Consider the following 144,179-nt stretch of genomic DNA (forward strand, 5'->3'; position numbering starts at 1 on the left):
ACAAGTGGACATGTATTTTCATTTTATCTTGGGTAAATAACTAGGAATGGAATGGCTGGGTTGTATGGGAAGTGGAGTTGCCAGATTTAGTAAACAAAAATACACAACACCCAAATAAAATTGAATTTTAGATAAACAACAAGTGGGCTTCCCTGGTGATGCAGTGATTAAGAATCCACCTGCCAGTTCAGGGGACATGGGTTTGAGCCCTGCTCCAGGAAGATCCCACAAGCCGTGGAGCAACTAAGCCCATGTGTCACAACTACTGAGCTTGCGCACCACAACTACTGGAGCCCAAGTGCGTAGAGCCCATGCTCTGCAACAAGAGAAGCCACTGCAATGAGAAGCCCACACACTGCAAAGAAGAGTAGCCCCCACTCGCCTCAACTAGAGAAAGCCTGTGTGCAGCAATAAAGACCTAATACTGTCAAAAATAAAATAAATAAGTAAAAAAAAATTTTAAAGCCATATAAGTATATACTTAAAAAAAGATGAACAACAAGTAATTTTTTTAGTATACATATGTCCCATGTGATATTTAGGACATACCTATATTAAAATTTTTTCACCGTTTACGTGAAATTCAAATTTAACTTGGTGTCTTTTATTTTATCTGGCAACACTAAATTAGGAAATGTACTACTACTTTTTAAGGAACTCCCAAACTTTGTTTCTGAAGTGATTGTATCATTTTACATTCCCATGAGCAGTAAATGAGAGTTTCATTTGCTTCATGTCCTTGACAACACTTAGGATAATCAGTCTTTTGAATTTTAGCCATTCTAGTGAATATGCAGTCATATTACAATGTGGTTTTAATTTGCCTTTCTATAATGACTAATGATGTTGAGTATATTTTCAGTGTGCTTATTTACCATCCCTATAGCCAGCTTGATGAGGAGGTTATTTTGTTCAGTTTGTTTCCCCTTTTTTTGTATTGCGTTTCTGGTCTTCTCTTATTGAGTTACAAGAGTTCATTACATATGCTATATTCAAGTCCTCTGTCATTACATTTTTTGCAGATATAGTCTCCCAGTTTGTGGCTTGCCTTTTCATTTTTGTAACAGTGTCTTTTGAAGAGCAAGAGTTTCTCATTTTGATCAAGTCCAATTTACTGATATTTTTATTTATAATTCATGTTTTTTGTGTCCTACATAAAAAAATCTTTGCCAAATTCAAGGATATTGGTATTTTCTTCTACAAGTCTTATAATTTTAGTCTGTACATTTGGATCTAGGACCCATTTTGAGCTAATTTTTATATATGGTGTGAGGGAAGGATTAGGTTAATTTTTTATTTTTTTGCTTTTGGCTATCAAGTTGTTTTATGAAAAGATCTTTTTTTCTGTAAGGCAGATACATTTTTTGGCAAATTTGTTGAAAATCAATTGACCGTATATATGTGGGAATTTCTGGAATCTCTATTCTTTCCCATTTATTTGTCTATTTTTATGGCAATACCACACTCACTGTCTTAATAACTGTAGCTTTATAATAAGCCTAAAATCAAGTAGTGTAATTCCTCCAGTTTTGTTCCTTTTTTTAAAACACTGCTTTAGCTATTCTAGGTCCTTTGCATTTCCATATAAATTTTAGAATCAGCTTGACAATTTCTACCAAAACATCCTGCTGAGATTTTGATTGTTATTGCATTAAATCTGTAAGTCAATTTGAAGAGGATCAACATTTTGAAAATATTGTCTTTTGATCCATGAACATAGTATATATCTCCATTTTATTTAGGCTTTGCTTAATTTTTCTCAGTAATGCTCTTAGTTTTCAGAATACAGATCTCATAAATTTTTTGTTAAATTCACCCCTGGGTATTTTATATTATCTGAGACTGTGTGTTGTTTTTCACTCCATCCATCCACCATATCCATTCTCCAACTGATGGACATTCAGGCTGCTCCATCTCCTTGCTCTCTCAAATAATGCTGTGAGAAATATCCTCCCTCATATTGGACCTGTGCAGTTTGTGGAGCCCATACTCAGGAGGGCTTGCTGAGTCATAGATACTTAATTTCACCATTACTGCCATATTACTCACCAGTTCGCCCTGCCAGTGGCTAGTCATGGGAGTAACTATTTCCCCATATCCTCAGGGTATTACGTGTCTTTCTCATTTTTGCAAAAATGATGGATATGAAGTTATAACTTTTGATTTTAATTCATATTTCTTTGACTTCAAGCCAGGTTGAGCAGCTCTTTATCTATTTGTAAGTCATTAAATTTTCTCCATTCATGAATTACCTGATCACAGGTTTCGAATATTTTTACTACTGGGTTTTCTGTTTGTTGTCATGGTTGATTAGCATGCATTCCTAGTACATTTTGGATATTGATCCTTTGTGGTGTTGGATGTTGCAAATGCCTTCTTCCAGTCTGTCACCAATCCACCAACTTTGACTGTGGTAGATTTTTTTGAATAAAAATCCTTCATTTTTGAAGAGGGGAAATCTATATATTGTTTTAAAAAACCTTTTCTCATTCAAAATGTGTAAAATATTCTCCTACTATTTCCCCTACCAGCCTTGCAGTTCTACTTTTCACAGTTAAATCTTTAATTTCTTTGGGATTTTAAAAATAAAGGACATGAGGTGCAGTTTCAGTCTTATTTTTCTGCATATGATTGGCCAATTTCCTAATTCTACTTATTTTTTTTTAATTTACTTATTTATTTTTGGCTGCATTGGGTCTTTGTTGCTGCACACGGGCTTTCTCTAGTTGAGGAGAATGGGGGCTAGTCCCCGTTGCAGTGCATGGGCTTCTCATTGTGGTGGCTTCTCTGGTTGTGGAGCGTGGGCTCTAAGTGCACGGGCTTCAGTAGTTGTGGCACGCAGGCTCAGTAGTTGTGGCTCACGGGCTCTAAAGTGCAGGCTCAGTAGTTGTGGCACATGGGCTTAGTTGCTCCGTGACATGTGGAATCTGCCAAGACCAGGGTTCGAACCCGTGTCCCCTGCATTGGCAGGCGGATTTTTAACCATTGCGCCACCAGGGAAGTCCTCTACATACTTCAAATTAAAAAATTTTCTTGGTAAAATCAAGTGAATTCATTGTTAGGTTAATTACTAGACTTTTTATAACTGTATTACTATTGTAAATGAAATAATTTAATTTACAAGATTTACTATTTTATTAAATATTTGTTTTTAACAAATATACTTCTTTAATATTTTATCTTTTAGTTACTTGTTGGTGTAGGAAAATACTATTTTTTTCCCTTTTTTTTTTGGCTGTGCCACGTGGCTTGCAGGATCCTAGTTCCCTGAACAGGGATCAATCCCGCGCCCTTGGCAGTGAAAGCACAGAGTCCTAACCGCTAAACCACCAGGGAATTCCTGAAAATACTATTTTTTAATTGACATTTTATCCTGCAACATTTTTGGGCACTTTATTGGGACTTCAAATGACTCACAACTTGGCATTTTCCTCTATCAGAGAGTGGAAAGAAAGACTACCATTTCCCCAGTTCCCGGGGGCTTTGCAGTGACTAAGCAGTAGATGAATTTGGGGGTCTCTCTCAAGCTTGCCAAAATAAAGTCATTGTGAATGAAGAGAAGCAAGTCCAAAGCATGGATACTAAATTCAAATACCTACGTGGGCTAAGTTTAAACAGCAGGGAATAGTGGAGACTGGGGCAAAGCAGAAAGCACAAGTTCCGTCTAAAAGGAGCCGACCTACTCAGCTTCAGCTAATTCTTACCATGCAGCAATGAAAGCCCAGTTTTTTCACATCTGTAGATTTTTCTAGGAAAAGCCGCAAATCATTGATTTTAAGATAACAACTTAATCAAATTTTTAAAAATCTTGGCTGGACCAAAGAGATCACATCTGTGTGCTAGCTCGTTTCACATCTACAGGGCTGCACCCTCTGGTCTAAGAATGTCCCAAGGGGAGGGGACAATAGGGAAGTAACTGAATATCATCTCTGGACCCCATCCTCCCATTACTTTTTCCCTCCCCCACCCCTACCCCATTGTCTTCACTGTGCAGGGTTCTATTCCAGCTAGCTTGGACATCAGCCTTGTGGGAACTGAGTTTAGAACTTGAGGAGAGAAGATGGAGGTTGAGGCTGGGCCCACATCATACTGCCTGAGAACTCCCAAGAGAACGGGAGCCTAAGCTGGGACAGGACTCGATAGGTGACCTACCGGCTTCACCTGAAGTGGTTTGGCACTGGAACCACACAGCTCTTTCCAGCATCAGCTGGGGTGAGCTTGTTTAGGCAATTGTCTCAGATCAAAATGGCTCCCACAAGTCCACATTCTGGACATGAACCAACCTTCCCTGGTGTTTTAGGTTGGTATTATGGGCTGAATTGTGTCCTCCCAAAATGCATATACTTAAGTCCTAACCCCCAGTACCACAGAAGGCAGAATGTGACTGTATTTGGAGGCAGGGCCTTTAAAGAGATCATTAAGGTAAAATGAGGTCACTAGGATGGGCCCTGATCCAACAGGACTGGTGTCATAAGAGGAGGAGATTAGGACCCAGACACACACACAAGGAAAGACTGTATAAAGATACTGGAAGAAGACAGCCATCTACAAGCCAAGGGAGAGGCCTCAGAAGAAACCAGCCTGCTGACACCTTGATCTTGGACTTCCATTCTCCATACTGCAGGAAATGAATTCTGTTGTTTAAGCCACCCGGTCTGTGCTATTTTGATATGGCAGCTCTAGGAGACTAATATAGTTGTGTTCTTGTAGACAGATTCTGAGGGCAGGGCTGTGTGTGAAGGTTTACAGGAGCAATGTCAGGAAATCCCGTGTGAGAACAAGGAAGGCGGAACTGGGCAGAGGGAGAAATTGAGCTATAATGAATGTGCCACCAAGGTGGTGCTCTGGAGCTGGGATGGCCCTTCAAGGACGGTTCCAAATCGAGGAAAGGGGCCTTTGTTCTCCTACATCAGTCATTGTCAAGGTGAAGGAGGGGTGGGTATTTTGCCCCCCAAAGAACATTGGGTAATGTCTGGAGACAGTTTTGGCTATCACACCAGGGGACTGGGTGTGTGCATGGACACTGGGGGAGCGGGTGCATGCACTACTGGCATCTAGTGGGTAGAGACCAGTGATGTTGCTGCCATACAGCCTAATGCCCAAGACAGCGCCCACCCCCCACCCCCGTCACCCCGCAACAAAGAGCCACCTGGCCCTAAATGTCAATAGTGCTGAGATTGAAAAAGCCTCCTGACGTCAGCAAGTGCTGAGCTGCTCTGGCCAGGAGTTAACCTTGGGCAGACCCCTGCTGCTGACGGCAGTTCCCAGTGAGGGGTGCAGCTGTGAACTTTCAGCAGCCTCTGCTCCCAGCAGCTGGGGAATGGGTGTGTTTGCCATGAAGAGGATCTAGGCAGACCAAAGGGCACTTGATCTGGCCCCTCAGACTTCTCTCTCTAATAACGGTAACACCCAACCACGTTCAGGGCACTGTCCTGTGAGTTTTACCTATGTTATCCTTTTAAGCCTCACGAAAAGCCCAAGAGGTGGATCTTATGGCCCCTGTTTTGTAAAACAGTAATCCAAGACTCAGAGAGGTTAATCACTCACCCAAGATTAATGAGCTGGTAAGCTACCGAACCAGAATTTGAATCCAGGGCTGTCCGACTCCAAAGTCTGGCTCTTTCGCAAACAGGAAGGACAACCTTTCCTAAAACAAGAGCAGTACACATAGCATACAGAGGAGAGAGAGGATGGAGAGAAAGAGACTTAACCCAGAACTGATAGAAATCCAGCCTCACAACAGCCAGAACCCTGAAACAATGGCTGATACTGTGCAAACATTTCAGGGGCCAGACCCTGAGCTCGGGCTTCTGGGAGAGAGGCCTCCTGCCACCTCTCTATCCGGAAACGTTAATGGTTACCAGAATTAATCCCTCTGATGAGGGGACATTTTTTGCCTCCTTGAAGAAAATGCATGGACCTTAGGACTTTGTGTGATGACAACAGTAACGATGAAAAAGGAAACAGTAATTATGAAAAAGGAAATAAAGACACTTCCCAGGAGACAATGGTATAAAAATAATTTTTATTTGCTACTGTAACTAAAGTAGTGCAAAGAGTAGTTTGGACCCACAGTATTGCAATTTATTTACTACCTTAGCAGCATACAGCGTAGACAGTCTGCTCTTCCCCTTCCTCCCTCTCTATCCGTCCCCCCCAACCCACCCACCCACCCACCCACCCACACACACACACACACACACACACACACATACACACACACGCCCCTATGCAGACGCAGGCAGGCATAAAGGGCAGGGAATGAGACTATGAGCTAAAGGCTTGTTTCCTGCGTATTCCACTGCTGCCAGTCTATTCTAATGGGCAATTCATGGAAAAGACTAGACCTAAATACTAAGAATTTTCTAAATGTTATTTCATGGATTGCAATTGAAAGGTAAACGATATCCAACAGTGTCATTAAATGATTCGGAAGCACTACAGCCCTAGAAAAATTCAAGAAGAAAAATGTAAACCCAATTTACAAAGCCATCGCCTTCCCTGTATTTCCAGCCTTAACCCATTATTTCAAGGTGCCTTAGAATTGCTGGGTCTTGGATGTCACATGGAAATCTGTCCATGGGACTGCGAGGGGTAGGGCAGTGGCAAACACACACACCAAATATTATCTAACTGGTAGAGAAGTCACAATCTTCTGTTTTTTAATAATAGGGAATGAACAAGGGGCTAAGATTCTTAAAATCCATCTCAGTGTATAAGGATTCGGATATGCCACAAGGCACACTCTGACTCCCCCATACACACAGTCATTAGAAATGGACATCCGCAGTGACCCGCTTAACCTCCCCGACATGTCCCTGTGATCAGGATGCTCCTTGTATTTGTTTGATAACCTTTGGTATAACCACTGTCTGCTCTGGGTATTTCTTTGATTTAAAAAAAAAAAGACACCAAGTGCAAAATTCACATCCAGTTGACAAGACATTTAAGGTGTATAATGCCCCAGCCCCAGCTATCCAATACCAGCTGTTGAAAGGATTCTCTCTCATCTGGAGAGACATGGAGTGCACAGTTCACCCACGTGGCTCCGGGTTGCTGGTGACAGTGGGCTGGTCCTGAGCAGAGGCGCCTGCAGCTGGAGTCACAGCTGGACTTGCAGCAGGGGCAGTAGGGTCTCGGGGAGCCCGGGCTGGTGTCGGATGGGAACCACTGGCTGCAGAGACACATGCACAAGTGCTGAATATTCAAAACAGTACGTGCAGGACACACAGCCACACCTAGACCCTTGCAAGCCAGGAGAGACGCTTCTAGACTAGTGGTCCTGGCACTAACTGGATGAGCAACTTTGGACCCATTATCTAGGTTCTTTGGACTTTGGTGTCCCCTCCTATAAAATGGTAGGTTGAAACAGATGTGCAAAGATTTCTGGGATTCTAAGTCCTGAATTTATTCTGTGACTTTACAGGGGTGTGTAAATATTAAGAAAGAGAGAGAGAAAAAGAAAGAAAGAAAGAAAGAAAGAAAGAAAGGAAGGAAGGAAGGAAGGAAGAAAGAAAAGAAAGGCGGGGAGAGGAAGGGAGGGAGGGAGGGAGGGAGGGAGGAAGGAAGGAAAGAAGGAACTCCTTGGTCTATGTTTCCTATGGTCATATCTCTTTTTTTCACTTAGTATTGATGCAATGCAAGCTCTGGATTACACCAATCAATCAGAAAGAGTGTTGGTTTTATTCACATTCTGATTCCATTTGGATGATATGCCAAATTTGATTTAAATTGAATTCTTTAAGTAAATGTGTATACATTTTAGAAAACATAATTACTAGGTTTAATTGTTTTTCAACCTAAATTCAGTAAGGAGGCTGAACCACAATAAAGGTTAGGGAAGCTTACAAAGTTTTATACTTTATGGCAATAGCTTTCAAGTGGGGGTAATTTCGACTCCCGGGGACAGTTGGCAATGTCGGTGGACATTTTTGTTGTCACAGCTGGAGGATGGGGTGCTGCTGGCATTTAGTGGGTAGAAGCCAGGGGTGTTGCTAAGCGTCCTAAAATGCCTGGGCCAGCCCCCCTCCTGAACGAAGAATGACCCAGCTCCAAATATCACTAGTGCTGAGGCCCACACACCTGCTTTATGTACTAAGGCTGTGAAGTATCCTGTCCATAAGACTGTGGGCTCTGGGACCCGGCTGCTCTGCCCTTTATCAGTTATGTGACCTTGGACAAGTTACCTACTCTCCTTCTGCCTCTAACGAATGGAGAAAATAAGAATATCTGTACCTTATTTTGCTCTTATAAGGATTAGATTAGTTAACGTATATAGGGTTTTTAGAACAGTGTCTGGCTTGCCTAGGTACTCAACAGATGTTAGCTCTTACTACTAGTGACCTGGTTTACCATGGAAATGTGCTGATTTATCAATTTCTGGGGCCTCGCTTGCAGGACTGATGAAAAAGTTGGGGTGTTTGTTTCTGGGATGCTTTATAGTCCAGTTTTAGACCCCAGTAGCCTATGAAAATAGCCAAAACTTTGAAGCCAGAAAGCCCAGAGTCACATGGTCCTTACAGTTACCAGCTGAGTGATATTGAGCAAGTTACTTAACCTCTCTGAGCTTCAGTTTCTCTATCTGCAAAGCGGCGGTACCAGCCTGCAGGGGTGTGTGACATACAGCTAGCACAGTGGCCATGGTTTGTGCGAACAATTGCCTTTAAGCAGTGCTCTTAAGCTCAGCAGTCCTTGAGTCTCATACCATTTTCAGTAGGTGGGACTATTCTTAAAGGTTCCCAAATGTCCATCCTGAAATGTATCGACCTATAGAAGATGCCATCACTTGTTGACCATCTGACTTCTAGATAAGCTCTTCAAGATTTCCACCTGCAAGAGGCTATACTAGGAAATTCCGGAACGGGCTCCAAAGCCTCTGACCTTTTTGAATATGTAAAGGAATTCTCCAAGGAACCCCTTCCAATAGCTACAGAAAACCTCGTGAATCCAGAGACTGTTCTGAAAGAACAGGATAGTGGTGGCGGTGCGGAGGGGGCCCAGGTGTTGCATAATGGTGTGACGCTTCTAGGTCAAAGCCATCACTCTGGCAGGTGATCTAACCGCGGCAGGGACCATGAGACCCAGTGATGCGGCACAAAGACCATTTGCTGGAGTCAGGAGACCCGTTCTGGGCAAGTCTCATTTATCTATCACTAACAGGTGACTTAGGGGTAGATACAGAATGGCAGACATTTCAGTCCTAAAATGCTTGAATCTCACAGGCTTTGGTTTCCTCATCTGTGAATTGAGGGGCTTGGATTAAACGGTGTCCAAGACTTCTTGGGTCCTAACAGTTATCTTTCTGATGATTCTCTGAGGAAGTTAATGAAGTACTAAGGCACGTATTTTTCCTTTTCAAGCTCAGGGAAATGTTTAAATCACCATGGTAACAAGATAAATCAGCAATCAGTTTTCTGATTAAAACCAAAAAAGTGCCACTGTGTAAATGTAGAAGGAATGCATAATTAGCATCTCCACCACTGAAATCTTCTTGTCAGAGCATAACAAAAATGCTCGATGTTTCGGCAGTAAGTTTGTTATTATCCACGTGAGAACTCTCCCATTTCCAGCAGCAGTTTGCAATCACTGGACAAACCCCCCAACAGCCCGTCATAATTTTAAAGTGGCCTCTTTGTCTCTGATCACCTGGAATCTGTCCTAATGTGATTACCGGATTAGAATCAAGGTAATGAGGAAAATCTGTGTGCTGCTTCAAAAATTACAGTCTATTCCTGAGTCAAAAGCGATTTTTGGATTATTTGCTGCTTGAGGGACCATTTTCTGTACATTAGTGAGAATGATAAAGAGCCGGCCCTGAGCTGGCAGACTGCAGCCCATGGGCCTCAGGTGGCTCGCTGCCTGTTTCTGTATGGCTTGCAATCTAAGCATGGTTTTTGCATTTTGAAATGGTTGAATAAAAATCAAGAGAAGAGTACTATTTTGTGACATGTGAGAAACATGTGAGATTCAAATCTTCATGTCCACGATAACGTTTTATTGGAGACCAGCCATATCATTTGTTTTCCTGTATTGTCAATGGCTGCTTTTGCACTCTAATGAAAGTTGAGTAGTTGTGACAGAGATGGCCCTCAAAGCCCCAAATGTCTATTATCTGGCCCTTTACAGAAAAAAATTGGCCAACCTCTGTTGTGGACCACTGCAGGGGAAATATCTGCTTGCCAGTTGACCAGATGGGAGCATAAAAGAAAGACGAATAGGAGAGAATATATTGGGTGAATCCAGAGATAATAGACTATTTACAAAGATGAAGCGGTGGTGGGGGGGTAAGGAGGTGAGGGAGGGAAGCTCTGGAAATCATATACTATGAATAAGATCTAATCTACTTCATTTGGGCCTCTGGATCCAGCAGGGACCAGTCCACGTATAAGATCCATGTCATTTAAACATTTCTTGTGAGTAAAGATACTGGGAGGGCAGCAAGGGTAATGAGATAGGAGAAAAGAAACATCTCACCATTAAATCACTCTGACTTTAAGGCTGCTGCTTTTTGCATGAGTATCACTTTGTGACATTTTACTGTAATTTTAGTACCTCATTAACTGGAAATGTAGAGGACAGGAAAAGAGTAGGAAAAGGTTTAATTGATCTTGTTCATATCATCTTACTCTTTTTAAAAGACCACTTGGCTAACCACTTAGGCAAAAAGGATGAGTTGGCTTAAATTATGAATGTTTTGAATAGGCTGACATTGGTTTAAAAGGTGAGCACGTCATGCCCAGAGCTGGTAGTTCTGCAGATCTTGCTCTATACTGTGTATTCTATTTAGACACAAAGTTTACAATAACACGAGGAAGGCAGGACTCTCTCTGAAGCGGTCTTTTACATTTTCTCCCTCTATTCTTCCTTTTACCTTCCGCCAGGCAGCCAGCCACGCTCCATGTCTTTTCAGTCTCAGGGGAGATATGGTTCTAGACGTACTTTACTTTGGGATTTTTTGTTTTTCCCAAAGCCTGGGTCAATTAAAGCAATTATGCTTGGCATCCTTGACAGGGAGGGGGAGAGGGAAAGTGCTTAAGAGATGAAATGAGGCAGGGAAAGGAGGTTTCTGGAGTGTGGGAAAGTGGCTAAGTCTGGCTGTGGGTGTACCCCAGCAGAGCCCTCACCTTGCCCTTCAGCGACCTGAGAAAGGAAGACCTGGCAGAAAAAAAAAGGCTAAGGTGCTCAGCTTTGGCAAAGACAATGGGACTTGTAGGTGACCCAGAAGCTGCGAAGCCGACGGACCTGGAAGGATGGCGTAGGCCCAGGGCAATGTGTATTCTGCTATCAGACTGGTGACCATCTGAGTAGTTAGTGCTACCAAAAACCCAGGGACCTTTGCACGTCCCTGGGAGGCATCAGCTTCAAGAAAGACTGAGCTGCCTGGTAGTATGCAAGCTAGGAATCAAAATCAAGTTCCCTCAAAGGAAATAAAAGAGATTTTTTTGCATACGTAATACTTTTTGTGGACTTGTTTTGGTACGCTAGCTAGACTAGTCAGTATTTTTGTTTAGCTGTTTTTTAAAAAAGAGCTTTATGTTTTAGAAAGAGTCTAATAGCATAGAAAAGCATGCTAGTCTCTGGTAGCGGTGTCTGCTACTTACTGAGGTAAACCAAGCTCTTTAAGTGTAGGCGCTACCTGGTGTCAGCGTACTTTAATTGCAAGTAAAATGCCCTAGAGGGCATTACTCCTTAGGAGCTACTGGGCTAACATTTCTTGAGTTTTAAATACTTTACTCAGTGTTCCCTCATTGGGTTCTCTCAACTACAATACGACACAGGTGTACTACTAATTCTGCTGTTTTAGAGAACAGGAAACTAAGGCACAGAGAAGGTCCCTCCCTTGCCCAAGGTCACACAGCTAGTGACAGGCCAGCATCTTAGCGCTCTGTGCTGTTAGCTACTGTCCCACACCGCTAGCCTTCTGAACACAGGACAGTTTACTGTGGCAAGTGTGGTGACGTGTTGATTATATATCACAAAGCGTATAAACTCAGGAGGAAAATGAAGGTAGTTGGAGCTGAACGCAAAATGGATGGACAGCTCAATTTAAAGGTTTGGCCATAAATCATTAGTTTTTAGAAACAACTGACTGGAAAAAGTGCAAATCACAAAATGACAGAGATCCCTAACTTAGAGCCCACTCCTCCTACCCAGCACCTTAAGGGAGGCTCTTAACTCTCAAATCCTGTCCCTCTCCGCTCTGGCAGTCTCCGCTCTAGGCTGCATTCCTGTGCCGGCTTAACCACGGCCAGGGTTACCACCAACATCTACTACATCCGTCACCTTCCCACGGGGTGGCTCATGGACCTCGGGCACCAGCTCCTCGGAGAGACGCCCGCGATAGAAATTCTGCCTGCTGAGAGACCCCTGCAGTGCTTCTCTGCTGCTTTTCTATGCTTCCATCCCCCTTGCCCCATTGTCCAGTCACTGATGGAGTACCCTCTTACTTCAAAGTCATTGACAAATTTGCACTTATATGGAGGACTTTAAAAATAGGAAAATAATTTACTACATATTTTAATTCAACACTAGTCCTAACAGGGCTGGTATGTACCACTGTAGGGGCACATTTTGGAAATATGTGGAGACTCCTTTTTTTTTTTTAACTTCTATGCCCTTATGACTCTAAGTGTGTGGAACAGCATCGTGAATGTAACCTGAAACCTTGTGAGAAATGCAGGATCTCAGAGGCCACCCACAGACCGACTGACTTAGAATCTGCATTTAACCAGATCCCTGTGTGATTCCTGTGCACACTGAAATTAAGAAGTGCGGGGCTAGAATTTACATATTGAAATACATATTATTTTATTATAATTACTTTCTTTTTATTTCTCCTTTATATTGCTGTTTAGGGCATTATTTTTAAAACTAAGTGTGTAGGCAGATTACTTGTCATTCATTTCAAGGTACCAAAAAATGTGTTAAAAAATACATCTTATGTAAGGGGACAGTGGGTCAGAGGCAGATGGTAGCCACTGTTTTAGAGTATTATAAGTGTGAAAAAGTTCAGAAGTCTGCTGCCCTACATCCTTTCATGGACTCTATTTTGTGATTTTGGGCAGACCACGGCATTCCTTTAGCCCCATTTCTTCATCTGTAAGATGAAGGGCATAGAATTAAATTATTTTTAAGATCCTATCCAGACTTCTCCAATGCTCACCGAAGGGAAGAGGTATGTACAGGAAGAAGCAAGTGAAAGAGTTTGAAAAAAATGAAAAACAAATGAGTGAAAGAGCAAAGGATACACAGGAAGGGGAAAGTATATCAAAAGGCAGGAGGGACAGGGAGATGGGAATGTGGAAGGACTGATAAGCTATGGAAAAAGGAAAAAACGACGACTTCTGATAAAAGCCATTCCACCAGCCCATGAATTTTCATGGCTACCAGCTGGCATAAAATGAGAAAGACAATTTTCAGCTCCTCTAACGGAATTGCATTTGTAATAATCATAACAATATTTCTACAGAGTAAAAAAGACAAAGATAATTTGAAATGGAAAACACTGACAAGATGCAAAATAAATGCGCTATACCTGGGAACAAATTTAGGGATGGGACAGAATTTGCATCAGGAAAACTTACCAGCTGGCGTGCTACAGGGCATCAAACCTGGAAGGGCTTTTTAAATATTATTTATTTATTTTGCAGTACGCGGGCCTCTCACTGTTGTGGCCTCTCCCGTTGCGGAGCACAGGCTCCGGATGCGCAGGCTCAGTGGCCATGGCTTACGGGCCCAGCCGCTCCGCGGCATGTAGGATCTTCCCGGACCGGGGCACGAACCCGTGTCCCCTGCATCGGCAGGTGGACTCTCAACCACTGCGCCACCAGGGAAGCCCTGGAAGGGCTTTTGGTGGTTCCTTGTTAACCTCCTCAGATAAATGGGGGAAAATGACTCCGTATTAGCCTCTCCGAACAGTGGCTTCTGTCTCACCATCAAATCTGTGCTGAAATGCACTTCTTTTGCTTTTCATTATCTGCTACACAAATAATGGCTGTGACGATGCTCAAATGCCATGTCCAGCCCTAATGTATCCATTTGTAAATGTCCCTGTTGGTCTTTGTGAGTGATTCTGTCCTTCTGTAGCTTCCAAGATGGTTGGGAATTGGATTCTCCCCTGAGAGATGTTTGCAAATTTCAGTACCTACTAAGTGTGAGATCATAAATGATGGGACCAAGGCCTTCCTCTGACTCAGCTTATGATCTCATAGGGAAGATAAACATGACAGTTAACATTATTGAGAGGGTTTTATATGCCAAATAAATACAACCGCTAACATTTTGGTGTCATGTGTATTTTTTTCACTGAACTCTCCTAACAACCCTGAGAAGTAGCTACTATTATAACTTCATTTTATTGATGAGAAATTGGGGGATCAGGAAAGTGAAATAACTGGCCATAAGTCACACAGCTAATGAAGAGCTAAGCCTGGACTCTAAACCTAGCTAGAAAGGACTGGGGTGCCTATCTCCTTAACTACTGCCCTACACTAGCTCAGAAAAGAAATAGTGACTAGTAGAATCCACACTAGACTAACTGCTGGCTCTACTGTCCCCCTCGGCCCCTCCCTCTGAATCTCAGTGGCTGGGTATTTTTACTCATCACAAGTGCTTGTTTATTATCTTACACATTTGATTCCTCGACTGGGATAAACAGGAAGACTTCGTGCTAGAGGGGGCCTCAGAACTGGGTTTTAAGACACACAAGGTATCGTTTTGATAGCAGGTGTACTTTGAATTGGAGAAGACATTTTTGTTCAATTTCTTAAGCACCTTATTTTAAAAAATCCTTGCTTACTTTGAAAAATGTAACAATAATTGGAGCCTTCCATCAGCCAGAGATTACGAGACAGCCCTAGGGGTAACCACATGTGAACGATCCTCCTAACGAAAGGAAGCAGAATGGCTAAGGAGGGAGAGTGTCATTTTTCTAGTAAGGAAAAAGAATTCCTATATATTTTTTTTTAAGATTTTTTAGATTTAGTTAATTAATTTATTTAGTTTTGGCTGCATTGGGTGTTCGTTGCTGCGTGCGGGCTTTCTGTAGTTATGAAGAGCAGGGGCTACTCTTTTTTGCGGTGTGTGGGCTTCTCATTGTGGTGGCTTCTCTTGCTACAGAGCACGGGCTCTAGGCGCATGGGCTTCAGCAGTTGCAGCATGCGGGCTCAGTAGTTGTGGTGCACAGGCTTAGTTGCTCCGCAGCACGTAGGATCTTCCCGGACCAGGGCTCGAACCCGTATCCCCTGCATTGGCAGGAGGATTCTTAACCACTACGTCACCAGGGAAGTCCCTCCTACATTTTTTATATTGCCCTGGCTTTTTATAAATCTTTACCTGAGACAGACTGGCAATACTGCACGGTCCAGGCGATCAATGCAGACAGCAGGAAGGTTCCCAGAAAGTAGATCTGCAAACATCCAAAGCACATATCAGATGACTGACCAAGGGTGGGGACCATGAGGACAGGGCTGAGGGGAGACAGTTCCTACCAGGGCAGAGTGCAGGGTGGCACCCCAGATAAGCCGGAGGTTAAGGTAAAGCCAGGCCAGGGAGCAGGGGCTGAAGGACTCCTCGCTGCTGTGGCTCCAGCACCTGCAGACAAAAAGCACAGTGTTGCCAAACGTTGGTAGCGTTACTTACGACCGATATTTGCAGATCCTCAAACCCACATCCTTCTGCTTTGGGTCAAATGAGCACATGTAAAATGAGAGAAAAAAGAAATAAAACCAGTTCTGAGGGGTGTGAGCCTGTGCTGAAATTCTAGGATCCTGGCAAACATCTCAGAAAAAGGCCAGTCTTGTCCTTCATAAAAAGACAGGTCCAGGAGGCCCTTGTAGCACAGGAGCTGCCAAGGAACACTTTTATGTGAGTGTCTGTGTCCAAAGTCCAGACACTGGGATGCCTCCCTATCTTGCAGAAAAGCATCATCTTATTGGACACTTTATTTTTTCCACTCTCGTGGAAAAACTTAGTCAGCATTTTAACTTCAAATCAAGCACATTCTATATCTTAATCCTCAGATACTAGAAAAGGGAATTAAGTTTGGGTCCAGCTGAGTGTTCTCTAATCAGAACAAATCCTGAGCCCTTTATAACCACTGACATTAGAAAATAAGACCAAGGAGCTTCCCTGGTGGCGCAGTGATTGAGAGTCCGCCTGCCGATGCAGGGGACACGGGCTCGTGCCCCGGTCCGGGAGGATCCCACGTGCCGCGGAGCGGCTGGGCCTGTGAGCCATGGCCGCTGAGCCTGCGCGTCCGGAGCCTGTGCTCCGCAACGGGAGAGGCCACAACAGTGAGAGGCCCGCGTATCGGGGAAAAAGAAGAAGAAGAAGAAGAAAATAAGACCAAGGCTAACTTTAACCAAGAAGCAAACACCACCCACTTGTGTTCCTCCAGCTGCTACAGTATTAAAGAGGCTCTGAACTCACCTTTCGTACAGTTCTTGGAGGATGGAGATGTTATTAGAATGGATAGTCGGGTCAATTTCCAAGAAATCCAAAATATGATGTGGGATTATAGCACCTTCCTCAATTAGCAGGGCCAGGTTAAAAAATCCCTGAAAAGAAGCCACAAACCAAACTCATTCACTCCTTATAATAAAGCCTAGACGGACACTTCATCAGAATGTAAACTTTTACAACCTCTAGATTTTTTTTTTTCAGTCCCTAGAGCCAGATGGTTTTGTCATCTTCACTGATGAATTGTTTCCATAAATATATGCATCTGAGGAACTTATTTGCAGAAGAACCAGGAGGCTTTCAGAGGACGCTGTGTCCCATCTGCTCAGAAGCCAGCCACCGGGGGAATCTGTCCTTTCCTGTTCATTCTCTCGAAACAGAACTCGCTGGAAAACGTGCCCTTGTATCATCAACAAACCCAGAATATCGACTCAAAGGCAGTGTCCGTCACTCACAGACTATACCCTGGGTCACCATCGGTATGTCAGAATTCTAACAAATGTGGCTGTGTGTGTCCTCGGGGCTGACATTCTAAGAGGAGAGGACCTCTGATGCGCACAGTAACGTGCAAGTGTTTGTCCGATCTTTCCTAGGGCAGCGAGGAAAACCCCCTCACCTGATTCCTCTTGGTACAGACCCTCCACTCTGGTACGCTTCCCCACCTCCCTCTCATTATATATCTTGTTCTTGACCCACAGAGGTAGGACCTGCCTTACGGGGCTGTGCAGGTCCAGTAAAATAACACAGTTAAGAGCCTGATGGTTGAAGTGCTTCATAGAGGATGGACACTATTATAGGACCTGGAGGAGATGCACTGTCCATCATGAGCTGAGCACGTGGCCAGACCAAGAAATAAACAAAACATGATGTGTCACTTATTATTACGGCTTTACAAATTCCACTGAATTGTTGCCCTTCAAAGAATGCATAGTCACGCTTTAATGACTTATATCCTCCCCTTCCTTTCATTTAGTTGATTCTAAATAAAAATCACCATCCCCCAGGTTGTAAAACTGCAGGAGTCTCACAAGCAGGCTATGTGATGATCATGATAAAAATAACAGCAGCTGGCATTTTCTGAGTGATGCTATATATGAGGGTTTGTTCTGTTTTATATATATATTCACTTAATCCTCACAACAACGAATTGAGATAGATTCTGTTATCCTCTATACTATTATTACTAGGAAGCTGAGGCACAGAGAAGTTAAGGAATTTGCCCTAGGTCATACAGATGGAAAGGGGATTCAAATGTAAGCAGACGGGATTCAGAGCCTCAAATCTTAAGTTCCACCTTGCTGCTAAATAACCTCTAAATAGATACAAGTATTAGGTGTCTTAAAATTTCACACACACACAAGCAGAAAACAGACTGTTTCTCCACTTTTTGAAAGAAAGGCTCTCTTAAAACTCGAGGTATTAGAAGAAAAGAAGAAAATGACTTTATAAAATTTTAAAGTCTCTGAACAATGGAAAAATAACAAGATTAAAATAAATTGGAAAATGGACTAGGGGGATATTTGTATGCATTGTAATAGCTTAAGGTTCATTATCTACTGGGCAAATGTATAAAGAACTAATTATAATTTAAATTAAAAATATCAAAACTCCAATAGATAAGCAGACAAAGAGTAAGAATAGAGAATTCACGTAAGAAAATATAAAGGGTAAATTATCATAGATGAGTATATGTAAAAGTGTCCATCCCCAGTAGTAGTCAAATACATACAATTTGAAACAATAAGCAAGGAGCAACTTATAATCATTCAATTACCAAATTAAGTCACGAAAACATCCAGTGCTGACAAGATTTCAGTGATCCTTTTATACTAAGCACTGCTTGGTGATACATTAACTGGGAAACAGTTTCAGAAAGTAAATCGGCAATATACTATTATTATGTAACCATGAAACCATTTAGACTGTTTGACTTAGCAACGCCATCCCTCAGATTATAAAGAGATTATTCAAACGGAGGTAAAAGATGGAAACATGAGAATGTTCATGGTAGCACTTGCTATAATTGCAACACAATAGGAAATGACCTTCACGTCTTCCTTAACGGACTATAAATCCCATGAAGGCAAAAATATTGTCTATCTTTTAATCTTGCGTCCCCACCACTAAGCGGTGTCTAAGACAGGGCAGGACTACACAAACATGTGTCAAATCCATCAATAAATTAGCAAACAAGACAATAAATGTCCATTAAAAGATAAAACAATAAATGACAGTCTATCCGCTCAGCAGGATATGGGGCAGCAGTTAAGAGTAATAATTACAGAGACCATGCAATAGAATGCACCCATTCCTACAATACGTGAGAAGAAGCAGATTTTTCAAGTGGCCCGTGTGCTCTAGTTACCATTAAAGAGACCCACTAGCCTGTGGCTGGGACTAGAAAGGGACATGAAGACTGAAGGAATTAAAAAAAAAGAAAGAAAATCCAAAGGAAGAAAGCCCCTGACATGGAACTGTGGGTGCATTCTTTGATTTGTTTTCTCTTTAAAAATTATTCTTGGGCTTCCCTGGTGGCGCAGTGGTTAAGAATCCGCCTGCCAATGCAGGGGACATGGGTTCGAGCCCTGGTCCGGGAGGATCCCACATGCTGCAGAGCAACTAAGCCTGTGCGTCACAACTACTGAGCCTGTGCTCTAGAGCCCGCGAGCCACAGCTACTGAGCCCGCGTGCTGCAACTATTGAAGCCTGCGTGCCTAGAGCCCGTGCTCCGCAACAAGAGAAGCCACCACAATGAGAAGCCCACACACCACAACGAAGAGTAGCCCCCGCTCGCCTCAGTTAGAGAAAGCTCGTGCACAGCAACAAAGACCCAACACAGTCAAAAATAAATAAATAAAATAAATAAGTTTATTTAAAAAAAACTATTCTTTAACGTTTTTAAAACATCATCTTGTGAAAAAATTAAAAATCAGAACTGAAAAAAAAAAATTAGGTCCAGGCCTAATTTTGAGTAACAACATAAATCATCTAGCGGAGTTTGGCTCACCAGCAAATCCTTTTAGTACCAACTCCTATTTCATTCCAGAAGAAATAATAAAAGGATAGATCATATCCACTAAGCATACTCAGTGCTGGGCTTGGTGCTTTACGTCCAACATCTCATTTAATCCTTGTAACCTATGAGGTGGATGTTATTATTATCCCCAGTTCACACATGAGAAAACAAAGAGTCAGTGATTGAGTGGCTTGCCATATACAAATAGCTGTGAAGGCACAAAGATGTGGGGTAAAAGCAAAAGTAGTACCTCCTTTAAAAAAAAAGACTAAGATAGGGATGAGTTTCCAACTTTTGCTTTGTGATCAGATCACAAATCACACAGGAGATCTGTGGCATAAGAGGGTAACAGCTATTCCAGCTTCCATCACGAAACAGCCCTGAGATCCTCACAAGAGAAGTCCAATTAGCAAATGTAGAAGGAAGGAGAGAAACAGAAAACCATCATTGGCACACTACAGTTAGTTGTTGCAGGCAAGATTTACTGAAGGATACTGAAATCAGTGGGCAGAAGTTGGAGGAGAAATCAAATATTTGCATCATTGCAAATTATCTCCCCAAGATATCTACAAATTAGAAAGAGAAAAATATTAACTTTACATGGGAGAAACCTAGTAGAAACCACCTTCACCAAGTGATTGAGATCAGCCTCACCAATAAAAAGACATAGTGACACTATGTACACCACATATGATACGCTGAGAAGGACATATAACATCTGGGCTATCCTTGCCCCAAATGCATAATCTCAGTCTATTCACGAGAAAACAGAAGACAGGGCCAAACCGAGGGCCATTCTACAAAATATCTGACCAGTATTCTTCAAAGGTATCAACGTCATGAAAGACAAGCAAAGACAGAAACCGTCCCAGATTGAAGAGGACTCAAGAAATATGACAACTAAATGCAATGTGGGATCCTGGAACAGAAAAATAATGTTAGTGGAAAAACTAGTGAAATACAAATAAAGTCTGAAATGTAGTTGATGGTACTGAACCAACACTGATTTCTCAGTTTGATAATGATACTGTGGCTATGCAACTTTTCTATAACTCTACAAATATTCCAAAATAAGAAGTCTCCCCCACCCAAAAAAAAAAGGTCACTGAGAGCAAAGTCCTATCACTAAACTATTGGCTCAGCTATGCAAGCAAACTACTTCCCATTTTGACCACTTCCAATTGCTTGAGTTCCTTCCTACCTGGTGAGCTAGTTTGATGGAATCTGGTAGAAAGACTCCTGGGTTTGGAGCCAGGAGACCTGGGTTTAGGCTCTGACTGCTTCACCTACTACCTGCTTGTCTGGCCTTGAGCAACTTATCACCTTGTCACAATCTTGATGTTCTTTACTATAAAATAGGTCTAATTATCCCCACTCCCACGAGGTTGCTGTGAGAATGGCAGGGGAAACATAGTAAGTGCTCAATAAAGGTTCGCCATTCTGGCTAGTGTTCTCAGAGAGGTTTTGTGAGGGGCTCGTGAACACGGATGAGAAGTGACTTTGCAACCTCACAAAGAAGCATCACCAGGGGCTCATTTCTGTCGCCGTTTACCTGTGAGTCTCCATCCAGCGCTGCTTGGGCATACATCTGCACAGACAACTCAAGGTCTTGTGATTGGTTTTGGTGACCATAGTAGTAAAGGTCTCCCATTTTCAAATACGCTGCAGGACAAAAAGGACAAGTGGTTTTATTTCAGACCGACCTTTTAAATGATTGGTCCATTTGCATGACTGCGAGTTTTTCCCACCCGAATCTGGATACAGGTACATCTTTAGGCTTCCTTGACGTGGGGAGGGAAAAAAAGATTATTGCACTGAGCACTCCCATTTCTAGACACATTTTCTTGCTTCGCTGGGTAGCTCTCCTAAATGGGTCTGTTTGTGAGAATCATAGTCTGCAACATCACAGCCCCAACAGCCAAGGTTGTTTGGGGCACCGAGATTTTGCTGCCTGGGTTTGATGACTGATGTGTATTTCTTTACTCTGTTTAAGCCATATATGTTATCTTTCCTCTGAGGAAAAAGTTTTGTTTGAGTGTATGTATCACTCAACGTCCAATCAGAATAGAATCTTCTTCAGGTAGTTCAAAAAAGGGATTTTAACACTGGGAACTGGTTACCAGGGTGTTGGAAGAGTTGAAAGGGCAAATGCGGAACAGTAGGCAACCCAGAGATTAGCAATGCAGGAAGCCACTACCTTCCTAGGCCTGGGGGCCAGCTGAGACCACAGAGGATGGACGGCCAGGCAGGAGTTGGAACCATGGAAATGCAGCCATTGCCAGAGACACAGCCCAAAGCAGAGAGAAGGGGAGAAATACTTGGGCTTCTCACCTCCTCCTACCCTGCAATCTCCTGCCAGCGCCTCCCATTGGCTGAAAATAATCAGATGTCACTGGGCAAAGGAGTCTGGGAACTGTAGTTACTGAAGGTCAGCCCTCTATCACACAGGGCAGAGCCAGGAAGACAGGGAATCCATCTGAGGGCAAAAAGGCAAAAGGCTGGCGCAGAGAATCTCTCCCGAATAGCTTTTTCTTTTGAATTCTCGCTGATTCCTTAGAAATGATGGGTCCAAGCATTCGATAGACAATGGATGAAGAGAAATGTATTGCTTGAGATTGAGAGCAGAGTTTAGGGAAGATCTTAATAGCCGAGATTTTTCACTCTGTTTCTTAATTGTTTAGAAATATTACACCACACAAAGCTGTTAGATGTTCCCTGTTACTAAAGATTAAAAGCCTCCAATTCTTCAAGTTAGCACCCATTTCTCTATACATACCAAATGAAGGAGCATCGATTTGAAAAACAGAGAAATTATAGTATCTCCAAACACAATTAACATCCAAGTACCTCTTGGCCAGGTCCTAAGGGGATGAAGGGGGAGAAAAAGTTAACTCATTAATATTTCTGCCAAGTGATTAGTTTTGCCTCCATAAAACCCAATTCATTATCCTTAACCTTAGAGCTTCTAGTCTGAGGAGAATACATTTACTTACTGGCCTCTCCTCACAGATGTGAGCTAAATTTGTCTGTGACACTTCAATTCCAGTTTCTGCTGCTAAAACATAATACAGCAAAGCTTCGTGCCTAAAAATAGATGATTAATAATAAATTTCATAGAGTGGCTCTTACTAATACTCACAGAGAGCTTTATATTCACACGTAAGAGGGCACAAAATAAGCAGTTTTTTTAAAACCACAAAATCATGAGGTTTTTTTTTTTTTTTTAAATAAATACTGTTGTTAAAAATACTGCATGCACTGATTTATTTTCTCTCTTAAAAGGCTGAACTCACAGATAAGGTTGGGGAGCTAGTTGATACAACAGCTACCTCTACTGGCCGAATGGTACGTCGCGTGCTGGCTGGGGAGCTGTCTATTAGCTTTGGGTCCTTGAAATCCTTCCATCTTCCATCCTCGCTTAGAGGAGATAAGTGGTATTAAGAAATAGCTCTGCACTTTTGGGTCCTGTTTTGCGAAGGGCTTTATGGGGCTTACGACTCTGAACAAGCTTAATTAAAGTTGAGCTTCTGTGGTACATCAGAAGTTTGGCAAAGGAGAGGCAGTTTGCAAGGGGCTTGATACCAATGGCCAAAAACACATCTGAAAAAAGTAAATATTCGACACCACTGGTAATTGAATAATTGCGAGACAATGAGACCACTTTTCATTTGTTGAGACTGGCACCTGATTCATAATACAGATGACGGCAAGAGCTTGGGGGAAAATGGACCTATTCCTACAACCACTGTTAGTGGGAAGCCAATTAATGGGATAGTTAGAGGTGAGGACTCTTACGAATGTACATACCACCTGGCCCAACAGTTCTGCCTCATGAGGGTTTATTCTAAGAAAGAATCAGAAACATGTGCAAAGATTCTGGGGCAACAGAGGTCATGGCAGAGCTGTTTCTATGAATTGGGGGAAAAAAAGAAACAAATATCTGAAAATCAGTGACTAGTTCAATTAACCCATGGCTCAGCCACTTTCAGACGAGGCCCTTAAAAATGATGTTGAAGAAGAGTATTCAAAGATGTAGAAAAATGTCTATGCCAAAGTTTCCGCTGTGTAAAAAAAAACAAAAAAACAAAAAAACAGGATAAAACACAGTGCAATTTCATTTTTGTAAAACAAAAATAAAACTGAATCCACACATGTACACACACACGCGAATACATATATGCAGGAAAAAAAAATCTACCAAAATGCTAACGGTACTTATCTCTAGGTGGTGAGAAGGCAAGTGGTTTTTATTTTCTTTTTAATTCTCTGATTTCCTCCATTTTAACCATAAATTGTTGTTTCTAAAGCTTATTTTCATTTTCCGTAGCTAATATTAAGCGCTATTTCTTAATTTTAGCTCCATCTAGGAGACGGTTTAAGAAAGGGTGGGGGGAGGTTGGGTTGGGGGAATAAGTAAGCAGATCCAAACGTCATCTTTTCTACAAGGCTAAAGCATCTCCTGGCAGGCCATCCCGTGGGGACAGAGGGAGGTGACTGGGGGGTCAAATCAGGACAGGCAGACCTTCAATCAGACATACTGCAGGTCACGGCCATGTGGCTGCTGAGTGCGCTGTTTGCTGGCCTCCGAGATACCCAAGGCAGCCGACCAATTAGGCATGACTCATGCTAAAGAGACAAGGCTGGCTAAGCAGCTTCCCCTGCGAGGACAAGTCACATCAGAGAACCACAACTGCAAAGGCAACAACACAAAAGACCCCCAGACATTTTCTTACATAGCTTGCAAGTATCGTGTTTGGTGACAAGAAACCTCGGAGCAGACCCCAAATGGGGGAACTAAATTTGAGGGAAGTTCGGCAGAAAGACTCCATCCTTCTACAATTAGGTCCCGTTCCAAAGGTCTTATAATCTCAAACACTCAGGTTTGCCCCAGTGCCTCAGTTTCCCCCACTGGATGGATGAGGGAAGGAGATGGTGTAGACTTGCCGGCCCAAGGTCAGATATCAGGTCGGCTCTCTCTGCTGCCATAACTGGATGAAATGGGGTTCCTATAACTGCAATGTAATAAAATGAGGTTTTCTTAGATAGCAGTTGGGCAGACTGTTAGAATTTTGGAGTGGAGGACACAAGGTTGACACTTCCTGTAAGAACAGTCACTAGGATAAATTTTATAAAGACAATACCTTGCCTCTAAAGTTACTTGGAAGATGGGGGAGAGAAGGGAGGAACACATTTTATAGGAAGACTTCAATTGACCAATTATTGTATAAGCCGGGAGGAAATCTCACAGAATTCTCAAGTATTTCCTTTGAGGAAGCACTGAAATCACCAAAGAGATGTCTAAAAATATTGATGTCAATAGAAACACTGAACAGAAATCCACCTCTGCCTTCCGTCTTGGAGAAGCCGTCAGCAGAGGCCGTAGACTCCAAAACCACCACCATCTGTTTTCATATATTGAAGTGTGAACTCTAGGCAAGGGTCAGAACACTGAAGAACAGACTTTCTCACCTTAAGACTTCGGAGACATGACACTTCTGCAGAAACCCTATCTGCACTTAGCCTCCTAGCACTTTGCTCTTACTTGTGTCTCAACTGAGTCTGCCTGAAAATATTAATTACAGATATTTCTATCCTTATATTCATGGAATAAACATTTGCTCAGTATGGGCTCTGTGCAGGAGGACCAAAGCCACAAAACTGTACTGTTCTTCTGAGAATTTCCTCAAGGTTTAGGAAGCTACCAGAGGTCAGCTTTATTTCCGATGCACTGAAGTGAAATAGTCCCCAGTCAGTCATTCTGATGGGGGGTGGGGGGCTGGGCAGGGATGCAGAGAGGAGGGGATTTAGAGTAAAGGATGTGTGTAGGGGCACACTTGCTACCCTCCCACTTCAGACTCGGCACATCCATTTATAGAACTTTTATAACGATACTTCTTAATAATCAATCCTTTGGCTGCTTTCTGTGAATTGTGAATTTGAGTAACTCTGAGCAGTTTCTCAAACAATTCTATTGTTTTCTCTGGGTTCTTTTCTGCCAATGTCTAAAGCAGCCCAAACTGGAAGGATAAAAAAAGAATCCTGGGGTCTCAGTGGAATTTAGGACCCTGCTCTAAGGCAAAAAGATGAATCTCTTTCAAGTGGAATCTTGCATGCCTGCTTGTCTTGCCTCAAGCTTACTAGAATCTGGCTAACCTCCTGGGTTAATTAAGTATTTGGGGTATATTTAAGACCAAGGACAGTAAAACACTTAGCTCACAGATGAAACACAAAGAGGGGTAAGACAGAGAGAAATGAAACAGGACAGGCGACCTCTCCTTATCGGACTTCTCCTGGTGTCCGAGGATAGCCTCGGGCATGATAACATTATCTTCAGTATTTTGCCTAAACAGCAAAATGCCCTTTTTTTTTCATTCACGCTCCTCTTTCAAACTATCCCACATAAATTTGGGAACAACACAGAAAAACACAAGCTCATCAAACTGACACATGTAATTTGAAAATAACGTCCAGAATAAATTCACTCACAGAAAATGAAAAAAGGGGATGGACTTGGGACATTGATGGATGACTTAGTTCTATTATAACAAAATAGATGGGACCCAAAAAATTCCACGTTGCGGTGTGGGGAAGCCAACGCTCATATATTTCCAATTTAACCCCTGAGGCATCTGGAGGCCCCGAGAGAAGGAAGAGAGAAAAGCACTTTTTCTCAAATATATTTTGACAAAGATAGTCCCACTATAATGGATACTAAGTGTTTCTTCCTGTTGATAGAAAATGGTCTCAAGTCCAGATTAAGACATATCTTTAACAATACTTAGCATCAGCATCAAAATTGGCAAGGATATGAAAAAACAGATATTTATATGCGGTTGATAGGACCGTACATTGGTCAAATATTTTGGAAAACAGTTGGCATTATCTTGTAAAGTTGAACATATGGTTAGCCTGTGACCCCACTCCTAAGTTCATATTTTAGAGAAACTTTTCCTATTTGTGGCAGGATATGCATAAAAAATGTTCACGGCCACACTGTCCTTAAAAAAAGATGGGAAACAACCCAAATGCAAGTTATTATGAGAATTGGTAAATAAATTGTGGTATATGACAGCAGTGAAAAGGAATGACCTACAGGTACATGTATCAAAAGATATGAATCTCAGAAACATCAGGTGAAGTAAACAATAACAAAGAAAAGCAGTGAAGAATTATATGTAATAGGATTCTAATGATATGAAGCTCAGAAACAAGTCCAATCTATTGCTTAGATTTGCTATATCCATATATAGCAAAACTATAAAGAAAGCAAGGGGCGGAGCAACCATAAGATTCAGGACAATGGTTAGTTCTGGATATTGGCGCCACAGGTGGGTTTAATATGGGAGGAACATGCAGGGGGCTTCGACGGTTCATTTTCTTAAATAGGGTGGTAGGGCTATAGGTGTTCATTTTATTGTTCGTTTATGCTCTGGAACTTACATACATATCACCTACTATTTGGTATGTATCAATTACCGTGTGATAAAAGAAGGGAAAACAACTTACCTGGCTCAGGTCACAGCTCCAGCTCAAAAGCTCAGCTCCTTTAACCTGGATTCTGAACTAGCTCCCCCTTTCATGTTCTCCCTTCTCTTCACCATCATTCACAGAGGTTTGGTTAGGAATCTCGGAACCCAGCTCTGTCATGTCACTACCCTCTCCCAAAGCCATCAAGGGCTCCCCACTGCTCCAGAAGCTGAGTAAAAAGTATATGACCTGCTATTTAAAGTCCCATAATGCAGCACCTCTTTGGTCTTGTCATATCGCACTCCCTTTTACAAATTTTACCCTCAAGGTAAACTGGTGGCTTAAAAATTTCTAGACATACCCTGAATTTTCCTATTTCTTTGTTTTTGTTCCTGTGATTCCCTTCACTAGAAGTGTTGTTCTCTGCATGACTAAGTGGAAATTCCACCCATCCCCCAAGGCCATATCATCTGTTACCTCCGTTATAAAGGCTGACCTAAGTCCCCCAAACCAGGTAGCATCTTTCCTTCCTCCAAATCCCCGATGCTCTTTATATACTGCTCATGGCTCTGGAGTTACAGTTGTTCTGTCTATTTGCCTTAATTCATTCTCTCAGTAGTTTTTGAGTACTTTCCAGTTGCCATTAAGTGCTGGGCACTGGGATACACATCACAGGGCAATCCACAAGGAAACAGCCATCATGACCCATCCAAGGACAGAAGGGAGTAAGGAGTTAAGCAGGATTTCTGGGCAGAGGGAACAGCAAGTGCAAAGGCCCAGAGGTCAGAGAGAATATGAGGCATCTGAGAAACTGCAGGTAGTTTAGTACCAGGAAGAGATGAGGCAGCAGGCTTCCCCAGCCCTACTTGTGGCATCCCCTGCAGCTACGGCAAGGCACCCTGCCTTTAAATGTACCCACTAAAATCTGCTGAACTCAACCCAAACTCACCAACAGTGTAGACCACGTATAATCCTTAGCTCCCCCTCCCTCCAAATCAATCATGTGATGTGGCTGAATGTTCTAAGAAAGACAGCAGGCCATGAAATCTTAATTCCTCTTGACTTTCACAGCAAATTTTTAAATGCACTCCCTGAAGTGCTTTGTGATTTTAAATTCAAAAGTCGGCAAGAAGGATAAGCTATTAGCAGATACTCTCTTTGTGGGAAAGTGTCAGACATCTTGGGGTGTGTGTGTGTGTGTGTGTGTGTGTGTGTGTGTTGGGGGGTGTTTACAGATATGCTCTCCCTTTGGGAAAACCCCACATATAAACATTTTGATATCTGAATGCTTAGTTTCCCCTAAGAAGTTGTGGGGAGTAAAGGGTGGGAAATTTGGAGGATGAGAAGTAGAAATGGGCAAAAGTCAAATTTGGGAAACGTTCAAATTTCATGAACTGAAGCTTACTTGGGAAACAAATAAAACAGCCCACAAACTGTAAGGTGTATCAATTGGAAAATGATCATTTCATTAAAAAATAGAACTACCATATGACCCAGCAATCCCACTACTGGGCATATACCCTGAGAAAACCAAAATTCAAAAAGAGTCATGTACCAAAATGTTCATTGAAGCTCTATTTACAATAGCACAGAGATGGAAACAACCTAAGTGCCCATCATCGGATGAATGGATAAAGAAGATGTGGCACATATATACAATGGAATATTACTCAGCCATAAAAAGAAACGAAATTGAGCTATTTGTAATGAGGTGGATAGACCTAGAGTCTGTCATACAGAGTGAAGTAAGTCAGAAAGAAAAAGACAAATACTGTATGCTAACACATATATATGGAATTTAAGAAGAAAAAAAAAATGTCATGAAGAACCTAGGGGTAAGACAGGAATAAAGACACAGACCTACTGGAGAACGGACTTGAGGATATGGGGAGGGGGAAGGGTGAGCTGTGACAGGGCGAGAGAGAGTCATGGACATATACACACTAACAAACGTAAGGTAGATAGCTAGTGGGAAGCAGCCGCATAGCACAGGGAGATCAGCTCGGTGCTTTGTGACCGCCTGGAGGGGTGGGATAGGGAGGGTGGGAGGGAGGGAGACGCAAGTGGGAAGAGATATGGGAATATATGTATATATATAAGTGATTCATTTTGTTGTGAAGCTGAAACTAACATACCATTGTAAAGCAATTATACTCCAATAAAGATGTTAAAAAAAAAATTTCTTTCTGATTATGCAAAGTAAGGCCACAGATGATAAACTTTTAAAAGATGATAATAATAAACATTGTTATTCAGTGCTGTTTTCCCTGGGCTCATTTTCCCTGAATTTCCTAATTTGAGATTCTCATTCACTGAGGTGCTATCTGCTAATTACGTGGGCACCCATGGACCAGAGAAGAAAATGGCACTCTCTTGGACTTATATTTTAATTTTTGATTGAGGTTCGGATCCGAGTAGGATCAGTGATAGGTGTGCTCTAATGTCTTTGAAGCAGTGGACCGATGGGATATGTGCTGATTTGCATATCCTTTTTAGTTATTATGGAAATACCCAGATCATTTAGGCAATAAACGAGCCAAGAAAATATGGCCCAAGGAAAAGTAAGACAGAATTCGAGGGCTTACAGAAGAAAACAGAAAGACGGACTCAGGTAGAGCTTGGAGAAGTGTGCGCTTATTTGTAAAATCAAGTAACTGCAAATAGGGGGCATTTACAAGTCCTCATGTGCAGGGTCTCATCCCATTCAGCACAGGATGAAATTTGCTAACTCCATCAGAAGAAGCTTAGAAAGAGTGAGTCTGTTTGGCTGTGACACTGGAGGTCTGGTGAGTGACTTCCAGAAATCCTAGGGAAGATGCGATAAAATATCTACCGGAAGATGTAGCCTGAGCCCTAAACACACTGCTTTCGCTCCTTCCCACAAACAAGGTGGAAATCCTGGACTTTCTGTGGCCTGCCAGTGAGAGGCAGAGGGTCAGCTAGGATCCCCTGTGCTGTCTCCAGACTCTGAAAGCAAGAAGAGCAAGCTTGAAGGGAAGAGAAGTCAACGTATCCATGTGTCTCTCAATTTGATGAATACGGATGCTCCCTCTAGAGGACTAATTTTTGTGTATAATTAAACATGGAAATGCTGTGTTTTCTAATCAACAGCCAATCAGTCGGTGATACTCTGAATATCATTACCGGGAGGCTGTGATTTCCCTGCAAATTGCTTTTTCGGTTTCATTTTAAGACTCCATCTCATAAGACTACACTGACAGATTGAAAGGTAAGGACTGAGAAAGTTCAATCTAACTTACCACGAGCCCTCCAGGTAGGCGTTGAGGCCTTTGCGAATGACGTGGCCCAAGTAGCCATTTTTCTCGGCTACATGCTTTGTCCATCTGCAAAGGAAACAGAAGAGAACATATCCAAACTATGGCAAATTAAATAATTGCTTTTGACTTCGTATGATTTCAATAAATCCCACTTGGGGAATATTTTGCTTCTTAGAATTTTTATGGAGCAACAAACCAGAACTGAATGTTAAGAAGATAAAGAAAGATACATTTTGAGAGCCTTGCATTCAGTGCCGTTTCTAATGAATGCTTAGGAGTTATCATTTTGGGGAAAAAAAGATGTGAAAAGCACCTAATGAAAAATGTCTACTAACATGGAAAAACATAATCTTTATTAAGAGTTCTAAAAAAAAAAAAAAAGAGTTCTAGCAAGTTGATTTCAGAAGGACAGCTCTTCCTAAACAAAGACTCCAAAGAGAGACATTGCCAAAAAAGATTAAATCAATAGAGTACCTGATGGGTGTAGACATACCGAGAGGAGATTTAGACATGGAAGGAGAATGTGGAGATCGAGTACATAGAAATGATAAATACACAGAGAGAGCTAAGCAGATAAATAACAATAAAAAATAATTATTATTCCATAGAAAACAAAAAGTTATGCAAGAAAGAAAGAGTAGTCATAGTATACTACATGGCTCAGCTATGAATAGTGTTAAATTGTCATAATAATGTAAACACTGATACCAATCCAACCAAACCAGTGATATATTTATGGGGAAGATGGGAGAGGGCAGGAAGCATGAGCATGCAGGGTAGCAATAGGTGGCAGAGTGAAAAAACTATATCTCTTTATCTTTCCCAGTGAGACATCATTAGACAAGGCCTATAAAGGGTATAACAAGAAATAGTGGTTTAAGCATGTTATTTAGACATAGAGGCAAATAAAAAAGAAATAATTAAAAGATGAAAAGTGATTTATTCCAGGGAGCAGGAAATGGAGTGTGTGGAAGGGAGGCAGAGATTTCCTGTTTTTTCTTGTCAAATTATTACCTTTTTTAATTAAATTTTTGTTTTTAATTTTTGTCTTTTCAAACGACTTGGCTTTTTATGCGCATGTGTAACTGATAAAAATAAAGATGAATTTTTTAAAATGCAAGAAAGGGCTTCCCTGCTGGCGCAGTGGTTAAGAATCCACCTGCCAATGCAGGGGACACAGGTTCGAGAGCTGGTCAAGGAAGATCCCACATGCCGCGGAGCAACTAAGCCCATGTGCCACAACTGCTGAGCCCATGTGCCACAACTACTGAAGCTCACCCGCTCTAGGGCCTGCATGCTGCAACTACTGAGCCCGCATGCCACAACTACTGAGCCCACGTGCCACAACTACTAAAGCCCGCACACCTAGAGCCCGTGCTCTGCAACAAGAGAAGCCACCGCAATGAGAAGCCCGCGCACCGCAACGAAGAGTAGCCCCCGCTTGCCGCAAATAGAGAAAGCCCGTGAGCAGCAATGAAAACACAGCGCAGCCTAAAATAAAAAAAAAAAATTTTTTTAATGTGGAAAAAAAGAATAAAAGAAAACTCTATTTTCTCAGGCATGGTGAATATAGTATTGAATATATGGCTTTCCCTTCATACGCAATATCTGGCAGGTTCTTACACAACAGCCTTCTCGGGATCTCGAGGGAATGTCTCCAGGTTGCCTGTGATATAGTAGAGAGAACACCACAAGGTTCCTTCTATGTGTCCGCCTTGTGCAGCCTTATGGAAATATTCACCAGCTAATGTCTGTAAAGAGATGAGCAAACGTCAGTCTCGTTAGTGAGAAGTCCTCCTGGGCTGGTTTCATCAGAACTAAGGTCCTGAGGCACTTAACGCCTGATATCATCACAGGTTTATAACTTCTAACATCTTTAAGAAAACCAAGTCAAGTTCCAGGAAGACAGCCAATCACAGAAGCTGGCCTCTCTACATGATAACCTTGACTGTAGCTATTCTGTTAAGTTTACCCAATAAATAAGATAACAAGACACTACGAATATCATTATCACCTTATCAGATCCTCACATAACCCCTGCCAGCCAGACAGAAGACAGCATCAAAAGTCGCACCAGGTGAAACTTCAGGCATTTGCTTCCCTAACCTTGCTTAATACCTTTTTTCAAACTCAGACACAAAAACTTCATTTCCAGTAGGAAGGTGAGAATTAGAATATGACAATAAAAAACCCATTCTGGCAGATGTGTGGGAGGACTAAAAGACATTTGCAATGCATAAAATACACAGCTTCCTAGGAGTCAGACAGAGGCGGAGGGAGAAAAGAAAACGAACACTTAGACGGGTATACATTCCACTGATTACTATTATTATTCCCAGGCAGTTAACTGCCATTTTTAAGTATGGGCTTTGGAGTCAGACAGACCTGGGTTCAAATCCCAGCTCTGCTCCTTACTAGCTGTGTGACCTTGGGCATGTTAGTTAATCTCTCCAACTAAGAGAATAACTCAATTTCTGCAACTGAAAAATGTGGCTTCTGACAGTAGCTAGCATGAAAGTATGGTGTGAGGATTAAATGAGATAACGTGTGTTCGAGGCTTGGCATGGCGCGTCACAAAAAATAATTTTTTTCTGATGCCCGACCCCCAACTCTGATGCTAGAGCTTGCCCATCCCATTAAATGCTACCTTTTCTTCCAATCTCAATAAATGCCAAACACTCAGGGGTCATCCTGACTCCTCTCCCTGCCTCACACCTCACGTCCAATCATCGTCAAGTCCTAATGCCTTGACCTTCAAAATATACCCAGAATCTAGTCACATCTCAGCGCCTCTTCTGATACTGCCCATCCTTTCTCACTTGGATTCAATGCATTAACCCCCTTGCTCTTGCTCTTGTCTCCTCCAAGCCCAGTCTCCACCAGGATCCAGGAGGAACCTGTTAAAACACAGCGTCTCCCCGCCCTGTTCAGAGCTGTCCCATCTTGCTCAGCGTAGCTGCCTCCTTGACATGATTTTCCACCTCCTCGCACCTTCCTTGCTCTCTGGTCCTGCCAGTTCAGCCTCCCTGCTATTCGTCAAGCACACCAAACCTGCTTTCTTCTCTGGGCTTTTGCCCTGGCTGTTCCCTCTTTCTGGGATGTTCTCCCAGACATTCACAAGACTCCTTTAGGAGTTTGTACACTGTCACATTATCAGAGAGACCTTCTCTGATCTCCCTTATAAAATAGCATCCCCCAATCTCTAGCCTCTCGGTCCTCCTTATCCTGCTTTATTTCTCCCTGTAACACTCACTTATCCCACCTGCCCTCATACTATATGTTTGTTTATTATCTTTCTGCTCCACTGCAATGTAAACTTCCCCAAAGCAGGGACTGTTTTGTCTGCTGCTGTATCCCCACTGCCTGGAAGAGTGCCTGGCATAGGGTGGGCATTCAATTAATTTGTTGAATGTACTGGTACTCAGATTATTATTACCATCATCAATATTATTATTAATAACAAGGGGTTTCCATTTCACATGGGGACCAGGTCTTGACGCCACTTAAGTGTATGACTCTAAGTTATGAAACCTTTCAGAGCCTCGGTTGCTAACTCTGTTAAATGGATGTAATAATAGTAACTATCCCAGAGGGTAGTTAGGATGACATGGGATGGCACACAGAAAGTGTCTGTGAGTGTCTGACCTAGAGGAGGTGTTCGGCAAACATTTAAGATTGTTACTGTTATTTACATTATTATTAAATCTGGTCTTATACCAGGCAACCCTATTTGGACCCAGCTTTCTTTGCTTCCAGTAAGATCAGTCATCAATCTCCGCACCATCTCTCTCTCATTGTCACCTTGCATCATCTCCCTCTCCTCTCCCCAGCGTAGGCTTCCTCCTCCATGAAGCCTTCCTGACTGCTTTGGCCTTCACTATTTCCCCTTTCCAGAACTGTTTGGGTCACAGCAATTGGCACACACTTGGCGTTGGGCTAATGCCAGCCTTTGCTCTTCACCATCTTGTCTTCCTAACTGGGCACTTGAGTTCCTCAAGATCACGGTCTGCGTCTTGGGTGGTGTCTGCACCACCCATGGGGCCTTGTCTGGGCTGGGCATACAGTACACCTGCTTCATGACTAAGTGACTGACCAGCTGCACAGCTGGTCTCAAGTCTTACTCACTTGATTCCTTCCAGGAACTCCTGGGAAAATGCCATCCAAGTACAGGACTCCAAGATTGTATGATGCATCTGGGTTCCCCATTTCTTCTGCTTTTAACCAGTACTTAGCCGCTTTGGCATAATTTTTCTTGAATTTGTGGTAATACCATCCCAGGCCATTGACTGCCTGATGCAATCCCTGGATTTTAGAACAACAAGAAAGGAATTCCTTTTTTTTTTAAAACAAAAACAAAAAAACCCCAAACCCAGAGAGAATCAACTGTTATGAAAGCATTCTGCCTGAGTCTGAGAAAAACCTTTCCTGCCTCTTTTCTGGGGGCAGATGGCATTAAAGAAAAGCTAAGTGTTGGAAAACATGAGGCTGCCTCAGCGTCTTCCCAGGAGGATTTCACCCGGCTGCTGCTGGGATTTCTGCCTTCCAGCTCAGCAGTGATGCTGGCCCCCAAATCATCTCGCAGCTCCTATGGGCTCTTACGCAATGCCCTCGTCTACAGAAGGCCTCTTACTGTCCTGCAGTATCAACAACGCCCTTGAAATTCATGACCACTCAACTGTGACAGGAGGCCGGAAACCCGCCCTGGCTGGGATGATTTCTAGGTGACCTGCCTGCCTATCTTTTGATTACTCTGCCCTGAACACCAACAAACCCTCTGTGGGAAGCAGCCGCAATGGCCTACTTGTAAAGCACAGGTGCTGTGGGACTGCTTGGCATCCCAGCTCCGACAGGTAGGGTCTGGTTGGGGCTGAGGCAGAGGGGAGGGGGGTGGTCTCAGAACTGTGTCTAAATTGGGACGGTACCACAGAAGGCCTGGTTCATGTGAGTCTAGTCTTAGGCCTCCTTGTTCTTGCTGATTCATGCTCTCAGGGGCCTGCCTCTGCTCTTCCCAGATGCTCCCACCTGCTCCAGCCTGGTTGTTGAAGGCTCAGGAGCCCTGCAGGGGTGTAAGTGTGCAAACCTGGGCATTCGGTGCTCTCATTCCTCCTTTCCTACCAGATCCACAAGACCATGGACAAGCAGGGGAGAAAAGGACTGGAGAAGCAAACAGTGAGTGCCCTTGCATCTGTGAGACAGGTTAAGTTAGGGTCCAAGTGTGGAACCAAATCTCTTTTGCCTGCCCTTTCAGAAGTGAAGGACAGGTATCCCTCAGTAATGGATGCCAAGATACCAGCCTGCAGCCTTTTCAGTCTGCAACAACTCCTGAAATGCTCTACCTCCTACTTTTCACGTTGGACTCCAGGTGCCAGGAAGACCAGGAGAAAGAAACTGACAAGGCCCATTAGAACAGATGCTCCATGAGGGCAGGGATTTTTGTTTTGTATTCCAAGCACCTATGTTAGTACTTGGCATAGAGTAAGTGCTCAATAAATACTTGACAAACGAATGAAAGCCATCCTTTGAACGCTGATGACACACAAAACAGAATCCAAATCCTACACCCTGAGGATCAAGAGTAGGGTTCAGGGCTTCCCTGGTGGCGCAGTGGTTGGGAGTCTGCCTGCTGATGCAGGGGACGCGGGTTCATGCCCCGGTCCCGGAGGATCCCACGTGCCGCGGAGCGGCTGGGCCCGTGAGCCATGGCCGCTGGGCCTGCGCGTCCGGAGCCTGTGCTCTGCAGCGGGAGAGGCCACAACAGTGAGAGGCCCCCGTACCACAAAAAAAAAAAAAAAAGAGTAGGGTTCAGATTCGTAGGCCCTCAAGACAGTCAACACTTGGGATGGTGTCAGTGCCAAGGATCAGTTATAGAGGCATTCTTCTTGAGCTTTGCACGGTACCAGATGCAAGGCAGCCTCCTGAGAATTTGCAGGATGAGTGCATTTCCATGAAGTAATAGACCACGTCATGTATAGTGGCAAGAACCAGCTTTGGGATAAGCTTATGGAATACCTATCAAAATGGCTTGTGCAATGCTCACCTCCAGACACACAGGTTTATTCAAAGGTACCTGTCATCACTCAAAACATTCCCAGAATGTCCTTTAGACATTGTATTTGGACCCAGATCAGGAGTCCCACAAGACATCTTGTTTTATTTCTTAATGCTCACACCTTATTCCGGACATTTCCAGCTGTATCCAAGTGACTTTTAGCTAATTCCAAAAATCAAACTCTGTGCTTCACCACAGTGCCTGACAAAGAGGAAGGGCTTAGTAACTCCCTGCAGAATGAATGGCTGAGAATCATGTAACACTTTTAAGAATGCGAGTACTCCAGGCTGTAAAACTGCATTTCCTCCAATATTCATCTCAGCTCTGCCAAAACTACATTCAGAATGCAGCACCTTAGACAACAATTCACCAAGAGCATGCTAAAGAGATGCAAATTTCACACCTGCCAGGAAGCCCCATTACTTCCCCATTTTAGGATGCTCTGGGACCATGCCCTCAATGACCACCATTAAGCTGCTTTTCTATTTCTGCCCTATAGTCTGTGTCAGGGTCAGGAGCTGGCGTGCGCTTCAATGGTTCCCTTCTCCTGGGTCATGTGTCCTCTAGAAACCACACAGGTGGAGAAAAAGCCTCTTGGCATTCTTAACTCCATGCTCCAACTTCCTGTTCTACAGGAAGACACTACAAAAAAGACACTCTGAGCTCCCTAAAGAAAGGGAATTGAGGAAGAAACATCGGCATGGTTACTTCAGGAGTCTTTGTTGATAGGGCAAATATTATCAGCCTCGAGGAGGGAGGCACATTCAGGAACCTGAAGGGCTATAAAGGGCCCTGTCAAGGTTGTAAAATTACAAGGTTGTAAAATTACAACGGTTTCTACCAATCCGTTTATTTGCAAATCTGTATGCAAGCACATGTGAGTGTGCACGTGTGGATGTGCATGCATTGGGGGATTGCACGCAGGGATACGTATGCATGCATGCCTGTGTGCATGCGTGTGCGTGCATGTGTGTGTGTGTCCCCCTCAGAGGTGATATCATAACCTCCACTCTGTAGTGCAATATTTAAACTAGTTGGCTTGAGGATAACTTTGAAGAGTAAATAGTGACAAAAGGAAAATAATTCCTAAACTCGGCAATAAACTTGGTAAACAGCCCCTTTGTTAAAGCACGGAGAAGCCAATGAGCATTGGACACAACAGGGTTAACCTTAGAGGATTCAGGCTTTAGGTTTTCCTAATTCAATGGCATTTATACCCATTCAATTTCAAAGAGCCCCCCTGCTGCTGCCTATTATTAGGGCAGCCCTTGATTATAATTTTAGCCTTCAAACAAAATCAGTCGGAATTCTATGACTGGAAAGTGAGTTCAGCTTTCGAATTTTGCCGTCCTCATTGTGCAGGTTTCTGTATATGTTGTAGCTCAAAAATGACTAATCACTGCAAGGTCAGCGACCCCTCCCTCCCCACTGCATTTCTACCTTCTTCAGAAGGCTGGCCATTCACTCTCCTCGACTTGTAAGAGCATGGGTGTGTGTGGCGGAAATGTTTCCCTCTGACAATAGGCACAAGTGTTACCTTGGAAGCTGCTTTCTTCATCAGCTCTAAGGCAAGCCGTCTGTTCTTTTTTACTCCTTGACCCTAAACAATGATAAACAGCAATGATCACGAAGAAAATAAACGCAGAGTTGCATGCAAAGCCATCACACCAATCTGTCAGTGTTCAATAGAAGATACTAAAGCCCAAGCCTTCTCAGTTAAAAGTCTAATCTTGAAGATTTCTATATACAGAGCTGTTACATCATCATCATCATCATTATTTTGCATATATGTGTAGAAGAGAGGCAATAAACCTCACCCTCCCAGCTTAGCATCCATAAAAATTCCCCACTGATGGTCCAGCGAATCACTTTCCCGTCAATCCGCAGGTGCTGTTGGGAGAAGCCATGAATAAGGTTAAATGAGTCTGGTCATCCTGGTTGTGTTTCTCTGGGGATTGCCTAATATGCGAGCAGACAGAGCACTTTATCTATGTCAGACAGTCAAGAGTTATTAGGCTGTCATTTGCAACCTTCCAGCGTCCTCGTGGGAGTCCCCAAGGTGAAGCACTGTGGCTTCAGAAACAGCTCGAGAGCCAGTGGTGAGGGAGACAGGACCCCTTAGAATCTGTTCCCTCAGACGCTGCCAAACTGACAAGCTTCCTCCAGCAAAATCAAGTTTTTCCAGCAGAGGTGGTTTGTGCATCACAGAGAGAGAGAGATGGGGCTTTGGAGTCCTTGTTACAAGAGCAGAACTCCGTGGGACCATGCTGGGGTGTGTCTGCAGGACCACGTGGGAAAATGGTGGGTCTGAGGGTGGAGCGGGGGTGGGGGGGGGTCCCTGAGGGCTCTCTCAACATAGCCCTGACCATGCCCATGGCAGGTGAGAGGAGCCGGATGAAAACCCTGATGCTTCCAAGCTCACTTAGAGTCTGTTATTGACCTACACAGCCCATGGAGTCCTCCTGGTCTCAGACTCAGCGCTTGACAGGGTCACATGTGATATAATGTTAGAGGGCTTTGCAATGAATACAGCTATTAACTCTATTTAAATTCTTAGCTCTACAGTAAATGAAGAGAGCGCTAGCAAATGTTCCTGTGTTAATTAACGTGGGCCAAGAACTCTCCTGCCATATCAAATCCTCCCAACCCCAGCCGGGGTGCTGCTATCATTCTCACCAGAGAAACTTGCCCAGAATCACACAGTGAGCAAGGAGTAGAGGCAGGATTTGAATCCAGGCTCCAGAGTCCAAGTTTATAACTGCCATGCTGTATTTTCTCCTATATATTTTAATTCCCATGCTGAGAAAGTATAATGATCCGTAACCTCCTTACAGGATACAGAAAACATGCTGCAGAATCTGTCTTTGTAGTTTTCCAGGACCCAAAATAAAACTGTGAACCCAAATAAAGGTTAAATTACATACAATGAGTTTCTACTCGATTTTAACGTACCTATTTCATAAAACCGATGAGCTGAAGCAAAGCGGAAGATGAAAATATTTTTCAGAAGTGCACCATTACTTCGTTTAATTAGAGAGGGAGAGGAAAGACAAAAGGACATGAAGGCTGTTTGTAGTAACTGGATGGAAGCAATGAGACAAGCTTTTTGAATCTCGGGGAAAGCAACAGAACGACCAGGATGACGAAATGTCAGAACCTGGTTGCACTCAAAGTTTTTCTCCAACTTCTTTGTTTTCAAGGAGTAAAACTGGGGCCCAGAGGGGTTGACTTACCCCAAACCTCACAGTTAGATCTGCAACCAGAACTCAGATACTCTAAGTTCTAGGCCAGGGATTTTCCAGTGTAATTATATAATGAGAAGTGGGGTGAGTTCTTGCACAAAGACTATATACTATGCACAAGTCTGAGTAGTACTGGAAGTTGTAAAGTGAGAGAAGTGTAAAGTCGTGATGCACAGCAAGTGCTCGATAACTTCATCCACTGAATGAATCCATGGAGGACAGATGCTGCAGTGAAAGCCCAAGCTCCATCCTCATGTGGATGTGAAATGGGATGTAACTGACCGTCTTGGACAAGCTATAGCTGTCATCGTGGCGCCATCTTTGAATACAATGAGCCGGATGTCCACACGAGACAACAAGCCGAGAGCACAGTGCCGTTCTTCATGTTTGGAAAGTTCATTTTTTTGTATGGGTTTTTTTTACATTGAAAGTACTTAAAGACACCTTTGGCCAGAGGTAAAAATCTGCCTTGAGATGTAGATAAAGGGCTTCCTTCCTCCCACTCAGAGATAACTTAGAATGCAGGAAAACCAAAAAAGCTTTAAGGTTTGGGAAATCAGACCCTGAAGAAACATCCCGTCACCTCCCGTATCATTTATTTATGTCTTTCGCTTTCCCTCTAGATTTCAAGCTCCTGATGGGCAGAAGTAATGTCTGAGTCGTGCCTTTTCTTGTCTGTACTTTGGGCAGTGGCCAGCCCCAATTATGGTGGACTGGTGCCTCTCCTCTGTGCCTGTCTCAGTCTTCTGTCTTGCCCACGAGTATCTGAGACCCCTGAGGTCAGGGATGAGGTTCATGCAACCATATGTCCCTCCATCTAGCACAGAGTCTGGTATTTTGTCAGCCCAGAGTGGGTGTTTATTATATAAATATACGAATGCATTGGCATATAGCTAAGAGTCAAACCATTTCTATGTTGATTTAACGACTACAAAGAAAAAGTCTGGGCTCTAAACTTGGAAACCGTAACAACCAATAGGTTTTAAGACTTGCAGGGCCAGAAAGGTAGCAAGAGTCATGGTTGTGAATCGGCGAGCGGCCACAGCTGTGGTTCTGGAGATGAGCCCAGCCACGTGCATCCACGTCCTTGTTTGAAGACACTCGCTCTTTGTGGGCAGCTGCCTCCTTTGGGTCTGGACATAGGGACCAAGGGTTTCCTTACTAGAGTCAACAGCTCTTCCAAGATGGGTGAATTGACGTCTCTGCATTCAGGGGTGAAGAGCATCCCAGTCCCAGGTCTGAAACACACCAGTTGTTCAACCTTGGGCAAGTTACAAACCCTTTCTGAGCCTCTGTCACCACACATATAAACAGCTATCATAATACACCGTGATACCTACCTCGCAAAGTTGTCTCGAGGATTGAATGTGTTAATACATGTACATCAGGTAATAAGCACTGCATCAATCAATGTGAAATATTATTATTCCGTAAAGCATTTTACAGTTCTTGGAGCCCCTTCCTTAGGTTATTTCACTCCATCTGTGGTCATTACCAGTGTCTCATGAGATCGGATAAGTCCAAGGAGGCAGCTAATCGTTGCAGAGGAGAGATTTGAACTCCATCCTCTATCTCCTGGGCTAATGCTCTTCCCATCCGTCCCACTGCTCTCCTGTTGGCTTAAAACCAAGATCTTTGTATCGATCAACGGGACTGTTGGGATCCAGCCCAAACACGCACTTGGTCTTAGCTATAATTCAATGATAACTCTGCCTGATAGAGAACTTGCAGCACCTTTGGGGCTGCTGGCCGTGTACCAATCTGTAAAATATGGGTGCCTCCTCCAGAATGCCAGTTCTTGCAAAAGCAGAGAGAATCCAGGCGTCAAACCTAAGACAAATGATTAAAAACGAGACCAGGGAACTGCGTGTGACTTTGCCTTTTCAGCAAATACCCCTTTCCATCCAGACGGACAGAAGCATGTCCTAAGGTTCTTCAGTTACAGGCTCCCTGATTGCATGCCTACAGGAAACCACTTGGGAAGTCTATAGAAATTGTGCAATTGCAGCACAAATTGAGTGATTCTTACCTTAAATAACACGATGGCATAGTCGTATATTAACGCGGGGTCCTCAGTCTCCAGGGCGCCCTTGGCGTACCACTCAACAGCCGCTTCCGGGTTCTTGGCCACGCCTTGCTGGCCCCAGAACAGCATCTGGGCCAACCGTTGCTTCAAGACAATAGCAATTTAGAATAATGACTTTCCTGTGTTATGCTTAACAAACAAGACTTTAAAAGGGGGGGAAGGCAAACCTAGTTTAAAAGGTTTTTATATTGAGAAACAAGATTTAAGTAGACACATGTTATCTTCCTCCTGGGGACAAGAGCCCTGAAGATGAACTGGTGTAAATACAGGTCATTAACACAAGTTGGAAATTGTGCGTGTGTGTGTGGACAGGGTGTGTGTGTGTGTGGGGTGTGTGTGTGTGGTGTATGTGAGTGGTGTGTGTGTGTGTATGTGGGTGGGGTGGGGTGGGGTGTGTGTGTGAGTGGGGTGTGTGTATGTGGGTGGGGTGTGTGTGTGTGTATGTGGGTGGGGTGTGTGTGTGGGGGTGGCGGTGGGGGTGTGTGGGTGGGGTGTGTGTGTGTTATGTATGTGCGTGTGGGGTGTGTTTATGTGGGTGGGATGTGTGTATTGTGTGTGTGTATATGTGTGTGGGGTGTACGTGTGTGTGTGCGTGTATATGTGGGTGGTGTGTGTGTGTGTGTGTATGTGTGTGGGGGGTGTGTGTGTGTGTATGTGGGTGGGGTGTGTGTGTGTGTGTGTTTGTCTGTGAAGGACTCTATTGGGCCCAGGCCAGAGCTGATGGATCAACCACACTGTTTCCTCTCATGAAATGCCCTCTCCTTGGGAGGTACTGTGCGTCCTCTCGGCCCAGTGACCAGCATGGAGGCCCGTGCACATCCATATCAGGGCATCTCCGTACAGCACTATCCCAGCATCTGTCTACATGGCTGGCTCCACCATTAGACTCAGTCGAAGCTGGGGGTCTTTGGGGGTAGGGATCTCAAGACGTTATTTGTCTGCCCTTGTGCCCCCAGCTCCCACCCAGCAGAACTCAACAGAAACTCATAGAAGCAACGCAACAAAGATTTGCTGAATGAAGGAGGGAAGAAGGGTCTTTGTTAGGAATGTTCACGCAAGCTCTGGAGCACCCATGAAATCTGGCAGCTGCATTTCCTGAACTATGCACTGGAATTCCTTCCTGGACTAGAAAGACTGCAGGCTGGGACAGAGCCCAAGACAGAGCCACAGGCAACACTGTTATCATTCTGGCTCCTTGTGAGCCTTGATTTTCTTTCCTTCTTTCTACTTCTCCTCTCATCTCCTTCTCTTCCATCCTCCACCCCCCAAAAGAAAACCTTACAACTTCCAGGAGCGCATCTTCTGAGATGCTAGGAAGACCTCTAAGGAGGGGTGGGAGACCCGTTACTACAGGGTCTCTGAAGTGTTTGCTTGTCAATGCGTTCTTTGGTTTTCTTTCTCTTTCCCATCTCTGGTCTTCTGCCTGCTTAGCAGACCCAGAGCAGAGACTCTTCCTGACACTGTGCTCACTGGGAACACAAAGCAAAAGCTAAATCCATCCTTAGGGAAGGAGGTTTCCTTCCTCCAGTGCAATCAGCCTTAGCTGGCTCCCATAAGGACTTTTCTTCATAGTGAAATCAGGGCAAGAAGTAGATGGGGTGGGGGGGGTCCTCCCAGCCCTCTGCCCTTTCTTGTACCTCTTACAGGTCTATCCAAAAGACAAAACATGTTCAAGAGACAAGGTCGATCCTTTTGGTCTTACACGCAACACAGATTTTCTATTATTCTCCCAGCTGATTTTGTGGCCTTCTTCTTGACGTCCATCTCATCTCTCCTGCACTCCAAGATGCTTCTTTTTCTTTCTATCTGATGCACTAAAATGTCTGATGGTAACTGATCATAAATATTGTGGCTCTCTCTCCTCTGGGTCTGGTTGGACTACATTTCCGGCTCACTCAGGTCAAGAGTGACCAGCTGACTTCCTTTGGCTGATGAAATGTGAGAAATGACTCGTGCCCCTTCTGAGCAGAAGCAATAAGACTCGGCCTGTGACGTGTCGCGGCGTCATCCTGCGGCAATGGCTTTGGAAGCACGTTTTGGTGAAGCCTCTGTTAGCTTGGGCTCCTAGGGGACTATAAGAGCAGAGCCCACGCCACCCCCATTGGACATGTAGTGAGAACAACAATACACTGGTGTTGTGTTAAGCCACTAGGTTTGGGATACTTCATTATCATGGTGTAACCTGGTCTGTCATGGCTGAGAGACTTTCCAAAACTGTGGGACGCATTTTTACCTGAGCTGCCGCATTGCCTCGAGTAGCTTCATGCTTCAGCCACATGAAGACGTCTCCGTCTTCTTTGGTTTGTACCTTGAGAATTTCATCATCTTTTAGTCTAATTGTCTCAACGTATGCCTAAAAGGGAAGGAAGGAAGAAAAGAAGGAGGGAAGGAAGGGAGGGAGGGAGGAAAGGAGGGGAGAAGAAGGGAGAATGAAAATATCCAGATGGTATGGGCATGCAAGACATGACATTATTCCTAACGCAGCAACTGCTCAAGTACAAACTGTATGACTAATTGAAATATGAGGTGTGTCCACAGAGCCCTGAGATCAAATTCTTTTTTAAATGAACGGATCACACGTCCTATATCTAGATGGGTATTTTTGTTCCTATCCAAGTGTTTTCCTTGGGAGGACAAAATTGATTCCACTTCCTCTTCCATCGCTCAAGCTAGTTCAGAAGTCCACCTCTGTGCTGCTGATTGCAGAGCCAGAGTACACGGCATCCCAAAAAGTAAATCAATATTTTCTAAGTATAACCTTATTATTTTTTTATTCGAAAGCATCATTATCCTGCATGACTCAACCCTTTTCATTTAGCAGGCTCAGCCTCCGGTATCTTTCGGCTATTTCAAAATGAAATCTACACTGAAAAGAAGAGGGTATATTAACTCCGAGGATGTGAACGAGAACGTGCCAGAGGCTCTAAAGAGGAACCCAAGGGAAAGTCCACAAAACGCTTTGAATTTGCACACAGCCTCCCAGGTATCTGCCTCCTTTGAAGAAAATAAGACTCATTTTTATGTCTAAATTGTGGCTGTTTATCCAAAAACTGGCCTTGTTGTTTGACAGTCTCCCCTTCTATATGATGAACGCTATCTAACGGTACCAGGAGCGCCTGGGAAGGGCTTCAAGGCCACAAGCAGATGGTGAAAAAAATGGATCTGGATGTGTTGGGGAAGAAGCCTTAGAGGACAAGGAGCCAGGCCTGATTTCCCTTCTGACCCTTTCTGTTTGTCAGTGAAGAAAATGACTTAGATTCACAAGCACTAGCCTGTAGCCCATTCCTGAGAGGGTCACCCAGCCCATGTGGAGCCAAAGGTACCTCTCAGGGGCAGTAGCGGGCAGGCTTGGGGACAGAGCTAGGAACCCAGTGGTATCAATTCCTGCTGGAGGTCTAACCTTGAGACGCCTCCCAGCAAACAGCAACAATTGGAATAAGGATGCCCACCACCTTTGACTGAAACCAAGTATGTGCGGGGTGTTTAACAAATGTTTTTCTTACTTAATCCTCACAGCAGGGCTGTGGCCCAAATATCGGTGTCTTCAATTTATTTGTAAAGAAACTGAAGCTCAGAAGGTGAGACCATGAACTCAAGGTCACACTGTAGAGCTAGCCCTGGACGCCAGGTTAGTCTGACTCCAAAGACAGGCTCTGATGGGCTCCCCCATGATGTCGCCCTCTAGCGGGAAGGCCCTGGAATCCTGGGCTGAAGCTCAGGCTGCCAGAACAATAGAATTCTCAGCTAGAAGTTTTTCATTCAACCGGAGAGTTTGGGTGTTTTGATTTGGGGTTAATTTCCTTCTTTTCCTTATTTTGTTTCTTCCTCCTTAACTTTGTCATGGGACTTGAATGAAACACAGAACACATGAAGCCAGAGTTTCTATCCTGCAAGGATTTATACTCTTTGGTGTTTCTCCTACTCTCTGGCCGTGGTAATATCATAATCACCAGCAAGAACTGCGTGTGGTGACCAATTGCTTGGCCCAGAATGACTCACTGAATCTTTGCAATCTTACAAGACAGTCACCATCAATATCCCCATTTCACAGATGTGGAAACTGAGGCCCAGAAAGGTTAAGTAACTTACCTACGTTCTTCAAACTTTGGAATCAAACCCAGGCTGGCTGGCTGTGGGGCCCATAGTCCTCACCTAGCTGCACCACCCTGTGAATGACTCATGCATCTGGGAGAAGCAGATGGGGGCTGTTTCATTGTCTCCCCTTATACATAAGGAACTCCATCTAACAGTGTCGTGAGAGGGGTCTTGGCAAAGGCCATGTTTGCAGGGGACCTGGGCAACCATGCATCACTCTGAAGAAGGAACTCTTTTGTCTTTTATATCATTGTCTCCTGACCTAGCCCCTTCCCGCTTCCCTGGGTAGTACCGCTGAGCTTTGCAGTAGAGCAGGGCCATTAAGAGCACAACTTTTCACATCAGACCCAGTGGACATGAATTCTAACTCACCACTAACTACCTGTGGGCCTTGGGCCACTGACTTTATTTATTTGAGCCTTAGTTTCTATATCCATAAAAATGAAGCTTAGAGTGGTATCTGCTACATCAAAAGCACTCCACCTATTAGCCATTATTTTTTATAGTGTGAAGAGTTAGTAACATCCAGGTTCAAATCTAGGCTCCACTACTCATTTGCTGTGTGACTTTGGGCAAGTTCTTTGGCTTCCCTGAGTCTCAGTTGCCCCATCTGTATAATGGGAACAATACTTGTACTGACCTCATAGAGTTGCATGAGAGTTAAATGAGATTGTTTGTGAAGATCTTAGCAGAGCATCTGGCATATGGGAAGCTCTCAGGAATGGTAACTCGTCATTTTTTAGGTCTTTAGTTCATTCTATCATGTAAAGAGCTGATAGCAGTTTAGAATGTTAGCCCTCCTATTGGTATTTGCAGTTTTGTACAGCTCAAAGCCTTACATTGGGGGGATGAAGATCTATCTAAGAGAATTCGGTGCTTTTGAAGATGGAAGGGATTTGAGGAGGGAGTTCTGGGGCTGGAAACATTTGAGAGCGTCCACATTGTGTGCTGAGGTCCACTCAACACACATCATATGATTAATTTATACATGCTATAAACTATGTGAGGTGCAGACAGTCATGGCAGTGTTTACAGGTGAAAAAGCTGTGCAGAGACAGACAAGTGAGTGGGATTATCCAAGATTTTATACCCGGTGAATGCAGACCTGGGACCTGAACCAGGCAAACTGGCCCTGGAGCCACACCACAGCTGCCTGCCACACCTGGGCCGGTGGTTGTGTCTTCACAGCTCTGGGGTCCCCTGAGTGGCATCCAGCACTGGTCAGCGCCACACGTCCCAGGCCTTCCGTGAAAGCCAACCATCTACAAAGACATCTGATGAAGGAACAACCCCTAAAAGGGAGCGGTGTTGGGTTGTTCATCATCAAACATTTTGAGACCAGGGAATGATGCCTCACATGGGAAAGTGACCAATCCCAGAAGAAGCTTTGGTGTGGAGAAGAGACGGTGGGGACCATGGTGGGGGGCAGAGCTGGGGAGAAGCTGACAGGACTCAGAGTCCCAGACTGACCAGTTCTGGAATCTTCTGTGCCTTCCCGGGGAGCTGGATTGTTTTTGTTGCTGTGTTGTAAAATCAACGTCTCTAGAATGAGCAGTTCATAGCCTATACGGTAGGGTTAAAACCGGCTGACCAGGTTAGAGGAGGTCCAATGTCCAGAGACTCTACAGTCCTCAGATGCCCCTGGACCCAGTGTCAGAGAGGGCATCACACTGTCCTACAGACACTGACTCTTCATATGCTTTACTTCCTTTCTCTCCGCTCAGCCTATAGGCTGCAAGGGCAGTGTTCACATCATATCAGCTGTCTGCAATCAATCACAGGAAAGGCAGGATGGAGCACAGAGCAGGGAGGGAGTAGGGAGGGCGAAGGATGTGGTGGAATTTGAACCTGGAGAGAAAAGGCTGTCAGCAACCCCCCATTTTCTGGAGCGTCTGCATTCTCTGAAGTCGTGAACTATAACACTCCAGCCAGTGTTCCTGGGAACTCAGGAGCAGGGCAGTTTCAGAGCCTATACTTAAACCACTCCTTCCTTCAGGGCCTGTAGACACCACCATGAGGAACCTGCCTCTTAGGGTGTTTAAAATCAGCTATAGGGCTTCCCTGGTGGCGCAGTGGTTGAGAGTCCGCCTGCCAATGCAGGGGACATGGGTTCGTGCCCTGGTCCGGGAGGATCCCACATGCCGCGGAGCGGCTGGGCCCGTGAGCCATGGCCGCTGAGCCTACGCGTCCGGAGCCTGTCCTCAGCAATGGGAGAGACCACAGCAGTGAGAGGCCCGTGTACCGCAAAAAAAAAAAAAAAAAAAAAATCAGCTTGGCTCCCAGTGGGGGGGTGTAAGTTTTCTTTATTGAAATTTTTAAAGTAAGAATGGAGGAATATCAGGTGTAATGATGGAGAGACAGGGAAGCAAGTACCCAAGATTCCCCAAACGGGGTGCTCCTCATACAAAGGCGGTGCTGAATGCAAGAGGGGCAGAGTTGAAAGCACCGGTTGCATCAAAAAGCACCAGAGAATCAACGGGACGTGATCGCTTCGTGTTCATCACTGGATACACAGCCCTCTCGTGCTGTCCACCATCCCATCAGTAAACGGTGAGTGCCAACTACATGTCAAGCACAGGGCTGGGCACTGGGGTCACCGACGTGAACAGACAAGGTGCCTGTCTCGGGGAGCTCACAGTCTACTGGGAGACCTGTTCACAGCACCCGTCATAGAGCAATGGCAGGGATGTGCCCGGGTGCCCGGGTGTGTAGCAAAGGGAAGATCCAAGCAGGTGGTGGTGTCTGAGCCCAGCATCCTAGTAGGAGTGGGGGGTCAGGAGGCAGGAAAAGCGGGGTGGGAGTGGAGAAAGCAAACCAGGCAGAGGAGATTGAGCAGGGCCAGGAATTGTGGACAGCATGGTGTGACCAAAAGCTTGGCATTGCCAGGGTGGGCAGGCCAAACATGGAATCGCTGAGAGCTGAGGTTGGGGAAGCAGAGAGAAACCAGATCAAGGAACATCTCCCATGCCAAGTGATGAGCTGGACTCAGTGCTTCCGGGTCAGTACTTCTCAACGCTGACTGCACGTTACGCCCATCTGAGGAGCTATTTAAATATACACATGCACATAGACATATATACGCCTATTATATGCCTGGACCCTCCCTCTGTCACTTCAATAAGACTGTGGGTGGAGCCTGTGCAGAGGTATTTTCTGAGTGCCCACGTGATTCTGATGTGCAGTCAGGTTGAGAACCTCCACTGCTGACAGCCGTCTTTGGCCTCCGTGGGAAGAAAATGGGAAGGGACAAGTCTGGTAACAGAAAGGCCAGTTAGGAGGTGAATTCATTTGCCAGGACTCTGCCGTAACAAAACGCCACGGACTGCAGGGCTTAAACCATAGAAATTAATTTTCTCACACTTCTGGAGGCTGGAAGTCCAAGATCAAGACGCTGGCAGGTTTAGTTTCTTCTGAGGCCCCTCTCCTTAGCTTGTGTCCTCACGTGGCTGTCCCCCTGTTTCATCTACGTCCCAATCTCCTCTTCTTGTAAGAACACCAGTCATACTGGAGTAGGGCCACTAATGACCGCATTTAACTTAATCCTCTCTTCAAAGGTCCTAGCTCCAAATGCAGTGCCCCATTCTGAGGTACTGGGGGTGAGGGCTTCAACATATGAATGTAGGGGTCAATTCATTCCATAACTCAGAGTAGAACAGGAGGCTGTCAGAGTCACTCAGGGGAGAGATGATGGAGAGCTGCATGTAACGCTGTTGGGGATTAGAGCTGGTAGGATGATGGGCAGATCAAAGGTGACTCCTCCGTTGCTGGCATGGACAATGGTGCCATTGGTTGAGGTGTCTGTGGGGAATAGAGAGGAGGAGGTGGTGTGTTCCCTTTGTGGTATGTTACGATTGCAGATGGGGGTTTTAAGAAAGACCTCAGCCTGAGAATAAGATGTGCATGTCATCCGTATGTGGAGGGCAGTTGAAACCAGGGATGTTGATGAGACCCCCTGCCCTCTAGAAGGTATAGACAGAGAAGGCTGAGGACCAAACCTTTCAGAAGAGCAAACTCTGAGATGCGAAGAGAATGAAAGGAATCCATTTGTGATTCAGCCACAAAAACAAAACAAAAATAAAAAAAAAACCCCTATCATCTTCTTTCTCTTGAACCTGAAGCAGAGTCCCCCTAAATCATAAAGAAGTGACATGAAGCAAGATTATGAATAAAGAAGATAAAGTTGATGGGAACCACGAGTTACATAAAAGAGAAAATGAAACAAGAATCAAGAAAGAAGTTACTGACGGATCCTTGGTTTGTTAATTAGGGGTCTGGCTTTCCACATCTCCTCATTTGTTATGTGCTGCTGGTGAATTAATAGATCTCTCAACAAAAGGACATTTCAATCAATGTATGACACCTGCTTAAATTCTCAAGAAACCATTAATTACACATTCTTAAGAAAATGAGCTATGACACAACTCTTCTAACTGTATAATTCCTATCTATGATTCTTGATCACACGACTTTCCAGCTGCAGGATGGATCTTCTCTATTCATCTGCTCTGGTTCTGACCAATTAAACATTTTCTTTCATAATCATAACACTTCATGGGCCAAATCTTCAAAAGAAAAGGAGCTTGTTAGCAACATACCATCTCCCCTTGCTAAGTTATGCTGAATTAGAATTCCTAAAAGTATAATATATACATACAGGGCTTTATGAACACATTCAGGCTTAGCAGAACAATGGCAATATTATTTTGTGGCTTGATTTTGTTTGAATGTGTTTTCAGAAGAATTCTTTAAAAAAAAAGCCTTTATCAATTAATAAATAAATTCCTGTCAAACTGAGGTCAGATTTTGCACACGGCCTATATATGCTGAGAGAATACAGATGACAATGATAAGAGTGTGTAAGTTTATTCAGAAGAAATCATTATTTTCTAAAAGAATTAGAATGTCTACACAGACAGCCTTTGGGCATTTTATAGCTTGATTCGTGTTTAATGTTCACTGACAACATGTATCTTTGAGTCATTTATTTCATAACTGTACAGTGGCCACTGTAGATTTCTTTTCCAGAAACCATTCATTTCCAATGATCAAAGCACAAGTTTCCTCCACTGGGGGTTTCTGACTGCAATACAGGAGCAGCACAGGGAAGAGTGAACGGTCTGGTTCCCAGTTAGCTGCTCTGCCTAAAATTCCACAATCCTGCTATCCATCCAGACTCACCAAGCATAAGGGAGAAAATTAAGGGTTTATGGCCTAAACCAGGGCCAAATCTGACCATGCAGTAACCTCCTGTCTATGGCGGCACAAACCCAGGCACCCCATCGGTTTATATATTGTCTTTGGCAGAGTTGAGCGGTTGCAATAGTGACTGTGAAAGCAGAGCCTAAGATATTTACTGTCTGGTCTTTTGCAGAAAAACATCGCCACCTCCTGGTACCGACTACTTGCACTTAACTCAACTACCTCAACTGCTGTGACCATCAAAACATCTTAAAACCATTCTGAAGAAAGAGATACAGAAAAATACATGCCAAGAAGCCAACCACGTCATAGTCTACTCCTGCTGGATGCAAATTACATCATCTAAAGGCAGCTTTCTTTTTATTCTTACGCTGTCACCTTTATACACCCTTTTATTCATGGTCCCCCAAACAAACCATCAGTTGGTCCAATGTAACACGTTGTTTTCTGGGCAGATGTGAACCACTGATTTCTTTGCCTAGTGAGTCAATAAGACGTGGGAACCTGCAAAATTAGGGGCTGGAGTTAGTGCCCTTCTTCCAGTCCTTAATCCAGGATGGGGCAGAATCTTCAAACATCGCCTGCTGTCCATCACCTGTGAGCACTGAGGCTCATGTGATGGGCAGACGCTTCTCAAGGTGTCCGGCAGTGGGAACACAGCTAGGGATGGAGCGTCTTCGTTATGGAGACCTCGCTTGCTGGTGACGTATTGAGGAGCCCTTGGCTTACTGCCCTCGCTTAATTTGACTAACATCTCCAGACCCCACCACTTCCACGTGGTTTTGGAACAAAGACAAAATGCCTATGTTTCTGGTACACATTTTTTTCAAAATCAAAATCTGTCCAGGGCCGTTATCTACCCTCCCCATACCGGTCCTCTCACTCATGAAAACCTTTTCACACTTTTCACGCATAGATATAGGATGGTCCTTGCATTCAGCCTGAGAACACACTGAGGAAATATGAATTGGAGAATGCAAGAAAGCTTTTCTCTCCATTGGATTATGCCTGTACTCTACAGGCCAGCGAATAAACCAGCCACAGGTGCAGACGCTTAATAAAACTGTTCAGGAAGCTCTAGTAAGCAGGGCCATAACCGTTTCCACCCACTTCTGCCTCGTACCTGATCTCCTTGTAGCGTGTGCTGGTCAAGGGGTGTCTTGGTGGCAATGTTGCTGTAGTAGGCGTAGGACAACTCCCAGTCCAGGGGGTAGTGATCAATACCCTGGTAGTGTTTGTACCCAAGGTTCATCGAAGACAGCCTCTCACTGCCCTGGCCTCCAACCAAACTATACAACATGCCCTGTTAAGAAGAAATGGACAGTGTTCACAAGATTATAGAAAAGGGTCATAAAATCCTCAACATAGAAAGGTCATCTGGCCTCACCTCTACATATGAGCCTAGTCATTCCAGAAACCAGTTAACATGCCTTTTTTTTTTTTTTTGCAGTACACGGCCCTCTCGCTGTTGTGGCCTCTCCCATTGCGGAGTACAGGCTCCGGACGCACAGGCCCAGCGGCCATGGCTCACGGGCCCAGCCGCTCCGCGGCATGTGGGATCTTCCCGGACCAGGGCACGAACCTGTGTCCCCTGCTTCGGCAGGCGGACTCTTAACCACTGTGCCACCAGGGAAGCCCCTAACATGCCTTTTTTAAAAACGTTAGAAAAGAAGACCCAAGAGCTTTCTAATGGCTATCTGTCCTTCTCAATGTCTAACAGCTGAAAATTCCTTTGTCCTTTTCTCAGTAAAGATTGGGAGTCCTCCCCTGACTTATCTCACAGCATCTCTTTGTGTATCTGACAACTGTTCTAAGGACCTTGGTCCACTTCAGCTATGTCACCTTAGATCAGATGATCTGAATAGTGGGCCACGTCCCAACCTCACACTCTCAGAACGCTAGTGTTGGGAAGGGTCTTTAGAGATCGACTGGTCCAACCATCTCATTTCAGAGTTGAGGAAACAGAGGCTCAGCAAGTTGAAGTCATATGTCCTTGGTCAACCAGCTATTTTGTGCCAGAGACGGGGCTAGAACCTTCTACCCTCTTCCACCTCGGTGGGGACTGCCTCGGGGACTTGGGAAAGCATGCCATCAACCATGAGCTTCTACAGCCAGAGACACACACAAAGAAGGCAAGTGAAAGGACCACAGCCACCTGGGAAGGTCTGAACAGTCTGAGTCTCTTCAGATCCAGGATGAACAATCCCATGAGCACAAACAAAACACTAAAAGTGACCAGGGACCGTTTAGCAGCACTTCTAAAAATGCGATTCCAAATCTTAGGCAAGTTGCATAATAAATTTGGATTCAATACCACAAAACCGTCTAGTATGACATTTATTTTAATGACAGGAGGCTGGATGTGACAATACTTTGCTTAGAGGTCCAAATGATTTCACTTAGCTAAAACGTCGTACGGGATGCTGGACCCACAGTCAGGATAGTTACAAGAATTGGGTAAGAGGCACCTGTTCTTGAATGACTGGGATTCTGGTAAGCCTTGCCCAAACTATTCCTTAGACAGTATACCAATCATATCCCCTGCTGTGTCTAGAAATGGATAAAGTGCCCTTTTTCACTCACTGACGGCGGGAGATCCTGTATTTAACACAGCCTTAGGCTGTTTTTCTTGAGTGTAAAGTTTTTTTTTGTTTGTTTGTTTTTTTTGCAGTACGTGGGCCTCTCACTGTTGTGGCCTCTCCCGTTGCGGAGCACAGGCTCCGGACGTGCAGGCTCAGCGGCCATGGCTCACGGGCCCAGCCGCTCCGCGGCATGTGGGATCTTCCCGGACTGGGGCACGAACCCGTGTCCCCTGCATCAGCAGGCGGACTCTCAACAACTGCACCACCAGGGAAGCCCAGAGTGTAAAGTTTTTAAAGGACCCCAGGGAAAATGAACATGCCCAGTTCCACCCGGGGCATGAGAGCCTTACTCTGCAAATATAAGGCAGGTAACTGACATTCCTGGAGCCTGTGAAATACTCTACCTGCAGCTGATCCCGAGGTACATTTAATCCAGTTTCATAAAAGACTGCGAGGTAGTAGGATGCTTTATGGTATCCACAGCAGCTGGCATCCATCAGAAAGGGGACGACAGAGCTAATTTGGTGAAGACCATCAACAATGGAAAGTCTCTTTACAGCCTTCTCGAATATCCGCCCACCAATTTCTAATACGGATTCACTTTGGTTCCTCAGCACTGTAAATAACACAATTCACAGAACACACAATTAACTACCATGGGGTCGACAAAATAAGTGGGAACAGCCAACTAAATCACCTGAGTTATTAATCTGGTTGGTCCTGCAGTGACTTGATATATACCAGCTTCTGGGGAGGTAAATCAAACCCGTTGCGGGTGTCATTCTGTAAACAGCTTTTCCTTTGGCACTAAATGACAGCCTAGTATCCTGGAGGAAAGGATGTGCCTTCTATAGCTGAGAGAGCGCCTCAAGAGAGTAATTTACCCAGCGTAACTCACCACCAAGTCAGGACCACCGTAACTGCCAGAGAGATTTTTTTTTTTCCCTCTAAGACTCTGAAGGAGGGTGTGTTTTATCTCAGGAATAGTTCCTAGGTGCTGCTGTAAAAAGTTGAGCACAAGAACCTTTCTTATCATCTTTTGCTTCTGGTTTTCCTGGTGGGTTTCCAAATACAATAAAAAGAATGAGTCAACTTTTACTGAGGGCCTATAAAATGCCAAATACTGGGTTGAGTGTCTTATGCAAATTATGTCATGTAATCCAAACATAGTTTAAGAGGTAAGTACTATTATTGGTGTCCTCGTTTTTCAGATGAGGAGACTGAAGCCTGGAGAAGTCGACTAACTTGTCCGAAGTTACCAAAGCTGGCAAACGGCTGAGCCAAGCTTAGAATCCAGCTTGGTAGGTCACAAAAGCAAGATCCCTACTCACTCTGCTCCACCTACCTCCTGATTGACCGGCAGCCAGTTGTCTTAATAGGTACCTTGCCACCATGGGTAGAGACCTCTTTTACGCAACTGCGTTAAGCTATGATACTTCCTTTTACCTAATTCTCCCATAAATTGTTAAACTCCTAAGTCCAAATGGGCAAGTTTTATGGTCCTATAATCTGTTACAGTCTTTTAAAGTCCGTCTACATTATTCATCTCTCGTTTTATTAATTCAGCCAATGAACGTTTACAATTTTATTCTGTGCATCTAGTAGGTCTATGTTACAAACAGCTATATAGGATTGCATAGGTACAATTTCCATTTAAAAGATGTGGTCCATTTATTTAAAACTAAAATTTTCTCCTCCCTAAGAATTATACTCAACATTTTTCTTTGATTTTCTTCATTCCATCCCAAATTAAAATGTTACTAACAACTTCCAGGAGGCGACAAGAGACTCACTCTATCAGCGCTCCATCAGGGAATGAACAGAGATGAGTTTCCAATGCGGGAAAACTCTCAGTGAGAGGATTTGAGATTGAATTTAAGGGCAGTTCCTCAGCAGAGGTTGATGCCTCTTCCGAGGCATCAACGCAGAAGCCAGTGGGATCCACGGATGAAACTGTGAAACCCAGACCATTGGTTATGAGCTAATGCCTATCCCTTTGGGCACACGGGCAGGCTGGCTGCCCCTGGTAGGGGGGCACATGCCTTCACTTGCTGAGCTGTGGCAAAGGAGCCCACCTACCCCCTCGCCCAGAGCTAAGGCAGTCCCATCTCCTGGCTCCTGGAAGCCCACACCTCCGCCCTCTCCAGGCTTCTGAGAGGCAGCAGCTTGGATCTGCTGTTACTTACTCTCCATCCCAAGAGGTAGGTGCTAAAAACAACACCTTAACTAAACACATGGAGTTTGCTCCTCTGTTTTGTTTTTAAGCCCTAAAGAAATACCTGCTTGTTGTAAAAAAAAAAAAAAACAAATCAAATAATATAGATTTGTATAAAACAAAAACAGAAGTCCTCTCTCTCCCAAACCTTCTTTAATAGTGAAGATAAACTGTTGAAAGCTTGGTGTATATAATTCCAGACTTTTCCTTGGCATAGACAATAATTCATTACACCTCTATCTGCCTATATACATATACATTTTCTTTCCAAAAAGCCCCTATAGGTTTGGACTCTCAACTTTTTTCCCTTATGAGTGCAATTTTTTATCAAACTATATTTTGATATATATATCAAAAAATATATATATTGATATATTTGATTTACAATATTGTGTTAGTTTCAGGTGTAGAGCAAAATGACTCATATATACATATTCTTTTTCAGATTCTTTTCCTTGATAGGTTATTACAAGATATTGAGTATAGTTCCCTATTCTAGACAGTAAATCGTTGTTGTTTGTCAACTTTCTTTTTTAAATTAACCACATACCACGAATACCTGTCCACAGCAGTCAGAAGCTCATTCTTCCTAAAGCTTCAATAGCATTGCAAACTATAGCAGTGCCGTTCTTCCAACCGGTTCTCTATTTTTAGACTTGGGTTGCTTCCACTGCTTTTGCTATAACCAGCAACACAGCAATGAACATCCTCGAGCACTTCCCTCTGCTCATCTGTTGGGATGTATCTGAATAATCACCCTCTTTTCCACCAGGAGGCCGGGGATCTCCTTTTGGATTCTCCCTTTGCATAGCTGAGAGAAAAATTCCATCCTACCCAACCATTAGACAGGATAAGAACCTTCTCCGCTAGATTTGGTGTGTACTGCAGTACTCAGACGGAGTTGCAAAGTAAATCCTACTCCTACTTATTCATATATTTACTTTTAAATACATACTCATCTCCGATACCCCTCTGTGCACACTCTGAGCAAAGCAACATTAACAGTTTGTTAACGATTCATTCCAGCCTTACCTGCTCTGCCACATTCATCTTGCTGTGCAGTAGAAGCTAACACAACATTGTAAAGCAACTACACTACAATAAAAAATAATTTTAAAAAAAGAGCCATTTCACACAAAAAATAAAATAAAATAGGCATTAAAAAAATATCTAATATGATGAGCTTTGCCTGAGTACCCACAGACATGGGCTTTGGGGGCTCAGAGGAGAAAAGAGCCTCCAAGCCAAATGGAGGTCCAAATGAAACACTTGCCCTGCTGACCTCTGGCACAGAATCCCAGCAATCATTACTGTGATCGCCCAGGTAGGAGGGCGATCCTTTACAAAGTTCAAATCCTTAGCAAACACACAAAAACACTTTGCAGACTGAAACAGAGGCAGGTTGAAAAACCTTCATTATTTCTTTTACCTATTAAAATTCTTAACTCCCCCCAGACATTACCAATCAGTATTTTCTCTGCAAGAGAATCTAGACAATTTTCTGCACTAGTGAGTATAATAATAAAATAATAATGCTTCTAAAGGAAAACCACTCATTTTGCACATTCTTTAAAGTCTGAATTCCAAATGTGGCACAACATCAAAGCTCTGATGTCACTGGTGGTATTGTAAAACTGGCGATTTAAAAATCCATTTAATGAAACTGTTAATTTCACCCAACTGGTTTAGCATATGCATTTTTTCTAGTAGATCTATAACTAAAAAACATGCCTTATTTATGGAGATTAATGGAGTAATGAAAACCAAACAAACAAAATAGAAGTAGGAGCCATTTTCCCGTTTTTCTTTCTTCCTACACCAGAAGCTAAGGAAACAAAGGCACCACCACCATTAACTCTTAATCTCCCCGAGTAGCACAGTGTTGTTTATTTTGCTCTTTTTTCCTTTTTCCAGCAATACCACAAGGTCACCATTTGTGCGCTCATCATTGGTTTTTGTTTGTTTGTTTTGTTTTGTTTTTAATTTTTGGCTGCATTGGGTTTTCGTTGCTGAGAGCGGGCTTTCTCTAGTTGCGGCGAGCGGTGGCTACTCTTCGCTGTGGTGTGCGAGCTTCTCATTGTGGTGGCTTCTTTTGTTGTGGAGCACGGGCTCTAGGCGCACAGGCTTCAGTAGTTGTGGCACGCAGGCTCAGTAGTTGTGGTGCACAGGCTTAGTTGCTCCGCCGCATGTGGGATCTTCCCGGACCAGGGCTCGAACCTGTGTGCCCTGCATTGGCAGGCGGATTCTTAACCACTGCGCCACCAGGGAAGCCCACACTCATCATTAAAAGAGGCAAAAAGCAGAAAGTGAGAAGGTAGTCACCTACTGAAGGAACCAGAGCTGCCTCTGATGGAGAATTTGGGAGAAGAAAGGCAGACTTATTCCTTATGAGGGGAATGAGACAACAACAGGAAAGTTATTTTTAGTTTCAAGCTTCCAAAAGGTGTAATGCATCCAGGGAAGAAGTTTGAAAAGGGAAAAAAATGTGAAAGGAGAAAATATCATTTACCCAGAAAAGGAAAGATCTTCACCAAGTTTACTGATTTAAAAAAACAGCACATCCTTCATTTGCATTCTCATTTGATGAGCTCCACTGGGTTCCCGAGACTCAAAGAAGTGGCTTATTTCTCTCTCAAAAGTAAACTACTTGTACTTTTCTGTCCTGTGCACATTGTCTGGTTTTATACATGTAACTTCCCTCCCTCCCTCCCCCTCGCCCCCTCCCTCCTTCCCTCTCCCTCTTTCTCTCTCTCTGTGGATTTTTTTTAAAAACTATAAAGATGCTTTCTTGAATTAAAAAAAAAAAAGATAAAGGTCCTTTAATGAACAACAGTGAACATAGCTCTTAAAGGACACAGGATCCTGGCGTTACTAAATAACCCCATTGTGTTTCTACCATTTCCATGCTCTGCGTTTTAGTCTCCAAATAAACATGGCAATTGTTGGCAAAAATAAGAAGAGTTAGAAATGTGGTATAGACACACAATGGAATATTATTCAACCTTAAAGAGGAAGGAGATTCTGACAGATGCTATAACATGGATGAACCTTGAAGACCTTACACTAAGTGAGATAAGCCAGTCGTGCAAAGACAAATACTGTATGATTGCAGTCATATCAGGTATCTAGAAGAGTCAAGTTCATAGACACAGAAAGTAGAATGGTGGTCACTAGGGACTGGGGGTGGGGGCAGGGTGGGGAGTTGTGGTTTAATGAGTACAGAGTCTCAGTTTTGCAAGATAAGAAAGTTCTAGAATCTGTTGTGCAACAATGTGAACGTACTTAATGCTACTGAAGGGTACACCTAAAAATGGTGATGATGGAGAATTTTAAATTATATGCATTTTACCACAAATTTTTTTTAAAATTACAGTCCTTAAAGAGGGAGGGTGTAAATATCTGGGGATTCTCTTTTGCAGTAGAAAAATAGAGCTCAGTCTTTTGGGAACAACTAGAAGGTGGTGAGCACTCCTGAACTCACTGGGCAGAATGCAGAGGACACTCCTACTCGTTGTAAGCTTCCGACTCTGCACTCCCTGCACCGTTCTCATGGCTCCTTTGAAGTACGTCGTTGGCTCAGAGGGAGAGCAGATGATCCATCTAAAATCACACAGTGTCAGGGGAAAACGCTGCCGTCTGAAGCGTGCACGTGCAGCAGCCTGGCAGTAGAGTTGGCTGTACATGTGAGGAGAGGCTGCCAAGAAAGGGGTGAGTCTGTTGCAAAGAACCAGAAATTACAGGCCATTGTCTCATGCTGTCATATATATATTTTTTAATGCCAGGAAAAAATAATTCCACCAATTAATTCCCTTTGTGGGAGCTGTGGGAGCTGACGTTTTTCTTTGCATTTAACCTAAGTCACTCTCATTCAAAACATGGCCCCATCTTTGTCCTATCCTGGGCCACTTGGTCAATACTTGTCTAGTGAATGAATGAATGGAAGGTTGTGATACGAGTGACTTAAGTTACTCACACGGTTTCATTCCTTATCTCTGTTACTGCACCTACTCGGTTCCTACAGCAAGAATTCTAAGCAGCCAACATCTGATCCTTGAGTCCGTTCTTGTAGCTTATCTCAGATACAAGAAATGTAACATGATGAGGATGTTCTAGTAAAGTCTACTGGTCAACAGGACCAAACAGCTCAGGCCAGCAGCAGAAAACATGATGCAAACATAGTTCCTATTGACTAGAGTTGCCCAAAGCACTCCAAAGCCAGCTAGACACTCACAGCAGGATAAACTTGGATCAAAAGTTATGTGAGGAACCAGGAATAGATATATAGTCACACCAGTCTGACTACTCTTCTTTTTATAGGAGACCAGAGTAAAGATATGTAAATAATGTAATTTTTTTTTGTTCCTCAATTTACAAAATCAAATTTTCTGCACTTCTCTCAGGATTGTTAGAAACTGGGCACAATGTCTGACACCAATCTCTCTCCAGGGTTAACCACAGAGATTATCTAGTTAACTATGATGGCCCCAAGCAAGGGCAGTGTGCCAGGTAGAGATGAATTTTAATGGGTGTAAGCCCTACCCCTGCAGGAGGCCCCCAGTCCCTATGGATGGGACAACGTGAACTAGAAAAATAGGGGGTGAAGGTAGAATGGGAGCCTGAGGTTGGTACTGGAGATTTGCCTACCCTGCCTACCCTCCCTCCCCACCTGCTTCTGGGCCCCAGGAAATGGCAGGGAGAGGCGGAATGCAGGTGGCTGCATGCCCAGGGAGATAGGGGCCCCTCCGGGTATGCTCCCTGGCGCTGATCTAAGCTGACTTGGCACCAGAAGGACCTGACCGGCTGCTTGGGCACCAGCAGTGGGCCCTAAAGTGGCAAATCCGGCTCTGTGCCCCCTCTCCCCCCAGGCATGGGCCCCGGAAGCCTGACCAAGGGCAGCTGGACGCGTGTCTGTGCTGCAGTGTGACGACTCCCCAGCACTGCGGCCCATCAAGTGTCAAGGTTTGGGGGCTCATGATCTGGGTTAATTAGCTCCCTTTCTAGGCCTCCACAGATAATAAAATCATTCTGCCTTCTTTAAAAGAAACTTCTGAGCAGTAAAAATAACACAAAAACATTCTTTACTGAGAGTATTTGCTTGAAAAAGAATGTTTTGTGAAAATGATTCACTCCTTTTCCTAATCAGTAAAACTATATTTAAATACATCTGAAATCTCATAAAGTCAGTTTTGGGGTGATGTGGTCTTCGCCCGTTTAGCCTACACTTTCCAACATGCATCGCCTGTCTCGGGGCAGTTCCACCACCTCCCAGAAGACCCACGAAAACCCAGCAATTGTAGTAACACTGGTAGTAATAGTGTAATACTATTGCCTGGTAGTAATAGTGTAACACTTACACAGCAGTGATTCTCCACCGGGGGCGATTTGACCTCCCTGGCGACACTTGGCAATATCTGGAGACAATTTTTTTTTTTTTTTTTTTTTTGAGGTACGCGGGCCTCTCACTGTTGTGGCCTCTCCCGTTGTGGAGCACAGGCTCCGGACGCGCAAGGCTCAGCGGCCACGGCTCACGGGCCCAGCCGCTCCGCGGCATGTGGGATCTTCCCGGACCGGGGCACGAACCCGTGTCCCCTGCATCGGCAGGCGGACTCTTAACCACTGCACCACCAGGGAAGCCCTGGAGACATTTTTAGTTGTCACCCTTGGGTGGAGGTTTATGGGAGGGGACAGAGTGCTGCTGGTATCTAGTGGGTAGAGAGCAGAAATGCAGCTAAACATCCTACAATACACAGGACAGATCCTCCACAACAACGAATTATCCAAAATGTCAGTAGTGGCAAGATTGAGAAACGCTGTTTACATAGAGTTTACGAAGTGCCCATACTCTTCTAAGTGTCAATTCCTTAACCCAACACTACAAGAGAGGGACTATTGTCATCCCCGTTTTGTGGATGAGGAAACTGAGGCTCAGTGAAATGAAGTGGCTTGCCCAAGATCACACAGCTAGTAAGTGCTAAGTTAATATCAGAATCAGGTCACTTCGCTGCAGAGGCCATGCTGACACCTGACTCCACATGGCCTCCCTTTCCCAGATCCAGGCAGTGATGAAGTCCCTCAGAGTCAGCCCCTTATATCCTTTGGCTCCGTCTACATCACTCTGTCCCATTCAGGCCTCCATCCTCTCCTCCCTGGGCCATGCATTGGCCCCCCTGCTTCCAGCTCCACAGCACTCTAGTCTACCTCCCTCAGTCTCCCACTGCTGACAAGAGTGACCTCAAAAACCCAGATCTGATCACACCTCTAGCCTCTGCTTGAAACCCTTCAACAGGTCCCTGTCACCTACAAGGTAAAGCTCAAACTCGTCAGGATGGAGTCTGAGCTCTAGTAAGGAGCTCTCTCATGTTGTTGGTGGGAATGTAAATTGGTGCAGCCACTATGAGAACAGTATGGAGGGTCCTTAAAAACTAAAAGTAGAACTACCATATGGTCCTGCAACCCCACTCCTGGACATATATCTGGAGAAAACCATAATTCAAAAAGATACATGCACCCCAGTGTTCACTGCAGCACTACTTACAATAGCCAAGACATGGAAGCAACCTAAATGTCCATCGACAGATGAATGGATAAAGAAGATGTGGTATCTATACACGCTGGAATACTACTCAGCTATAAAAAAAGAACAAAATAATGCCGTTTGCAGCAACATGGATGGACCTAGAGATTATCATACTAAGTGAAGTAAGCCAGACAGAGAAAAACAAATATATGATATCACTTATATGTGGAATCTTAAAAAAAAGATACAAATGAACTTATTTACAAAACAGAAATAGACCCACAGACATAGAAAATAAACCTAGGGTTACCAAAGGGGAAAGGAAGGGGGTGGGATAAATTAGGAGTTTGGGATTAACATATACACACTACTATAAGTAAAATAGATAACCAACAAGGACCTACTCTATAGCACAGGGAACTATATTCAATATCTTGTAATGAACTATAACAGAAAAGAATCTGAAAATATATATACATATATATAACTGAATCACTGTGCTATATACCTGAAACTAACACAACATTGTAGATCAATTTTACTTCAATAAACAAATAATTTAAAAAAAAGAATAATCACTCTCCAGGCCTTCTCCAGCTTCCCAAATTCCTTGCACGTCATTAAAAATGACATGCTCTTCCCATCTCTCTGCCTCTACTCTGCCTGCAATACCTACCCCCACCTTGCTTATCTGGCAAACATCAATTGACCCTTCAAGAATCAATCCCAGTGTCACCTTCTCCAGGAAGCCTTCCTGGAGCCCCCTAGACTTCCAAGTAGAACTGACCACTCCCTTCTTTGTGCCTTTGCCAGTTACTCCCATAGCTTTTATTTTTAAAAATGCATTACCATTTTTCTTTGCTTTCAAGTCGGTCCCTCAAGGGCAGAGACCTTGTACTATTTTACTTACCTCTGAAGTCCAGCCAAGTAACTGAGCAGTCACTCAGCAAATATAAAATGAACCAAAGATGAAATATCTTGTATGGTTTGAATTCTTTCAAGATGGGGTGAGGGTGAATCACTATCTGCAAAGAGAGTCTATTCCACTGGACACTGCCATTTTTAGGAAGTTCTTATATGCAGCAGCAGTCAGTTTCTGCATTGCCTTGGTCCAAGGGTTTGGTCATATGCCCAGGAATACCGTGGGCTGCTGCTGACCGTTGAGATAGTTCTTATTACCCTCCTTCTCATTCCCTTCCCCAGGCTGAACACCTCCAGCTTCTCTTCTCTTCCTAACAGACACTGTTTCAAGATTCCTTGTAGTCTTACAGTATGTATTTAATTACTATGCAAACCTAAATCACAATGGACTTAAGCTGGACACATTTGCAAAATATACCCAGATTCCTGAGACGCTGCTTAAAATGTACTTCAAATCAAAGGTCTCAAGCTCAAGGGCCTGAGGGCCCGGGCAGGTAAGATCCATGACTGAAGTTGGCAGGAAGTGCTCAGCCAGAGGCAGGAAGGGTTGTGGATGGACAGAGCCTGCCTGTCCCAACCACACACCTCTGGGATTGCTGCCACTCAGGAAAGGAGGCCCGGCGTCGCCAGATCTTTGGATCTTCTGAGAAACGCTAGAAATTTGCATTTTCATAGAAGTTTTTAGATCCCTGTAACTAATTTTTTTTAAATTGAAAACAGTGCGTATGCCAAAGTAGCCACACTTGGGGGCCAGCTCTGGCTGTCAGCTGCCTGTTTGTGGCCTCGGTTTTAAATAAAGAATTGCTCAAGTGATTCCTAAATTTAAGTTTTTGTACTTAGGGTTGAAAAGGTTCACAGATACATTGAGTGGTGGACACATTAAGGGCAGAATTTAAATTTGAAATTAAGCTAGAACACTAGGGTTAAAAATAACTTCAAGGCATAAATCACTAAAGAGGGTGAGGGAAAGCAGAAAAACAGGGACCCTCCTAACCAGCGTCCAAAGGCGAGCGAGGCACAGACTCAATTACCTGTCACCAAACCCATCTCCAGCAAGGCCTGGAACAAGCTTCGGTGCTTGGCTTTCAGCTCCTTCTCCCAGAGGAGGGCTCTGCATGTCGAGGGCCGCCCGTACCTGAGCTTCAGGTCCAGGTAGGAATTCCGGAGGTCGCCTACAGGAAAGGGAAGCACGGGATACCATTAGAGGGAAGCCTTGCCTCTCTAACTCCCTTCCTCTATGGGGAACTAGAAATAAGAGGTCAGACTTAGCATTACTGGATGTTGGTTTGGGTGCATCAGGGATTTGAAACTGGCTACGATGCCTCTGCCTCGAGGCCACAGATTCAAAGCCAAGTCCAAGGGAAATGTGCCAAAGTTGCTGACGGCTGTTGAATAATTCTACAGAATGAGCAGATGGCCTCGGACTGGTCCCCAGGAAGGCAATATCTAGGCCATTTTGTTGGCAGTGTGAGTCAACAAAGCACAGGGACCCCCCAGGGAGGAAAGGCAGTAGAAGATATTAGGAGAATCTTCCCAATGCCACCAAACAGATCAGCATGTAAGACCGGCCTTCTGACTCTGGGTATCTCTCCTGAAATTACATCAGCTATCAAAATCAGTTTCTTTCCTGTTTGGGATATTACTATTCCTATATATCTTCCCCTCTTCTGACTGCATCATATTTTCTGGATGATTCAGCGGTGAGAGCAGCAGCTGGGAGACTAGTATAGCCTATTCTTAAATTAAATTGCAGAAGTGCTGCCTTTCTACACTTACCTATCACCATCTCTAATCACTTCCTGTGACCATTTTATGTGAACCCTATCAGAATGGGGTATGTTCAACATGTATCCATTCCTCCATGGTCTGAAATGGGAAGCTCGGCTCTGGAGATGTCGAGATTATTTAGGCAGGACTGAAATACTCAATATACTTTTGCTGATGGCAAAGGCCCCACAGGAATTTCTCTTCCAGAAAGAACATATGTGACTAACTCTAGTGCCACCATATCATGCAAGAAGATCTATAGCCAGAGAAATTTATAAGTGCTGGAACATTGGAAGACAAGACGGGATGAGTTTTATAACAGATACAAACTCCGTATGAATGAAAGGATGTCTGCAAATACGGGCAGGCACGGAAGCAGTCTATTTGAAATTCACTCCTTCTGTTGAAAAGTTACCAATGTCTCCCAGAATGAGTCAATTTCAAAGATTTAAAAAATAAAACCCAGCCCCAAACAACAAAGCCATTGTTCAACATTTCTGAAGGCTTATATTCAGATATTAATGGTCCAAGACAAAAGTGCACCGATGGGGAAACATTTCTAATGATTAATTTATTTTCCAATTCATTTTTATTTTCTTAGACTGGCCTAAGATCCCATTATGGATGGGAATAATGCAATTTGAGGCTCAAAACACTCTCATTTATATTCTTAAACTAAATTACAGCTAGTTGAAGCCACGAGGCAGGTTTGGGTTCTTGCTGGCTGTTGGTCTTGGTGGGATCTAGGTGGAAGGCACACTGTCATTTGCATCCATCTGGGGAGGTCATACTTGCCCCCATTGGTCAAGTCACATATGTTCTATTTCAACCCCCTTATGAAAGAAGCCAAGTGTGTTGCTACAAATGCCTGGAGCTAAAAATCGCTCTCCTGAAGTCAATACTTACATGCTTCTTGTCTCCTGTCCCCCTGCTGTACTGTGGATGTGTACACAGATACTATTTCTTGAACCTCTGCACACCTTTCATAATATAACTTGATATGTTCAGCAAGCTGCTTCTCAAGTAGGGGATTGAATATCTACAAGAAGGCAAGAAAACAGAATGAACAACAATTGTTATCAAACACCCATGGGTACCCATGAGGCTACGTTCAGGTGGATTTCCTTCTCCCATTGATAGCGCCAGGTGGCTTGTTTGTACACAGATCATCTGCTTTGGATTCTCAAAGGAAGGGTGTTACTAGTAATTCAAGGACACGCCAGCTCTGACTGCTTCCCTCTAGCTTCTTTTCGTGGCATCTTCTCCTCTGCAGAGCTTCTTAAGTGTTAGGATTTCCCAGAGACCAGGCCTTCATCCTCTTCCCTTCCCCGCCGCTATGTGCTATCCCCAGAAAATGACATTCATCTCCCCTGAGTTCCCAAAGGACCTCAAGTCTACCAGTACTGCACCTGCTGCCTGGAAGCCTCCTCTCCTTGTCTTCTGTTTAGAAGGCTCCTACTCAACCTCCAAGAGCCAGATCTAAGGTCATCCCTTCAGGGCAGCCTCCCTAACAGCCTACCCCACCCTCATACATGTACCGATGCAGAGGACTGCACCTCGGCACTGCCAAACACAGTGCTCACACCTTTATTAAAGCATGTACCCCATTCTTTCATGACTTATCTGTTTAAGACCCAGGCAAGGAGCTCCTCAAGGTCAGAGACCTTATCTCAACTCAGTGGTTTTCAAAATACGGGTTATGACCCATTGGAGGGTTGTGAAATTAGTTCAGTGGTTTGTAACCAGCAGTGATTTTGTTTTTTATAGAGCAGAACACAAAATACCAGAGTACACTGAACATAGCAAGAATCTGTACCGTTAGTAAAATTCTTATTTCAGCTTTGTGTTTTTTATATATATATATATATATATATATATATATGTATATATTATGTGTGTATGTATGTATATGTGCATTATATATGCTTACGTATGTACTGCTCATGCTATTAAATAGAGTTCTTATTGTGGACCACCTTCAAAAAAAAGTTTGAAAGCCACCACCTTAATTCATCTTGGATGCCTCAGCATCTTGCACAGAGCCTGGCACATAGTAGGTAGTTAATAAGTATTGGCTGCACATAGTAGGTGCTTAATAAGTATTGGCTGCACGTATGAATAAAAGAATTTCATTTTTTTCCTCTCATACAGGTATCTCAACAGGGGCTCTAAGATGACCTACGGGTGATAAGGTGCCCCATTTTTCCGAATTGACTTTGCCTAGTGACTCCTGCTTTTCCCAGAACAAATCCCACAAGGTCACAGGAATGAAAGAACGTTCCTTTTTTAGGTATCCGGTGATCTCCTTACCAAGGCACAAAAAGCAACCAGGGTGAAGCTTCCCTCATGGGGCAGCCCCCCTCTAATAGCCGCCAGCCCTGCTGGAGCTGGCCTGGAGACTCTGACAATTCCATTCCATTTGTGGGTGGGTTTTGGACTTGAGAATTCAGTGCTGACTACAGAGCCCTCTATGATCTCCACCACCGCAGCCCACCCACCCAGTGTGAGCCAAAGGCCCACGTTTCTGGAGAGGGCAGTAAGCAGAACCAAGAGTCCTATTTGCTGGACTGTCTCCTCTTTGATACTTTAAATAATAGCATATAAAAGAAGCTTTACCAAATAGCTAAGACTCTCTCCTTTCATTAGCTTAATCGCTGGATAGGCAACAGCCGGATAAAAATCGACTCTATAATTAAGCTACTAGTTATTAAAACAGAGGAAGTAAATGGTTTCCATTTTATGAGTACTAAATGAACCAAACGTTAACAAAAATCTATTATCACGTTTGCAGGGTGGAGGGGGAAGCCTCAATATTAATGATGTTTGGTGACAGAGCCGATGCGAGGCCCGGCTTAGATAAATCTTTTGTTTACACTGGACTGGTTCCACAGCCCTGAGCCACACGCCCATTACCCATAAGCATTCGAAAACTCCTTGGTCCCCTGGGCTCACCTGTGCAGGGTGCAGAGCATGGAGGCGATAGTACTTCAGGGGTCCAAAAAACCCTTCAATGCCGGCCACATACCTGCTCCCTCCAATAATGAAGTACCCAGCAGTGTCATTATAATGGAAATCCTCTCGGAAGCTAGAGAAGAACAAAGGGTTAAAAGAGTTCTGGGTTTGAACAGATTTTTTTTTTTTTTAAAGACTCTTTCTCCTTGACTTAAAACTCCAAATTTCTGCAAACCCTTCACTCTAGTTCTAGAAGATGAGACCATGGTGGGGTCAGGCAGACTTGGGCTTGGATCCCAACCCTGCTATTTACCAGCTGTGTGACTTTGGACCAGTTGCTTAACCTCTCTGAGACTGAGTCTTCTCATTAGTAAAATGATAATTCCTTTCTTACTGGATTGATAAGAGGTTTAAGTAAAGACGTACAGCACCTAGCAGCACCTGGCCCACCATAAGTACCTTTTTTTCCTTTTCATTTATTTTTTATTTGACTTTTTATTTTATATTGGAGTATAGTTGACTAACAATGTGGTGTTAGTTTCAGATGTACAACAAAGTGATTCAGTTATACATATACATGTATCTATTCTTTTTCAAATTCTTCTCCCGGTTGTTACAGAATATTGAGCAGAGGTCCCTGTGTTATATAGTAGGTCCTTGTTGTTATCCATTTTAAAGATAGCAGTGTGTACACGTCAATCTCAAACTCCCTAGCTACCTCCCTACCCTTCCCCTCTGGTAATCCTAAATTCCACCATAAGTACTTAATATGCACCACCTATTGATATTGGTGAAATTGTTTAGCATCATTGGAATTATTTGGAATTGCTGATTTTAATTAGAAGTATTTTGCTCTAAAAGGAAAAAAAGAAAACTTGTTGCATAGATAGAAGGTGGATGCGGAGGAAAATAAAAACATACCCTATTAGATAAGAACTGAGGTCAAATTCAGAGTTAGGAGAAGGAGGCCACAGCAAGGTCAAAGGGCTTGGCCAAAGATAAGCGGTCAGCACAGGTGATTTGTTGGAAGTCCACTTTGTCCTGAAAGACTTAAAGGATCAGGAAGGAAAATGGAGGGAAAAAATGGGTCAGCATGAATAAAATGCACAAGTTGTTCCTGGCAGCATTATTTACATCCACCAAAGACTGAAAAAGTTTAGGTGTCTGTCAGTGAGGACTGGTACCCACATCCATCCAATGGGCCCTGGACATCTATACAGCTTAAAAAAGGACAAAGGGCTCTGTGTACTGACCTGGAATAATCTCTAAAATACATTGTTCAGTGAAAAAATAAAAATGAAAGAGCAGAACAATAAATATATTTTTATCCAAGAAAGAGGAGAATGGATTTTTTTTTTTTTGTATTTGCATTAAAAAAAACTCTGGAGGTATATATAAGAAACTAATAAAAGTCTTTCCACATGGCATGGGGGTTAGGGGATGGAGTGGATGGAGGCAGAGCTGGAAGCAAGACATCTAACTGTAGACCTTTTCACATTGTTTTGGTTTTTTATACGATGCATTTATTACCTATTCAGAAAGTAAAATAGGAATGCGTGGACAAGGTGCCATCAGAGCATATGTGAACAGCAAGGGCAGATCAAGATAGGCATCAAGTGAGAAGCCAGGCAAAGACAAAAAGAGCCAGGGAGGGCAGAGGGCAGCAGAAGGGAAGAACACAGCATGTCAGGCAGGCCGCCAGGAGCCCGGCAGCCTCAAGAGCGATGGACCAGGGTGACACGGATGGGACAGAGCAGCCAGTGGTTGGGTCGGAGAAACCAGGCAACCGGGGGTCATCCCAGGAGAGAGGATGGGCTGTTAGGCAGAAACCCAACCCTGGGCAGGTGCTCCCGGCTGGAAGGAAGACAAAAAGGTGAAGAAATGGACACTCTGACAACAACAACCGATGGCGGCAAGAGGGAACACTTAGAAATCAGCTTTCTACAAAGGCAACTAACATGGAAAAGAAATGCTTTATTTCTTGCTATTTCTTTTTCTGGAATCTCAGGCTTGAAGGGCACTAAGGTGACGGTCTCTTCTCTTTTTTTTTTTTACGTGGGACCACAAAGTAATTATCTCTGAGAGCTGTGAATTGATTAAATTTTTCAAGACCTTCGAAAGATTTGAACATTCCAACTACCCTCATGAAGTATTACCCAGCACTCAGGGGACACAAAGCAATGCTTCTGCAGTAGAAGCTCTCATAATAGAACTCTGCTCAATCAACTCACCAGCTCACCTCACGGCTCATCCCTACAACACGCTGGATGCTTGCCAGCTGGAGGTTCCTCTCTGGAGGCTTCTTCTCATTTTTTTTTTTTTATTTGAAAAAAATGTTTTTTTAATTTTTGGCTGCACCGTCTGGCTTGTGGGATCTTAGTTCCTCGACCAGGGATCGAACCCGGGCCCCTTGCAGTGGCAGCACGGAGTCTTAACCACTGGACCGACAGGGAATTCCCTGTCTTCTCATTTTTAAATGGAGATAAAAATAGTACCTATCTACAGGGTTGTTGGGAAAATTTATTTAATATTTAAACAAAGCATTTAGAACAGTGCCTGGCACATAGCAGGCACCATAGCTGTTAACTACAGTTATTACTATTAACCTGGTCCAACTTGGACTTTTGCTGCCATTTTTTAAAATTAAATTTATTTATTTATTTTTGGCTGCATTGGGTATTCGTTGTAGCATGCGGGCTTCTCATCGTGGTGGCTTCTCTTGTTGCTGAGCATGGGCTCTAGGCACGTGGGCTTCAGTAGTTGTGGCGCATGGGCTTAGTTGCTGTGTGGCATGTGGACCAGGGATCGAACCTGTGTCCCCTGTATTGGCAGGCGGATTCTTAACCACTGTGCCACCAGAGAAGTCCCTGCTGCCATTTTTTGAGTTGCATGCTTACGGAGGATGTGTTTGCTCCCAAACCTGTCAATTGCCAACTGTATGGTCATTGTAACCATACAATGTAATTCAATCTTATGTGATCCAATAAAATAGGGATGGAGAAGAGATGTTCATTCTTTAAAAATTAAGTTGAATATTTTCGGTAGACTCAGTAAAGAATGGTTACTAAAAAAATTATTGTGGAATTAGGACAGCTGGAAAAAGAAACTGAAGAAATCTAGATGGATTTGGGGCTCTGATAGTTTCACCGGTGTCTTTGTTTTCTTTTCATTTGGGAGAAACAGAAATTGGGTACCGTTTATGCAAGAAAGATCACAGGGAACTCCAATCAGTAGACCCATACTCAAAGGCAAGGCTCTAGCTAGCTAGATTGGCAAATTAATGTACATTTCCATATTTTAAATTAAAATAAAATATTTACACACTTTGCTTTAACTGAATTCTCAACTAATCAATAAATTACTTGGTCCCTATGGTACTAGATTGCAATTGTTTATCGTCATTATAATACAACTAACATCTCTCCAGCTCAGTCTCCCTCCACATCAGCGCCTCCACATTTTTCTCCTCTAAAATTCTCAGTGGCTGCACCAAGACTGCAAGGGATTCCTTGCACTGTGCGTTGTCTGATGGTCATCAATTTTGCTGACATGAGAGCTGAGCTAGACAGTTCAAAAGCCCAAGCCGGTCCCTTCCGCAAGCCTCAGACAAGCTGGCAAACTATCTTTACTCTTATCTGGATGTGGGAGAGTGCCCCGGTTTATTACTGTGGAGGACCCAGCAGCGGGGAAGGATTGCCTGCCTCTGTCTTTAACTAGGCCTCACTCAGAATTAGGGAACAGTTTTGGCTCATGGGTTCTTTTTTTTTTGGCCACACCACATGGCAGGGACATGTGGGATCTTAGTTCCCTGACCAGGAACCAAACCCGGGCCCCCTGCAGTGGAAGCACGGAGTCTTAACCCCTGGACCGCCAGGAAAGTCCCTGCTCCTGGGTTCTTCAGCAGGGGAATTTAAAGCCTCAAAACAGCGGTCCCTCCCACCCCTTAAAGTAATCTCATCTTAAGCGTCACTTCCTCAGGGCCTGGTCTAAATTCTGGTTCCTTTGGGATCCCCTCAAGCCAACCTATTTATTTCCTTCCCTGCATTCATCACAATCTGTAATTTTAAATTTATTTGTGAATGTATTTGTTTAAGATCTTTCTTCCCCCCACTAGATTTTTTAGTTCCATGAAGGCAGGGATGGACTGTATTCTTGTTTTTCATCGTTTTATTCCCAGAGTCCAGCACTGTGTCAGGCATGTGGTAAATGTGTTGGGTGAATGAATATATACTGGATGGATGGACGGATGGACAGATGAATGAATTCGACACTAGACAAGTCTGCAGTTGTTACTGCAGCCTTTCATGCGGTGCAGCACTGAACTTCTGAGCGCTTAATTACTGATCTTCGTACACCACTTTTGCGGGATAACAGCTATCATTATGTTTATTTTACAAGAACAAATAAAAAGGAAGATTAAGAGGCTTTCCTTGGAACACCTATAACCATCTACAATATTTGACGTTTAGTTTACTACCTTGGCCCATTCTGAAATCTCTCTGGTGATTGAGATTCCTAATAGCTAACCACTGGAATCCCAGGTGGGCCCAACATTAATTCTTTAGTTGTTCTATTGATGGAGGGGGTCCCAGGAAGGGCAGCTGAGACAGTGGTAAGAGGAAGTCTTGCGCCTGGGGACTGCTCGTATTACCAGGTAAGGAATCATTTCAAAGCCTTCGCCAGGTTGTTGAATTGGTATGTGCCTGAAAATCAGTCCTGAATTCTGGAATCTTAAGGATCATACTGACTCCATCTTTACTTAAAATTTTGCAATTTTGTTCATCATGGATACTTTACATTAATCTTGATTTTTAAAAATACTGTATTAAATGTTATTTATCATGACTATCGTTATGAGCTGAACTGTGTCCTCCCCCAAATTCATATGTGTAAGTCTGAACCCCCAGTACCTCAGAATGTGACCTTATTTGGATATAGGGTCATTGCTGATATAATTAGTTACGATGAGATCATACTGGAATAGGGTGGGCCCTTAATCCAATATGACTGGTATCCTTATAAAAAGGGGAAATTTGGACAAAGACAGACACTCACGCAGGGAAAATGCCACGTGAAGTTTGGCATTATGCTGCCACAAGCCAACTATTAGAAGCTGGAGAGAAGCTTAGAACAGATCTTTCCCTAGAGCCTCCAGAGGGAGCATAGCTCTGCTGACACCTTGCTCTTGGACCTCTAGCCTCTAGAACTGCGAGGCAATATATTTCTGTTGTTTAAGTCACTCAGTTTGCGGTACTGTGTTCCAGCAGCCTTGGCAAACTAACAGAATGACTAAGTTGTGTTGGTGTCTCCTTACATTTTATGCAGAAGGTGCCTCCCTTGCCTCACCCATTCCCAGCCCTGGATCTTACGTGATTCACGCCGCTCATGTCAGCATCTACATTTCTGGGATCTAAGAGGAAAGGAAGCCCTTACATAGAAAATGAAAAAAAAGCTTATGAAATTCAATTGGTTGTCCAAAGTGTCTGAGGTTGCATGTGGGTGTCAGGGGAGAAAGGGCAGGTATTATTTTAGACCTCACATCCTGAAATGCAAACCCTTAATTTCTGGGGCAGAACAGGGCACTCGAAGAGATTTCTAAAGGGGCCACACATCCGCTGTTTCTCCAAAGCAAACTCCCAGGCCTTTCCTATCCTCAAACTCCTCATAGAAGATCCCATGGCCGCTGGTTATATAACAAAACGCGTATCTGTTGAATTCTTCCTCACTGGTCTAAATCCACCTGGTGCGCTTAAGACTTCTAAGGCCTCAGCCTCCGTGCTTCAATATAGCTATCAAGTCACCCCCTGACTTTCTCTTTGCAGGCTAAGGAACAACACTGCTTTCGCCTTTCGCTATGACTCTAATCCTTTAATCCAGTCATGAAAATAAGAATTGTTCTATGTGCCCAGAGCCTAAAAGAAATTGTTTGACTTCAATGTAAACAGAAATGGTGGGGAAAAAAAAAAGTAGGGCGTATGTCCCCTACTCTGCTGTCATCACCCCTCTTTGCTTTCCTTTCTTTAATAATTGGTTTCCAAGAAAATCGGGACTGTGTGGAGACTGAGTGAACGGAGCCTGCTTGGAGAGACGGTGTTTGGCTAAGCGTAGTGAAATGACTAAAGGATGAAGGAATGAACCTCCCCCCCATCCCCCAGCCAAAGTGCCCAACAGTCCTGATACATTTTTTTTTTATACTTTTTTGTTTGGGGCCGCACCGTGCAGCATGCGGGGTCTTAGTTCCCCGACCAGGAATTGATCCCGTGCCCCCCGCACTGGATGTGTGGAGTCCTAACCACTGGACTGCCAGGGAAGTCCCCTGATATATTTTTTTAAATTATACATAGGAAGCTGCTAATTTTTGTTTCTGTTCTTTACTTATTCTTAAGCATTTGAATTTGCACATAGACATAGACATTATATATATTGAGATATATATAAAATCTAGCTATGGTGAGATATCCCGAGTTCCTAAAGGAGAGCTCATGCCCCATGGTTCTGACACTATGTGACCCACTCTTAAACAGGGATGTAGAAGCAAATTAAAAATATAGGACAAATGAGGAAAAAGACCCAATTCTCAGTTTCTGTAACTCTTGTAGGGAATCGTTATATAAGATTGAAAAGTTATACCAATATCAATAGTTGCATACATTTCAAATTTACGTTATACACATAAATATGAAGGCTGTCTCCTTTTATGTTTTATACTAGGCCAAACTTACCAAACCCTCTCAATAAGCAACATTAATACTTTTGTTTTTCCAAATCCTTTGTAGATGATAATTTTCAAAGAAAACAAATTATAAAGTGTCATGAAAGGAAGAATTTACAGTGAGATCTGGAGAGAGAACTAGTTTCTCTTGCTTGGAAAAAAAAAAAAGGGTTGTGGGGAACACATGGAGAGTTTTTGTACACTTAAAAAGGAAAAAAATAGTACAAAGATTAGCCACAGTCCATGCTTGAAAAAACTGAATCAGACAAGGTGGGAATAACTTCAGGGTTGAGGGCTAATATATGAAGGTTCCTTAACCCTCATCCAGCAAATTTTGAATCAAAAGAAAAATCACACTTACCTAATGGTCTGATTATGGTAGTCTTTCAAATCCTGTCCAGTGCTGGTGGTTACTACTATCTATGTTGGGAGAGATACACAAGGATCAGTTATGCCTCAAGACCCCACATCATAAATACAGTCCTGGATATGAGTTACTCGTAAAATAGGCTTCATAGTCTTTCACCTGATCAGTTTCTGCAAAAAATAAAAGGAGCAGTTTACTAGCCCTGTGTATATTTCGAGACTTAAGACACTTAATTTCTCCAAATGACTTTTTAAAAAATAAATTTATTTATTTATTTTGGGCTGAGTTGGGTCTTCATTGCTGAGTGGGCTTTATCTAGTTGCGGCGAACAGTGGTTTCTCTTGTTGTGGAGCATGGGCTCTAGGCGTGCGGGCTTCAGTAGTTGTGGCACGGGGGCTCAGTAGTTGTAGCACGTGGGCTCTAGAGTGCAGGCTCAGTAGTTGTGGAGCACGGGCTTAGTTGCTCCGTGGCATGTGGGATCTTCCTGGACCAGGGCTCGAACCCGTGTCCCTGGCATTGGCAGGAGGATTCTTAACCACTGCATCACAAGGGAAGTCCTGACTTTTTTTTAAAGAAGTATTTCGGTCATTTTATTTTTATTTATTTATTTAAAAGAATTTTTTTGGCCACACTGTACGGCATGCGGAATCTTAGTTCCCGACCAGGGATCGAACCCATGCCCCCTGCAGTGGAAGTTCCGAGTCTTAACCACTGGTCCACCAGGAAAGTCCCTCCAAATGACTTAATGTGATAAAAATATCTATAATGCAGTTTTCCCCAGTGGGCTGTAGACACTTCCACTACCAGCCAAAGGTTCATTTGGTGTATTCGTGCTTGAAAGCTTGTTGCATAAAAAGACAAGGAAATGCGTAAGATACTACAAGGAGTTCTTGGAATTTGTCTCTGATTCCAGGAGAGCCTTAGGGGGAAAAACAAGACAGGAGATGAATGTTCTTCATGCACTGTGGCTTTCCAACCTCTCTCCCTCAGCACTGAGAACTGTCGCTGTCATTTCAATGGTGACAATGTTTTCGTCGCAAATGTTGTTAGCTGCCGTGTATTCTTCTCGTGTCTGGGACTACAACATAAGCCCCTGGGGTTAAGGGGCTCCCTTTATTCCCCCCAGTGCTAGCGCAGAGCAAGTGTTCAGAAAACACATTCTGACTTAATTAGATTGTCAAAGATGTGGCTCTAACACCATGTCTATGAAAGAAAAGGTAACCCATAAAATCCAACCCAATTCAGCCATATAGAGCATGTTGGTTCAGCGAAGAAAATGACTCAGACCAGTTGTTTCTGTAAACCAACCATTTACTTTAAGCCAATGTGTCCATTTAGTCAAAGCAATGAATATAGTAGTCTCACCACAGAGCTGGATTTTGTGTAGAAAAACAATAAGTACGATTCTGGAACCTATGTGATCAGAGAGACCAGATGGGATGGAAAGACGAAAGGGCAAATGGCAAAAGCTTACTAAAAAAAATCTACTTCTTTTTTCTTTCCACTGCATCTGGTCTTCCTAATTCTTCTCTCCTGTTTTACCCGATCATGTACTCTGCCATTAAATTCATCTCTTTAATTAAAGAACTACTTTGATTTACTCTTCTGCTCCGAAAGCTTCGATGATGCTGTGCTGCCTTGCAACTAGAAATTTAAATTCCATGATATTCAAGATTCTCCACATTCTTGCCCTAAAGACATTTTTTTCTTCTATTAGCGTTCTATAGGCAGCGAATTTCTACTCCAAACTGGTTTATCTGCCAACCTCCAGTGATGTGCTAAAGTACCCCCTCCTTGCTTCTCCATTTAAACTCTGCCCATTCGTAGGAACCTTCTTTATGAAACCTCCCCTGAGCACCCCAGGGTGAAGTGCGGTCTCTCTTCCGTGAATCAATACGAACCATTTGGCAATTAAGCTCGCCTTATGACACCCCTCACCTGCTTAATACGACTTCCATAAATAGTCTGTAAGCTCCTTGAGCACAGTGCCTTGTATACAGCTGGTGCAAAATAAGATCTGTGATTTGCTCTCATGATTTGATACCTAAGTGACACGTGGTACTGAGCTGACCTTAAGAGAAAGCTATGCCACCATAATCCTCATGCAAATGAGAAGCTAAAACATGGACCACAGCGATGTCACCTAACAGCATTAAGGAAACAAACATACAAAAATTTCCAGCTAACATCTTACAGACTCTCCTCAGGAAAGCTACAAGGACTGACTTGATTTCTTTTCTCTTCAGAAAAAGGAAATGTGATAGACCTGACCGCCAAGGGAAGTCTGTGTATTATCTAATACACAAGACAAGCAAAAAGTCTTTTCCAGTTTTGTTATCGGAAGTTACACATCAATAAGAAAAGCTGATGAGAAAATAAAGTAACCAGAAGAAAGTAGCATCCTGACATCGTATATATGAAGAAATGGAATTATCTCCAATTATGGCAATGTCACTATGTCACTAATTAACAATGATCACAGAACATGTGTCATGCCAGAGAGTTTTTCTATCATACACAATGCATTAGTGGCTGCAGGAATCTTCCTCCAAGAGTTACCGCCAGAAGCCAAGCTCTCAAACATCCACATTGCTGGTGCCATAATCCATAAAATCTGCGTTATGAAAGCTTGAAGCTATTATGTGCAGTGTCTTATAGTACAAAGTAGTTAAAGGACCTCCATCTCACCGGAATCATCACTTAGGTTTGTTGGTTCTCATTTGTCGGTTTAATGCCAAGCATAAGCAATTGTTTTAACTGCCCAAAACAGTCAAACCATTTCTTGGCTGAACTAACCAATCCATTTCCTGTAAAAAAGTTGTAGATCTGATAACACTATATAAATATGGCCAAGACTGTCTTAACATTTATCTCCCCAAAGTCTATCTCGCTAGGAGAAAAGGCTTCAATTGCTCAGATAACTGTGGTTATGTAGCTGGCTATATTCTTTACTCATTCACAATAGAGTCGAAAGAAGCACTTTAAAAGTTAATTAAATGGGATAGAATTCTTATGATTTAAATTTCCAACGATAAAAATTTGATTTAGAAAGTGTTATGGTTGTAAAAGTTTATCAGATACCACAAATTTGTTTTTGCAGGTTTCCTAGCTCCCTGACTTTACAGCAATGCTTAAAGTTAAGTGATGATGTTGATATGAATCACGGTGGAGCGAGCTTTCAGTACCTGGCCACCATTAAAAGAGATATCCAGGCGAAACCACTCCTTCAAGGGTATGGTGAATTTCGTTTTTACAGCAAGGTCTTCTCCTTTGACAAGATGCATTTGAATATGCAAGTGGCCTAAAAGGAAAATGAAAGCTTGTGAAAACGACAGAAAATACTTAGGAGTGAATGAAGTGGCTATATCTTTTCGACGACTGTCCTAAAAAGCTATAAGACTAGATCACATTCCTTCTTCCTTTAAATAAAAGCAAAGCAAAGCAAAACAAACAAAACACATATGTGCATTCATCTGTATATGTTTGTTTTAATCTTCCAGAAAACAAGTTTAACTTGAATCCCATATTTGGAAACCATCATTCTCATTGAATTGCCACGTTGACAACATTCCTTATTCTAGACAGACGTATCTGCCAGTAGACAGAGCATAAGAAAGTTACACTATCGTTCTAAAGGTTCTGTTTCATACTTACCCTCTTCAGTAAGAAATACAGAAGGCGTGCCGTACATCTCGTTAGAATCAACAAAATACAGAATCCCACAGAGATTGGCCTTGCAATAATGGAGTAAATAAAGCCACAGTGAAACAGTAAACCTATAAGAGTGAGGAGAAAAAAAATTCTGCAGACTGATATCATGCAAGAGCAGGTAATTACAGTTAACAATGACGGAGTAAATTGCTTTCTTTCCAATGAAGGGATGAATTTGCCTTCGTGTTCATCATGGGAGATCAGCTTGCAAAGCTTGATTTTTGAGACAAAGGAGGTAGTTACAGTAACTGCAAAAGACAGGAGTTAAGCGTCGTTGCGCAAAACTAGCAGACATTGTACCTTGCGCCAAAAACCCTTCCTGTGTCTTTCTGAGCTTCGCACAGGCCCACCATTTGAATCCTTGATTAAGGCTTATAAAGCCAGACACAGAATAAAAATCTGGATTTTAATAAGAGGTGACTTGATAAGAAGCTGTTCTAATTTCAATGATTTAAAAAAAAACATAATTAGGGCCTTTTGAGCAATTTTGTTTCTTTCAAAGATAAAAGCTCTAAGGCAGAAAAATGCCATAATTTGCAAATGGCATCACTATATGCTAATCAGGACACACAGATACAATTTTAATGCCCATATTAGGTTATTCAGTATCACAGTTCTGGCTGACCAATGTGGAACAACTACTCTCATTGTTCCATTTCTGGACTAGGGCTATTTTAGTTGAAAAAATATTGTCCATCTGTGATTTGTGGAGTGAGGATAAAATAACAGTGGTCAACTTAACTAGGACACATTTAGCCAAGCTATGTGATCCACCAATCATTCAGCAAATATTTGCTGTCAGAACATTTGCTAGATGCCACACGTTGTGCTAGTGACCAGCAGTTCAAAGATAAGCTGGGAGTAATGCATTTTGCATGTGAAACATGAATCAAGGTCAAAACCTGTACAGAGAATGCTCTCCATTACCCCAGTAACCAATTCACAGTTCGGGTTAAAGTGGCAGCGGCCCCAGGTTCTTTGGGGACTCATCCCAACAAGACCTTTAGAATATTCTGGGCTTTATAAACGGGCCTTCAAATCGGTGGTAAGATATACAAACAGATGGTACCACACAGCTCCCTCCTGACCCACCCAGCTGAGCAAAAGCTCATGAAGATAAGTTATTACAAGGAAGCGTAGCAAGAACATACGCTTAGTAAAGTGACTCAAGATCTTTCTACAGCCAGCAGCATGGGAAGAATTAAATCACTCTGCTGAATCCATCCAGTCTGAGGTAAACCACGAACAATTTTCAGCATCTTCAATTCAGCAGAAGGAAAAAAATATATCTGGGTTTTGCTGAAATCAGTGGAGGAGATCAGAAGTTGTGAGATTTCAAGCAGCTCATCCAATCTTCCAAGACAGAAAAGGCAACGTGAAGGCTGCAATCTGCCAGGGCTGTGGCTGGCTGCACCTGACACCTTGCAAAGCCTCAGGCTCCAACATCTGACTCACCTACTTGGGTCATTCCCAGGGCCAACGTACAAGGTCAAGCGAGGATTGATTGCCAAGTACAAGAATAATTTCAGAATGCTTTGAGGTTCTCAGGTCCACAAATTCTACCTAAGCTATGTAGATCTCATCATTTTTCCAAAGCATATTACAAAGGTAGATCTTCCTAACTGGCTCCGCTAGCCTGCTCTGGTCCTCAGATAAAAAGAGTACTACCGCCCCACCGGCCCCCATCACCGGCCTCTTCTTACACTGGGTAATCTATCCGCTGGCGTCGGGTGGCCTCTAGCTCTCGATTCCGAAATCTCGGGAACTTCTTCACAATGCCTGTGTTTTCTCCACTGGAGGCAAAGAGAAAGCCCAGGAGGGTGACCACATCTGTAAACAGCAAGATGGCTACCTTTTAATTATTTCCAGAAAAACACTGCTTCCAACATCACATTCTTCCTGGAACCCACTGCCTAGCTCCCATCAAACATTTAAATGAAGAGTCTGAAAATATTAGCAAACATTTATTGCACACTGAATATACGCCAGCCACCTGAGAAGCACTTTACAGAGCTATCTCAATTTGTGTTCATAACAACCCTATAAAGGAGATTCTTTCTTAGTCCCATTCTACAGATGAAAAGCCCGAGGTATAGAGAGGTAAAATTACTTGCCTAAGGTAACAGAGCTAATAAGTAGTAGAGCGAAATTTCAAGTTTCCAGCTCAGGGTCTGTGTGCTTAACCATCTTACATCCTGCACTTCTAATGCTAAGAAAAGTGTTTTGAATTTATGTAATAATAACAACAGTTAACACTTCAGTAGCATTCACTATGGTCCACACTACTGTATAAAAATATATGCATATATATTTATACATAAATTCATTTAATCCTCATTATTATCCCCCGTCTATAGATGAGGAAATAGATGCACAGCTGCTAAAATACTAACATTTATTTAACACTTAGAATATGCCAGGCAACATGCTAAGCACATTTCAGGAATAATCTTGCTTAATTTCACAATTTATGAGATGGATTCTTTTATTGTCCCTCTTTAAACTGAGCCTTAGAGAAGGTTGAATAATAAGAGGTGGAGCTGGGACTCAAACTCGAGCAGTCTGGTTTCAGAATCTATGCACTTAAAATTGCACAGTTTTTTTTTTTTTCATCCGTGCAGACTTTCCACATAACCTCAACATGTTACCCTATGCAAATATTACTAACCATACACCTTAAAACTAGGGAGGCTTCCACTTTATTTTGCAAATGTGTGAGAATTCTGTGGTTCTAGAGAAGAGGAGCATCCGTAACAAATCTGAAAGGGAAAACTGAGTTATTTCATCTATATTTAATACCTACAACGCTAATACGGAGTTTTTAATTTCCAATACCCCACCCCCCTTCAAAGAAAAAAATTCACCAATACAACCTAGAAATAAAGATCACTTTTCTCTTTCTTAAAATGTTCCTTGGTTTAAATATCCATAATTAAATGGTGGAAATAATCTATTTTCCTGGGCTTCCTAGAGTTGACTTCTGCGCAAGTTACCGAATGCCAATATTGGAAGAAATTACAGGAGCCTCAGCCTGGGATATTGGGCACCCCAGCTCTCATTCCTCAACGGGGAAAAATGTTTTATTACATAAAGAGGTACCTCTGGTTCATTACAACTTGGAAATCATAAGAGCAATGTTTTCAAAGTCTCAGAGATGCATTTGGAAATCCAAAAGGGTGGAGTTATCAATTCCAACAAAAATACTTCAAAGCTTATTTCTTTGCAACTTGAGCTCAATTTGCGCACACCGGACTTGCTGGTTAGTTATGGGAGTGGAGAGAGGGGATTAGAAATGGAAATACTGCAAGGGTGTCTTCAGAATCCAAGGAAAAAATTCACCAAAAGGTTGATATCAGCCAACCTTGGTTGGCTTCCACCATGTTGAGTGGAACGTAAGAGACCAGACGGTCATGTTAGCCCCCTGGGAAGCCTTCTGCTAGTGATTGCTGTTGAGTTATCTAGTGTATAGTAGAAACATTTATCAAAATGAACAGGATTTGATTCTGCCCAACCTGACTCCAGTAAAAGGAGGCTTCATAATGGAGGTTTCTAAAGTGAAGGGAGTTAAAAGTGAATGTTGATGAGCCATTCCTTTAACCAGTGATCAAAGAAAAGCTGGCTGAATAGGAGAACTTGCAGCAAAAGACTATGGAGGGAAAATCTAAGACGCAAAGATCTAAAATAATTTTTATAAACACATATCTTTTGTATTCAACTAAACCAAAGTGATGGTGGTTCTCTTGTAAAATCAGTAGCTTTAATAGTTCTTTGATTTGGAGTTCTATTACAATTTTCCCTCAGTATAATATTGTCTTTCCATTTCATTAGAAATAACCAATATGAATGAAATTCTGGTGCAGGGAAGGACTTTAGAATTCATCTAGCCCGGGATAACATTTTCTAGTAACTGATTGGCTGCTTGGAGTGCTATAACTGATTAGTGATGGCTGTCATAGGCACAAGAATGGGGAGTAACAGTACCAGTGCCATGCCCCATTAAAGAATTTACAGGTAGGAACACTTAAGTCCAGAACTTGGGCCCAAACAGGTTAAATGGCTCACTTACATAGAATGTAAGCTCCAAGAGAGCATGCACTTTACTTCATTCATTATTCCATCCTCAGAGCCAGAATACTGGCCAACACTTGATAGAGACTCCATAAATATTCAGGGAGTGAATGAATGAATGGATGAATGATCAAATGAACATAGTTGTGGCCAAGTCAGAATTTGAACCTGTCTTTCACCCAACACGTTCCATAATTTTATAATGTGCCCCATGCTGCCCAAGCCAAAAATTAAGTCTCTCTTTTTTCAGGTCCTTCCCCCAGATCCATTTCTTTGGCTAATCTTGAACGAGGAAGTTAGGTACGGAAAAGGCATCATTATGACGTAAACACAGAATGCCAGGAAAACAGTTCAGGTTTGGAACCTATCCCCTTGGTCATTTTGCTTGTTTTATTTCCTCAGATTCAAAGCAAAAAGAGGCATTAGATATAACGTGGTGCAAACTCCTTCATTTGGCGACAAGAAAAGGGTTAGTGTCTTGTTGAAGGTTGTATAACTAATAAGGTTGTATGACTCAAACCTGGTCTGCCACTGCAAAACAATGAGCTTTTTATTAAACCACATCACGTCTCACAAGTCCTCACAGAGAGAGCTAGGACTGGTGTTCAGCTGGCATGCCCCTGAGCGGCTGTACTAGCTGTTAAAGTACTGAAACATGTCAGTGTATTGGTTAGATGACTGGTGTTGCCTTGAACCTCCAAAGCCCCCACCCACTACCCACCCACCCTGGCTTCTCCTTCAGAGTAGAACCTGGCTCAGCAAGGATCTCCAGCACCACCCTGTTTCAGCACCAGGGCCAGCGCCCGGGGGAGCTTGACTGGGGCCCCCAGCTCATACTGTTTGTTAAGTATTTTGAGTATCATCCTGAGTGGAGTGGCTGGGGGGCTTACACAGCCCATTCTCCAGTTCAGCATAGTGATCAGAGCCCCGACAGGACACCTGCTCTGGGGAAGGGCCCGTTTCTACATAACAAAGCCCTATTCAGGATGAGCTTCAAATACATCACAATGATGCAGCTGAGACCCTCAGTCCCTTAGTGGGGAAGTTAGAGATAGTCTTGAGGCAAGGAATAACTGTGGCTAAAAGTTTGTAAGGGGAACCTGGAGGAAAAGAAGCTAAGATATTCCCACCCAGAGAAGTAAAGTTAGAATGTCGATAACTCAATCTGCTTTCCAAATGCAGGATACTAAACAGGCAGCAGCGATCAGGAGTTTTATTTTCCTCAAAGCCAAAGCCTGAGAGCAAAAACTCTACCTTCTAGCAAGTATGATTTAGGTCAGAACTACCACCCCAAAGGATACTAGGCAGTGAAGTGAGTGCCTAAGGAAGTCTGTAACATACTCAATACTAGGAGTCTTAAGAGTAAATAAATTCCACTCCCAGTAATTTATCCTCCAAAAATATTTATTTGTGTGTACAAAGATACATGTACAAGGATGCTTGGAGAAACCTTGTTAATGTTAAAAGACTAGAAATGACCTGCATGACCATCAGCAGGGGACAGGGTAAATCAATTATGGAGTGTCAGGCAACGCAATGCTAAGGAGCTATTGAAAAGAATGGAGTCGTGTAGCAAGTACTGACATAGAAAAATCTCTGCCATATTGTTAATGAGCGCAGGGCCGAGTCTATAGTATCCTCCAACGTGTGTATGAAGAGAAGGGGTTATCAATCTAATGCTTATATGGGCAGAGAACATTTCTGGAAGCAGACACAGAAACTAGTGTTATTGAGTTTGCTTCTAGAAATAGGACCAAAAGAATAGGGTGGGTGGGAATTTACTCTTCCCCCAAACCCTTTTATGCTCTCTGAACTTTCCACCAGGTACCTGTATTACTTTTTTGGCTACAAGGGAAGAGAACAACATCTCTGAGCATCTCCATGCAAGCGGGGAGGAGCCAGCCTCATGCAGAGGTCTCCCCGCGCTGGGCGCTGTGGTGGTTCAATCCACTTCAAAGAGGCAAAGTGCAGTGGGTGAGGAAAACAGGGTGATCCATGTCAGTGAAAATTCGACTTATAAAAAAGTGTATTCCTTCTAATTTAGAACCTGGGTTAGGACTGTATTAGCATATTTCAGAGAGGTGGCTTAGCAAAGTTGAAAAAATAGAGAACTGGGAGTCCATTAACAAATTCCCTGAGCCTCAGTGTTCCCCTCTGTAAGGAGAGAATGAGAATACTGTCCTTCCCTGGGGCTACTAAGGGTTAAATGAGACATTCTGCATCGGAAAAGTGGTTCAGAAATCATAAAGGGCAATGCAGATGCTAGGTACTCATTAGCACTATTCCTGAAAAATCCAGTCTACAGTGATTAACTGGGGGAAAGAAAGAACTGTGTCTTTTTTTCCCAGAAGTATCAAATATGTAGTTCTTATAGTTACAGAAAGTATTATCATGTCATTAACTTGAATTGTCTCACTGAATAAGCTGATATTTTCACAGAGACACGTAAAGTCTGTCTCCAAAATGTGACTCAGTCTATGATTTTGTTGTAAAGGAATTTTGTTATAAGAAATTCCACTTCCAATCTATTGGACCTGAAAATGAGAATGAATTGTTAGTGAAAAGAGAGTGGAGAAGAAGGAAACTTCCAGGTTCCCCAGTTTCTGACTTAAGAGGGAAGGTCAGAAAAATGTTCATATAGGTAGAATTAGGACAGAATGCTTACTGCACCTGACCCCGGCATTTAAGAACCTCCAAAGTGCGGCCCCAACCTGCCTTCCCAGTCTTATATCCTGAATTGCCTATCTCACACTTGAGACTCTACCTGAACAAATAATAGCTCCAGGGCTGCTACTCCACGCTTCACCTGTGGCAGACATTGGTAATCAATCCACATGACACCCTTTCTCACTAAGCACAGGCTCGGCCTCAGAATCCCTCTCAGCACTGTGCTCTAGGTAGCCACTCCCATCGCTCTGAGCTGGCGTGCAAGATGAAACTCATTTGCCATCCCTCACACCAAGGGATGTAGGCTCGTCCCCACTCCCCCATCAGTCTGCGTTGCCTCCTCTTTTTTTCCCTTCTGCCTGGATGCCTTTCTTTTATTCCTTTTCTGACAGTGAAAACTCTACTCATCCTTCAAGTTTCTGTTCAAACGGCACTTCCTCTGTGAAGAACCCTAGCAAAGGGCCTAACACGTAGACTGCTCGGTAACTTTTTTCAATGAATAAGTGACTTAAATAAGTGAATAGCTTCATGATGTCATCTGGCAGTATAGCTTAATGGTTAAGCATGGTGTTTGGGAACCAAACGACCTGGGTTCAAGTCCTAGCTCCATTATTAGCTGTGTGACCTTAGACAAATTACTCTACCTCTCTGAGTCAGTTTCCTCCTCTGTAAATAACGACAGTAGAGCACTGGGCGGGTTAAATTAGATACTCGCACAAAGCACTTAGCCCAGTTCCTGGCACATAGCGAGTGCTCAGTAAGGGAAAGTAGCTGTTATGATTGGTAGCTGTGTTTACTTCCTGTAAAACCACCTTAAAGAGAGGGACCGTGTCTGCATCTTTGAGCCTCCAGACTTAGTAAAGAAATTGGTACGTGATAGGTGTTCAATCAATCTTTATTGAATTGAACATGATACACATCCTAAGGGGGTGATGTGTACCAACAGAGAACAAGGGGAGGCTGGAGGGTAGAAAGTTAATTTCTGATGTGGGAATCAATAGAAAAGAAAAGTGCTTTGGGGGAAGGAGGGAAAATTTGAGCTGGCTACTGAAATATGAGTATGATTTTGCCAGGAAGACATGAAAGACGGCACTGGGGGTGGGGGAGTGTTGGGGGGCAGCCAGGGAAGGCAGCTGCCTGTAAAAGAAGCTTCTTTAGCCGAGGTATAGGGGTGGGAGAGGACAGACTCAAACTAGAGGGCATGTGCAGGGTGCAGGTGAGCTCATGTGTGGTTGCAAAGGAGAATCACTGCAGCTTTTTTTTTTTTTTTCACTGCAGCTTTAACCAGCTCAGCCCAAATGGGCTCCACCGGAGAAACCTCAGAGTGTGCTGGCCCTAGGGGAGGCTCGGGGCTGCCGCCCAGCCCCACATGCTCCCTACGTAGCCGTGTGAGGGTGCTGTCACAGTGTGATGGTCACACATCAGCTAAGAGAGAAAGGGTCCTTGCCCCTTGGCTGACAGCATTCATCACTCAATCAACAAACAGTCACCGCGAGCCTGCTGTGTGCAGGGCGTCGCACTGGAACCAGACAAAGCGGGACTTATGGAGCCTGTGTTCTAGTATGGAGACACTCAACAGGCAAATAAGCCATTACATATATTTAATTACAAGGTCCAGCGGTGCCAAGGCTGTGAAGGAAATAAAAGGTGGATATCGATGGGACGGGAGTAGCAGGGGTGGGGCTGCCGCCTTAGATAAGGTGGTCAAGGAAGCTGTCCCGGATGAGATGACATTTGTGTAGAGGTAGGAATGAGATAAGAAAGCAAGCCATGTAGTGATCCGGGGGAGCAGCATCTTAGGCGGAGGGGACAGTAATGCAGATGTCCGAAAATGGGAGCGAACTTGGTACATCAAGGGAGAAGCAAGCAGGTCTGCGTGGCTGGGACAGGTGGGCAAGGGTGAGCGTGGCAGGAGATGAGGCCAGCAAGGGGACAGGGACAGATTCCACAGGCCACGCTAAGGGACATGGCTGACTTTTCCTGGTGTGATGGGAGGAGCCGCCTGCAGGGGGTGCGGTGAGCTGCTTGCACCGGCTGCCATGTGAGGAACCAGGGCAAGTGGGGAGGCCATTTGCAGCCTACGGACGGAGTCCAGACAGGGACAATGGTGGCTTAGACTAGGATGACAGCAAACACTGGTGAGAAGCAACTGAATATGCAGTGACGGGCCGAAGATAGAGGCAGCAGGGCTAGCTGACCTGTCAAAATAGGACGTCAAGTCCAGGTGCGCCCCTAGAGCTACCGGCCTGTGTGGTTGATTTCTTTCTCTGGGTGAGTCAGGCACACGTGTGGCTGGTGAGGGGCAGCAGCTGATGGCCGGTGCCCTCCCCCAAGGGAATGGACAATAAGTGGCCTCAGGCAGGGTGGACCTAGCCGCCAATGGCCCACACGCCCAGGATGCAGCAGGAACAGGTGCATCAGAAGGGCACGTGGCCGAGCCTTGGCACACACGTGTCCTGAAAGGCTGCCGGCTTCTGATCTGAGGTAGGTTTACTCAGCGGGGCGGGACAGAAGCCGGCTGCACCTCCACCAACAATCAGCCCACCGGCCCGGCCTGGCACAGTCCCAGCCCAGGAGGTAAGCTGCAGAGTGTCTGGGCGCGCACAGCTCAGGCCCTGGGAGCCGAAGCTAAGGCTTTGATGGAGGGGCACTGCGACCACACTCACAGAACATCGGTGCGTGGGGACTGGGCTCTCTCTTTATAAAGAAAAAAAGAAAAGGCAAGCAAGTCGGGGGGTACTTAGTTCAGACGCAGACCTCCTGTATGACATCAGGCACCTGACACAGAAAACGTCTCCCTCCACCCCACACCAGGGCTGGCTGCAGACTGTGACAAGGCCAGGCCTGAAAGCTCCCCCGTGGCGCCCTGATGCCACCTTGTTATTTCCACTAGACTCTTGTTCTTCAAGAGCCGAAAAAAGAAGCCCCTGCTGGGAACAAGCCAGAGGCCTGGCCCCCTTCCATCGTGCAGACAATAACAAGAACAAAGGTCGTGGACACTTTGACAGGGCTGCTGCAGACACTCTTTTGATTTGTCTTTTTAAGAGAGGGAGAGGAAGTGCTCGCCTTTTCTTAGCCATACAAACAGTTGGTTTTGAGGGTGGAGGAAGCTCCCCACACCTATTTCCAGTGACTTTGACTCTTAGAAAAGGTTTTCCTCTGCGTTATTAGACTGGTTCTCACCTCAAAAGTAATGGTCTGAAGGAGGCTGGGAGAAAAAAATCCCTCTGTGCTGTTCCTGAGCCCTGTGACTAGGGGAAGGAACAACAAAAGAAAAGAAAAGCCGTTTCACAGTTTAAGGGTACGTTCAGGAGCCCTAAGTACTCAACCGGTTCGTAAATGACTTCATTTGAAAACTTCCAGCTTGCTATTCCGTCATTCTTCAATGAGAAATATGTGATTTGCCAAACATGAAATGGAATCATTAAGCCCTGACAAAATCAATCGGAGGCAAAGCAAAACTGTGGCTGCGTGTGCCCCATGCTTCCTTCTCCTTAACGAATCAGATACCCCTGTGGAAGGCATTCCAGACGGATACTAGCATAGGGTTCTGCCTGGAAGAGGGAGGCACACGGATCATCAAAACGCACGCAGCTCGACGATTTCAGAGGCTTAACTGCCCACCCCACCCTACCCCCAATGTGCAGACACACACACAGAAAGGGAATTTGTCTACTTCTTCTAGATATTTCTGTATTTAAAGCACTGCACAAACATAAGCCAGACACAGAAGAGGGCTATTAAGATAAAATGTAGGATGAAATTGTCTAGAACTACGCACACACAAAAATGCACGTAAAAACCGGGGTAAGCTGAATAAGGTCTGCAAGTCTAGTTAAGAGTATTAGATCAACGTCAGTTTCCTGGTTTTGACATTGTACTGTAGTTATGGAAGATGTCACAATTAGGGGAAGCTGGGGGAAGGATACAGGGGACTCTCTCCCATTTTTACAACTTCTTACAAATCTCTAATTATTTCAAAATAAAGAGGTTTTGTTCTGTTTTGTTTTGTTTTTAATGCCAAATGTGTTGGCTCTACAGCAAGTGGGCTCTGGCCCTTTCGGTTTTCATTATATGCAGGGGTGTTTGGGGGTAGCCCCAGGAAATACTCACTGCCAGTGTTCTCACTGTGTCCTGAAGTCACCTTGCTCCAAACCATTCCTCTTGGAGACTAAGAGGTGTCAGGCACGTCCCTGGGTCTGCTGTCACAGGCCTGTGGATTTCCTCCACCCACCAAGCCTGCCTGGGGGTCCAGCCTCTGCAACTCAAAGTCCCACCAGCTCTATCCCTGCTCTAGAGGTTCTCAAGCTTTAAGGTGCATCAGAGTCATGGGAATGTATTTAAAATGTGGATTCTAGGGCCCTTCGCCTCACAGATCCTGGCTTAGCAGGAAATAGATGAGGACCAGAAATCTGCATTTGCAACAAGAGCCCTGGTGATTGTGTTGCAGGCGGTCTTAGGCTCCCACTTTAGGAAACACTGCCCGACTCCAGGCGGGTGCCTGGGAGCATGGCTGCATAAGCTTCCCGTTGCAGGATATGCAGAGGAGCTGGCAGGCGCTCAGCTTCCATACAGCAAGGTGCCTGTGCAACAATGGAGAGAACTTCAGCCCCTTCTTCTAAATGCACGCAGCCAGAGAGCTCCAACCCCAGTGCTTCAGAGAGGCCGAGAAAGGGCACGGGAGCCTCCTCTATTGATCCTTCGGTGGCTGTGACCCTGTGACGTTTAGGATAAAATACAGAGTTTGCATTCTATCATCACTATGGCTACTAATTTTTACTGAGTGCTGATTACTGTGCTGAGCACATTTCATTGAATTCTCACAATACTGCCCTGAGGGAATTGTTATTTATTACCCCCATTTTACAGATGAGAAAACTGAGACTCTGCAAGTTACACTGGCAGAAAGCGGCAGAGCCAGGAGTTGAACCCGGGTAGGCTTGGCTGAAAAGCCAACGCTGCACAAAAACTGACACATGTGGGATTTGTGAGGGAGACGGGGAGGAAGATTCTCCTCATCCTCGTTTCAGTGGCACTAAAGCTCCTTTCCAACGTAAAGCAGATCAAGCCTCTCAAGGTACCCATTCCATGGCTCTTTGTCCCTCTCTCAACTCCCTGTTCAATCCTATTCTCCGCTCCTCTGTCTCTTCTCAACACCTTTTCACTTTTCCTCTTTTGTCCCCAAAGTCCAAAATTACAGATTTCATTTGCTTTGTCCCCCACCACTAATACAAGAATTTTCCCCTGCCCTCCTCTTATGAGCCAAGCTGTCTGGAAAAAAAATGAGAATTAGGTTCCTAGCAAGGCAAACGACCTACCATTCTCGAGAGGACACTGGGGAATCTTGTTTGCTCGAAGGTTCCAAATATAACCCATGTTCCACTCAAGGCACACCTGATGATCTTTGAAAGGGCGTTCAAAAGGTGGGATGGTCTTCAGCAGGGTATAATTCTTCGCTACAGCATGTAGCAAGTTTTCCTCCCATTTAACATTCAAGTCTCCACCGCTATATCGGTGAGTAATCCAGGCGCGTAGTATCACCACAGATACCGAAATGGAGTGTCTGATGAAATAATCATCTCTATAAACCATGATGCTTGGAAATTTCACATGTACTATTTGTGTCCTGCTGGTGTGAAGATGTTTCTCATTCTTCCACCTTTTTTTGTACACGGGAATGCTACTTCTGAACTCAGATGAAACCACTGCTTCCAAATTGACAACGCAAGGCTGAGAGCATAAATACTCCACCGAGACTTCAGAAACGTTGCGAACATTTCCTTCAAAGACAGTGAAATAAATAAAGTCTTCGTAAGCCACGCTCTGCTCAGCTCTGGGTATCACCGACGTCGTCAGGGAAGTCTGCCTACCCAAAGATGGTACAAAATTCTGAAAAGAAAAAAAAAGGTAGAGAAAGCTTAAAAATGATCATATTAACAGATAAGTGAATCATTGTTTTCCTGGAAGAAAAAAATATCCATTTACATAATGCAATGAAAGTGGAAGATAAAAGATGTCGAAAGCACTACCGAATAATTGGAGAAAAACCAACATACACACAAATGAAGATTAGGCCACATTAAACTCTCTCTCCAGACTCAGTAGCATCTGCTCATCAAGATGGGACTTTCAAATCTACGTGGCAAACATTCCAGAGTTGGTTTCCAAATGATGGAGCTAGTTCACGACAAATCCAGGAGCAGTGAACGTGCCTTAAAGTGAAAAAGAGGCAATCCAGCTCCAGACATTTCCAAACTATTGTCCTGACTTCAAACGGTGGTCAAATGCACCCAAATCAAAGGAGGGGAGAAGAGTTCAAAGTGCACCGGAGAGAACACATATCAGGGATGCCAGCTGGGGCGCTTTTTCTCCATAAGTTCTGAGCTAGGACAAGCATGCATGATGAATGGGCCAGCAAGAGGTTTCTATTGCTCCAAATCACACACAGGCAGGCTTGGACCACAAACTGTGTTGTCTGATTCTTTCACCATGGATGGCGCCGCAGGTGCCAAGAGAGATTTCAGCTGCAGGTTTATTTATGTAGTTCTTCATTTTTTAATTTTTATTTTATATTGAAGTATAGTTGATTTACAATGTTGTGTTAGTTATCTAGCTCTTTAGATGATGAAGGCCTCTCAGTGTGGACTTTCCTTCCAGAAGAAATCTGGAAAGTTTGGTCCTGAAATTAAGGCAATGTTTTGATCATGAGGCACGGATGGATGGATGCTAAGAGCTGTTCTAAATGTGACTTTGAGATTTAGACATCCATAACACAATAGCAAAAAGGTTACTTTGCACCAATTTACACCCATTAGAATGGCTACTATTTTTTTAAAAAAAGAAAACCACAAGTGTTAGAGAGGATGCAGAGAAATTTGGAACCCTTGTGTATCGCTGCTGGGAATGTAAAATGGTGCAGCCACTGTGGAAGGCAGTACTGCAGTTCCTAAAAAATTAAGCACAGAATTGTCATATGACCCAGCAATTCCACTTCTGGGTCTATATCTAAGTTGAAAGCAGGGCTTGGAAGAGATATGTTCACAGACTTACACCAGGTTCACAGCAGCATTATTCATTATAGTTAAAAGGTGGAGGGCTTCCCTGGTGGCGCAGTGGTCGAGAGTCCGCCTGCCAATGCAGGGGACACGGGTTCGTGCCCCGGTCCGGGAAGATCCCACATGCCGCAGAGCGGCTAGGCCCATGAGCCATGGCCGCTGAGCCTGAGCGTCCGGAGCCTGTGCTCCGCAACGGGAGAGGCCACAACAGTGAGAGGCCCGCGTACCGCAAAAAAAAAAAAAAAAAAAAATGGCTAAAGTGATAAATGTTATGCTATGAATATTTTAACCACAAGTTTAAAGAAAAAGGTCACTGTGGTCTTCTCCAAAGAAGGAAGAAATAGGGACCTCTTTCTTCAATTCTGGCTTAGGGCTGTAGGAGGGGCAAAGGTGAGTAACATTCGAAGTCTGGAATCAGAGAATCATATTTACAAATAGCAGACACTTGGCAGAACATGGCCTGCACTCCAGTCAAACTAAATGCAAACCCTAAGGGAACACAGCACCAAATGACAGTAATTCTGACGGGGGCTCTGGGAAAGGCTTTATGGAGGAAATGGCATTTCAATTGGGCTTCGATGGATGAAGAGAAGTTCTTTAGGTAGAGAGGCAAAGGGAGGACACTGCAAGTGGTGTGAACAGCTTAAGTAGAGACATGAAAGGAGGGACAGGCGGCTGTCCTGGGGGTCTAGCAAGCAGCCGGGTTTGGCCAGAGGACAGAAGGTTTGTAAATAAAGACACAAAAGGACATGGGAATATGAGGGTCACAAGCCCTTGGTGATAAGCCAGCCCACCCCGGTTTTCAGACAAGGACATGGCAACCCCGAGGGGATGTTCTCCGACATCCTGCAGCTGCGGGCTTAGCAGAGGCCGGCCCGGAAGCCTGGCTCCTTTTCCTCATGCCCACTCCGACATTCTCCACCCCACAGCACACACCATGAAACCAAAGATTTGCCGTTCCATGGCTGCCTGGGAACTCCAGGCTGATTCTGCTTTCATATGAAGAGAGATACAGCCAGCATTTGTCCACAAGCGATGGTTTACTCATTTGGCCAGATGTGCCGAGACGTGGCCGCCTCCTCAAGATTCAAATCGAGCTATTAAGCCCATAGCAGCATTTAGCCGAAGCCAGAGACTGCTGGTGCTGATGGGAGCTGGACCAGAGTGGTGCCCATGGGTGACCTGCGCGCCTCAGTCCAAAAGCCCCCAAGGCTTCCCTTTCTCAGCTCCCCGGAAGGAGACATTTGCTTATTTAGTGAGACAATAGGGAACAGAGTCCAGGATATGCTGTGGTATATTAAATATCACATTGTGTCCCTTCTCAAAGAATGACTTAAAACCTCTTCCTTGTTCTTTTCATGTATACCTTAATACCCCACCCAGGCCCCGTTCTCCCACTTCAATTTTTTTTAATCACATTTTTATTGCTGATGCTAGGAACTCCAGTGAAAACCTCTTTCAAACAGAGTTGTCTGGTTTCCTTAAATTTCATTGGAAAGTGCAGTTAATTCATTTACATCTTATTGCTAAAAATGCCCCAGCCCACTTTTCCACGTTAATAAGCACAGCATCATGCTAAATATAGTTTCACTTTTGCTTGGTGACCCACAGATTTCCAGACCCCAGGCTCATCATTGTGGAGATGGGTGATGACAGATGAGAATGAAGAAGGTACGGGACACCTGACAGTGTAGGCTCTCCAGCACCTTCTCCTGAAATTCTGGGTTTTTTTTTGTTTTTTTTTTTGCGGTACGTGGGCCTCTCACTGTTGCGGCCTCTACCGTTGCGGAGCACAGGCTCCGGACGCGCAGGCCCAGCGGCCATGGCTCACGGGCCCAGCCGCTCCGCGGCATGTGGGATCCTCCCGGACCGGGGCACGAACCTGTGTCCCCTGCATCGGCAGGCGGACTCTCAACCACTGCGCCACCAGGGAAGCCCCTGAAATTCTGTTTTTAAGGAAATCTCCATATACTCATATGAAGATCATTTTGTTTTCACTGGCTTCAGAGTCTCAACTAAAAGTAAATTCCAGGTTGACGGGTCCTAGATGTATGCTATCCGATATGGTGGCCACAAGTCATGCTAAGCACTTAACCCGAGATGTGCTGTAAGTGTAAAAGGTACAATGGATTTCAAAGACTGAACACAAAAAAGGATTAAAAAAATCTCATTAATAATTTTTATACTGATTACATGTTGAAATGATAAGATTAAGATACAGTGAGTTCAATAAAATGCATTACTAAAATTAATTTTACCCGTTTCTGTTTACTTGTTTAGGGTGGCTACTAGAAAATGTGAAATTACATATGTGGCTCGAATTCGTGGCTCACATATTTCTATCCAATGGCGCTATTCTAGATCTGAGGTCAGAGACTTTTCCTGTAAAAAAGGGCCAGATGGTAATTATTTGGGGTTTTTCAGCTGCTGATGTCCATCTAGTGTGGTATCAAGAAAGCAGACATTGACAACACATAAGCCAGTGAGCATGGCTGTGGTCCAGTGCAACCTTGTTTACAGAAAAATGTAGCTGGCCGGATTGGCCCGGGGGCCGTAGTTTGCAGATCACTGTTACAGACTATCGAGCTTTTATTCTAGATAGAGTTTTTGTATCATTAGATATTAGTTATTTTGTCATTTTTATGAAAATGTGTTCTCGTCATTATTTTGAATTATAGCCATTTGGAAAGATGACGAGATCATATAATAATCAGCTGAATTAGAAGACCACTTAAAGTGCTACAGTTTTAAAGAACACGGAGTGACAAAAGATATACTTTTTAAAGGAATGATCACATAGGAGAAATAAGATGAATAACCCAATCAGGCATCATTTCCTATACATGTGGTTGATGGGGCTTGATTTGCTATTTTGCCAAGGGTCCCTCATGGGTATGTTGACACCTTGCTAATGTTTCTTTCAATAAAGATCTAAGTAGGATGAGAAGTTGGAGCTAGGCTAGGAAAAGAGGTCAAATTTCATGGTCTGACGGGTCTTCCCTGGCGGTCCAGTGGTTAAGACTCCGCGCTTCCACTGCAGGGAGCACAGATTCCATCCCTGGTGGGGGAACTAAGATCCTGCAAGCCACTTGGTGCAGCCAAAAAACAACAACAACAACAACGAGAATTTCATGGACTGAAATAGATGTTTAAAGAAGTGAGAGAAACATTAGTGACAGCTGGGGAACAAGAGAAGAGCAACTTCAGGGATAGGGCAATGTTCTTAATATGATGGGGGTATGCCAGCCCCAAAGAGGACCTCAGAGTTACTGTATGTGATTTGAGGAGCATGGTCTAAATCCCTCAGGAAGGTTTTGCAATCTTCCTTCTCGTGGGCACCTATGTAACATAGGAAGCTGGCATCTCGTGGGTTGGAGCAGACCCAGTGGGCAGCTGCTACGCCATGAGTCGTGGCTGCCTCTGTTATGTACAAAACCAACACCGATTAGAGACACATCACATTCTAAATATTGATTAAGCTGAAGCTGATTTCCTGGCTCAAGTTATGTGTGTGTTATGAGCTATTTCCTGTCAGGAAAATAAAGCAATTAACTTGAAGAGTTTCAGCTACGGGCATAACACGTGTCCAACCTTCATAGGTATTTTCACATGCCAGGTTGCATTAACATAAGCTAAAAATCACCCAAACGTTCCTTTGTTTAGAAATTATAAAGTCAGAGTCCACGTCTTGTTCATTGTTACGTCCCCGGCTTGTAAGATAGAGCTCGGCACATTGTAGAGTTTGGCTAAGGGTTTTTTGCTGAAATAAGTACCAGGCGTGGGCATTTCTGCCAGGTGCCTCGGTGGCCCAACTCAGATCAATCGCCCCACAGCGCTGGGGGCACCTGCATATAAACCAAAGCACTCGATCCAATCTTGAGTCGCCACCAAACTTTCCTGACATTCACAAGTTCTTTGGGGCGGGTGGGGGGATGGGGGTTGGCACTCCTCTGTTTTTCAACCAGCCTCATTAATCTCCTTCCAAAGAACATTTTACTGGGCCCCTGGGGGTCAGAGTCGACCCGGGGGGACTGTGAGGTCAGAGAAGGTGGCACTCGCACCCACCTTGTCCCTTTAGGGTGGACTTCTCCCTTTCAGGCAACTGCCCTACATTCTAGAACTTTTCCATTTCCCCACACCAAAAAATATAAATTAAAACTTTTAAATTTCCTGCCCCTCCACCCCCTGTTGGACTCGTGCTCATCTGGCGAGTTCACCCATGTTAATGTGATAATGAAAAACACGGTGGTAATGTCACATATGTACATTTCCAGGCCAGCCTGGTGGAGATAATGCCTTAAAAACAAAGGCCAGATGTACTGCAGCTGTAAGCGAGCTAGTTGCGGTGTAAAGGGCACCTCTGTGCCCCTCCAATTATGCCATTTAGGCAACCACATAGATGTTTCACCTCGGAAGCTGCTGATCTGCTCCGCACACAATGGAGCTGGGCTCTGAAAGATGCCTGAGCCCTCAAACATCTGTTTATACCAGAATGAAGCCCTAATCAAAGTCAAATTTGACAACATCCCACACAGTCACAAAACATAGAGTCCTTTGTCTTTGTGTAATTGTGTATATTTTGTCATTTTTTTAAAAAAAAGACAGAGATGGGTCATTTCATGTGTGTTCCTGATACAAGACCCCAAATTGGAACTCTAAATGCATTCCGTTCAGCCTGGGAATCAAGAAACAGATGAACTTAATGTATCTTCTGGATGGAAAAAATAATCTATCAAAACCACCTGAACTTTTTTTTAGGATGAGTCCATCTCATTCCTTTAAAAATCAGTAAGAGGAAACGCTCTTCAAATAACCTTCCCTTGTTCCAAAGACGTGAGAAAACTTGGCTCTTTTCTCTATATGATCCACTTATTATTTAAGGAAACAGAGACATTAGAAAATCTTAACTCATGTCACTTGTCTCTCTACGGGAGGTCCATTTACACTTACATGTGCGTGTGGGTATGTCTGATTGCAAACAATAATTGGCTATTTTTCTCATCCTTGTCCATTCTGCCCCACAGTCACCTAAGAAAACCTTGCCTTTTGAGCACCCTCTCTCCGAACCGGATCAAACTTTCCACTGGTCAAAAGGTAATTGTCTTGGCTTAAGACGCCTACGTTTCCGATTTCTGCCAACTAGAAATAAGCAAAAATTCTGTTTATGTCAACAAAGCATGCAATTAAGCAGAATGAGCGATGACATCAATATGGACTTCGAGGTCAAGATGAGCCTTGGGAAACATTTCCCAGCCAACCCGTGTGCCTTCCCAAACCTGAGAGCTGGCTAGAGAAACGCCATTGCAATAATGATCAACACTCCCTGCTGTGTTGGATCCTCTCTCCCTTTTAATACTGTTTGATATGCTATTTCTTGCTGACACAAATTATGAGAGGGTAACCAAGTTTGGTGCCGTTTAATTTCATTGAGTACCTACTATGTGCTAGGCATGGGGACAAACGCAGTAAGTCTTCTCATTCACTTCTAACCTCATCCTCTCACAATGAATTTCATAGAACTTCTCCCCTCTAACCTCACGACAGCTCTCTGAGGGACACAGCATTCCAGTTAACGGCTGAGGAAATGAAATGGATTCAGAGAGGGTAACTTGCGCAAGATCACCCAGCTACTAAAAAGCAGAACCAAAATTCAAACCCATAGCTGCTGACTCCAAAGCTGGCGATGGTGTGCCTGCTGCCTTCCAGAAACACCCAAAATGATGCCCTCAACTCATCCACTTCTACACCCGTCACCACCTTCTGGTTACAGGTGGGGGAATCTTGGGATTTTGCTCACTCCCGTCTTGAAAGTGTGGGGTGAGGGGCTAAAATCACATCAGATCACCATGCATTACGTCTGGGGAGGGTAGATGTTCTCTTACAAACACACATGCTGCACCGAACCGACTCCCCAGCTTGGTTCAGCCCTTCTTCGGGTGAGGCTGGGAGGCAAACGACAAGCCACCAAAGCAGAAGCTCCTCGGCAGTTCCTCACATGCCGCACGCCCTCGTGCCCCCTTGTGCCCCCTCCGTTCCTTCCTCCGGGGAATGGGATGAGCCAATAAACAGGGTCACTGGATTCCCTTCAGGCTATTTATGGTCTACTCCAGTCTACCGACTTCTCCGTGAATTGCCTGGCCTCTTTACGCCTTCTCTTCTACCTGCCCTCCAGCTGCTCCGTTCAGCCAGTTGGTGGCTCCCACACTTTTGCCAACAGGCAGCTGGAAAGAAGAGAAGGCAAGAGGCAAACACCACCAGTTGGGAGATTTTAGGGACTCTGGTTGGAATGAATGTGGAAGCTATTGGCTGATGTGAAGTTAGAGGATGGGTCTCTGTATTTCAAATATCCATAATCATTCTTGCACAAACTGGATAATTGAAGGTCTCTATACCTCGTTTTGAAGTTCCTAGGTCCTGTGTTACACAAAGCAAGGAGTTAATGAACACTTCTGGAGGGATAACTGATGGTCTGTGGTCGCTTACAGAGAATTCTGTACAAGACTCTGTCACAGCCACTGCCTGCCAATGAGCCCCACATACATCTGTGCCGCTAACGCCCTCTCGTTTCTTTGTCTTCTGGTTGTCTCACAAGTGCAAATGTCCACTCGGAATATTTCAGCTCTACAGCTGACACCAATACCAGCCATTGTGAGATTTGTTTTCTCATTTTAGGAAAAAACTATACTTCGAGACCAGAGTTCCAAAGAGACAGAATTGCCTTCTCCAAGTGCCATTGTCACAAATGGGGCTGGGCAGTCTCAGGCTGTTCTAGCCAAGTCTGGTGGAAGGTAAGAGTTAATGATGGACGAGAATGGCTAGGGGGTCTCTGAGGCAAAGAAAGACCATCATGGACCCCACCAGTCAGCACCCATAACCTCAGTGGAAGCGGTTTCCGTGACCTTTTGCTTTCAAGGCGCCATCCTCTCTGAGGAGGCTCTCTGCATCTTGACCTTTGGTGACCTCAGAATTTGGGGGGCAGCTGCCGGAACCAGGGATCATCTTTTCAGAAATCTGCTTGGCATCGTTCCGTGACTTATCTTTCAGGCCTCATCACAATTATTCATGCTTTGGCAGTATCCTAGCTACAGTCACAGTACTGTTCTTGGGCTGCTACTGAAGGTTATTCTGTCCCAGCCAATGGAGAAGGAATGTGCTCATCACCTCAGGACCCTGTTCTCCATCAGGGTGGCAGGGGCTTGAAGGCATCTGTCTAGAAGGCCTCTCTCAACCTCCAGCCCTTGCGAACCAGCAAATAGGTAGGGATGACACAAAACAGGAGTCAGTCCCCAAATCACAGACAATTTGTCTTTGTAATACATTCCAAGGCACACTTGGCTATACTCTTGGACACATGTTCATAGAAACTCAAGTGCTAAACTCTGCCAGCTGCCTCTGGATTATACAAGGCCCCCATCCTTTGCCTCTCCATTGTGATGGCAAATATCTTCTGGCTTTACTTTTGTTTTTTTTTCCCCTCTTTAACATCCTGCTTCTACTCTGTGGCCTCGGCTTCCTGCTTTGTATATTTTAGGCTACGTTAGACATGACCTCACATCCTGGTCAATTTCACAGAAGCTGCTAATTTTGAGAACTTTGCTAATGGCCCATACATCTATGCATAAGGGGAATGGGTTACAAACCGCAAAATCCAGAAGGCAATGAATGGCTAGAACTGGGGTTCTGGAAGGAGATAGACTTGGGTTTCAAACCTGGACTACCTGTGTGGCCTAGTACAACTAACTTAACCTCTCTGAGCCTCAGTTAACTCATCTGAATGGGGATCATACTAGCTCCTACCTCACAAGGTTATTGTTAAGATTAATATTGGATAATGCATATAAATAACCTAGCACAATACAAACTATTATTACTACTACTACTATTATTATTTAGGTTTCCAAATTATGGGATAGCTTTCTTCCTCTAGTGTCTACCTATTCCTGAGGTCCTGCTTAGCTATTCTGCTCAACTTCCACCCTCCATCTGTCCACCCCCCTGCCCTGACCAAGCACTTTCTCTAGGAAGTATTCCTTGATGTACAAGACACACACTCATGCATTTTTCTCAGTAGTTTATGTTTTTCATGTGTTCATGCAGCTGTTTTACATCTTCCCCAATTTGCAGCTGAATTTCTCCAAGGTCAAGAAGGCTTACCTTTCAGCAGTTTCTCTGGTAGCACATACCTCTCAAGCAAAATCCCTACCAATGGCTAGACCTTTAGAACAAAGGGTGAAGCCCACCTTCCAAGTCACACTTTTGCTTCCCTGGGTTTTGCAAAACTTTCTCATTCAGTTGAAAAATGGTTTTCTTGTTTATTCAAGTTTTTTTTTTTTTAACAGTAGCATATCCGAAGCCCAACTGAAGGAAACACACATACTCAGGAAGCACTGACATTTTCCTCTCCATGGTGGTTCTAAAATCCATCCCTTCCTTGTCTGCCAAGACATTCATCCATGCTCTAGTTATTTTCCACATTACAGTATTTTCTATAATCTCTCTTTTTGGAGCCCTACCTCACCACTTCACTAACTCACCATAGTCTGTCCATAGCATCATTTTTCTCCTCTCTGTGATCTGTTGTCTCAAATCCCCCTTGGTCCATACAGAAATATTATAAATTTTTTTTTTAATTTTATTTAGTTTACTTTTGACTGCGTTGGGTCCTCATTGCTGCGCGCAGGCTCTCTCCAGTTGCGGTGAGCGGGAGCTACTTTTCGCTGTGGTGTGCGGGCTTCTCATTGCGGTGGCTTCTCTTGTTGCGGAGCATGGGCTCTAGGCGCGCGGGCTTCAGTAGTTGTGGCACGTGGGCTCTAGAGCGCAGGCTCAGCAGCTGTGGCTCACCGGCCCAGTTGCTCCGCGGCACGTGGGATCCTCCCGGACTAGGGCTCAAATCCGCGTTCCCTGCATTGGCAGGCGGATTTTTAACCACTGCGCCACCAGGGAAACCCCATACAGCACTTTTATACTTGCTCCATCATCTGTCTTTGCTCCTGTGGACGACTTCGGCCTTTATTGCTCTTGTTTCTCTGATTTCTTGTAACAGTCAAGAAGCAGGCTCTGCTTGCCAGGTCTTGGTATTTCCACATGGAACTTTCCTGACCACTTGTACATTGTTTCACACACTGCTCTACTACCTCATTTCTGCCTCTGTGGGTAACCAGTGCATTGTGGATGGGAATCATCTGTTTAAACTGCAACCCTGTCATCTGTTATGGCAGTTTTATTTATGAGCCTGTGTGCTGTAACCCTGTGGCATAAATGTTAAATAATAATATCTCCTGGGTGAAAAAAACCATTCATGTTAACTGACAACTTCTTATAAAAATATGAACTAAAGCCAACCACAAAATATGGTACTGGCTTATTTTACAATATGAGGAAAAGCATGGATTGCTCAACAGGTAGATGAAGAGGCAGAATTACAATTTGCATTTTTACATCCTCTTGCTTCAAGAAATGAAACATTCAACAAGTAAAGGGTATCAAAAGAAACTTGGGCTGAGCGGCAACTTTCTTTGGAATCAAATTCTAAATCCTGCCAATGTCTCCTAACCAGTTTTTTGCCTCCAAGAAGAAAGCCTCCAAATAATGGCAATGCCACATAAATGAAAAGAATTCTGGACAATGACACTACTCAATTTTTTTTCTTTTCTTTTCTTTTTCAGCATTCTGTGAATTTCCTATTACATCAGTTTCATGATTCAGCATTTTCCATTTCATTTATTTACAGTAATATATGGCGAGATAACCCAAGGTTTCTGCAGGATCCTGGAACATAAGGTAGGCTGGACAGAAATGGTGTCACCTCCTGTAAATTTACTGTTGTTTAGGAGAATTCAAAGCAGAAGAGAGCAAGCCAGCAAAGGAATTGGGGAATATTCCCCCACCTTGTTCCGAGGGTCTAAATTACTCTGGTATTTTAAATGAGTTGGTTTTGAAAAACAGATTACTGCCATTTAGTTGATGACTAAAACAAAAGCCAGGAAGTGTGCAAATTGTAAACGGACACGCATGAGCCAAACGTGTTCTCTGAAATGACAATGTTCAAGACGCAGCTAAAGTCCCCACTCTGGCGGTAAGCGTGTTACAAAGAACTAGATTTCTTGCTGGCAGCCGCAACTTGGCTGGAGTGACCATGGAGGAGTTGAAGAGCGCTGGAAATACGAGGTTCATCGCCGGGTGCGTCCGCACAAAACGGTCCGGGCCATGAGGACCGGGTGGAAACTAAGAGGAGGGGCGAGGCGGGTGGCATTCGCAGAGAGAAAGAGGCGAAGTTGGGCAAGGGAAGGAAAGGAACCTCGAGAAGATTGTGAGGGACGCCCAGGACCGGCAGGGAGGGAGCTGGAGAGCCGTGCGCAGCGGGGAGGGAGGAAACGCGGGGTGGCGAGGCTCCCAGGTGGAGTGGGGAACAGGACTGGGTGTCCAAGGGAACCTGACCCGGGTCTGGAACGGGTCTCGGAGGGAGACCCGGTCCACGCACCGCTCTCCGCGCCCCGGGTCCACGCACCGCTCTCCGCGCCCCGGGTACCCGTCCCAGGTGCCGGGAGCGCCAAGGGTGCGGCGGCGAGGAAGAGACAAAACTAGCCGTGCCGCACCCGCCCGCGAGGTAGAGGTCCCCGGCCGCCCCCACCCGCGTCCCCGGGGCCCCGCGCAGAGGGGAGGACCCGGGCAGGGTCCGGCGCTCACCAGGTAGCAGAGCAGAAGCAGCGCGCAGGCAGGGCGCCCGCCGAGGCCCGGGGGGACGCCGCCACTCGGGGGGGCCATGGCTGCGGCCCGGGGGCCGGCCGCGAGCGGCAGGGGTTGTTGCTGCTGCTGCCGCCGTGGCCACTCGAGCCCCGCGCCGCGCCGCTGCATGGCGAGGCCGCCCGGATCCGGGCCGGAACAGGTCACCTGGTGCAGGGACCGGCCCCCGCCCGAGGCGCCACCTTCCCGCCCGCCCCCGGCCGGGCCGGCCGCTGCGCGCGGGGCCACCTGCCGCCGCCGCCGCCGCCGCCGCCGCCGGACCCGCCGCCGCCTCCACTACCGCTCCCGCCGTCGCCGCCCCCGCAGCCCCAGCCGAGCGCCAGCTCCTCCCAGCCTCCCAGTCCCCGTCCCCTCCCTCCCCTCCGCTCCCGGCCCAGCCCGCCTCCCGGCCGCTCCCTCCGGCCCCCAGGCTTCCACCCCGGCCGGCAGCAGGCGCCCACGCAGGTGGGGACTGACCCGGGCCCCGCCCCCTGGCCACCGACCCCCCCCCCCCCCGCTCCCGGCCAGACCCCCTTTCCCTTTCTTTCCTTTCCTTCTCCTTCCCCACCCCCCTTCCGCGCTCTTTCTCTCCGCGATCCCTCTCCCCGCCCTCCGCTTCCCTTTTTTCCTTCTCTACAATTCTCTCTCACCTCTCTTCCTAACCCCTTTTTTCTTTTTTCACTTGCTTCCTTCACTCTCAATCCGTTTCCTCTCTCCACTCCCTCCTCTTCTCATTCTATTCCTCTCTTGCGCATCCTCTCTCTCCCACCCACTCCTTTGGCGGGTCCTGCAGCCTAGTTCCCGCCCGTGCAATGGGTTTTTGTTTGGTTGCTTTTTTGGCAAGGGCGCCATTCCCGTCGGGCACAGTGCGAGTGTGCCCCCTTGGAGTCGCGCCACGCAGTGGCCCAGCTTCCAGTCTTTAAGGGTGGATTTTGACCCCTACCAACCTCCACCTGTCCACCTGCAGGCGCGGGGCCTCCTCCCTGCGGGCACCGTTTTAGCCCGAGGTGCGCCGCACCCTGCCGGCTGGTTCGCGGCACGTTCTGGATGCTTCCCGAGGGTTTTGTGCCGGGCCGGCGCCACTGCCGCCGAGCTCTTTGTTTTAATTGTCCAGAGTATCGGCGCCCAAATCGCGTTTGTATTTGATTTGCATCCCTGTGCCCCGGCTTCCACTTTGGACCGAAAAGAAAATGAATTAATTAGGCCAATTCAGTTGTGCTCAAGCCCCAAGTGAAAGGGGTGAGGCTCTTGAAGAGTACAAACAGCTTTAAAAAAAAAAAAAACAACTCAGGCACATCCTCGGCCTTGGGGACACAGGTTGGAACTGGCTGCTCGGCGACCCAAATTCTGCTGCCAGGCTGAGGGGCCCGGCTGGACAGAGGGATCCCCAGCTCGCGCCAGCCCTGGCGCTCTAGAAAGAGAGTGGCTGTGTCTAGCGACTCTGGTAATTGCTTGGGCCCGTGGCTGCTCTGAACCAGTTAACCCACCTTCGAAAGTTCTCAGAAGCTTCCCTTTGGCAATGGTGGATTTGTGCGGATTGGGACTAATAAAAGATTGGGAGTCTGAGAGGATACAGCCCTTTCCCAGTGGAGGTGTCACCATAGCAGGTCAAGTCCCGACAGGCGTCAGGAGAGGCTGGTGGTGAAGATAGGATGCCCAGGGTGGGGTTAGAACAGCTTTGGAATCGCCCGTGCCTGGATATGCCCTCAGCCATCTCAGTACAGCCCTGGCCACACTCAGCACCTCAGCTGAGTCATCCCTTACTTTTTCTAGGTCACCTAAGGACTGTGGCCCTGGGTCAGGCTCCTGGCCCCAAGTCACTTACTGCAAAGTCATGACTTATGTCAACTGTTCTCAAACTTCAGCGTGCATCCCCGTCACCAGGAGGGCGTGTTAAAACACACGTTGCTGGGCTAGAATTGCAGCTTCAGTTGGTCCTGGGTAGGGCTCGAGAAGCTGCCTTGCTAACAAGCTGGGAGGTGATGCTGCTGCCAAGCCAGAGACCCCATTTCCAGAGCCACTGGCTGATAAGAAAGGGTCACTCTGCTCCTCTCTCATCCACAGGCCACCACATTAAAGAATTTGAGGGTTTCTTTGACAATGCCTTGTCCCACTTCCACAGACCCGACGCTCTTAAAATTCTCCTGTGTGGTATAGAAAACCATTCCATTTATTCTACTGAGTGTCCAAGGGGATAAAAGATCTGGTGGCTTTGTCCTAGATCGTGTCCATATTTTTTCTATCAGTATGGTAGACTATACTTTTTAACGTGTGTGAAAGGAAAACTGTTCCAGTTCAGGAGAACAGGACTTCACAGTGTTTCTGGGGTTTCCACCTGTCTTCCTGGGCCTTCTTCTGGATTTTCTCTCCTCCTTCACTGCACCCGGTTTGGGCTGGTCTTCAGAGAACTGAGTCCCTCAGGTTGTTGGTATTCAGGATTTATGGAACTGGAGTTTTCAAGCCTGTGAGCTTTAAGGGTTTGAATTTACCTAACTATAGTCAATGTGGAGGCACCACTAGGGGCCTGGGCTGTTTTTAACCTGGTATAGCCAACGTCTCACTTATTCATCTTCTACTGTGTTCCTACTGTGTGTCTGACACCACCCCAGGCCCTGGGAATCCTAAGGAGCATCGGTCATGCAGAAAACTCACCAAAACACAATTCCATCCTTTAAAAGTGACTTTCACCTTGCTCTGTGGCCCAGGGCAGGGCGTGATGGGATTGACTAATTCTGTATTGCAGAGGGGTAGAGGAAGAGAAGGTCAGAATTTCTACTCACAGTGGAGTGTGAAATTTTTATCCAGAAGACAGAATCCGTTATTGCCCTTGCCTTCTCTCTAGATGTTTGTGTCGGTAATTTGAAGGTTGTGGTCTGATTTCAGAGGACCTTTTTTATTTCAAAACAGCCCCCTTTTCCATTGTCCTGTGGAAGGGCTTAAAATTCCACTATTACAATTCATCGGTTTGAATTAAGTTTTAATACTCCACTGAAATGTGAAGGCCCCTGGGGAGAGTGTATTAATCTGGTATTGCTCGTTACTGCTGAAGTATGTCAGTTCATCACGTGCCTTCTAAAGAGACAGTGGAAGGTAAATGACGCCACACCTGAACACGGGAAAGGACAAAGGCAACGGAGTCTGGAAGGAGGATGGCAGCCTCGCTTATCCCAGCTCCGTGGATGAGCATCCAGGACCTGGAGGGAAAGGGGCTGGGGAGAGTCTGCTTGCCTGGCTGGGCGCTGAATAACATCCAGTAGTTCTCAGACTCTGCAATGGTTAGAGATCAGAAAAATCTCAGGGACCAATGCAGTTGGCCAACTATTAACTTGCCAAGTAAAAATATTGAAGCCAAACCAACCAACGAAAAACAACCCCCCGATACACGATCTTCTATCAACATTATTTCATTAAAAAGACAGGGCATTTTTACCAGCAAAAAGTTAGGAAAGACCTAATATCATAATAAAAGACAGTCCTTTAAATTGAATATCATTTGCTTGTGAAAAACTCCTAACTTGTCTTGGTCTTATTTTGCTGTGGACAAGTAGCAACTTACCTTCAGATCAGTGTGGCCCTTTGCTGGGTGCTTGGAGACCACATTTCTAAATATTAAGGATGTGTAGGGTCAAGAGATCTGCTCTTACAGAGAGAGCTGACCTAGGGGTTACAGAGGTGGCGGAGAGGCCCTGCAGGAGGCCCTGCACAAACCTAGGGCCCCCAGCTCCAGGGAGCTCCCCTCATGACCTCAATTACAAACTTCAGTATCTTGTGATAATCTTTAATGGAAAATAATCTGAAAAAATATATATATATATATAACTGAATCACTTTGCTGTATACCTGAAACGAACACAATACTGTAAATCAACTATACTTCAATTTTAAAAAGCCACTAAATAGAATTATATACATATGAAAAAGAAAAACTCAATTGGTCGTTTGTCTCTGTCCCACCAAGCATTGCCTGTAGCCATTTAATCCTGCTTTATTTATTTTGTAGCTGGTTTGCTGGCCAGTTCTACTCCTCAGATAGACTATAAGCTCCTTGCAAACGCGTTGTTTCTTAATCAGCTCTGTGTAATGCCTTCATGCCTTGTATAGAAAGTTCCTAGACAAATTCACTAAATAAAATTGAACCCCTCATCTTCCTCTTTCAATTTTTCTTCCATCCTCCCTTTCCTGTCCCTTTTTATCTTCCTTCCTCCTTTTCCTTTCTTATTCGTTACTCTTCCCCCATCTTCTTCCAAACGAACACAGTTTTTCCCCACAATCAGGGGTCTCTGGAACCCTGCAGCCTCTCCTCTCTTCCATCCCCAACTTCCTTCCTGCAATTTCTGATATTCAGAATATAGACTGAACTGCAACATTTGCCTTTTACATCAAAATAGAAGAGAAGAAAACAAAAATAGAAGGCAACATACTCCCATTCTGATTGGAAGACCATGGCTTTTTTTTCTGCCAAGGGTGACCTTCAAGATTCAGCTAAATCCTGCACACCGTTTTGGTTTTGTTGTTGTTGTTGTTGCTGTTTTTTAAATTTATGGCCACACCGCGAGACACGTGGGATCTTAATTCCTCGACCAGGGGTTGAACCCGCGCCCCCTGCATTGGAAGGTGGAGTCTTAACCACTGGACTGCCGGGGAAGTCCACTGCACACTGTTCTTAATGTTCAGTACTTCTGTTTTTCTCATAACACCTATTCTTTACCTTCCCTACATCCCTTTTCTATCTCTGTTCTTCCTGTTGTTGTTTTTGTGTGTGTGTGTGTGGTATGCGGGCCTCTTACTGCTGTGGCCTCTCCCGTTGCAGAGCACAGGCTCCGGACGCGCAGGCTCAGCGGCCATGGTTCACGGGCCCAGTTGCTCTGCGGCATGTGGGATCTTCCCGGACCGGGGCACGAACCCGTGTCCCCTGCATCGGCAGGCGGACTCTCAACCACTGCGCCACCAGGGAAGCCCATGTTCTTCCTGTTCTGCAATCTCCATATTGATCAATTACTTCCTACTTCTTCCTTCCTTAGAACATTCCACCAGATAGCATCCTCATGTCCCGGTCCCCAGACCTTGTCTTTCGAACCTCAGGTCTTTGACTCTGCAGACTCTCTTCCTATGGACCCCAGAGCCCTCACTCTGAGAAGCTGTAGTGAAGAGGGGATGGTAGTTCGTGTGTCACCTCAGAATTTTTCTGTGGGAATTTGAAGGTGTATTTCTATGGGGATGGTGAAGGTCTTGGAATCGCTCGGTCTGTAGCTCTGAAATGAGCTCTATTTCTGGGCCTGTCAGATGAAATGCTGTTGCTCCTAGTTATTTTTGGCTCTTTGCCCTTCTGAATAGGTGCATATTCAGCTCAATATTCCCCCAACCCTGAGCTAGGAAAAACAGGCAGCTTCCCTTAGCCAAGCCTCCTCCCTCCTGGGTCGGGAACACTTATCCCCTTAAGCAGCAGCTGTCGTCTACTCTCTGGACTGCGCCCAGGATGTCTGTGCAGTGTCCAGGTGGGCAGTAGGGAAATCCACTCTCTGGCCACTGATGAAGAGCTGTGTGAGCCAAACATCCCTGGGCAGGTGCAGCCAGGTGTCCAGAGCCTCCCCACTCATACATAGGTCTGCATCCCGCCCTGTGTGGTATGGCTGCAAATCTTCTCCAGCATGTCCCTGGGGGAACCTGGGACGGAGGGGACATTTCAGGCTCAGTGAGCACAGAAGTATTTGTACACTGGGGGTCTGAGGAAGGAAGGCGCCCTGGGATGCAGAAGGTCCATAGGTACAAGGATGTCTTCGGCTGAGTGTGTTGAGAAGAACGTGTGTGTGGAAAGCAGCAGAGTGGAGAGAAGCTGGATGTGCATGTGCAGATCTGCTTGGGATGGAGAGTGAAAGGAGAGAGCCACTGGGCACCAAAGGAGAGAATGTCAGTGTAAATAACTGCAGAGGGAAGGTGAGTGCACACTAAAGCTTGGGGAAAACAGCTTGTGTCGACAAGTCCTGACAATATTTGATAACTACATCTTGCAGCTGAAATCGTGATAGTCAGGCAATAACACTGACTTAGGGCTTTTAGTCTATCCGATAATATGCAATATCCAGCAAAGTAAAATGTCAATATCAGCTGGGGCGCTTAGTATGGTCCATATAAAATCAAGAAAAGCATAAAGAAGAGAAAACTAGACCAGAGTCCTCTTAATAGCTACTTATCTCTACAGCTTTTCACTGAGAGATTTCTTTTTAAAGTTCTTATCAAGTATGACTTTGATGCATTAATTCATTTAATCCTCATGACAACCCTGAGAGGGAATAAGCACCAGTGTCATCAACAACCTCATTTTACAGATGAAGAAGCTGAGGCATCTGAAAGATCCCAGCTCCACAGCTAGGAAGCAGCAGAGCCAGTTTGGATTCAGTTTTGCTCAAGGACTCATGCTCGCACCACTGCACTAAATTCCTGCTGGGAATGGGTGACGGAGAGGCAAGCAGGTGTTGTGCAGCGTGTTGGGGAGTCACACCTGAGTTTTAGGCTTAGGGCTCTGTCTGGGCTTCACCCAGTGCTTGAGGACATAGATTGACATCTCAGACACCACTGTCCAGCGGTGCTGTCCCACCACTTCCAGCTGTGTGATGTTGGGCAAATCACTAATCCTTTTTGAAACCATCTCCACATCTGTAAAAATAAGGATAAAGTCACTGGATCTGCCCATTTACATGGTGTCGTGAAGGCCAGGTAATATAGCACAGGTGGGTGCATTGTCAATTATCAAGCCCTAGACCAGAGTAAAGCATCATATAGATATTATTCATGCTCGCCTACTTCAAAAAAAAAAAAAAAGAAGGCTCGCAAAGAAAGATACATCCCTGATAAGACCATGAAAAATAATAAAAGGTTAATAAATAGCTGTGGTAACATGTCTCCAAAGATGACCCTACCCAGGGACCACATCTCCCGCTATAACCTTGCAGGGGAGGAATAAATCCCCCCAGTATGACCTCTGGAGGAAGCCAGTGGCCACGTGTGAACTACGACCACTGGCATGATGTGAGAAAGCCCAAGCTAGCCATCTGGAGGGAGACAGCCAGCCTCCAGCCATTCCGGCCCTCTCAGCCCAAGTGACACACCTGTGAATGAGCAAACCATCTTGCATGCTTACCCCAGTTGAGCTTTTAGATTACTCCAACTCCGGCCACCATCAGGCTGAAACTGCATAAGCATCTCCAAGCAAGAGCTGCCCAGCTGAGTCCTGTCAACTCACTGAACCAGGAAAGATAAAAATAGTTTTGAGTCACTAAGTTTGGGGGTTGTTTGTTCACAGCAATAGATAACTAAAGCAGTGCCCTAGGCTAATTCTAATGTTTTAACGGAACAGTAGAGTTGGCTTTGAGCTTCCTGGCATTCAAAGCAAAAAGGGAGCAGGGTGGATTATACGCACTTCTAATTGTCTTGAGGTACTATGATTTACTGGAATGGATAGTTCATCCGACCCATCTCCTTGCAGTCAAATCATAATGAAAATTAAACTATCTTCCTTACATGAGAATCTCTCCTACCTGTACCAAAATTACAGTTGTGCAAATTCTATGATCTGCCTTGCTAGAGCAGACAGAAGAATTGCAATTGTCATTAACGAAAAAATGTCCCTTGCATCTGGCCCCAATCTTTCCGAATGGAACTCAAGCCCATTTTCTCCTGGTTGATTCTCAGCGCATCTTCTGCCTCCTGCCTCATTCCCATCCCAAATTAAGTCACAAACGGGATCGGTGACTCCGGGGTCCTAAGTGGCTACAATTAATGATGAAAATAGAAATGCTGAAAATAGTTGAAACTGAAGAAGATTCTATGATTTATTCAAACCTTCAGGAAAAATTACTATTCAGCCCAGAATTGAAATTTAGATTTGTGGTTCCTAATCAGCTAGAATGCAGTGCTTCCCTGGTGCTAACCCTCCAAAAAGGGAAGGAAAAAAAAGAAAAGAAAAGTAAAATATATACATGTGCTTGTGCCTTGTGTCCTTTAGAACCTGTGCTCTGAATAGTGCAATGTTTAATGCCTTACTGGTGCTTATTAAAGCTTTTCTTCATTGAGTGACCTTCCAAGTCTATGATAATAAAAGACCTGAGATGAGTGTGAATCAGTGATTTCCATTCTCTCCAGTGTGGACTTGACAAATGGGACCAGCAGGCAATCAATGCCCAGAACATTCTGGGAAGTCTGGGTTAGCAGGTGGGGTATTTGAAGTGACCTCACTCACTTGGGACCTGAACTAGGCCCAGGCAGCCCTGTAAGGTAGTGAATCTTGTCTTTTGGGCCCTTGACCTCGTTTTCTATACTCTTCCCCTTCATTTGTCTTCACAGTTGGATTTCAGCGTCCTTATGTTGAAACTCTTTGTGGATAGCCTAATGGTTGGGAGAAGGGGCCAGACTCAAATCACAGCTGAGGTCCTTATCCTACATTTGCATATGCACTTTCTAATCATTAAGACATTTCATACATGTGTTTCAGTTCATTGCGTCAACAATCCTGTGGAGTAAGTGGTTATGGGTTGAACTGTGTCCTCTGAAAACATAGGCTGGAATCCTAATCCCTGGTACTTGCCGATATGAGTTTATTTGAAAAGAAGATCTTTGCAGATATAATCAAGTTAAGGTGAGATCATAGGATGGGCCCTAATCCAACATGACAGCTGTCTTTACAAGAAGATGGAAATTTGGACATAGCCATGCACAGAGGGATGACAACGTGAAGACACAGAGGGAAGATGGCCATGTGAAGACAGAGGCAGAGATTGGAGTTTTTCTGCCATGAGCAAAGGAAGGGCTGGGACTACCAGAAACCGGAAGAGGCAAGGAAAGACCCTTGTCTAGAGGCTTCAGAGGGAGCAGGGCTTTGCCAGTACCCCGATTTTGGACTTCTACCTTCCGGAACAGTAAGACAATACATGTCTGTTGTTTCAAGCCACCCAGTTTGTGACATGTTCCGGCAGCCCTAGAAAACTAACATACAGGTGTTATCATTTTTCTTATTTTTTTAATCCAATGTCATTGGGTCCCTACTGTGAACCAGGCTCTGTGCTGAGCTCTGGAACCCAGACACAAGGCTATAGGTTAATACAGAGCAAATCAGAGCCCTCGAGACGTCTGATGAATCCCCACGCGCATTCCCGTGTGTCTCAGGCTCTCTCAGCCACCCCCCACCCACAGGGTGTGTGCCTGTTCCCACAGCTGGCTGAGAGGTAGACAGTGCTGGCATTGGAAGTGACTTGGGAGATCTCCTGATCCATCTTCCTGGTTTTCCAGGTGTGCCCGCTAAGGTTCAGAGGGGTCTTGCCACCGGCAGAAAGGCAGCCTTGGACTCCACCACATCTTTGCATTCCCCGACTCTGATTAATTCATGTTGTGAATAACTTCAACAAACAACTAATGTTTGTCGAATGAACACTAAATTATTAATGACTGGTAAAGAGAATGCATTATACTTCCCAGAGGTATTTGAATGTGGAACAATGCCTTCACCCAGAGAAGGTAATTTCTGAGCGTGAAATGTGGGATGGGGGCTGTGTAGGCCAAGCAGGGCGGGGAGACTTGAGGCAAGGGCAGAGTCCAAGGACAGAGTCTTTTGCCGATCCTTTATCTTATATCCCTAAAGCAACTTCTGTGTCTGCTCAGGATAAGGCTGGCTGCCTTGGAGAGTTCTGGAAGTGGGCTGAGGAACAGCTGGGTCTCCTCCGTACTTTGAGAGGCCGTGCAGTGCTATGACCAGTGCCCTCATGGATGCAGAAGGAAGCACCGGCCTCATTACACGCATGTACCACGACTGCTGTTTTAAACTCCAATACTGCTGAACAATTCAGAAATAGATCCATTATAGGTCTGTTTTAGCCCCAGGGCTTTAACACAGGTCACTAGAAAATCCAAGATTGCACAGTAATTCAAACTGTCGAGAGGGATAGAAAAAAACTCTATTCAGCACTTCCTCTCCCACCACCCCGCAGCATAACAGAGAGCACCTCTTCATTTCTGTAGTGCTTTGGAATAAATAGCTCTTACATTGAACTTGAAATCTAAATTTTTCTTCATCTATTAATTGATAAGAGAGCTCATTTTACCTCTCGTGCTCTGAAGTAAGATTACACTGTAAATAAACTGGGTCAGGTTTAGCAGGATGGATGTGAACTGTTCCCTAATTCCTTTTAATCTCTGGCAAAAGAATAACTAGGATTTGGACATCAACATTCAATAAGCAATTATGTCGCCCCTTCAGACCCCATCTAAATTAGTCCATTGTTCCCTCAAAGAGAATCCAACGAACCGCCAAACTGTGCTCCTCGTTTTGTTCTAGTCCCTGAGAGGAGCAGAGGCTGTAGGAGGGATATGATTTGATTTATATTAATTTTTAGAGTATCAGGGATCTCTTGTTTTACTTGAAACGGATCAGGGAAAGGGGGTCAGTAAACAAGGTTTTCTCGAGTACTGATCGCCGCGCCGTGCACAGCACTTCAGGAAGCTGGTTTCTGATTTTCACAGTGCCTTAGAATCATTACCTAATTATTAATCTCACCCTAGAATTCTGAGGAGCTTATGACTCCCACTGAAGTTAACGAAGGCTTTTACCTATAGATCAGGCGCTAAATCATTGTGATTGACTTGAGTGCCCGCAAAATCTGGTAGGCACTGATAGAACTGGCAGAAGGGAAAAAGAATTAAACAGAAGGAAATTAAGAAGAGGAGAAAGAGAAGGTGCCGGGAAGGAGGAGGGTCAAGAAACCAAACCCAGACTGGAAATTCAAAATACCTCATTAGAAAAATGGGGCAGTTAAGGAAGAACTCACCAAGTAATCTGCTTAAACTTTAATTATTCATTTATATATATTTATGTGGCACACTTTCTCTAGGGAACCCAATGTGCTTTGCAAACACATTAAATAATTAACTCTGTCAAATCTGAGTGAAGTGGGGAGACAGCAAAATTACTCCAGGAAAGGCCAAACGGGTTGGTGAGTGATGGCCAGATGTCTCGCTTTGAAAAGGCAAATCCACGTGGTACTCAGCAGAGGCCACAGAACACAAGACTTCTTCTGGGGGCTGTTACTCTGGTGGTCTGTCCTAGCACCTTCCAGATTAAGCAGCTTTTGTTTATGTAGATAAATGATGCTAGAAGGACATACAGACAGGCAGACACATAAATAGACATAAATTACTATAGAAATCCAGTATATTTGGGGAGAGGCTGTTATTAGAAGAAAGTCAAATGGAGAACATTAAAAAAAATACTGCTTTCAAAACGAAAATAAAAGGAAGTATTTCAAATCAAGAACATCGAATATGGCATTAAATAAAATGAAACTGCAAAGGCCAAACACCAAATGATGAGCCATAACATTTACTAGGTTGTGTTTAAACATATTTTGAGTTCCTAAAATTGCATCCTTACTGTACTGTTGACAGGACACACATTAAAAAATATACCTCTAGGGCTTCCCTGGTAGCGCAGTGGTTTAGAGTCCGCCTGCCGATGCAGGGGACACGGGTTCGTGCCCTGGGCCGGGAAGATCCCACATGCCACGGAGCGGCTGGGCCCGTGAGCCATGGCCGCTGAGCCTGCGTGTGCAGAGAAGTAAAAATATATTCGCCAAATCAGTGGAGGGCAAAAACAAACAAAAAACTTAGGAAATTAAAAAAAAAACAAACAAAACTGAGAAGTGAAAGTGGCAGCTGGGTGGATGCAATGAACATGACTGCAGAGTGAATAGGGCAGACACATGCCTTCATGGGCTAACACCTCTTGGTCAATTACAGGAACAGATTCTGTTCACGGCATCTTAAAACTGGTAAATTGGAATCCACACACATAGGAGGACAGGCATGGTCTTTGGAGAGATCATGGTGATTAAAATCACAACATGTAATCATTCACTTAACTACCGCTGGGCAACACAGTGCCTAACAGCTAATGTTGAGATTTGGCCGGCTAACCTACAGGAAGTTTCAGTGTGGAGGAGATAGATGGTGATGAACAAGACAGGTTTTTATACCTTCTTTTTTTTTTTTTTTTTAATTAATTTATTTATTTTTGGCTGCGTTGGGTCTTCGTTGCTGCATGTGGGCTTTCTCTAGTTGCGGCGAGCAGGGGCTACTCTTTGTTGCGGTGCGCAGGTTTCTCATTGTGGTGGTTTCTCTTGTTGCAGAGCACGGGCTCTAGGTGCGCGGGCTCAGTAGTTGTGGCGCATGGGCTTAGTTTCTCTGCAGCATGTGGGATCTTCCTGGACCAGGGCTCGAACCTGTGTCCCCTGCATTGGCAGGCGGATTCTTAACCCCTGTGCCACCAGGGAAGTCCCTTCATACCTTCTTAAAATGAAAGATGACCTTACCCCAAGCCCACTAGCAGGAATTTAAAATAAAAAACAGTAGCGTGGTGAGTTGGAAGGGAAGAAACGTTTTAAAAAACAAAGACAACCATCCTCTTGATCCCCAACTCCACCTGGAATCCTGACTGCTTTCAATTTTTATTTTATTTTACCTTTTTTAAAAAGGGGATTTATTTTCCTTGGTGTGTGGGATAGAATTTGTTCTCCCCCAATTCCCAGTCAAGGACCTTTGAACAAGTCCCTTCACCCTTCTGAACAGGCTTTATTCATTGAAAATGATGCCAGGCGCTCTCAGGATTGTTCTGAGGGGTAAATGAAATGGTGGCTGAGAAGTGCTTTGCAAACTACACAAATATGGGGTTATTTGTATCATTTTGGACAGAGATGAAGTCTACTGTTCAGGGCACACACTTCTGAGCGTCAGGAATAAAAACCTCCCAGGTCTCTCCCTCCCACCCTCTTCCTTAGACCAACATCCCATGCTGCTGCCCCTGGCATGTTCCAACATCATGGTCCGGTTTCAAAGATGTTGGTCTCACTTTTTTCGTTTTTAAGAATTTTATTTTATTATTTATTTACGGCTGCGTTGGGTCTTCGTTGCTGCGCACGGGCTTTCTCTAGTTGCGGCGAGCAGGGGCTACTCATTGTTGCGGTGCGCGGCCTTCTCACTGCGGTGGCTTCTCTTGTTGCGGAGCACCAGCTCTAGGCACACGGGCTTCAGTAGTTGTGGCACACGGGCTCAATAGTTGTGGCTCGCGGGCTTTAGAGCGCAGGCTCAGTAGCTGTGGAGGACGGGCTTAGTTGCTCCACGGCATGTGGGATCTTCCCCGACCAGGGCTCGAACCCATGTGCCCTGCATTGGCAGGCGGATTCATAACCACTGTGCCACCAGAGAAGTCCCAATGTTGGTCTCATTTTTAGGACTTGCTTTCCCCCTGGACTCACCCTAGTTTATGTGGTGAATTTCAACCTCAGGGAGCAGTCTTCAGCCTTTACATAAATGGACCAACATCTTCCTGCCTAACCCTCCTCCTTCCAGCAGCACAGACCACAGAACCAAATCAAACAAGCCCTGTCTCCGTATTCTTTCAGGGGCTGTAGATAAATTCTTCTTCCCCAAGATAAACGCGAAGCCTGCCTGGGGTGACTTTTGTCTAGGGCTTTCTGATATTCAGACCAACTAAGTTTTACTAACTCTAGTCACATTTTCCATAGATATACCTTATAACTTCTAATCTAAAGCACCAAAAGCCTTTTCAAATCATGTAAGCCATTAAGGTATAATTAAGATGTATTATTAAGGCATTATTAATATTTTAGGTAATATTTTATTATCATTTACACTAGGAATCTATTCAAGGATATTTGCTATATACATAATACAGTTTGAATCTATTTTGTATATTACATATAGAAAACAAACCACTATATATTAGAGACAAATTTAAACTTCTTTCATATATATGTTTATATAATCTATGTATTTTATAAATACATGAAATAAGTTTATATTTGTCTATATCTAATCTCAACTCACCAGATTTAAATTTCGGGTGGTTGACAGGTACTTCCATGACATTTCTAAATCCTGCATCTCCAGTTATATAAAAGAAACATCTGCCTACATAACCGATTTAAAAAAATTGGCAAAACAAGGGGAAAGCCCGGGCAGCATCAAGGTGGGAAGTAACATTCCTTAAATGATAATGCCAGATCCCCCAACTGTGATCTCATTACAGCTCACAACACTGGGATGAGGAATTCAGTCACTGCTTTTATTTTTATTCTCGGAAAAAGGACAGTGGAGATCCAAGGAGATTTAGCCAATTTTCAAGGTCACTCACGTACAGCGCGGTAAAGAGGCTGAAAGCCAAACATCTTCAGTCTTCCTGGTTGCAGCAGTCCCAGCTGGACCGTGATGTCTGTTCCAGCAAAGGACGGGGAGCGCTGCACCCCTGTCAGGGCACTTCACTCTCTTGGGAAATTTTACAAAGCTTTTCCAGTTCCTCCAGACTATGGGTAAACATCCAAATGATGGTATCACAGCTTTTAATATTCTTCCATCTCCCACCAAAACTGAGATGGGGAGAAATATTTAAAGTTTCAAGAGCACAGAAAGTGAACAACTGGTTCTTTTTTGTTGTTGTTGTTCCTCTACAAAGGAAGAAATGGCGCAGGTGTTTTTGTACTCCCGGCTTAAAATTAAAAAGTGGACTTGCAGAATCAAAAGCTTGACTTCCCTCAATGAATGGAAAGGCGTTTGCCCCTTAGCTGGGAGTTTCAAGTACAGTCATTTTCACATACGTGCTATGTGTCTAAATTGTTTGAGAAGTAAAAGGGATTTCACGTTGAAAATCTTCTGGCCACAGTCTATAGAAAAGTGTAAACATTGTTATATGAAAAAATCTTCAGATTATTGGCAATGAATATTCTTATCTCACAAAAGCCTCTATACCAGTGTATTAATTATGGGTCCTCTAGTAGAGTGGTTCAAAAGTGGGGACGGTGGGTGGACTTTACCTCCCAGGGGACATATGGCAGTGTCTGGAGACAGCTTAGCTTATCACAACCCGGGACTGGGGGATGTTTTGCTGTTGACATCTAGTGGGTGGAGGCCAGGGATGCTAGCAAACATGTGACAGTGCACAGGACAGCCCCACAGCAAAGTGTGATCCAGCCCCAAATGTCAACGGCGCCGAGGTTGAGACACTCTACTTTTTGACAATCACATTCAACATTCAGGAAGTAGGTGCCCCTCCCCTTTCTTCCCCCGCCCAGAATTCTGCCTGAATTCTTATTGTTATTATTGTGTCTTACCGTGCTCTGCTTTAGAATACTTTTCCAGATCTTTTGCTTCTCCAAATGTCGAATACTGGAGTCTGAAAATGCCATTTATGGTGTAAATTATGACTAGCAATTATAAATGGGGTCAAGAACGGTTATATTTTGAATTTGTCTGCATTTAATCTCAGTTGTAAATGGAAGCTTCAGCACACAAAGGCCACACATTACCTTTCAGGGGAGAGATTATATCAGTTGGTTGGGTGCCTCGTGTTCTATTCAAGTTGAAACTGGGCTTCCCTGTCAGACTGTTACAGCTCAACAGGTTCCGATCTTCCAGCAGTAAGCACAGACTTCCTGCCCAAATGGTTCCTTGTGCGTAGAGGGAGCAGATCCGGACCACTGGAGCATGGCCCTCCACCACCCCTGAGCATCCTCCCTATTACCACTCAGACCTGGGAGACCAGCCTGCCCGACAGCTAACAGCTGTCAGGGGACACCTGCAATTGAGTCAGGTTAATGCCCAGGGACTGTGTAAGGCAAGAACAAGAAGTTCAAAAACCCTCTTCCTCGCACGCCTCTGAGTCCCACAACTCACACTGTGAAATCGAATCTCTTCCTGTCCTCCGCCTATTCTTCTCCATGTGTCAACTTTGCTCTTAAGATAAGGACAAAGGGGACTTCCCTGGTGGCGCAGTGGTTAAGAATCCGCCTGCCAATGCAGGGGACATGGGTTCGAGCCCTGGTCTGGGAAGATCCCACATGCTGCGGAGCAACAAAGCCCGTGAGCCACAACTACTGAGCCTGCACTCTAGAGCCCACGAGCCACAACTACTGAAGTCTGCATGCCACAACTACTGAAGCCCGTGCGCCTAGAGCCGCTGCTCTGCAACAAGAGAAACCACCGCCATGAGAAGTCTGTGCACCGCAACAAAGAGTAGCCCCTGCTTGCCGCAACTAGAGAAAGCCCACACGCAGCAACGAAGACCCAACGCAGACAAAAATTAATTAATTAATTAACTAATTTTTTTAAAAAGATAAGGACAAAACTCCTTTAGAGCCCACAAGGTCCTACCCACACCCTTTGCTCTCTCCACTCCTGCCACACTGGCCTGCATTCTAATCCTCATATAAGGCGTACTGTCCCACCACAGGGCCTTTGCACAAGGTGTTCTCATTTCCTCAAGCTCCCCTCCACTCCTCCCCTTTACTTAGTTAATTTACTTGCTCCTTTAACCGACATCAGCTCAGCCTATCACTCTGTAAGAACTCTTCCCAGACCTCCGTAAGTCAAATCTCTCTAACACACATTTCCACCGTACCTTGCTCTTCCTTCAGAGTACTCACCGTTGCAGTTTTACAACTCTTTGTGTAATTATTTGAATAATGTCTGGCTAGGACACATCATTGTACTCTGAGCACCAAGCACAACACTTGGCATATCATAGATGCTGGGGAAGTATTTGTTGCCTGACTATTTAATTAAACAAATGGACAAATGAATGAAACAACAAATGAATGAATGAATGAGACTATCCTAAAATGTACAATCAGCAGCAAAGCCACAGGTGTGAAACTGTGTGTGTGCTTAGGTCCAGGTAACCATCTGGATTGTCAGTATTTGGTATTTAGGTTATTGCAAGAAGCAGAAGAGAAAACTTGCCTACAAAACAACTGAGAAAAAATTGTATACCTCACTTAGAGCGTCATTGAGTTAGAGAACAACTCCCACACTGTGCTTTAAAATGAAGCCAACATCCAGATTCTCATTGCAAAGTTGGCTCCCCTAGAATTCTCCTCTTCTCTTCCCTGATCCTGCTGCTTCCTAAAAGTGAAATATCCGTAGCTGCACCATTACTTTACTTTTTTCTTTTTTTTTTTTTTTGCTTTGTTAACCTTCCTTCTTCAGCTGTATGTTGTGCAATACCCAAGAGGCCAACAGTACCATGTGAGATATTTAAATACAACTTTGAGAAATGAGTCTGTCTTAGATATAAAAGCCTACAGTCACCATGATGAATATGACTGCAATGTTTAAAATCCCTAAATAAAGAGATGCAGAACTTTCTGCATATTCATTGCTGAAATGAATATTATATATGATTCCTGATTTTGTAAGCATTCAAACAAGGCAGGAGAAGGGAATGTGGATTTACTTATTTTTATCAATGAAAAGAAACGGTACTTGACCAAAGAAAGAATTGTTTCCTCTAGGATAAAGAGTGAGGTGTACGTGGAAGGCAGTTCTGTGTATTAGTTTCTGAGCAAAGCTTTATTTTTAAATTATTGTGTCATTTTATGCACAGTCCCCAAATGCCTTGTCAGTGACAGCCACTCATTAAATCACTTAAACTATCATATAAAAATAAAGATGGAATTTAAGCTACACTGAGCCAGGCAGTCCATTAGCAAATCCTGACTGCTCCCCATGGGGTCCCAAGAATTCTTGCAGGTAACAGAGGTATATATTAAGGAAGTATATGGTCCGTTTCCTTGAAAGGACTTAGAGGCGAATCGAAGTGACAAACGGATGAACATGTGATCAAAATAAGATTATTCAGATAAGTACTGTCTTGGAAAAATAAACTAAAGGTCAGCAGTGGATCCTCTTCACTGACAGAGGAGGGAAGCTGGTCCCTGAATATGAAACAGTTTGGTGAAAGGCTAGAAGGTCGTGACTCTGGGTAAAGAATCTCCAAGAGGTCAGCTTGGTTGAGCTCCTCCACTTTGGGACAGGTGAAGCCACAGAATTAACTTGGTACATCTTCCGGAAGGGTCATTTTCCCTTTTTGGCAAAAAAGGTATACCATTTTTCAACATGGAAACAAACATGGCTATATCATGAGGAATAATTTTTTTTAAAAAACCTATGAAAATGTGGAGTCGCAAGAACTCTCACAGACTGAAGGTGGGCGTACAGATGGGTTCAGTCACTCTGGAAAACTGTTTGGGAGTATTGACTAAGTTGAAATATGCAAAACTCACCAACCAGAAGTCCATTTCTAGATATATACAATCCCAAATTCGTGCTCAGGTGCATCAACAGATATTTACAAGAATGTTCACGGAAGTATTAGTCATAATAACCAACGTATCAACGATGACATACATAGATACATTGTGGAATATTCACATAATGCACACATGGCGATGAAAGTGCGTGAACTAGAACCACACAGAGCATCGTAGATGAATGTCACGTTGAGTGAAAAAGCCACATACAAAGGAATAAAGAGCGTTCCATTCCATTTACATAAAATCCCCAAATAGGCAAAACCAACAACAGTAGTTGGTTTCCTTTGGGGTGAAGATAGTGAGGCACAAAGGGGTAGGGGGGCTTCTGGGGGCATTTGTTTACCTGGTGGTCATACACCTTGTGATACCTCATTAAGCTGTCTATTTATGTTTTGTGTACTTTCTGGAATGCATGTTATACATATTTAATTAATCACATTCCAATGATTAAAACTTTTTTCTTAAAGCATGTGACCCTTTGAAAATAAAAACACTAGCTTTCAGAGAAATATATTGCTTGTGGGTGGGACTACCTCCCACCCCCAGGGCCTCCAATTTGCTGAAGTATGTGTTCATCCTTTGTGATTAAGTTCAAGAGGTATTGGCAAGGGAGAGGGGTTATCGTAGAAGACCTGGGAGCTGGAAGGTAGGTGGGAGTTGGCCAGATTCTGTTTCCTAGCCTTAGGGGGAAGTCCATCAGGGACACTGTCACCTGGGGACTGCCAAATGTAAGCCCTAGACCAGGGTTACCTGAAGAGAGTGGAAACAGATTAATCCACAATGCAAGAAGAATTGGGTTTAAGTATAGAAGTCAGAGGGTAGAGCCAGATAAATGGCACCAAATGACAGATATAACAAATGAGACAGTAAAGAGGAAACAACTGGAGAGAAGTTGCTGAGGAGTTTAGGTGAGATCAGAAAATAGAAAGGTGGGTTAACAGCTGGGACCTGGGGGACTAGGGCTGGCTCTCCCATGCTGCCATGTTCCAGCATTAAGACTCTGAGGACTCAGAGAATCTGAATTTGAATCTAGGCTTCTAGGTGGTGTTAAGGTAGGAAGATAGAACGTATTTTGTCTAGAAGCTTGTTAGACTGATTTATAACTTCTAAATATTTGGATATATGGTAAGCTGGTGTTCATTTGTACTCTCACCCCAGGGCCCTGGAATGCTAGGGGTGGCCCTTAGGAGCCTCACGTTTCTCCCTTAGGAAAGCACATTTTGGTCACTGCTCTAGCTTATGAAGAATTTTTTGGAACAGTGATGCCAACATATCAATGCCAGTTATTAGCTGTTCCCCATCCCCCAGCTGTGGGCAAGCTTCACATTGATAAGACGGCTTCTGATTTATTCGTGCCAGTAAAAATGCTGAGCAGGACAGGAGTTGGGTCTGAAGTCTTGCGTGTACTTGTCAGAGATCTCCACGACTGACGTCAGCCTTTTCATCTGTGTGTTTTGGGGGCCATTGTTTGACCATCAACATAACCACCTAATCAGTTCTGCCCTATCTATAAGGACACGGTGGGAGGTTTTTGAACTCTGATTCAATCAATATACTTAGCAGGCTGCTGATCTCATACTCGGGGACTCCTGATGAGAAGACATGGAGTGGTTTGACCAGACTTGCCTGCTTCCTGGTGCTCAGTGTTTGGCTGCCTCTTTTGTATGTGACTCTCCACTCTGTTTCCTGCTACTGACTTGAAGAGCACAGTCAAACTTGGCCACTTGATAAAGGCGGAGGTAAGCAGTACACAAGGTAATGAGGCAAACCTTCATGGTGATCTCTGAAGTTCCTGGTCTGATGGGAAATTTGGCAAAGTCTTTGGAGAACCAAAGGCAGGGGTCAGCACACTTTTTCTGTAAAGCACCAAATCATGAATATTTTAGACCTTGCAAATCATACAGTCTCTGTTGCAACTACTCAACTCTGCTTTGAAATCAACCATAGTGGGAAAACAGCCATAGAGAGCACTGAATGAAATGACGAGGCTGTGTTCTAATAAAACTTTATTTACAAAAGCAGGTGGCGGGCCAGATATGGCCGCTGGGCCACAGTTTGTAGACCCCTGTTCTAGGGTATAAACACCCCCCTGGAAATAAAAAAGGACTTTAGGAAGTGGATTAATTTTCTGAATCAGTGAAAAAAACAACACTGTGTATCACCTTAAGGCAGATCTCATTGAGAGGCTCTGCAGATCAAAGGCCATCAGAAGAAACCATCTAAAACAGCAATCTGGGGCTTCCCTGGTGGCGCAGTGGTTGAGAGTCCGCCTGCCGATGCAGGGGACACGGGTTCGTGCCCCGGTCCTGGAAGATCCCACATGCCGCGGAGCGGCTGGGCCCGTGAGCCATGGCCGCTGAGCCTGCGCGTCCGGAGGCTGTGCTCCGCGACGGGAGAGGCCGCAGCGGTGAGAGGCACGCGTACCGCAAAACAAAACAAAACAAAACAAAAAAACACCAATCTGTTTGTGCCTTTCTCAGCCTGAAAATCTTCAGGGCTCATATTCACACAGAGCCTGGCCCAGCCGCCCTGCCTTCTTTTCCAGCTTCATCCTTCATCATTTTCACATACACCACGCCGTCCAGCCATGGAGACCTCTTTCCTGATCCCTCATTAGCTGGGCAGAGTCACATCCCCCAACCTTTGCCCATGCTGTTACTCTGTGGAGAAGACTTCCCGTGCCATTTGCAAACTCTTATTCATCCTTCAAGACACAGTTCAAATGTCTCTGTCTTGACATTTCCCCAGCCCCACTAGGTTGGGTTAATTTCCACCTCTTCTATGTTCCCGGCACACTCTATACATAATCTATTCTTCAGTGCAACTTCAGAGTGATCCCTTCTAATTGATTTCTAATGGCTTAACCTTGTCCTGTATAGTATTTTTAAAATCTGTTTGCTTCTTCCCCACTAAGTTGTGAACACTTTCAGACACGGTGTTGCCTTGTGAAACTTCCTTCACCTGGAGTTAGGAGTGGATCTGCCATGCAAAGGAAGGTGAGTTCGTGTTTGCACAACTGTTTAACTCAGTGCGGAATCCAGTCTGGGCCACCAGCTGTTTGTGAAATGATTCACAGTTTAGATTGTCTGTATTTTTTATACTTTCAGTGGCTTAATAAGCAACTCTTTTTGACAAGGCACTTGGGAACTGTTCATAAATGACAGAATGACATGAAAATCAAGTCAGGTTCAGAGGTAAATATACGAATCTCTCCTCCACCTACATTATACGCTCCCTTCAAATCAGGAAAGATGATTGTTTGAGTTTATACAGCTGTTGTGTGTTTCTGCACATGCATTTTTCTCTTTGCAAGACATCTCATGAAAATCTCATTCTCGTATTAGATATGGGACCATGTTGCATTTTTTCTTCCTTTAATGGATTTCCTAGATCTTGTTGATTTGCTCTCCAGTTCCATTTAGAACATTAAAATGAGCATTTATTCAGGGGAATCCTAGCAGCTCAAAGTGTGGCTGCAATTTCTCAAAGTGCCTCCTGGATGATCCCTCATAGGGTTAAATCCAGGGGAGAAGAGAGCCCATAAAATGCCAGGTGTCCCCAGGCCTACTGTTACATTATTTGTCCAAGGGAAAGACAAATCGGTATTTGAAATGGACACGCATTAAGTACTTAGTTGAACCCTGCCACGTCATCAGGTTTTCTGCAGCACCCACTTTCCAGATGCTGCTTTTTCTGCAAATTAATGAATAGGGCACACAGGACTGGGGGTGGAGGTAGGGCAGTTGTACAGGTGTGTTCTGCCCCCAGGCTCATCCAAGAGGGCAAGTGGGTGGCTATTCACGCTGCCCTGACATTAGTCCTAGCTTTGGGCTGCCCAGGGTGGGGGGCCAGGGGCAGGGGGTCATCTTTTCATAACTTACACACAGGCACCTTATGGACCAGGACTGGCCCCAAGGAAAACCAAGGCAAAAATTCCAAAGACTGAGCACACCCCAAACTTCAATAAACCCTCACTTCCCATAAAACTTCAGACAGCCTCACATTTTCCCCCTTATCTGCCCCAAGAATTCTTAGGGAAACAGTAGGTCTATGAGAATCCCCGCAGCTGACAAGGTTGACTTTGTCCTGCCCCCGGTTAGGTGGTGGCATCCTCACCTCTCTCCCTTCATCCCAGTCTCTCCCTCACCAGCCGCTCTGGCTGCAGTGAAGAATCCACCCTGCCCGGAGCTCCACGGCAGCCTGAAGCCCGCGCAGCCCAGCTCTGCAAGGTTACAGAGGCCACGAAACGAGAGAGAGGAAAAGGAAAAGTGGTGGAAATCAGTTTCTTTTCGGCTTGCCTGATTTCCTCTGGGCTCTGAGTTTGGCAGAGCATAAATAGATGATCAAAGATTTTTACTTTCCCAAGTTGGAATTATGTAATCAGAGGCTGCTACTCCTTTTGTTTTCCTGAAACTTCACTGGAAGGAAATTCCCCTTGCGTTCTCGATCACACTGAGCATTTCTCCTCTGCTTTTACTTGGACATCTTCAAGTCAACAGCCTCTGAAGCTAATCAGATAATTCTGGGTAAATTAATGCACACACTGGAGTTTTAAAAATATATCCTTTATGATCCTTTGGAGTGTGTGTGTGTGTGTGTGTGTGTGTGTGTGTGTGTGTGTGTGAGAGAGAGAGAGAGAGAGAGAGAGAAGAGATATCATATACCGACATGGATAACCCATTTCAAAAATAGCCTTGATTCCCTTTCCCAGATCCACTGAACCTAGGAACTTGGCCACACTCCCCTCCAGCCCAGAGCTTCAAAGATGCATAAGTGCTCTGTCCCCGCTCCCATTCTGAGAACCTTTTAACTCCTTTTGACAGAAGAAATAATTTCTTCCCTTAATGCATGGATTCTGACTCTCTGAGGCTTCAGCCTCCATTGCTAGTGACTCCCAACTCTACCTTTGGCTGCTGAGACCCACCCTTCTCCTGGACATCCCCACATATTTATCCCCAGCCATCTCCAGCTCCACCTGTGTGTCCCACCATCAGCCCACCAGACATGCACTTCCTCTGGCATTTCCTGCAGCGCTGGGAGTATGCCCAGTCATCCAAGCAGGAAATGCCATGCCTCTGGCCAGGAATTCTTTTCTAGTAAACAAGCCTTATTCCTACTGTGTCCCAGCCCTGAGCCCAGGTCCACACGCATCAGGATAGCCAGGGGAGTCTCCTCCTTCCTGCTTGTCTCCGCATCCAGGCAGTTTTAGCCTCTCCATTCCTTCTCCCCTGGCTCTGGCTCAGGTCCTTTGCTTCTTCCCCAGGCCTCCTTAAATTAGAGTGATGCCCCGTGGGCATTTGGAAAGACAGGGGTTGGCAGGCTTTTCCCATAAAGGGCTCAGGTAGTATTTCCGGTTTTGTTGGTGAAGATGCAAAATTAAGGCTACCATATAGGTACTTATATAACTAGAGAGAGAATAAATTTCCACAACATATTCTACTGGCAAAATTCAAAATATAATAATAATTGAGGACTTTTTAAAAATAATATAGATCTGCTATTTTAATAATACGGAGAACAATGGAATTCTATTGGGGGGAAAGATAGTATTTTGCTTAATTAGGTTCAGAGTTAGGGTTCCCTATCATCAAAATCTTTTGCAAATATTCATCTGTGAAAACTCATGCTTAGCTCGTGGGCTAAACAAAAAACAGGTGGTGGACAAGATTTGGCCCATAGTTCTTCTAAATACTTCAGGGAAAGAATAAGAGATAGTGCAAAGTACTTAACACACTACAAGTATTCAAAGGATGTCGGTTACTGTAATTATTTCTTATCTTCCTATTCACATTCACCCTTGGCTTTAGTCATGTAAATACTTGGGGTTCCTTGAGCTGTTTCATCCCTCTGAGCCTTTGCTCATAAGCCTTCACCTCCTTAGGAATCCTTTCCTGTTCCTCTCCCTTCTTCCATGTCTTTCCATCCCTCTCCCCCGTCAAGGTCCTGCTCAGAGGCACCCTTTACAGATCCCCCTCCTTGCCGTTGTAGCATTTAATGGTGTACTTCCTCCCCTTTAAACTGTGAATAGAAACCATGCGTTACTCAAGAGATCCCCAGCTCTGGGCCCAGTCATATTATGTGTTCAACAAATATTGGCTGAATAAATAAATGAACCTCCTCCATGCAAATGCGAGACTCAGCAGAAACCTTCCTTGACTGCCCCACTTCCCAGGGAGCTCTTCCTTCTCTGCATACCTAAAGCCCTCATGGATTTTCTTATAGGGACCCTTGGCTCTGGGTACAAATTCCACCTCCATCACTTCCTCGCTTTGTAGCTTTGTACAAGTCACTTAACTTCTCTGAGCCTCCACTTCCTTGTTGGTAAAACGGGGATGACAGTGGTACTCATCTCACATGCTGTTTGCAGATTAGATGAGATAGATAGAGCATATAAAGCTCAGCACACTGAATACTCTACAAATGTCTGTTGCTTTGTTCACATTTATTGAGTAATGTTCATGGTTTAAGTCCTTTTGTTAATATGTTTATTCCTCACAATGACCCTACAAGGTAGGTACTATTGTTATCCCCATCTTACAGATGAGAAAACTGAGGCTTTAGAGGTTGTATAACTTGCCTAAGGTCACACAGCCCATGTGGCAGAGCCAGGATTCAAAACCAAGTTGTCTGCCTCCCAAGCTGTGCTGCTAACCCTGGCTGGTAGAGATGTACCCCTTCTGCAAGACTGTAGGCTCTTCGAGGGTCAGGATCGTGTTCCAGAATTCTTTGTATCTTTCCTAGCTACCAGCACAGCACCCTGCATGAAGTGAAGCTCCGTAGACACTTGCTCATTCATTTACCCATCCCTCCTCCACCCTGATCCAGAGGAGTGTTCTAGAGACATTTCCTCTTATCCAGGCTTGACCACCAATGAGGACCTTTGTGTCTCAGAGATGGCGATAGGAAGGGAAACAGAAAATAATAAACTAAGGAAGGAGTGCAGATGGGGTCTGGGGAGAATTTTGCCTGCTCAGAAGGTGACGGTGGGCTCTCAGCTTATCTCGCAGAACTCATATTCCCCTTGGGAGCACCAACCCCACCATCAGTAAGTGGCTCTAAGGACACTGACCAACACAGGCTGACTCCACTGATTGTCTGTAACGTGACTGTTCCTCTTAATCAAAGTGATGTCCTCCTTTGATTTCAGAAAGTGAAGGAGAGCAAAATTAATGATGGTTCCAGTGGGCTTCTGATGGCCACAGCCGGCGAGGGGTCATAGGGCTTCAGAGCCTACTGCATTTCAATGACGCGCACAGGGATTTCATCACTAACAAGGGTGTTGTAAGTCTTAATTACCCAGAACTGAAGCCTCACCTTGCTGCCTGTTCCCCTGGGAGCTCCCTGTGAAGTCAACGGGAGCTTTGCCTTCAGTTCAGCCTGGTGAAAACTTGCCTGTAAATGTTTGCAAATTACCTTGAGCACCTCGGATAGAAACAGGAGAGAATTATTTGTTTTTAGAATGTTGGCATAGCCCCGTCACTGCCTTGCCTGACACGTACCACAATGCTACTCAAATCCCACTCCCCTTACCTCTGATTAATTCTGGACTGTGGGTCTCTTTTCTTCCTGGTTGATGGTACACTTCTTTGGTCTTGCTCTTAGACAAACCACTGGTAATCTCTCACTGTTCTCACCCCTCGCTTAGCAGCTCCTTCTAGAAAGCCTAATGCATTTTCCATTAGAGGAACCAATTTGCCCTTTCCTTTCCAGCAACAACAAGCCGAAATCTACCCCCTTGGAAGAAGTCAAGACCCCCTCTCTGGCTCTTCCTTCCCTCTGGGAGTAGATGCTCTTGGTACCCGACCCATGGACCCCTGACCGGGAGCTGCTAATAGCTCACAGCTGCTCCCTTCTCCTGAAACTTGCCCTGGGAGAAAAGCACCAGGCATTTTCCCCTGGAAATGCCTGGGAGGTTTTGTCTCCCCTCTGGGGACAGCCCACGGCCAGGATGGCCTGATAACGGGGCACAAGGCCCTCACGTCCCAGAGCTCCCCGTGGGATCAGGCTGGGGCTAGACCACGTCTCCGCCTGCCCTATTCGTGCTTCCCGCACATCTTGTCGGGTTTCACCTGAAAGCAATCCCCCCAAGAAACTGCTGGCCCAGAAAGCCAGTCTCAGGCTCAGCTCTTTGGCATCCCAACCTAGGACGCCTCTCTATGCCACCCTCCCCACTGCAAGCAGAATAGTATTCAGAACCTCAGCTTGATCTTGTCACTTCTTTTCTTAAAACTGTCCATGCCTCCCATTGGCCAAACTCCGTCGCAGGGGTCTAAATCCCACAGACCTGGTGCTGTTTATCCCTCCTGCCTCACTTCTCATCACACCTTCTGCCTCACCGGAGAGGTCACTTCCTCCAGATGGGCCCACCCAGACCCGCCTCTGTTGGGCCTGAGACATCTGTGTGTGTCTACACAGCCCTCTGGGCTGACGCCTCCCGTAAAGCCCCTCATATTGGAACTGCCTGCCTGCTGTCTTTCTCCTCCTCTAGAACGCAAACCCCTCCAGTATTCCCAAAGCCCACCATGCATCTGGCCCACATGAGACTTTCAATAACTGTTTGTTGATTGACTAAATGAACCAATGCATGATTGAACTAGATAGTTCATAAAAGTTTACTAGTGAGAGCCAAACTCCCATTTCAAGTTGATATGTCAACATTGCCTACTTGTGGTTTATCTAAAGTTTTCCTAGATAGAAGAATTCACTGGAAATGTATTAAAAGGATGCAATGTCTTCAATACACACACACACACACATATGCAGTCTGGTTAGGGGATCTAATATAATCAAGGGATGACTAGGCCCAGATATTTCAGAAGGTTTCCATTTCTTTTGGACCCTGAGCTTGACAATCAAAGATTTCCCAGTCCCACCAGTCTCTAACTCTCAGTGGTCCTCTGCTGAATTTTAAATCCCCTTGCCTTGCCTGTCTGCTCCCAGCAACAACAAAAACAAACAAATAAGAAAAAAAAGCCCAAAAAGTGCACAATTCCAAGCGCCAGAATAGCTCTGCTCATCTGAGGAAGAAACCCTTGAACATCAATGAACCATGATTTTAAACTGCCATTTCACGGCCGACTTTTCAGAAAAGCATCACCCTGCGAAGAAGTTGCTCTTGAATGCAAACCTTGTGACTGCTGGGATCGTCCAAGGTTCTGACTTGCCTCATTCTCTCTTTGGCACTGGGTGTATTAGTCAGTAGAGGTGCATTAATTCTCAGCATGACCTCAGATGAAACACAAGCAGCATTAACAAATTACCAGTGATGGAGAGGCAAATGGAGAAAGGAAGAATATTCAAACAGCCCTATTGCTCTGTGCTGCTACCTCGTCTTGTCCAAAATTCACAGAAATATTAATCCTCCTGGAATGCTTAGCAATGCATATACACTAACATTCCTGAGGAAGCTAATAATTATCTCTTGTTAGCAAGATCAACTTACTGCAGTCTTTCACTGCAGGGACAGAAAAATATTGTGACTTGCTATGCTAAGTGAAAACATGGCGACAGGATAAATTAGGACATTTAAGCTAACAGTAATAAAGACACACAGCTCTGGTTCCCCTCTACATAGAACTGATAAAATTAACAGAAAATAAACACTATGGTAATGGAAGAATGCATTGTGAATGGTTGGTTGAAACACAAAGGGACAAACTTTTTCCATTACTTACGCTGTTATAGCTAATATTTATTAGGTACTCACTGTGCATGGCACGACTCTTATCAGGGACAAGGATAATAATAAATTACTACCTGTCAGCCATGTGCACCGTAACTTCATTATGTGACTAGGCAGCAGTCTTATTAAGTCTTTGGAATCTATTAAAAGTCCCATTTTGAAACAATGAACCACGAGGAACAAATTTATGAATTGTGGATCCCTGGTATTAACCCGAAGACTCAGCCTTAGAGAAAGAAAAAAAAATTCTTAAGAAAAAAAATTAATTTCTGCAAAGGAAAATCTAAGAACATACGTTAGCTGACCCAACCAGATGCCTCTGGCTGTGCTGTAACAGAGATGAGGCAAATATCTAATTTCACAGGAAAAAAATTTATAGACTAGACTTTGAACCAGGCAGAGTCCAGAAACCTTCCATGCCGCATTCTCAATCAAATGGCATAATAAACAGCCGTGCCCTCGCATGTCCGAGATGGCCCTCTGATCCCTGGCTCTGATCGGTATCACGCTGTTACCTCCAGAAAGAACTTGCCCTTTACATTCACTAGCTTAATTTGCTCAGTGAACATTGTAGATTGTTTGCAAAATTGGTTGCAATAAATCCTCACATCAGTGCATGCACATCCCTTTGCAATGTCACTTTGAACCATCTCCTGTTGAATGATGGGGTCTATTCCTCCTTGCCCTGAACATAGGAAGGTTTTGTAACTTGCTTTGACCAAAGGAATACAATGGAAATGACGTTTTGGTGACTCCTGAGCCTAGGCCTTAAAGGGCTTTGCAGCTTCTGCTCTCACCTTCTTAGAACCCAGGACCACCATGTAAGGAAGACCCAGCTAGCCATCTTGAAGATGAGAACTTCGATTGTATAGCCAACAGCCAATACCAATTGTCAGATGTGTGAATGAGGTCATCTTGGACCATCTATTCCCAGTGCTATGGAGTTGTGTCCCTCCAAATTCACATGTTGAAGCCATAATCCCCAATGCGATGGTATTTGAAGGTGTGACCTTTGGAAGGTATTTAGGTCATGAGGGTGGAGCCCTCATGAATGGGATTAATAACCATATAAGAAGAGACATGAGAGGGATGGTCTCTGTCTCTATCATGAGAGGACACAGGGAGATGACATCCCCTGCAAACCAGTTAGAGAGTCCTCACCAGGAACTGAATCATCTGGTACCTTAATATTGGACTTCCTAGACTTCAGAATGGTGAGGAACAGATTTCTGTTGTTTAAGCCACAAAGTCTATGACATTTTTGTTACAGCAGCCTGAACGCAGTCATGCTGCCGGGTGATGGAAGCTGCCTCAGGGACTCCAGAAGACCTCCTCATTGAGCCCAGCACAAACTGCTGAACCTCAGAGTCCTGAACAAATAAAAGAGGTACAATTTTAAGCCCCTCAATGGTTTGTTATACAGCAATAGGTCACCAGACCATGAACCATGTAACAGACTTTAAAATTCCATGCATTGTTTTAAAAGAGTGACTCTGCTCTAACTCCTTGTACAGAACAGCAGCTTCTAGAACTGTATCAACTTGTGAAGTGAAGGAATTTCTTCTCGCTTCTTCCCCATCATCTCTTACAGCAATTCACACTGAGACTGAACGGTTCAACCTTCCTTTGTCAAGGGAATAATAAAAATTAAAGGCTCAGAAATGCTTGTTCAGTGGGTGACCGATAGTTTGTTTACAGTGAAGTGGGTTGAAAGGCAGCCTCAGGTGTTCAGCTCGGTCTAGGTGAGGCATTGCCAGCCCTGCCAAGATCCTGAGGCCTAAGGAGGAAGGGGTCTGGGGACGGGGACCCTTGGATGGTGCATTAGTCAGGGCTCTTTGAAGAAAGAGACCATGTATAAATATGTTTCTATCTATGTCTATATCTATATGGACTGGGTGTGCAAGAGAGAGAGAGAGAGAGAGAGAGAATTTGTTTTAAGAAATTCACTCACATGATTGTGGAGGCTCAGCTAGTCCAAAATCTGCAGGGTAGGCTGGAAGGCTGGAGATCCAGGGAAGGATTTCAGTTGGAGTCCAGAGGTGGTCTGCTGGCAGAATACCCTCTTCTTCCAGGGAGATCAGTCTGTTTCTATTAAGGCTTCAGCTGATCAGATGGACGGTAATCTGCTTTACTCAAAATCTCCTGATTTAAGTGTTCATCTCGTCTGGAAAAATAACTTCACAGAAACATCTAGAATAATGTTGGATCAGATATCTGGGTACTGTGGCCTAACCAAGTTGACACACACAATTAACCATCACAGATGGTGTTATGAGTTGAATTGAATCGCCCAAAAAAAAAGATATGCTGAAGTCCTAACCTCCAGTATCACAGGATGTGACCTTATTTGGAAACAGGGGCTTTACAGAGGTAATTCAGTTAAAATGGGTCTTTGGGGTGGGCCCTGATCCAATAGCACTGATGTCCTTGTAAAAATGGGAATTTGGACACATGGCCAGATATGCACAGAGGAAAGACCACATGAGGACACCCAGGGAGGAGACATCATGTGACTGAAGTGGTGCATTTACAAGGCAAAGGAGGCCAGGGAGTGTTGGCAAACGGCAGGAGCTCGAAGAGGCAGGAAAGGGTTCTCCCCTGGAGTCATCACCATGGCTCTGCCAGCACCTCAGTGCTGGACTCTAGCCTCCAGAACTGTGAGACAGTAAATTTCTCCTTTAAGCCATCTAGCTTTGGATACCACGTTAGAGCAGTCCTAGGGGATTAATACTGATGGATAACTGGCAACCTTGTTTCCGCATCCGAGAGACCATGGGCACCTGCCCATCTGGGAAGGCAGAGAGCTAAGCAGAACCTTAAAGTGGTCTTCTCTCCTTGAGCTCCTGTCCTTACACCATGGGCCTTTGACAAGCCCTGGGAGAGAGAGAGACCTAAAGGAGCCTGGAAAGCTACTATTTTCCCCCAAAGAGGCAAGGACATTCCCTAGATTTCTGGATCACCAAATGGGGTGGGAGGATGGGGGTTCTCGGTCATGAGTTGGTGGGGGACATAAGTGCCCAGCCATCTGTGGAAGGGATCTAGCAACGACCAGCGACCAGCGTGGCTCTTACAGCAAGAGGCTGCTTGTCCTCCATCGTTATGTGGTGGAGAGCAATCCAGTAGAAGTCATGCTGAGTCCCCAAAATGGGCAACGGCAGGGACTCTGGAGCCAGACAAGCCTGGGTAAGTCCCGGCTCTGTCAGTCACTAGTTAATAATAGTAATAATGGCTGTCATTTTCTTGAATGCTAAGCACTTCAGGTACATATCTCATTGACTCATTCTAACAGTTTATTTAACAGATGAGAGGCTGAAGCTCAGAGAGGTTAACAAACTTTCCCAAAGTTGCACAGCCAGCTAGCATTCTAATACAGGCAGTCTGACTGCCAAGCCCCAAATCCCAAATTCTTAACCACCATACCCGAAAAAAACATACTGGGGATACCATGGCCCAAATTAAATCTCTGTACTTAATCAGGCCTACCAGCAGGCCAGAAGCACCCACTCTGTTAGATGTTCTTAAAGATACCAGAAAAAAAGCAAGATGGGGCCTTGGCCTTGAGGTGTTGATGATCTAGTGACAGAACACCCATTTGGGAGTAATTATGACTGCCATCGCCCCCTTCTTCTGGAGTATGGAAAGTTTAAGTTCACCCACAGGGAAAGCTTTAGTTACTAGAAGCATCACTATTTTTAATGAGTTGGCATTTTGCCCTCCAAACACATCAGCAGTTGAATGCTTTTTATTAGAAGAGTTCCGTGGGCACTGCAAGACATTTGGCAACTCGAGGAAGTTGGGCCATTGCTTAAAATGCTAGGCAGAAGGTCCAAATTGTTGCTCATCACTACCCTAGGCAAATCGTTGATTAATTCAGACTTCATTTCCCCTCATCTTGCATCTTCTTCCACATCTGTGCTGCTTACCTGACTTGCAGGAATGGGCGGGGGTGAGGGCTGGTCAGATAAAAGCGCTGCCACGTTTGCCAACCAAAGGCTGTGTGCCTTCACCAAGTTATTAAGACAGTACATCAAGACATGGCTTCAACATTCATCACAAAGGAGGAATCATGAGACCGTATCCTGGAAACGGAACAGTCTTGGAATATAAAGGAAGGGCAACACCCTGGTATTAGCTGTCCGCTGCCTCCAGGCACTTGCCCATCCAGAGCAAACAGTGGGGCCCCAGGCAGCCACTGGGGACAGAGTGCGTTCAGAGGACAGGGGCGGGAAGAGCTGCCACACAGGTTGGGTCCTGGAGATGGGCACTCCACGACCTGGTGGCTTCACACACCTGTGGCAGAGAGGGCAGGGAGCTGTGGCTAAGAGGAGCCCACCTGCAAGGTGTGATGGAAGGACCAGGTGGGACTCCCTGGCTGCAGAGACCTGTCCCTGGTGGTGGTGGGATCTGGGGGGGCCACAGGCAGAGCAACCTTAGGTGAGATTCAAATAAACGTAGGTTGCTGGGGACAGGACCCTGGGTGACTGTATGTGTTTCCTGGGGCCGCTGTAACAAAGTACCAAAAACTTAAAAACTGAGTGGCTCGAAACGATGGAAAATTCTTGTCTCACAGTTCTGGAGGCTAGAAGTCCTAAATCGAGGTGTTGGCAAGGTTGGTTCCCTCTGAGAGCTCATAGGGAGAATCTGTTCCACGCCTCTCTCGCAACTTCCGGTGACAGCAGGCAACCTTTATTGTTCCTCCGCTTGGAGATGCATCACTCCAAGATGGAGGCCTTGAAGAAGGCCTCCATCTTCACAGGGTCTTCTCCCTGTGTGGCTCTGAGTCTAAATTTCCCTCTCTCAAGGACACCAGCCATACCGGATGAGGGCCTGCCCTACTAGTGAGCTCATTTTAACTTGATTACATCTGCACAGACCCTATTCCCAAAGAAGGTCACATTCACAGACACTGGGGGTTAGGGCTTCAAGATCATCTTTTGTGGGGAGACAGTTCAAACCAATGAAGACCCTAATGAAGGTCCCCCAACAGACTGTAAGCAGCTGAAGGATGTGCACTATTTTATTTATTTCATATCCCCAGTGCCTAGGACCACCCAGCAAATACCTAATATCTGATTAGTGCTAAATGAATGAATGAGCGATAATCTTAGACGGATCTGTGTGATATGGCGTATCTGGCCCCGATTCTGAGTGTAAAATCCTGGCTCCATTACCTTCTACCTGAATGGTCTTTGGCAAGTCTCTTAGTTCCCCTGAGCCTCGATTTTCTCCTTTCTAGAATGAGTATAACATGCAGGATGGTGGTGAGAAGCCAAAAGAGAGAGTATATAAAACAGCTGGCACGTAGTAAGTGTTCAGTAAATGGGAGACACTATTTTTAAAGGAAATTCCAAACTTAACCCTACAGGCTACCCTCTAGTTCACATTTCTTTCCACTACATTCATTCCATTGTATCAATTCTTCAAGATTTTCAAAAAGCTTACTCTACAGGCTAATCTAACCGTATTTTTCAGGATGCTTTCAGTGGGGACTGGCAGAAACTCATTCAAACTCCATTCAAAAAGCAGCACGGAAGGTATTTATTAGCTCACATAATGCCCTACTGTTTGACTTCAGGCAAGGCTTGATCCAGAGAGCAAACAATGCAATCAGGGATCTCCTGTTTCTCCAAGAGGCCCTTGTTCTGTGGCTAGCGGAACCTCAGACTGAAATCCTCCCAGCCTAACAACCCCAGGGGAAAGACATGGCCTCTCCTGATTGCAGCATCAGAGAAGATCCAGAAAAGATCCCAATTTGCTTGATTTAGATCATGTGCCTGTCGGAACCAGTCTAATGACTGGTTAGTTAGCCAAGAGCATAGGATACGTGAACTGGGCAGTTCCAGACTCCTTTGAAATGGAGTCCCTACAGAAACAATGGTTCTGTTACAGAAAGAGATGCTGAAAAGATTTAAATATGAAATGCTCCTGATCCTTAAAATTGCCCATAGAACAGAAAATTTTAAATGAGGCTAAAAACCATCAGGCTTCTGGAAAAGTATCCGGTGTAGTTTTTGAAAAAAATAAAAACAGAAACCATAGCTTAGATATAATAACTTGCTGCTTCAATATAAAACTACTGCCTTTGTGGTCCTCATAGCACATCAGTTACTGCTGGGGTAAGGAGGGCTGCTGGGAGTGACATAGGGTGAGAGGGCCTATCAACGTATCAGCTGTTAACATTAGGATGTCCCTGCTAGGGAGACTGGACCACAGCCAGGTGAGGCAACTCCTTATGGATACACCGACGTCTCCCCAGGCTGAGGACGTGGGGTGGGGTGAGAATAAGAGGAGGTTCTGTGGCAGGAGTGCCGGTGTGCTTGGGAAAGCCCTGCCTGAATCCACTTAGGTTTACCTTACAGTGTTTTTTTAACTTGTTAGTTTTATACTAGACTTTGCTTTATGCAAAATACCCCATAACTCAGGTTTAATTTCCCTGGGGGAGACAGATTTTGAAATAACAATCAAATCGTTTTTTTTCTCCTCTTTTTGCTGCTCTAAGCAAACTGGGAAATATTTCCCCCTGAGGGACGATAGTCTGGTCACTCATGCAATAATCATTTAAATGCTATTTTCTTTTTCTTTTTTTTTTTTTTTTAATTTTTCAGCAGTGTTTGCATACAGCCCTCCCCATTTTATATTTCTACATTTTAAAAAACTGAGTAAGAGAGACAGCATGTCCATGTTTAGGGTTTCATGAGAAAGTCAACTTAACTTAATGGCCAGGGGTAGACGCAGATGACTCATTGATGAAATTAGCTAGGATTTGCACAGTGCTTTTGACTATTTATCTTGCACTCTTATTTCATCGTCACACAATCACATTATCCCCATTTTATAGATGAGGAAACTGAGGTCCAGAGACGTGAATTAGCTTGTTAAGGTGCCATACACAGACTTGAACCCAAATAATATCAGCTGACCTTTACTATTCTAAACAATTGCATGCAGTGTCTCATTTAACCCTCTTTAAAAAATCGTGTGGTACGTTATAGTTATCATCCTCATTTGACAGATGAAGGAATTGAAGCTTAGGAGTTTAAATAAAATTGGTAAGTTGCAAACCCAGATCTATCTCACTGCAAAGCTCATCCAGATACAGAACAGGCCAGAGTGGGGAGTGGTCAGATTTACCCCATGCTCCACTGAGAAGCCTTCACCTGCAGAGCCGGGTCTGTGGATGAACTATTTCCAGACATTGCTCATTCAGAAGTGCTGAGGCAGCCTAGATGGAGGTCCAAACACTGAGACGAAGGTGCCCAAATGACAAAGCGTCAGAGTGAGCTGCTTCCTGCTGGTCTCACTGGCCGAAAACTTGGGGACCCCCACGTCCACAAAGATGCTGTAGACAGAAAGAAATGTCTGATCAGCAGAGAGGTCCCGGCAAGTCCAACCACCCACTGCAGCCAACAATCGTGTGCGTGTCCATCCTCCCACATGGGGTGTGGACCACGTGGATACGGGGTGGAAGCAGCTAGAACACGCCAATTCCTTCACCAGCAGTTAAGGGCAGCCCTGGCATCTCTCATCAGCCCTAAGCACCCACCTCCAGACACCTCTAAATGAAAAGCTCCCACTTACAAGGTAATCAAAATCCTGACCATGAATGAGAAAGAAAAAAAAATACTCCATTAATTAAAATCTCAAAAGATGCCAATGGTAACAGTCTGCAGACGCTTTCTTGCTGTACTAATCCTTTCAGGAAACCGGACACCACCAAGCAGTATAGAGTCACAGTATAATCAAAATCCTGACCATGAATGAGAAAGAAAAAAAAATACTCCATTAATTAAAATCTCAAAAGGTGCCAATGGTAACAGTCTGCAGACGCTTTCTTGCTGTACTAATCCTTTCAGGAGACCAGACACCACCAAGCAGTATAAGAGTCACAGGTGCTATGATTAGGCCTGAGAGCATGTAGCTGTGATAAGTGGAATAGGGAGGATTTTTAATCTTCCTGAAATCCCAAGCTTTGAAGGTAATTAAATAATTAATGAGAAGCAAAGCTTTCCCTGCCTTCCCAAGAGAGGTTAAATTTCCAACTATCTTCCCTGTACAAGAGTTTTTCTAAAATGCCTGGAGAACAAAGAAAACAGATATCTTCAGTCATTCGACAAATATTTATTGAGCATCTACTATGTGCCAAGTATTCTGGAAGGTGCTAGAGATGCAGTGGGGAAGTAGACAACATTTCTGCACTCATGATGCTTACATTCTAGAGTAAGGGGCGATGGTGAATGTGTAAACAGGTAGGTTGAGGGTGCTGTAGAAAACAGAGCAAGGAGATGAATGGAGGGTGAATGGAGGGAGATGAGATTGGAAGAGGTAGGCAGGGGCAAATGATCTAGAACATTCTAAGGACATGGTAAGATGTTTGGATACTATTCTAAGTGATTGGGAAGACTTGTGGGTATTTTCGCAAGAGGTCATACAATCTGATTTCACTTTGTCAAAGTTAGCTCTGGCTTATAGGTGAAGAATGGTTATGCGGGTGACTGGCAGGGATAAAGGGGACAAAAATATTCAATGGGACCAACAGTCCATGTTAGATCATATTGCCTCTGATAGAGCCCAATTTTCTATTGACTTTCCTACACAACTAGTTGGTATTTTCAGGACGAATTTCCTCTGTTGTTTGGCAGAGTTCCATCATTTCAGACTTTCTAGGGTGTTAAGGCATTATTTTTATAAGCTGACCTACCCTTTTATCCTTCTCGGGGCTCCGGGGTGGACCTGGAACAAGGAGAATTGACTGTAAAGGATTAAGAATGTCGGCTGACCAGGCCAACCAGTGAAATTCTTTTTTCATTTCCAAGGTACATAGAGGCTGCATGACTGTGTCCTTGAAGTAGTACGGACACACCTGCATTGTGATGTCCAAGAACTTTCCAAGGCAATGTTCTTCAGGCATGGTGAGCCTGTGGGCAGGGGACCATCAGCCCCTATGAATGTGGGATTGACAGGAGAGAGAGGCTAAAAAAATCTGTCTCTGTTCTCTACACTGACTGTTCACATTCTCATTGAGGAACTGCTATTGTCTGAATGTTTGTGTCCCCTAACATTCATTTTTTGAAATCCTAACCCTCAAAGGTGATGGTATTAGGAGGTGGGGCCTTTGGGAGGTGTTTAAGTCATGAGAGTGGAGGCTTCATGAATGGGATTAGTGCCTTAAAAAAAAGAGGGTTCAGAGAGATCCCTCCCCGCTTCCACCACATGAGGACACAGCAAGAAGGACCCAACTTATACAGAATTAGGGCCCATACCAACCATGCTGGCACCATGATCTTGGACTTTCAGTCTCCAGACCTGTGAGAAATAAATGCTTGTTGTTTATAAACTACCCAGTCTATGGTATTTTGTTACAGTAGCCTGAATGCACCAAGACAGGAACTAAGGCTGTTTTCTGGACTTTTGGCCCATCGATGCCCTTATGTTCATAAAGAACAGAGGTGTAAGAGGTGGTTTAATGTAAGAAATATTGAAATTTTATTTGTCATCTCCCTGGATATGAAGTTTCCACTTTTTTTTTGTTTCAGTGTCTCTTCTTCCACAGAGAGGGGCCTTCTACACATAGATTGATGTCCCCAGGATAAAAGTGGAGTCTTCTAAAACTAGGATCTGGGCTTCCCTGGTGGCGCCTGCCTGCCGATGCAGGGAACACGGGTTCGTGCCCTGGTCCGGGAAGATCCCACATGCCGCGGAGCGGCTGGGCCCGTGAGCCGTGGCCACTGAGCCTGCGCGTCCGGAGCCTGTTGCTCCGCAACGGGAGAGGCCACAACAGTGAGAGGCCCGTGTACCCCCCCCAAAAAAAACCCACAGAAAACTAGGATCTCATGGAGTACGGAGGTTGTCTTGTTCCTGATGGGAAGTAAATCTAGATTCACTTCTAGCTAGAAGGAAGCAGGCCAGAAATTCAGAATTGTAGGTCCCTGGGGTGGGTGGATGTGCTAGAATGGGAACCACAAACCTCCATCACTTATCTTGGCAGATAGAAAATTGGGATTTGGTAGGAAAGTTTTGCATCAGGTGCTCAGACCAAATAAATACTCCCACTTCTTGCTGAGATCCCAAACGCTCTGCACTCCGTCTACCAGGCTGCAAAGGACTCTCAGCACTGTGGACTCCTGGACCGTGTATTGACTGGAGCCACCTGGAGCACTTGATGACAATTCCATGCCACCATTCACTTTCTGTATTGCTTCCTTTCTTCGTTCCAGCGACACTTCTGCCCAGCGACACTTCTATAATGCCAACACAGATTGACTCGAGCACGTTTCCTTGGTGCCAAAACTGTAAGATGACAATAGAACAGAGAATGAGAACACAGATTCTTCAGTGGGTTCAAATCGTGGCTCTGCCACTTACCAACTAGGTGGCTTTGAGCAAGGCTGAATTTCTCTGTGCCTCAGTTTCCCCATCTGTAAAATGGAGGTAACGTCTACCATATCTGAGTAGAGATTAGATGAGATTATATCTTTATTTAGATGAGATCAAGTACGTAGCAGGCACTTAACATCTGTTGTTGCTATTGTGGTTATTACATTGAAAGAATTGGGTTAAATAAGATGTAATCTCTCAGCAGGGACTTAAAATCTAGTATGTGAGGTAAAAAACACTTAAATAATTTAAATATAGGCAAAAGGAGATGAACATTCTCATCAGTATGTGGGAAAATCACCATGCGAGCTATGGTGGATTAAAAATAACTGCAGAGCTAGGGGCTAGCCCTCATCCCATGCCCCACCCCCCAACCCCTTAAAACTGGTCCAGCCATGACCTTTGACCAATAAAATGTAGCTGAAATGACTCCAGATGCCTTCCAAGTCTAAACCATCAGAAGTCTTGTGGCTCCCTCCTGATTTCCTTGGGATGCTCCCTCTTGCAACAGAGCCTCCATCTGAGAAATGTCACCTATGGGTGCTCCCATCGGCCCCAGCTAAGCATCAGCTGTCAGCCATGGGAGTGAGTCACCTTAGATGGTCCAGTCTAGCTAGGCTCCCAGGCGACTTCAGCTGTACCAGCGCCCAGCCACACCTGTGATGTGCAAGAACACCTAGTAGAGTCACAGCATTTCAAGAGATAGTAAATTGTTCTTTTAATTCTTAAGCACTAAGTTTTGGGTCATTAGTTATGCAGCCAAAAATAATATCCATGGGAGTTTAGGAGAGAAGAGTCCATTTCCAGTCAAGTGGTCTAGAAGGTTTCCTAGAAGACGTGGGATTGGAGGACGTCCTAGGAGAGAAGGACTGCGACAAGAGGCTCTGGAGAGAAAGTCATCCAGAGACAGGGAAGAGTTAAAGCAAAGCTTGGAGGCAGGCAAAGGCGGGCTGCATTTAGCACCTGGCAAACAGATCCGCCACTGGAGTGAGGCCCTGGGACAGACGGGTGAGATGGAGAAAGAGAAACCCAGAGCGTCGTTCAGGGTCAAATCATGGGGACGCGCTCCCTTTGTCGCTCTTCTCCAGGAAGGAAAACTTGTCCCTGCTCTTCTGAGTAAAGGGGCTTTGTGGGAAACAACGGGGCCCCATGGGTCAGGGAGACAGGCGTCTGCGGGAAGAATGCAAACTGCAGAGTAGGTGGACTTCCCCCAGAGACCCTGGCACTGGAAGGTTGCTCCGGATCCCCCAGTGGCTCTCCACCGCCCCACCCCCGACCCCAATCGCACGCACAGTGACATCCCGAGCGCTGCACAGCCTCTGAGGTCCAGGGCACGGTGCTCTTGCCCCGGCCGCATCCATGTCCCCTCCACTCCCTCAGCTCCAGCCACACCACCTCCTTGCTGCTCTTGGAAGAGCAAGCACATCGTGGGCTCAGCACTTTTGCACTGGTAGGTCCCTCCGCATGGACGGCTCATCCCTCAGATATTCACATGGGCCCCTCCTTCTGTTCATTCAGGGGTCTGCTGCCTTCTCGGGGAGACCTTCCTTGACACCTAAATAAAAACAGTTGTCCCCCACCTGGCCCCCAGTCCTCTTGCTGGCTCTACTTTTCTTTCTAGCACTTACTACTCTATTTATTTGTTTATTTATTTATCTTTCTAGGTAGTTAGTTATGCTCATCCCTTTAGTTTCTTTTCATCTGGAGTAGCCCCTTCCCACAGTGTTTTGTTACGAAATAGATTTTTTCCCTCCTCAGAATCCATTCCTTCCTCCTGTGGCTCCATGATGCCACAGCTTACTAAAACCTCTTCTACTTTTGGGGGGTGGGGGAAGAGGACTTTGTTTTTGCATAGACTTTATTTGGTAGAGCAGTTTTAGGTTCCCAGCAAAACTGAGCCGAGAGTACAGGGAGTTCCCATATACCCTCTGCCCCCATATACACATACCCTCCCCCACTATCAACACCCTCCCCCAGAGTGGAACGTGTTACAAACCATAAACGTACATTGACACATTGTTATCATCCAAAGTCCATAAGTCCAGAGTTATGATTCACTCTTGGTGTTGCATACTCTGTGGGATGGGACAAATGTATAATGACAGGAGTCCATTATTATGGTATTATACAAAGTATTTTCCCTGCCCTTAAAATCCTCTGGGTTCTGCCTGTTCATCCCTCTCTGTGCCCTAGCCCCTGGCAAACACTGATCTTTTCACTGTCTCCATAGTTTTGCCTTTTCCAGAAAGTCATGTAGTGGGAATCATATAGCATGTAGACCTCAGATTGGCCTCTTTCACTTAGGCTCCTCCATGTCTTTTCATGTCCTGATAGCTCCTTCGTTTTGGTGCTGAATAACCTTCCATTGTCTGGATGTTCCACAGTTTATTTATCCATTCACCTACCGAAGGGCATATCGGTTGCTTCCAAGTTTTAGCAATTTTGAACAAAGCTGCTACAAACATCCATGTGCAGGTTTTTGAGAGGAGACTCCTTTGGGATTTTATGGGAAGAGTATGTTTAGTTTTGTAAGAAATTGTCAAACTGTCCCCATTTATTTATTTTATTTATTTTTTTGTGGGGGGGCTGTTCACGGGCCTCTCACGGTTGTGGCCTCTCCCGTTGCGGAGCACAGGCTCCGGACGCACAGGCTCAGTGGCCATGGCTCACAGGCCCAGCCGCTCCGCGGCATGTGGGATCTTCCCGGACCAGGGCATGGACCTGTGTCCCCTGCATCGGCAGGCGGACTCTCAGCCACTGCGCCACCAGGGAAGCCCCCATTTATTTTTTTAAATCTATTTATTACTTACCTCCCCAGCTAGAATACAAGC

The 144,179-nt window shown here is 44.6% G+C and overlaps 1 protein-coding gene across 2 annotated transcripts; it reads right to left on the minus strand.

Moving 5' to 3' along the window:
* Window positions 1-6,006: 6,006 nt before the first annotated feature.
* SEL1L3 (SEL1L family member 3) lies at window positions 6,007-103,408 on the minus strand. 2 transcript variants are annotated; one of them, XM_067735668.1, is made up of 24 exons: window positions 103,111-103,403; window positions 90,688-91,258; window positions 80,338-80,464; window positions 78,578-78,699; window positions 78,109-78,224; window positions 74,918-74,976; window positions 67,845-67,977; window positions 65,799-65,931; window positions 64,157-64,297; window positions 53,877-54,088; window positions 52,014-52,193; window positions 43,830-43,949; window positions 41,540-41,680; window positions 37,806-37,868; window positions 34,345-34,521; window positions 31,843-31,970; window positions 30,202-30,285; window positions 22,468-22,558; window positions 22,251-22,335; window positions 21,027-21,136; window positions 16,429-16,556; window positions 15,489-15,591; window positions 15,334-15,406; window positions 6,007-7,174 (listed from the first exon to the last, which is right to left on the minus strand). In XM_067735668.1, exons 1-24 carry the CDS (start codon window positions 103,276-103,278, stop codon window positions 7,035-7,037), a joined length of 3,405 nt encoding a protein of 1,134 aa, XP_067591769.1. In that variant the 5' UTR covers window positions 103,279-103,403; the 3' UTR covers window positions 6,007-7,034. The 2 variants fall into 2 exon arrangements, 1 of the variants encoding a protein (XP_067591769.1); XR_010942952.1 differs by lacking the exons at window positions 6,007-7,174; window positions 15,334-15,406; window positions 15,489-15,591 and having other exon boundaries at window positions 16,534-16,556; window positions 21,806-22,335; window positions 103,111-103,408.
* Window positions 103,409-144,179: the final 40,771 nt, after the last annotated feature.

This window comes from Pseudorca crassidens, chromosome 4 (genome assembly GCF_039906515.1).
Source record: "Pseudorca crassidens isolate mPseCra1 chromosome 4, mPseCra1.hap1, whole genome shotgun sequence".
Classification (NCBI taxonomy): domain Eukaryota; kingdom Metazoa; phylum Chordata; class Mammalia; order Artiodactyla; family Delphinidae; genus Pseudorca; species Pseudorca crassidens.

What these genes read in the sequence shown, in the direction of transcription:
- SEL1L3 (XM_067735668.1), bottom strand. Translation starts at nt 103,278, where the DNA reads ATGCAGCGGCGCGGCGCGGGGCTCGAGTGGCCACGGCGGCAGCAGCAG. An exon ending in CAGCGGATAGATTACCCAGT is followed by an intron (nt 78,700 to 80,337) that starts GTAAGAAGAGGC and finishes TCACTCTTATAG; the next exon opens with GTTTACTGTTTCACTGTGGC. An exon ending in ACACGCTACAAGGAGATCAG is followed by an intron (nt 43,950 to 52,013) that starts GTACGAGGCAGA and finishes CTTCCCTTTTAG; the next exon opens with GCATACGTTGAGACAATTAG.